General features: G+C 42.4%; 1 protein-coding gene and 2 long non-coding RNA genes across 3 annotated transcripts; 1 reads left to right on the forward strand and 2 right to left on the reverse strand.

The window, feature by feature from the left end:
- Window positions 1-23662: 23662 nt before the first annotated feature.
- On the reverse strand, window positions 23663-68960 carry THBS4 (thrombospondin 4). The gene is made up of 22 exons (XM_077139325.1): window positions 68835-68960; window positions 64404-64607; window positions 51818-52065; window positions 49480-49588; window positions 48566-48648; window positions 47664-47715; window positions 47225-47472; window positions 45645-45782; window positions 43321-43389; window positions 40180-40332; window positions 36807-36911; window positions 36463-36570; window positions 35997-36156; window positions 34599-34717; window positions 33663-33715; window positions 30830-31023; window positions 29836-30014; window positions 27927-27975; window positions 27638-27834; window positions 26835-27007; window positions 24421-24560; window positions 23663-23889 (listed from the first exon to the last, which is right to left on the reverse strand). Exons 1-22 carry the CDS (start codon window positions 68920-68922, stop codon window positions 23828-23830), a joined length of 2931 nt encoding a protein of 976 aa, XP_076995440.1. The 5' UTR covers window positions 68923-68960; the 3' UTR covers window positions 23663-23827.
- A 19970-nt stretch (window positions 68961-88930) lies between these two features.
- Window positions 88931-97103, forward strand: LOC143665377 (uncharacterized). The gene is made up of 5 exons (XR_013166921.1): window positions 88931-88973; window positions 89102-89337; window positions 89996-90474; window positions 93174-93248; window positions 96780-97103. It is a non-coding gene; the product is annotated as an uncharacterized LOC143665377 (long non-coding RNA).
- On the reverse strand, window positions 95614-100197 carry LOC143665378 (uncharacterized). The gene is made up of 3 exons (XR_013166922.1): window positions 99910-100197; window positions 98734-98848; window positions 95614-95682 (listed from the first exon to the last, which is right to left on the reverse strand). It is a non-coding gene; the product is annotated as an uncharacterized LOC143665378 (long non-coding RNA).
- Window positions 100198-120830: the final 20633 nt, after the last annotated feature.

Raw genomic sequence — 120830 nt, forward strand, 5'->3', positions numbered from 1 at the left:
CAGGAATTTATTGACCCACAGTTTTAGAGGTTAGACTTCTAAATGCAAGACACTGGCAGGATCGTACTCTCTCTGAAGTCTGAAGTGTTCTGGGATGGGCTGGCCGACGGTCCTTAACTCAGTTTTTGCCTCTGTCACATGGCCATCTCTCTCCCACAGACTGTCCAAATTTCCTCTGCTATAAACATTCCAGTCATATTGGATTAAGGCCCACCTTGACTCAATTTGGCCTCATGTGTTAGTTTGTTAAGCTGCTGGAATGCAATATACCAGAAATTGGATGGCTTTTAAAAAGGGAATTTAATAAGTTGCAAGTGTACAGTTCTAAGCCTATGAAAATGTCCAAACTAAGGCATTCAGGGAAATGTACCTTAATTCAAGAAAGGCCAATGGGTCAGGAACAGCTCTGTCAGCTGGAAAGGCACGTGGCTGGCATCTGCTGGTCCTTTGCTCCTGGGCTCCATTGCTTTCAGCCTCTGTTCCTGTGGGGTTCCTTACTTTGCCTCTCTGAGTTGGGTTTCATCTCTTGGCCTCCCTTGGTTCTCTCCAGGTCCTGGCTTGCTTAACATCTCATGGGAAGGCACACGTCAACATCTGCTGAGCTCCAAGCATCTCCAAACATCTGCGTCTCTGTTCTCCACATGTCAGCAACTGTGTCAGCTCTGCTGTGATGCTTCTGACAGCTCTGAGGCTTCAGTCATTTCTAACTCTTTCCCAAATGTTTCCTCTTTTAAAGGATTATAGTAAACTAATCAGGACCCATCTGGAATGGGCAGAGTCACGTCTTCAACTAATCATCAGATCACACCCACAATTGAGCATGCCACATCTCTGTGGAGATAATCTAAGCAAAGGTATCCCACCTACAGTATTAAGAGAAATGGCTGCTTCCATAAGATTGGAGCAGGATTACAACATGGTTTTTCTGGGTACATAATATTTCAAACTGACACACATACCCCCAAACCAGGGTACACATTCTTCCCTAGTGCTCATGGAACATTCTCCAGGATAGATCATATGCTCAGGCAAAAAAAAGGTCTTTATAAAGTTAAAAGTATTGAAATTATTCAAAGCATTTTTTCTAATCACAATGGAATGATGCTGGGAATCAATAACCACCAAAGTATGAGAACTTTCACAAATATATGGAGATAAAATAACACACTCTTAAACAACCAATGGGTCAAAGGAGAAATTGCTAGAAAAATCAGTAGCTATCTGGAGACTAATGAAAATGAGAATACAACATATCAGGACTTATGGGATGTGGCAAAGGCTGTGCTAAGAGGGAAGTTTATTTCCCTAAATGCCTGTATTAAAAAAGAGGAAAAGGTGGGCCACGATGGCTCAGCAGGCAGAGTTCTCGCCTGCTATGCCAAAGACCCGGGTTTGATTCCCAGTGTCTGCCTATGCAGAGGAAAAAAAAAAAAAAAAAGAGAGAGGAAAGAGCAAAAATTGAGGACGTAACTGCTAACAGGAGGAGCTTGAGAGTGAACAGCACCCTAACCCCACAGCAAAAATAAGAAGAGAAATAAAGATTAAAGCAGAGCTAACTGAATGGGAGAACAAAATAGCAATAGAAAGAATCATAAAACCAAAAGTTGTTTCTTTGAGAAAAATCAGTAAAATCTTTGAACTGCTAGCAAGGCTGACAAAGAAAAAAGAGAGAGGATGCAAATAAAGAAAATCAGAAATGAGAGGGGGGTCATTACCACAGACCCTGAGGAAATAAAGATATTGTTAAGAGGCTACTATGAACAACCATATACCAACAAACCAATGGGTTTGTTTATAGACAATTTAGATGAAATAGACAAATTTCTGGAAACACATGAACAAGCTACACTGACTCAGGAAGAAATAGAAGATCTCAACAAACCAATCACAAGTAAGGAGATTCAATCAGTCTTCAAAAACCTACTTACAAAGAAAAGCCCAGGGCCAGATGGCTTCACAGGGGAATTTTATCAAACATTCCCAAAAGAACTAACACCAATCCTGCTCAAACTTTTCAAAAAAATTGAGGAAAAAAGAACACTACCTCACTCATTTTATGAAGCTGACATCCTTTAATAAGGAACACAGTAAGTATGCTATAAAAAATGAAAACTGCAAGCCAATCTCCCTAATCAACATAGATGCAAAAATTTTCAACAAAACATTAGCAAATTCAATCCAACAACACATTAAAAGAATTATTTTCCATGACCAAGAGGGGTTTATACCAGGAACACAAGGGTAGTTCAACACAAGAAAAGCAAAAATCAGTAATGTTTCTATACATAAGCAATGACCTAACTGAGGAGCCAATGAAGGAAAAAAAAAATTCCATTCAGAATAGCCACTAAAAGAACCAAGTGTCTAGGAATGAACTTAACTAGGATGTAAAGGACTTGTACACAGAAAACTACATAACATAGCTAAAAGAAATCAAAGAAGATCTAAATAGGTGGAAAGACATTCCCTGTTCATGCATAAGAAGGTTAAATGTAGTTAAGAAGACAATTCTATCCAAATTAATCTATAGATTCAATGCAGTACCAATCAAAATTCCCACAACTTACTCTGAAGACTTGGAAAAGCTAGTTACCAAATTCATCTGGAGGGGAAAGAGACCCCAAATAGCTAAAAGCATCCTAAAAAAGAACCAAGTGGGAGGATTAACATTTCCTGTTTTTAAAAGTTATTGTAAAGCCACAGTGGTCAAAACATCATGGTATTAGCACAAAGATAGAAGTACTGACCAATGTAATAGAATTGAGAGCACAGAAATAGACCCCCAAATCTATGGTCAATTGATCTTTGACAAGACCCCCAAATCCACGGAACTGGAACAAAATAGTCTTTTCAATAAATGGGCATGGGAGAACTGGATATCAATAGCCAGAAGAGTGAAAGAGGGCTCTTACCTTAAACGTTATACAAAAACTAACTTTCAAATTGGAACAAACACCTAAATATAAGAGCCAGTATCATAAAGCCCCTAGAAGAAAATGTAGGGAAACATCTTCAAGACCTAGTAATAGGAGGTAGCTTCCGAAATTTTACACCCAGAGCACAAGCAACAAAAGAAAAAATAGATAAATAGGAACTCCTCAAAATCAAATGTTTTTGCGCCTCAAAAGACTTTGTCAAAAAGGTGGACGCGGCAGCCAACTCAGTGAGAGAAAATATTTGGAAATCACACGTTGAATAAAAGTTTGCTATTTTGTAAACATAAAGAAATCATACAACTCAACAACAACAGAACAAAGAGCCCAATTATAAAATGGGCTAAAGATAAGAATAGGCACTTCTCTGAAGAGCAAATACAGATGGCTAAAATGCACATGAAGAGATGCTCATTTTCATTAGCTATAAGGCAATTGCAGATCAAGACTACAATGAGATGCCGACTCACACATCTAAGAAATGGCTGCTATTAAGCAAACAGGAAACTACAAATGTTGGAGAGGATGTGGACAAATTGGGACACTTATGCACTGCTGGTGGGAATGTATAATGGTACAGACACTATGGAAGACAGTCTGCTGGTTCCTCAGAAAACCAAATATCAAGTTGCCCTATGACCCGGCAACACTACTACTCAGTATATACCCAGAAGAGCTAAAAGCAGTGACTCAAAAGACATTTGCACACTGATGTTCGTAGCAGTATTATTCACAATTGCCAAAGGATGGAAACAATCCAAGTGCCCATCAACAGATGAGTGTATTAACAAAATGTAGTATATACATACGATAGAATATTATGCAGCAGTAAGATGAAATATGTCCTGAAGCACATGACAAGATGGATGAGCCTTAAGGACATAATGCTGAGTGAAATAAGCCAGAAACCAAAGGATAGATGCTGTATGATTCCACTTTTATGACCATGGCAAAGGTAAAATCAGAGGCTTACAGTATATAGAGGACCTAGAGACCAGGGACCCTAGAGTTGGGTGAATGGTTTGCTAATGAGGTTGAACTTAGGTGTAAAGGAATAGATAGAAGTGAAGACAGTTCACTAGTGGGGCTGTAAGAAATATTACCGTATTGAAGGTGAACATAATTGAAAGGGGTTGTGTAGATCCATGTGTCCTACCGATTAACACTACAAATAAAAATAAGTTCTTGCGTGAACTACTACAAAGGTATGAATCTTGTGTAAAGAGGGTATAATTTAGGGGTACAGGGGGAAAACTGCTATTGCATGCTGTGGGCTGTGTTTAACAGGAAAACATCAGCAGTACCACAGCAACACCAGGGGTAAATAATGGACAGAGGGACAAGACTTAAGAAGATGTTTAGATTTTCTATTTGGTGAGGGTATGATGATTGGTTATTTTTCTCTTGGAAACAATGAAATTATCTTAAATTGAGAGTGTGGAGGGACTGCTGACTTTGGACATTATACATGATGCCCAATGAACAGGGGAGGCTGAAGGATGCGCTGACTGAGAAGGAGATTGGTGAACAATAGTGTGTACATATGATAGAATATTGAGCTGCTACAAAAAGGAATGAAGTTGTGAGGCACGATGTGAATGAACGTGTGGGACATTTGGTGAGGCAAAATAAGCCAGAAGCTAAAGAGCAAATATTGTGTGATCTCATTTAGAAAAAACTTATAAGAAAACAGGGGCCTAGATTGTAAACTCTTAGAGTAGTTACTTTTAGCCCGGAGTGACAATTGTTTCTGGATTTTGAGAGGCTGTTTTATATATGCATAATCTGGTATTTAGAGTTAAGAACAAAGGTGATCAGGTCGGGATTAAGATAAATCAGAATACAAAGGAAGACATCTGTATTTTCGAACTTCATCTACTCTTTGAGACCAAAGGAAGAAAAGTTTATTTTTTCCAAAACCTAAATTTTCTGTAACAATAATCTAACTCAATCTGTCTAGATAGATCCTTTAAACAATCAAAGAATGAGATCCTTTAACCTTGTATAGCTTAATATAATGCCTGGATACACCCCAGAGTATATTAAGCAGATAATCAAAAAAGTATTGGCATAGTCACTTGAGAGATGGGGAAAAAAATACAGAACTATTTAACTTTACCACTGGGGAACCCTCTGATACCGTGTCAAACATTAGGGACACTCAAATCAATAGGCTAAGCCCTTGATCTTGAGGTTTGCTCTTGTGAAGCTTAAGCATGTAGCAGAGAAGCTTAGCTTACCCATAGGTATGCCTACGAGTTACTTTCAGAGGACCTCTCTTATTGCTCAGATGTGGCCTCTCTCTCTCTCACCCAACTCTGCAAGTGAAACCATTGCCCTTCCCCCCATGTGGGACATGACATCCAGGGGTGAAAGTCTCCCTGGTGACGTGGGAGATGATTCACAGGGATGAGCCTGGCCCTGGCATGGTACGACCAACAATGCCATCCTGACCAAAAGGAGGAAAAAAGTATAACAAATAAGGTATTAGTGTCTGGGAGAGTTCAAATAGAGTCGAGAGGCTACTCTGGAGGTCACTCTCACGCAAGCTTCAGTTAGATGTTGTTATCTATCATAACCTGCCAAACCTCAACTCAAACCACTCCTGCCAATCCTAAAGAACACCTGGGGCTTTATAAAAGAGTCTACAAAGGTTCCATGTACTAAGGTAACTTTCCAGAAACCTACAATCTCCAGTTGGGTCCCTGGACCAGATTAAGTCCTGAAATGCAGAGGGGCCAGCCTCTCCAGAACATCAGCTAGTTTCACTCCAGTATCTGATATTATTGACAACCCCTTACAACATGAAAAATAAAAAATGGGCATCATCCAAATATCTCTAAAGAGTAGGAGAAAGATCAGAGGTGATGGTGAAGTTATACAGAGAAGGTTGGATTTAACAAATGAGCATGATTGCTGAATCGTTATATTGATATATCTTTTTGTCTCCAGCATCTTAGAACAGCTGGATGTAAAAACCTAAAATTGTGGAATTGTAATCCGTATCAAACTCTGAAATCTGTTCTACAACTAATTGTTGCGATGTGCTTTGAAATTTATTGCTTTTTTGTATATATGTTATTGTGCCAGTTGGAAAGTATTATGTACCCCAGAAAGCCATGTCTTAATCCTTTTTTCAATCTTGCAGAGGCAGCTGTTTCTTCTCATCCTGATTCATTTTGCAGGGTGGAAAGTTTCAATTAGATTATCTCCATGGAGATGTGACACACCCAATTGTGGGTGTGATCTTTTAATTAGATATAGATGTGACTCCACCCATTCCAGGTAGGTCTTGAATAGCTTACTGGTATCCTTTAAAAGATGAAACATTTGGAGAGAGCCAGAAATGAGAGAAATGACAGAAGCCTCAGAACCAACATTAACTTCAAGCAGAGCTGACACAGATGCAGATGTGTGGAGAACAAAGACATTATGTATGGAGATGCTTGGAGCCCAGCAGATGTTGCCATGAGATGTTAAGCAAGCCAGAACCTGGAGAGGGCCAAGGGAAGCCAAGAGATGAAAGCCAGCCCTGGAGAAGTAAACTGAGGAACCCCCATAGGAACAGAGACTGAAAACAACAGAGCCCAGAGCAAGGGATCATCAGATGCCAGCCACGTGACTACCCAGCTGACAGAGGGATTCCTGTCCCATTGGCCTTTCTTGAGTGAAGGCAACCTCTTGTTGGTGCCTTAATTTGACATGTTCACTTCCTTAGAACTGTAAACTTGTAGCTTATTAAATTTTAACAAGCTTTAAACAAGCTCTTTTTAAAAGCTATTCCCTTTCTGGTGTATCACATTCCAACAGTTTGCAAATTAACACAGTTAATTTTTCACAAAAAAGAAAAATGCAGTTGATTGTAATGATAAATGCACAGCTACATGATGATACTGTGAACTGTTGATTGTGCACTTCACATGATGACCTGGTATGTGAATATATAATATATATCAATAAAAAGCAAACGAACAAACAAAAAAGATCCTGTTTACAAATAGGTTTGCATCCACGGGACCTGGGGCTAGGACTTGAACAGGTCTTTGTGGGGGACATGGTTTAATATATAGCAGGAATTTTAAAAGTATTCAAACTCTTTGATCCAATATTCCACTTTTGGAAATTTATTCTAAAGACGTAAGCCAGGATAATAGGGTTAAGGAGTTCTAAAGCCTTTCTATAGGGAAAAATTAAGCAACTTAAATGCCCAAATTGGGCAAATATTGGCAAATCCATAGGACAGACTATTATGCAGCTATTGAAGTCATGTTTTCAAGGAATTAGTGACATGGATAAATGCTCTTTCCACAATAAGTTTTGGGGGTAGGGAAGCCTAAAGTGGAACTATATACAGATCATAATTATGCACATGAAAGATTGAAGGACATTTTCCAAAATGTTAAAATGGATTGTTTCAGAGGTGTAAGATTGCAGGATTATTTCCTTCTTTATGCTTTCCAACATTTTCTAAATTTTCTAAAATGAGCTTGTATGATTTTGGTAATTAGGGGGAAGAAAGATGTCATTTAAAAGTGATTGTACCTGATTAGCTGCATCTAGCGTTCTTTGCTGCCAGATGATCCTTTGCCTTTGGCAAGAGTCTATTCCATGAGCCTGGAAGCTCTGCCAGGAAAAGTGCATTTAAGCAGAACAAATCCACCCTGGGGCCTGGCCAGACCCTGCTGGAGGGAGGAGTGCAGAGAAGCCCATTTGGGGAGAGTGACAGCTTTGATTCTTAGATGCACTCCAAAATTGAACTGCACCCACCTATATATTCCGAGGGCCAGAACCTAAAGATTAATTGCTGGTGCCAGTCTGAAATCTCAGCTAAATGCCACGTCAACTCTGGGGATGAGAGTAGATGCTCAGGTGGAGCTGGTTTCTGTATCCCCCTCTGGGCAGATCTGAGCACCACATTTCCCTCCGACACCCTTCAAGCTGCTCGTCCAGGCCTCCAGGTTTCTGCCAGAGGAATAGCTGCCTGGTCTAGAATGCATTTGAAACTAGAATTCCCTCCTGCTGGGTTGTCTGGCGCTTTTCTAATCTGATGAGTAGCATCAGTTGCAGCGAGCTAGTAAGAAATGCAGAGCCTCGGGGCCTCACCCCAGATTTGCTGAATCAGAACATGCATTCTGATGAATGCCCAGGTGATTCAAAAGCACGTTGTGTTTGCGTAGCACTGCCAGACTCACCTGGCAGGTGGATGAACCTCAGGCGACTGGGAGTGGGCAGGCGTAGGAGACCACCACTGGGCACCGAAGAGCTGACGGTGGGAGCCTTGTCATCCTGCAGGTGGGCTGGACACAGAAGTTGAGCCTGTAGGGTGGCAGAGGTGGCTGGAAAGAGCACTTATTAGCATCTCCCTTCTATTATTTAGGCTAAAAGAGGCTAAACACTAGCCTATTCCAGGGCAAACTTCCCTAGGAATGCAGGAGACTTACAGGCTAATCTCTCCCTGTCTCTCACAGAGTTCCTGGAGCGTGGTGGGAAGCAGAAGGTATTATTTTCATTTTCCAGATGGTTTGATGGGGATTGTAGGGAGGGAGGCTGGGCTGTTTCCAGACTACTGAGAAAGCTCAGAGTCCTCGTCTCAATCTAATGGTGCCAGCTGGCGCTCAGGCCAGCTGGGAAGGCTGTACTCAAGTCCATCATTGTCTTGGATCTCTGGAGAGGTGCCAGGAGCTGGACTGCTGGGTGCTGTTGTCACAGCCGAGGCCCTGTGTTGGGCTTCTCAGAAATGGTGAGACCTGGGCCACTTTCATTTTGGGAGAGTGATGGTGCCTGATGCAATAAAAATGCAGACAGACTGAAACAGGTTAAAATGGCATGGTCTATTTTTTCATATTTACACTTTCAAAAATTACTGTTCTTAAGACACACATAACGTGCATATAGATTTAACAGGCTTTGAAAATAATATCAAGACTAAACCAAAGCCGTTTTGTGACTATCAGGCGTAGGCAATGGCTGTTCTGCTTGTCCTGTGTGTGACTACGTCCTGGACCCTCCAACGTGCAAGTGGGCAGTGGGAGGGCCCTGATTTTCCTGGTCAGGAGAAAAGTCCTCCCTCCCCCTCGCCTGCCCCGGCTGCTTCCTGCCCTCTGGACTAGTCTCAATTTGGGACCTCCTGGGGACCCCGCAGCTCCCCCTTTGGTGGGTCACAGCCTACCGAGGTTGCCAGGACAAATGGCCCACACCGGTGGCCTAACAACAGGAATTTGTTGTCTCACGGTTTTGGAGGCTACGAGGCTGACACCGAGGTCTCAGCGGACCGTGCTCTCTCCCTGAATCTCGTAGCATTCTGCTGCTGCTTTACCACAGTCCCTGGGGCACCTGGGCTCGCATCGCTGCCTCTATCACTGATCTCTTCCTGTGGCTTTCTCCGACTTTGGGTTTCTTCTCACTCGCTGTGTCCAGATTTCTTCTCTTTATAAGGCCTCCAGTCACGCAGATTAAGACCCTCCCTGATTCAGTTTGGCGACAGCTTAATAAATAACATCTTCAAAGGTCATATTTACACAAGTGCTCACACCCACACCACGTGTGCATGGATTTAGACTTGCACATGTCCTTGCGGGGGACATGATTCAATCCTGGGGGTAGGCGTGAGATTGGTGTGAGCCAAGGCCCATGGCTGGGCAGAGCTGCCCCAGGGACCAGGACTTCCCTGCCCCGGGCTTGGGGCAGGCACCAAGAAGGCTTTCAACATAGTCTCTACTCGCTTAAAAATTGGAAGCAAGTAGTCAATGAGTTTGTTTTTCTTTTTAAGTAGTGATAATGGTGAAGATACAACTTTTTTCTTGGTAGGTTTTTTATGGATAAATGTTAACCATAATGTTATTTTTGGGTGAATATTGGGATGACTTAGACCTCAATTTATTTAACATACAAGACAGACTGGGAGCCTACCTGGGTGGACAGTGATAGATCCAATGATAAATCAGATATTGTGTGCCGCGTGAGTAGGCTAAAAACAAGATGGGATGTGAGCATCTTTCCATAGCTTTGTACATCACAACTCACAGTGACCCGGCAGAGGAGTGGAACCTTAAAGAAGTGAAGACGCATGGAAAAGGAACAGAAATATAAGACTCAATGTGGTACTTCTTGACATAATATCCCATGATATTTAGTTACCACAGTGCTTTAAAAAGTCCCCTATTATTATGATATAACATTATTTCTGAAAATTAATACATGTGCATATTAAACCATTTAAAAAGGGAAAAATGGTATACTATTGTGCTGTTTGAATCTGTTTGTACCCCAGAAAAGCCATGTCCTTTCATCCTCATTCAGTATTACTGGGTGGGAGTTTTTTGATTGTTCCCACGGAGATGTGACCCACCCAACTGTGGGTGGTGACTTTTGACTAGGTGGTTTCCAGGGAGATGCATCTCCACCCATTCCAGGTGGGGTTGCTACTGGAATCCTTTGAAAGGGAACCATTTTGGAGACAGTGTAGAGCCAGGAGGGCCGAGAGACCCTCCAGAACAGGCAGAGCCCATGGAGCCTGCACGGCCAGAGACCCCCAGGGGAGCTTCATGAAACCAGAAGCCGGGAGAGAAAGCTAGCAGACGTCGCCGTGTGCCTTCCCAGCTGAGAGAGAAACCCCAAACCTCATCAGCCTTTGTTGAGTGAAGGTAACCTTAATGTGGACATTTTCACAGCCTTTTAACTGTAAACTTGCAACTTAATAAATTTCCCTTTTAAAAGCCATTCTGTTTCTGATGCTTACAAACTAGAACAACTGTGAAAATAAATCCTCCACCCAACCCTGATATTGCCAGTTTACTATCTTAAAGATAAACATTGCCACTTTTCTCCCCCTCTTATGTTAAACACAATCTTTTAATCAGGATGTCTTTCTCTGGGACTCTTTCTGTGTTATACTGTGTAGGGGTATAAATATCAGAAAACTCCTTCTTTATCCATTTCAAAAACTATTTCTTGGTCACTCTAGAAACTAAGGAGGCAAGGTCAAATATTTTGTTCCAGAAGTCTCTAGATGGGCTGCCTCTAACGAGTCTACTTGAATGAGCTGGCCCTGGGAAGAGCACTGAAGATCTTTTTCTCTGGACCTGGACTGAACTTTGAACTTGGATCTGGCACCGAGATTTTTCCTTCACCTTAATTCAATTCTAGGTTTTATCACGGTTAGCATGCACAGTTCCAAATGCATTTTAGCTCTTTAGGTACAAGTGATTTCAAGAAAAGTACAGAGAGCAGAGGGGCATTATGCTTTTGTGTTTATTGTTATTTCCCAGCTAAATATGAATGACAAAAGTCAGTGCAAGTCTTGAATTGTTCCCCATTAGTTATTCTGCAGAATGGGCTCTTCTTGGGTAATAACTTTTTAAGTAATCATAAACCGAGTGAGATGTTTGAGTACTGTCCTCTAATGAGTTGCTTCATGGCATGCTTCCTTACTTGCATCATCCTTTCAGTCTGAAAGGATGGAAGCTGGCAGTAAAGCATCAGAACTCTTTCCTGCTCATCAATACCATTGAATCACGAATGGCTTTCCTAGGCCTTGCAAGTGAGGATTCTGAAAGCAGTCATTATCCATCTAATGGACTATGTTTCGTAGTATGTAAAATGGTTAAAGAAAAATAGTACTGGGGTCTAAGTGATTTCATTTAATTCCCCTCATTGGATGTCTTTCAAAAGTTCAAATACATAAAAAGGAGAAAAATTAATTAAGCACTGTAATTAATGATTATCTTAGAGCTACTCTCAAAAGGAGTCCACCCAGGTGTGGCCATAGAGGGCCCGAGTGGCCCCCAGTCCACAGAGATGAAGGCGGGAGCTGTAGGTCCCAAACCCATGGCGCTTCCTAGCAACTGGAGCTCGAATGCAACAGCCGAGCTGAGGACATCATCACCTGGGCCTGCCCGAGCTTCCAGGCCTGCTGCCCAATGGAGACACACACATGGTGCTTTCTTCTGAATGGAGTTATAACACTTCCCACGGTTTGATAATTCTATCAAGGTAATGGCTATAGTTACACACAATAGCTGAGCATTAAGTTTTTCCTTTTTTTTTTTTTTTCCTATTTTTGATTTGCTCTTATAAATAAGAGGGTTACAAATATCTTTCTACATATGGTTTTTATTTCCATCTAAATTATCTTCTTGGAATAAATTCCAGTGGTGGGATTATCAAGTCAAAAGGTCCTGGACATTTTCATCACTCTATGCCGTGTGTTGCCAAATTTCTTTCTAAAGATAGAGTGTTCGGTTACAAAATCTGGCAGTAAGAAATGAAGGCGCTCTTCCCACTACTTGATTTTAGAGTATTCTTTACTGTTACTGGTTTCAAAGGTACCAAGTACCACCTCAGTCTCATTATGGTTTAATTTTGTCTTTCTTTTGATTACTAGTGAGGTTGAACGTTCTTTCATGGGGAACTGGGAACATTTTGCTTGGAAACAGGACGATATCAGAAAGTTCCTAAAAGGGTTCTCAAGTAGATGTGAAAGCAAAATTATTCCTAGTTGATACATTGGCCATGGTTCTTCACCTGGGATCTGTGTACTGGGGTGTACTGGGGTGGGCTGGGGTGAGCTGGGGTGTACTGGCATGAGCTGGGGTGTAGTGGGGTGAGCTGAGGTGTAGTGGCTTGAGCTGGGGTGTAGTGGCTACCGGAAATTATATGCAAAATGTCATGTCCACCTGTCCACTAACAAGAGGAGTGTCCTCGGCATGCATTGCCATCTCACAGGGATGTGGGGTGAGAGATTTCTGCCCCAAAGAAGAAAAAGGCAATGCAGCACAGACTTGTAGGGAGCCTTCGTTGGTTTGAAATCTGGTTGTCACTTGCTAGCTCTGTCATCTTGGGCAAGTTATTAACTTCTCCAGGCTTTAGTTTCCTTCCTTGTAAAGTGGGGACGATACCGGTGGGCCCTAGTTCATAGGATCACTGTGCTCATTAAATGAGCCACACATGGGAAGCTCTGGCACACAGCAAATGCTCCGTAAGGGGTGGCTGTCCTTACTATTGAGGATCCTTAATAACTACAGCCCTTTCCAATGGGGTCAGCTCCCCCATGGGGGGTCAGCTCCCCCATGGTGAGTGAGCTCCCCATCACCTGAGGAGCTCCTGAAATAGATGACTCTCTAACCCATCAGGCAGCCTCTTGAGGGGGTCCCTGAATCAGGGAGCAGATTGAATTAGGCATTCTACATTTGTGTGAATGAAATCTTCCCTTTGGGCAGGTGGCAGAGGGTGAGATGAAGCAGACCTCAGTAAACTAGCAGACCTCTAGCAGGAGAAACAGCTGCGCTTGCTAAAATGGAATTAGACCAATGGGTGTGCATGTTCCAGGCACATTCTCCTGGGGGTGTAGAATAGTGTGGAAAAAAAAAACAACGAAGTGCGGTTTCTTCACCATTGTGTGGCATTGATTAGGAGTGGGGGGATCCTCTTGGGGCTCACAGAGATTGTACAGTAGAGGATCGAGGTGGTGAGGGGCCACCGTGGAGCAGAGGCAGGCTGCCTGCTTCCAGCTGCTTCTCTGATGAACAGATATTCACCGAGCACCTCCCGAGGGCCACAAGCCAGGGTGGGCAGGGTGCTGGGCAGCACGGTGACAGAGGGTGGAGGTGAAAGGACGCATGAGCAGGCACAGCTATGTGATGCTACTGTGAGCCATGGATTGTATACTGTGGATGGATTGTATGGTGGTGTGAATATATCTCAATAAAATTGCAATGAAAAGGGGAAAAAAATCCTCAAGAAAATAAAAAAGGTGATTAAGACCCGGTACCGATATACTCTTATTGTTCTAGTTTTTCATTCACTTACTGGACTTTAGGGTATTCTTACAAGACAGCAAACCCCAGCTGAGTAGCTGAGGGATCTAGATGTCTTTGAGATAGCTGGTTCAGGGAGAAGCTGGAAACGTCTGTGTTTCTGTGTGTGTTTGTGCACGCACATGCATGTGGGTGTATGCTTATGAAGAAGCCCAAGGCTCCCCAACTCTGGATTTAAGTAAAATAAAAGAGTGGACCAGGGCTGATGGAGGTTTAGTTTAGGGTAAGTTTTCCCAGAAGCAAATTCCAAGATAAGGAATTGATGTAACTTGTTTATTGGGAGGTAAAGGAACTGTATAGGTGCAGGGGTGGAGAATGAGGCCATGATGGGGAGGCAACTACCATGAAGGCAGCTGGAGCTCAATCAGCGGGGGCCACCTCTGGAGGCCGACATAGAACCCACGCCTCAGAGTTATCCTCCGCAGGGACAGGGAGCTGCGATCTTTAATACCCCAACTCCCTGCAGACACTGGCTGGAGGCTGTGACAAGATCCATGTTTCTCTTTCTCCCCCTGCACTTCCAGCCTGCTACAGGAACAGAAAAAGTGGCTTCAGCACTACAGAAAGTTCTGAAACAAAGAACTGCACGGGCTGTGGGTTTGAAGTCGGGGAGCAATGAAGAGATGTAGGCAGGCCATCAAAAGCATCTGCCAAAATGCGTTCCAGCAGGAACAAAAATTCCTGGGAAGTAAGTAATGAATGCCAGGTAGGCACTGGGAAACCAGATGGAGCCCAGCGAGCTGCTGCGGTGTCTCAGGCTGACCAGGGTCTCATGGTCAGGCCATTCTGTCTGTGCACTTCTTAGAGGCCACTGGTCAAGGAGGCAAAGCGGGGTGGGGGTGGGGGTGGGGGGCGAACTCCATATGGGCTGGGGGCCCTCTGGGCAGACCGGAACTTGTGCTACAAGGAAAGATGCAGGTCTGACAAGGGTGAGAGGAAGATGTAGAGGAGGAAAGCTGGAGCCTGCAAATTCCCAAGATATGCTCACCTTCCACTACTGGCTTTTCCCCCATCAAAACAGAAAGTGGGGACGGCCTCTGAAGGGACCCCTGGGATTTGGGTATGTTTGTTCTATCAGCACTTCCTGTTTGGGTACCTAGAGGGGAGTAACTTTTCAGACCTCACCCCTGCCCGGGCCTGAGTTCTCCACAATGGGAGAAGAAACGTGGATTTAGAAACCCCAAAACCTAGGACCCAGGCCCAGCCCGGCTCCTAACATTTTCATGTGACCCTGAAAAATCACAGGAATGACTGGGCCTCGGTTTCTCCAACAGTAAAGGAAAGAGGTTGAAAATATGTTTCCTGTGACTCTTCACATCTAAAATCTGGCGATTCTATGGTTCTGGATGCCATGACTCTATGAACACTTGACAATCCTGAATCTCTTCTGTATTAGGGAGGCTTAAATTCAGCTGGGAGTAACAGGAAAGCCTCAAATAAACAGAAATTTCTCTCATTTAAAGCAGTCCAGAGGTGGAAATTTTAGGGCCAGTATGGCACTCCCCACTAGTTCTTAGTGAAAACATGTCTATTCCCAAGGCCTTCTCATCAACTCAAGATGTCTTCTGGAGAAGAGGATGAAGAAGAAACATCAACTGTCTTTAAAAGAAGATTCCCAGCTGCTGCCATGAACTTTTTTCTTTCAGGCCATTGGCCAGAGTTAGATGAACTACAAGGAAATCTGGGAGATGTAGTCTTTATTCTAGACCATTGTGTTCCAGCTAAACTTGTGGGCTCCATGACTGTGAAAGAAGGGTAGAACTGATACTGTTCTATAGGTCACTGCCTCATCTTCAGTTTCTCCAGGTGCAGATCTAGCCACATAAGCCCCTCCCTTTAGTCTCTGCCCCATGTCACATGTGTCCAATCCCTGCTGTCTACCTTGAGTTTTGCTTTTCTGGCCTGTGGGCATTTTGTAGTTATGAGCCTCAACTTTTATCTCTGGTTCTGTATTAGTTTCCTAGGGCTGCTATAACAAAGTACCACAAACTGTGTGGCTAAATACAACAGAAATTTATTCTCTCAATTCTGGAGACCCAAAGTCTGAAGCCAGTTGTCAGTAGGGCCATGTTCCCTCCAAACCCTCTGGAGAAGAATCTTTCCTTGCCCCTTCCTAGCTTCTAGTGTTTAGTGCAGTCCTTGGCTTACTGTTGATGCCTCGGTCTCTTTCCCCACCTTGGCATGGTCTTCTCCCCAAGCATCTCTGGCTCCGTCTTCTCCCCAAGCATCTCTGGCTCCATGGTATTGGCTTTAGAACCCACCTTAATGTGGTTTATCCTTCTCTTAACTAATTACCTCACATTCTGAGGTTCCAGATGGATATGAATTTGTGGGGACACTATGCAAGCCTACAGGTCTCTATTTCCCATTATTCCGCATTAGCACTGCCTGTGTCACCTCGTGCTTCATTTACTCTTGCCCTTTACAAGCCCCAATGCCTCTTTGAGCTGCTGGAGAGTTGACTGATGCTTTAGGGGTCCCCTAGGCCATTCCCAGGTTCAGTGTTTTCCTAGATATTTTGTCACTGAAGAAATTGAGACTTAAAATGGTAAAGTGACTTGTCCAGGGACACCTCACTTATTAATGGAGGAGACAAGATTCAACTGGCTCCAAAACCTGAAAGTTTCCTGTAATTGAAGAAAACATTCATCATTTGTGTAGTAAAGAGTTAGCCTAACAGGCCTGGGATGGCTGGCCTTAGAAAGGCCTGCTTCTCAAGTGGGACCTTGACTGCTTTGTCTGGGAATCTACATTTCCAGATGTTTCCTCCCATTTCCAGAACTAGTAAGAAGGGCTCTGTGTGCCTCAACTGTTTGTATAAACAGTGTGGTTTGTGCTGAACACCTGCTTTCCTTCTGGGAGTCTGGATTTTTGGTATACTCTTATACTTATTTGGTATATATAAACAGAGGGTGCATATTTGACATGCCCCCCCCCCCCCATTAAAAACTCTGAGCACAGAGACTGTAGTGAATTTCCTTAGTGGACATTTCACACCTATTGTCACAAATTGTTGCTGGACTATTTAAGCCTTGTCTCATGCAAGTCCATTGAAAGAGGACTCTTGGAAGTTTCTACCTGGTTTTCTCCAGACTTGGCCCCATGTGCCTTTTCCCTTTGCTGATTTTTAATTTGATTCTTTTGCTGTAATAAATCATAGTCATGAATACACAGAGATTGGCTTCAAGTTCTAGAATAAATCATATTTTATGGTTTTGCCACTTCTGATCAATTATGAGAATGATAAGGCTCCACTTATGCAGAGCCCAGGGTTAAAGCCAGTATCCCTCACAATGCTGGGCACACAGTAATTGCTCAGTGATGTTTCACAAATGAATGAGCGAGCGAGTAATTTAGAAAGTGAGTGAATGATGAACGAATAGATGGATGGCTCCTTGCCTGGCTCGTGCAAAGACTTTGTTGCATGAATTTGGACTGGGGAACAAGGGAGAAAATTTTCTTAGACAATTTCTAAAGAAAATCAAGTTTCACTGTTATTCAGAACCTAAACAGCCATAATTCAAATTTAGATGGTGGTGGTTTTTGTGTGTGGTGGAGGTTCTGTTTTGTTTGGTTGTTTGTATTTGGTAAATAAAAGAGTCCTTAAGCACTGACCTCTTAGCGCTTAGCACAGTACTTGGTGTAGACTAAGTGTCTAATAAATTATAGCTGGTTATTATTCTACTTAAAACAGTTATTGTACTTTTCACGAAATTTTGGAGTAGCAATTTAGCTAAAGAAGAGCAGCTCGTTTACAGTAGGGTTAGTTTTTAGAAGCTTGCTGCCCCCTGGTGGGGTTAATGGAAAGAGCCAAGTTTGAGACCCCGTAACTTGGGGTCCAAGGTCGGCCTTTCCAAGCGAACGCACATTTTGCATTGTGGGCAGCAGGGTTTGGAGGTGAATATGGCGCAGTCACGTTCACGGACAGTCACAGACCGGATGTGCCTTTTGAGAAGTTAGTTCTCAAATGCTGACCTTCAGAATTCTGTTGGGAAAGGAGTAGGAGAACATTGGAAGGGTGAAGATAACTTATTAAAAATAAACTAGTGGGGACAGGCAATGGTGGCTCAGCAGGCAGAGTTCTTGCCTGCCATACCAGAGACCTGGGTTCAATTCCCAGTTTCCTGCCCATGCCAAAAAAAATAATAAATAAACTAATGGGGAATTTTTTCAACTGAAGTTCTCCTTCTATGGAGTTTTCTTAGATTTAAGATGTCTGCTAATGTTTATTCCAAAGCAGATGCTCTAAAATAAGCAATTCATGAACAACTATTTAGAAAAAGGAAGCGTGGCAACAGATGCTCACACTGAGTTTGTCAACTCTGCTTTCCTGGACACGCGTGATCTCATCGACAGTGGTTTCCTACGGTTTTTTTGGTTTTTTTTTCCAACGGGCAGGTCTCCGGGAAACAGCCTGGGTCTCCGGCACGGCAGGCGAGAATTCTGCCACTGCGTCACCGTTGTACTGCCCTCTACTGGGTTTTATAGTGTATAAATTTAATATTAGCAAGTTAAACTTTAACTGAAGGGAGACCCGGGTGCTAGATCACGTGGTTGATGGGTTGAAATGCCTGCGTTTTTCAGACCAAGGCTGTGACTTCCAAGGGCGACCCCCCCGCGGCCAAGTTGGGGCTTGGTCACACCATGCCTGGAGCTCTCCATTTGTGGAATGTCTGTGACAAAGGACAAGGCCTGGTCTAAACACAGGCATATTTTACTTTTAATATCCAAATCCAAACTGCAGGAGCTGGATAATCCAAGTCCAATGTGTGATGGTTCAGGAAACAGAAATTAAACTGAGTTGGGGTCTGAGTTGGAGGTAAAACCAAGGGCATTGATTTTATTTCTATTTCCTTTTTCCCATTTATATCACTTAGCCATTCATACTTCCCTTAGCCAGTATTATGCTGAAGCCATTAACAGTTCTCATTGGTTTCTTTAACATGTTCTTACTTTTGTTCTGTTTTATTTCTTCTCACAGAAACAACACGTGCAAAGCAGTTTTATTTGAGAGTACTGTATGGGTCTCCTTCCTCAACGTCACCCTCCCCTTCAGGAAACCTGGGGCTTCTGTGGCTCCGAGATGAGAATAGGAGCCGTAAGCTTGGGGGACACTGGCACTACATTGTCCTTTGGATGTCCCTGTGGGGTTTGGTCCATTGCCACCTGGGGATGCTTTTATCCTATGGGACAGTTGGGCTTCTCCACCTTCAGGCTGTGTGGGAGCAGGGCAGGCCTCACCACCAGCCTCTGTCATCCGCCCTCCATCACCAAAGCAACTCCAGTTTGACTTTTCTGAACAATATCCTGGGTGGTTGTTTTAGTTTTTCAAGGAGGCCCCAGAAATCCAACTAAATTTGGTCTAACACCTACCACATTTGAAGTTGCTCAGGATATGGCAAGAAACTGTCTTGATATGCTCAGCTATTTCTTCCTTGCAATCCCTCTTCCCTCCATCCTCCATCCAGGCAGGGAGGGGGCCTGAGCTTATTACCTCAGAGAGGACACGAGGGGTGGGGCTCAGAGACGGCCTGCAAGCTATTCTGGCTTTCAGCCCCCCAAACCTAAGTCCTTGGGGAAAGTCTGGGGTTTGCGAGCGTTAGGTAACGGAAGACTGGGCACAGACAAAACTACTCAACCCAAAGTAAGAGGGATAAAGAGGCTTCCCTCCTCTGACTAGAGAAAGATTGTGCCACGCTAAGGGTAGAGTGAAGAGGGAGGGAGAGGAAGCCTGTTGCATGGGTTCAAACAAATTTGGGGGTCCCTGTTGGGTTCTGTTACCCTAGAGGTCGGGAGTGGTGGTGCTGATGATGGTTATGTCAGGAGGAATCTGGGGGGACTAGTGGCCCCCCAACACTTTGGTACCAGGAAAGCATCATAGTATCTTGATTCTGGGAGAAGTATGGAAACCCCAAGAAAGCCTGAGTTTATGTTCGTCTTGAATCTGGCAGACTGAGTGGTCAAGGTAAGAATACGTTACAATGGTAATAGAGACCCCACGTGCTTCTCTCCAAACAGGGTCACCTCACCCCTCAGTCCCTACATCTGTGTGATGATAAACTTGTCTTCAAGTTGTCTCACTTTTTGATCAGATTCTTTTTCAGTGCTTGAGTCTATTCCAAGATTTCCTGGTCAGGGCCATGGGCATACAGATATTTAAATAGTAGGTGCCTGGATTCTGCACCTCTCTCATTCTCTCTGTCACTATGGCCCAGCACCCAAATTCAGTAAGGACAACCACATATGATAATTCCAAAATACGGACCTGGGCAGGGAGCAGGGAAAGCCTCTGAGCTCTTTCTTGAGCGTAGGCAAAGAGTGCTGTGCGCCCCTCCTCACGCTCCTGGTACCTCCCACTTCCCCACGGCCTCTCTCTCACACCCTGTGGGGGTGTCCAAAGGCACAGGCTTTCCCTCGGCACCTCACACATGACCTCCCTCTTCTCTTTCCCAGGCACGCCCCCCATTCCCCAGGGGCCTGGTCTCAGCGAGGAGTTGAGGATGAATTCATGGGGATGCATTCAAAATGTTGGGTGAGTAACCGATGGGCACCCATACTTCTAAACTTTCTTTTTAAAAAAAAATTGATGCAAAATCCACCTAACATAAAATGAACCCTTTTAAAGCGTACAATTCGGTGACATTCACGAGACTGTATAATTATCACCTCCATCTAGCCCCCAAACAGTTTCCTCATCTCATAAGTTACCTCCATACCCATTAAGCAGTCACTCCCCATTTTTCCCTCCCTCCAGCCCCTGGTAACCCCTAATCTGCTCTCTGTCTCTTTGGTTTTGTGTATTCTGTACACTTTGTAGAAATGGGATCTTACAATATGTGACCTCTGTGTCTGGCTTCTTTTCACGTAACATGATGTTTTTGAGGGTCACCCATGTTGTAGCATGTGTCGGTACGCATTCCACATTTTTCTTATCCTTTCATCACTTGGTGGATGTTTGGGTTATTTCCACAATTTGGCTATTGTGAGTAGTGCTGGTATGAGAACTCATGTACAGGTTTTCATTCATATACAAATTATTTTATTTGAACTCCTAATTTCAATTATTTTGAAAGGAGTGAAACAAGGGATCGAATTGCCCAGTCAAATGGTAATTCCGTCTTCCATTTCTTGAGGTAATTCTAGCTTTAATTTCACTAAACCATTTTCCACAGTGGTTATACCGTTTAGGTTCTCGTCAACAATGCATGTAGGATAAATTTTTCCACAACCTCCCCAGCGCATGCTATTTTCCATTTTCTAAAATCTATTTATTGATTATAGCTATCCAGGTGGGCGTCAGATAGTATTGCATTGTGGTTTTGATTTGCATTTCCCTAATAACTCATTAGGGAAAAAATTAGTATTTTTTCATATGCTTGTTGAACATTTGTATATCTCCGGACTATTCAAGCCCTTTGCCCATATTTTAATTGGGTTGCTCATCTTTTTGTTGTTGGGTTGTGGTATTTTCACTTTCACACGAGAATCTTATTAACCTGAATAGAACCCTAATGGGTGTTTGAGTCACTGCACTGAAGTAGAGCATAAAAACAAAATTGAGGGAGCTGAGAGAGTACCTGGGGGAAAGCACACACCTGCCAGCCTTTTCCAGCCTGTATCTGTATCTGGCTAAGTTTCTCTCAAGTACCTCTTGGTTTTCACAACTTCTTCCACTCCTCCATTTCTGAAACAAATCTTCTGAAAGATTCAGGCTTTTTGTACATCAACTTCTAAAGTATTAGAGGACGGACGGTTGGGAATAGGACAGGGCGGACAGATCAACTCAGTCGTGAATTGGTAAGTATTTAACAACCAGCTTTTCAGGGATAGGAGCCCGATTTGCAGCGTTTTAAAATTTCTGTGGTGTTAATACTTCCACCATGGCCAATTTCACGTTATTAACAGTTTGACAACTGGCTCACAAAACTCCTAGGAATTTATTGGGCAGCTCTCGTGAGCTGGAGCTGCCGGCCTCTATCTGCTCTCTGATTGCTTTGTGTGTATAACAAGTCTTGTCTCCCAGCAATGTTATAAGCAACCCAGAGGATGGAATTACGTCTCAGCTTGGTTCTAGACGCAAAATTATTGACCACCTAAAAAGGGCATCTATTTCCTGGGGACATATTGCTTTCTCAGAGCAACCGCACAGCCACTCGCTGGCAGGGAGACGGAGGTGGGCTATGCTGTCTCCTCCCTCCACCCTGGCAGGGAGACGGCGGTGGGCTATGATGTCTCCTCTCTCTACCAAGCCTCAGGCAGGGAGTGCAGGCAAGAGTACAGGAGCCATAGGGTTGTTTTGAGGAGGAAACCCAAGCTCACTGCAGATTCCATGAGGCTCAGACTCGTATCCAGATCTGACACCACTCCCTTGTTAGAGAGCAGGGCATTTTTGTACGCATGGTCTTGTATTTTGTCTAATGATTAGAACAAAACCTCCTCGAGAAGAGGATATGTCACCTTCCTCACGCATGGCCTGGTGAAGTGCCAAGGGAGAGGCATTAATATAACCATAAAAGTGTAACCAAGTGCACTCCAAAGGGGTGGAAGATGAGAGCGCCCCCGAGGACCTCCGGCTCAGGAGGAACCTTCCGGCGAGAGGTGGAAAGGGAGGAGAGAATTGAGAGATGACAACCTGCAAGCAAATGAATTCCCGTCTCCTCAGGTTTTTGCAAGTGGAAACGATTTTCAGATCTGGAACTGCAGGTTGAAAGATGCCTGCGGCAGGAAGACAGCCCAGGGATACCCAAGAAGGCTGCTTCTGCAGCAGAGCCCCCTGCGAGACTAGGTAACACCACCCGAGAAAACAATAGGCGGACACGGCTGAGGCATGTCCACTCATTGGAGACCTTTAAATGTGAGATCAAATGTCCTGAATTATGAGGCAACACGCACCTCTGGGCTTTACATGTGAGAGGGGAGGGGTGCCAGGAAATCCTCCATTTGTTCTGCATACATCATTGTACTTTCTATTAAAAATAGTAATGAATCTGTGGTGAGCGTGCTTATTATTTGTTATCTAAGATATTTCCAGAAGTTCTAGAATAGGACAATATACTATTACCTAGCAATAGCCTTTAACACTTAAATTCCTAGAGAATTCATGGACATTTGCCTGTATCATTTACCTACAAATTGATTGTAAAAAAGGCTAGTGCACAAATTAGACAAGTTTCTGCCATGTACATATGGTGATGCTACTGAAGTTACCATAGGAAGAGCATTTGTGTTCAGAGCAGCTGTTTGAGTCATAGGAGGGCTTGTACGATCCATCTCAAGTCTGCTGTCCATGTTTCTTAGGAGACATCTGTCCATCCATCTATCCATCCATCCATCCATCCATCCATCCATCCATCCATCCATCCATCCATCCATCTATCCACTCATCCATCCATCCATCCATCCACCCCCTAGCTAACCCTTCCTAAGTCTACTACATGCTAAGTACTGTGTCAAGCATTAGGGCTAAAGCCTGGTAAGACGTGTTTCTTTAGTCTCAATAAGCTTGATTTCCACTAGGTGGAGCCAAATATATAAATAAAGACAATAATTGGTTGGCGTAGAGATCACAACTGTGTGGAGAAAAGAGGGATGGGACAGGACCAGCTGCAGAAAGAATTGGACAGTTCTGTCCCAGGGGTGGTCAGAAAAGTCTTTATAGAGAAGGGCATGTGCTGTGAGACTGCTCACCACAGAGGCTGCCGAGGTGAGCACAGGCCTTAAGGCTTTTTGTTTGAGGCCGATTGGAGCGACGGGAAATGAGCACTTTGACCCGTGCCTTCTGGTCTATACTACGTGATCTGCGCACCACGCTCAGTCTCACCGACTGACCCCGTCTGAGCAAAAGATCCCCCGGCAGGTTCAACTGGATACCTCGGAGAGTCGGAGCCACACACAAGTGATACCTGAATAACACGGTTTTTAAGAAATGACTCTTCTCTTTTATTGTCACATTCATATAAAAAGTTTTGATATACTTGGGTTGGTAAAAGCAGGCCACAGTTTATATAAAGATACTCATAAGAAGTTAAAAAATAGATGGCTTTAGTGTTTGGAAGAGCGCTTATGGATTGCTTCCTCGGTTTAATTATCCAATCGGTCAAAATTCTGGGTTTGAAACTCTTGGAAGTCCTCTGGGATGGTGTCTGCAAATGAGAACAGAGGCGGGGAGGTGAGTAGAGCTCCTGCTCGGGACGCCTGGTCTGTCTCAGACCACGCGGGAGCCTGGAGGGCCCACTGGCTGCGCACTCAAGGGGCTTCAACGGCCCCATAGCTGTATCTCCCTCTGGCTGCTCAGCACAAGGCGGCTGAAAGCCCAGGGGTGCCCACATCCCAGCCTAAAGAAAATTCACAGGCACAGTGGAGTCTCAACCTGTGCCTACGTCTGAGATGCATGAAAATAAGGGCTGCTGGTAAATGAAGCCAGCCTCAATTTCTCACTGAACCCCCCCCAAACCCCAAAGCCAAGCCGTGCAATTCCATGAGTCTCAATTTCCACATCTATAATAACATAGGAAAAGTGAAGTGTTTTCCTTCCATTACATAGGGACTGTCAGGTTTTAATGAACATATTGTATGCGTCTTGGGCTTTGGGGAGGAAAGTACAGTATAAAACGAAGGTCGCGTTATGTGATTAATTCTGGTGATAAAATTGTGCAGTAATAAGAAGACGTTACCATTGCAGCGATACTTGAGGTTGGACCAAATGATGTTTTCCTGAGAGAAGCAGAAAACGCCCAGTCTGCCCCCGCGCATGGTAGTGTCAATGGTGACCCCGGAGTCAGCCACCAGCTCGGAGCCTTCGTAAAATCGCACCCTGTAGACAACGCAGCCAGGGGAGCCCGTGAGACCCAAAGCCCGTCAGGGTGACATCCCCATGGCTTCTCCCACTCTCATGCCCGAGGCTTTAACTCTGGGTCGCTGGCTTCTACTGGGCTCCAGCTGTCCCCCCTCCCTGACTAGAATGAAAGCTCCTCGAGGGCAGGGACCTTGTGCCCGTGTCTTCCAAACGTCTGTCTCTCCAAAGGCGTGACACAATGCTGGGCACAGAGTCAAACTCAGTAGGTACTTGACAATGTGGAAGAGGAATCACAACCTGAGGCAGGCAACAAGAGGCCTTGCGTCTTCGTGGTCATGCACTAACTTGTCTTGATGACATGCTTAAAAAGGGCTGTTTTGCTTTGTCTCATTTATATCATTTGATGGAGGCGTGCAGTGGAGCAGTGGTTCTCAACGGGGAGCTGTATTTGGAAATCGGTGGGGGGCAGTTTTGGTTGTCACAGTGGCACTTAATGTCAGGAGATGGGGATGCTGGCTGGCCTGTGGTGCCCTGGCAGAACAATCAAAGCTGGTCCTGCTTCCCCTACAGTTTGGAAAGTTCCCCCAGACATTCAGGTCGGTGCTTGAGTTAAGTACCCCAAATTTAGACATGCTCTTAAGCTGCCCTCCTGTGGGTGTGAACCCATCGTAAACAGAATTTTTTGGAAGGTGTTATTTTTAGTGAAGGTGCGATCCAATCGAATGAGGTTGGGTTTTAATCCTGATTACTGATTCCTTTATAAACAGAAATTCAGACATGGAGAAAGCCCCAGGGAGGGGCCAGAAGCTGGACGTCAGCAGGCGCCGGAAGAGAAAGGAGAGAACATCGCCACATGGTCACCACGTGGTGGGAAAGCCAAGACACCCAGGGACTCCCAACCTGCCCGAGGGCTCCCGACCCCGGGAGGAGGCACCACGCCTTCTAGCTGTGAAACCACAGGCAATAAATTCCTGTTGTTTAAGCAAAACCACTGCGTGGCATCGGTCATGGCAGCCGGGAAACGAAGACACTGGGCCTACATTCTAGCTCCCTTCTCTTTATGAACACCAAGTATGTATTTTCTTGGTGTAAAATAAAAACTGAATTTTTTAGGGTCAATTGAGAAATGTCTGAGTTATTTGTTTTGTTTGAAAATGAAGAGTTGTTCACCATTTTAGAGGTTCACATTACTGTCAGTAATACTATTGAAGTACTTAAGTCACCAACACAATAATTTGTATTATAACATCGCCTCCACAGTGATTCTTGGTATAGGTGTGTCTATTTCATTTTGTCTTCAAGTGCAGTTGTGCTCAGGCATTTACATTATTTTGTTATGAATTAATTTGTTCTTATTTGTCTATTATATTGTCAGGGATCAAATTGATTTTCCAAAATTATTTGTATACATAGGTTATATTTTCTATGATTTCATTTCAGGACAGAAAAGGGGGCACTTAAAAATATTTGTCATAAAAAAGGAGATTGGAACATGATCTTACTGAGGCAACCAAAATACATTCAATGTCATGTCACACAGAAGAACAAAATATTAACTAGCCCTCATAATTACCTTTTTACCTCTAGGAAGTTTTCCTGCTCTAGAAGGGAGAATGTAATCAATTCTCTTTCCTACTTGTACTATGTAAACGGCTGTGGGTGTTTATGTACAAGCCTGAGGATGAGAAAGTAAGTACACTGTCTACATTTCAAAGACGTAGTCCTGAAACTACCTTCGCTTTTGAGACTAGCTTTTGAAAATGTATTCCTCTAGAGAAAGAAGGCAGATTGTATTTGGTCCTGTGAAAATCCATTCAGGCCATGCATGCTGCATTTACACCTTTGCTGGGCACCAAGGAGGACAAGATAAAATAAGACACCGGTGCTGCCCTCTCAGAGTCTACGGTCAGCTAAGGAAATGGCTTATTAAAAGGCAGGTGACACATGCCAGGGTAAGTGAGGATGTGGTGAGATTCAGCCACACCCCTCACCTCCCACCTGTCAGCACGTCCACGCTCAGGCTACCCTGAAGCACCATTCCAGGGCATCATCCAAACCCCTAGAGGGCCGGTTTGTCCCCAATTTGGCCCGAATGTCCCGGAAGGACAGTCGGGGCTTGGATGTCCTTCCCCCGTTCTTTTCTTGGAGCCATAGCCTGGGGATCTCAGAGGTCTGGCATAGCCTTGAGGAAATCTTAGGCCAGGACTGCTCAGGGAAGCGGGAGTTCTGGGATGCAGAGCGCGGTGTGTGTTGTGCTCCGAGCGCAGGTGAGTCGATGGCTCCTCCGCCTACCTGATGTAGCCCACCTGGGGCCGGTGCTGCAGGAACCAGCGGTAGGACACCTTGTCCTTCCAGCCAACGTTCCTGGAGTCCTTCCACAGCAGCCTGACCTGGTCGCTGGTGTCCCCGGTGTGCCACAGGGAGTTCCGGAGATGCTCCCCTGGACCTGTATTAGACTTAACAGCCTAGTAATGACATAAGCAAGTTTTTAAAAACAGGGGGCATCAAGCACCCTTCCTGGAGCCTGAGGTGATGATGCAGTGATGAATACCTGGTTACAATCCAGACAAAAGCATAAACAAAGACCATTTCTACCGAGGTGACCACAACGCTTCAGTAATAAGCACTGGCCAATATTCCACTCACCCATTCTCCCTTTTTCCTCCTGTAAATCCATTGCTTCCCACATTTGCCCAATGAAGCTCCCACCAAATGTCTGGGTACTACAGCCTGCCTCCTCTCCTAGCAAGAGTGGCAGGGACTTCCTATCTGAGCTCCTGTTCAAAGGAGGCTCCTCAGGGACACAGATCAGCCTATCCCGAGGCGGTGCCTGCAGGCGCACCACTGAGTCTCACCACCCTTTGACCCTCAGGCTGCAATTCCCACTGGTAGTCACCCCGAGGTTAGAATGTAGCTAAGACAGAGGAGTGAAGTGGGGGCCCTCAGTCAGCTCCACTCTTCCCTGGCTTGAACATCAGCCTGCAGGAGTCACGTTCTCGGGTAAACTAAGCGGGCCGACAGGAGAGTGCAGGATTTAGAAGGCAGAGGGTGAAGAGCCTGGAAGAATGGGAGGAGAGTGGTCAGACGGCCAATACCTTGAGCTGGATACCAGGTTCTGCGACAGCTCGGAAGGGCGTAGCTTGCCAATACGTCTGTTCCGTCTGCTTCCACATGACCACGTAGAAGCTGGAGCTATCTTGGTAACCAAAGATAAAGCCAGCGTAATCATCATCTGTCTGGGTATTTACGTGGAAGGTCCCTTCAAAGTCAACTCCATTGAAAGCCGTGTACCCTGTAGAGAAGGGAATGGGGTTTACACAGTGAGCCGGAAAGTGTGGATTCTACAGGGAGGGGTGAGAGTGGTGGCCGAGGCCTCAGACGTACCCACTGCCAGGCCGGGGTCGCTGTTCATGGTCTGCACAATCTCCATGCCCTGCAGAGAGAGTGACAGAGTGAAGAGCCACCGAGAGGGAGCCTAGGAAGACTGTGGAATCCCAGAACCTTAGGCACCACCACTGAGGGCTTGGTAATGTATCTGAATAACCATTCTACCTTGCTAAGTGCTCCAAGAAAGCACATAACACTATTGTGAATGAAGGTTAAAAAAAACAACCATCTGGGCGGGCCGCGGTGGCTCAGCGGGCAAGAGTGCTTGCCTGCTATGCCGGAGGACCCCGGTTCGATTCCCGGCCCCAGCCCATGTAAAAAACAAACAAACAAACAAAATATAATAAAATAAGAAAATGTTTAAAGATGTTTCCCTTTCTTCCTCCTTTCCTTCCTTCTATCCTTCCTTCCTTCTCTGTCTTTCTTTAAAAAAAAAAACAACCATCAAAGTGGAATAGAAATAATTTTGCTAGCACTGTCATGTAGGCTAATTGGAGAACTTACACTTCTAATGAATGTGACTTGCTGTGTGACTCTGGTAAGTCTACTAAGCCTCTCTGTGCCTTCCTTCCTTAGTTACACAATGAGGAGAAACCTGCAGGAGGCAGTCCATGGAAGATATTAGGAACGGGGGCTCTTGGGTCAGACTGCCCGGGTTCCAATTCTAGCCATCTCAGCCACTTGCCAGCAAGTCATTTAAGGTTTGTGAGCAAATCAATCAAGGTTCTTAAGACCCAATTTCATCATTTGTAAAATGGGAGCCACTGAAAGCACTTCGTCATAGGGCTACTGTAAGGAATAAACGAGAGGTGGGATGGTGCCTGGTCATGGTCACCGCCCTCCCGTCGCTCCCTCGTGTCATCCCAAGGGATGACCTGAGCCGCCGGCTGTGCTGGGAACTGCCCGCCCTGTGGCACGCACCTGGGGACTGCCCGCCCTGTGGCACAGCACACACCTGGGGACTGTCTGCCCTGTGGCACGCACTGGGGACTGCCCGCCCTGTGGCACGCACTGGGGACTGCCCGCCCTGTGGCATGCACTGGGGACTGCCCGCCCTGTGGCACGCACTGGGGACTGTCTGCCCTGTGGCAGGCACTGGGGACTGCCCGCCCTGTGGCACCTGGGGACTGCCCGCCCTGTGGCACCTGGGGACTGCCCGCCCTGTGGCACCTGGGGACTGCCCGCCCTGTGGCACAGCACACACCTGGGGACTGTCTGCCCTGTGGCACGCACTGGGGACTGCCCGCCCTGTGGCACCTGGGGACTGCCCGCCCTGTGGCACGCACTGGGGACTGCCCGCCCTGTGGCACGCACTGGGGACTGCCCGCCCTGTGGCACGCACTGGGGACTGCCCGCCCTGTGGCACCTGGGGACTGCCCGCCCTGTGGCACACACTGGGGACTGCCCGCCCTGTGGCACGCACTGGGGACTGCCTGCCCTGTGGCACGCACTGGGGACTGCCCGCCCTGTGGCACCTGGGGACTGCCTGCCCTGTGGCACCTGGGGACTGCCCGCCCTGTGGCACGCACTGGGGACTGCCCGCCCTGTGGCACCTGGGGACTGCCTGCCCTGTGGCACCTGGGGACTGCCCGCCCTGTGGCACCTGGGGACTGCCCGCCCTGTGGCACGCACTGGGGACTGCCCGCCCTGTGGCACGCACTGGGGACTGCCCGCCCTGTGGCACCTGGGGACTGCCTGCCCTGTGGCACACACTGGGGACTGCCCGCCCTGTGGCATGCACTGGGGACTGCCCGCCCTGTGGCACCTGGGGACTGCCTGCCCTGTGGCACACACTGGGGACTGCCTGCCCTGTGGCACGCACTGGGGACTGCCCGCCCTGTGGCACGCACTGGGGACTGCCCGCCCTGTGGCAGGCACTGGGGACTGCCCGCCCTGCGGCACGCACCTGGTTCAAGACCACCCAGTTGGGGTCAATCTGAGCGTCCCCTTCAGGATCCAGGACCACCGTCTGGTAGGCCCGGAAATCGGTCAGGGTGATTTCCGCGTTCTCCGGGCAGACGTCGATCCAGTCAATGACCTGGTCGTGGTCAAAGTCCGTCTCACAGATGTCTCCCACCCCGTCGCCTGCGTGGGGCGGACAGAGAAGACGGGGGCTGGGCCACGCCCGCACCCACCAGCACCGCGCCAGGGACAGAGGACAGGCCCACGCTCCGCCTCCTGGGCTGGGAGAGGAGCCCCGGGATAGGAACATCCAAGCCAGCCCTGGGCCCCACCCATCACGATGGACAGCCAGGCCAGTTCCCGAGGAGACCCAGGGTTTCTTCTTGCAAGCTCACTGTGAACAGCTGCCCTGCACGCTGTCCCCGGAAGTTCTCTCTACTACGTACAGTCAGGTTCACCAGCTGGTGGCCCTTACGCCTGACCTTAAATAAGCAAATGTCTGTAGCACTTTCTGGACTACGATGTGTGAGAAACAGGGAAATTGCTATTGTCCACTAGAGTATCTCTAAGGCAGTAACTTCCAGTGGCCCAGGCTGAATCTGGCCAGCAAAAATGATTTTTTATCGAGCTGCGATGATGGCATTGAAACATTTGAATCTGCACAGCTTCGGTTGAGCATGCCCTTTGCAGGTCTCCACGGCCCCTTCCATCTGTCCTGTCTCACACCTGGTTTTGTGCACACCTCTCCTTACCTGCCTGGCCCCTGAGCTCATCCTAAATTTGTTCGGGGAGGTGCCAAGCAGCTCTTCTCTGACCGAATTGGAGACTGGTGTCCCACTGGCCATCTAGTGTCCACGTGCACTGCAGGGTTTGGAGAAGTAGCCGCTGGAGCTGGGGACGCTGGGGACGCCTGAGTTGGCGCGGGGAGAGGCATGCCGGGGCGTGTGTGGCTGAAGGGAGCCGGGGGTCCCAGGTGGTCCTGGGCCGAGCCCGCTTACTGTTGCTGTCCTCCTGGGCTGGATTGGGGACCAGCCGGCAGTTGTCCGGTCCAGGGGGCACCAGGTCAGGGATGCCGTCGTTGTCGTCGTCATCATCGCACTCATCGCCGATGCCGTCTTTATCAGTGTCCAGCTGGGCGCTGTTGATGACGGTGGGGCAGTTGTCCGTGCTGTCCTGGTGGCCGTCTCCGTCACTGGGGGGCAGAGGGGAGGAGGTTCGCATCACAGCCTCAGCAGGAGGCAGGAAGCGCCCAGTTCTCAAGGAGGAGAGCTCGTGTTTGCGGTTTTAACCAGGCTTTGGCCTTTCATCAAAGTCACCATGTCCCTAGATGAGGCCGACCAGCCTCAGAGACCAAGTTCCCTCTGCTTCAATCTGTTGAAACAGGTAGGCCATTCCCTACTCAAGAAGGTAAGGGTCTATTTCTGTGACCCTTGGGGACTACTAGATGATACCAGACTCAGAGAACATGTGAACGACATGGAGTGAGGTGCCCTGAGGCCAGACTGCTTGAATCCTGGCTCAGCCACTTACCAGCATACAACCTCAGGCGTAAGACTTGACCTCTCTATGACTCAGGGTGCTCATCTGTAAAATGGGGATAATAATACCTACCTCATAGGGTTTTTATGAAGATTGAAAGATTAAGATTATTAAAGTGTTACATATTAAATTTTAATTAAAAAGCACTTCCTGGGCAGGCCATGGTGGCTCAGCAGGCAGAGTTCTCGCCTGTCATGCCAGAGACACGGGTTTGATTCCCAATGCCTGCCCATGCGAAAAAAAAAGCACTTCCTAAGTGACTGGCTCCTAGGAAGCCCTGTGGTATTTTTGCTCATACGATGCTTTACAACGGCTAGCCAGGGGAGCCAACACGGACTCAGACCTGAACGCGATGGGGAGAACAGCAAAAACAACGTAGCCTCCCCTTCTTGGGAGGGGAGGTGGCAAGCCTGGCTCAATCTTGGTTTGCAGGACTTCTCAGAGCCTTCATTCTCTGCCAACCTAGACTTTTCTTCTTTCCAGGCCATCCGAGGGTGATTTTTCCCTGTCTACCAGAGGTTTCCCTTTGCTGGCCAAGACCTCCCAGATGTAGTCAGGGTCAGAGCAGATACTGCTTCCGCCACGCTCCATCCACAGCCTGGCCTGTCTTCCAGAGGTGGGAAGGGGAGGAAAGCTAGGGACCAGGCTGTGCCATAGACTTCCCAAATGGGTGCAGAGGGACAGAAAGGGCCCAGAGACAGTGAGGCCAACCTGGAGAAGCAGAAGATGACATGGCTCAAGGCAAGCGCACGGCAGAGCTGTTTTTCAAAACACAAGATTAAGCTATTTCCATTAGCACCATTCATTCTATATAGCCCTGAACATTTCCAAGCAAAAACAAGCAGTTCCTGTCCTCCCTTCCCAAAGTTCAAGTTTGTGGGAATTAAAATGGAACAGAATGAGTCATTTGTTTTAGGCACATACCTAGATGCTAGTGGGATAGGATATTTTAGAAATTACTGTGGCTGCGAATAAGAGTGCAGGACAACCTAAAATAAGAACGTTCTTGATGTATATAATTTAGTGCAATTGCCAGGGTACCAGCCCCACCTTACAGAAATAGAGAGAGGCATCTTACATGAGACTGTCTTTGTGCTGTAATAACACTACTAGCACAGTCTCCATTTCTGCGATATCACCTGAGGGCCGCACTATGTTGGGAGTTTTACCTACATTAGCTTTAATTTTCACCAATAAGCTGTGAAATGCATTTAGCTTTGCTACTCTGCAGGTGAAGAAATTGAGACTCTGAGAGTTGCAAAATATGTTTAAGTTCACTCAACTAGTGTGTGCTCTACAGCAAGGATGCCAATCGCCATGAAGAAGACGTGCAAACCCTCTCAGGGATTTATGGGAGCTGTCCAGGAGCAGAGTTTGGATCAAGAATGTGCGTCAAGAACTGCAGGGCAACCTCAGATCCAGGTTTTAGAAGAGAAGCCATGTCTTCCTGCTGTGCCTTTTAGAATCCTTTCTCTCTTTTATGCCTGTTTTGGCTGCCGCTACAAGAATTCCTTAAGGAGGTGAAAGGGCTTAAGCCTTGGATTGCAGGTATCTCTGGGGCAGCGGCAGATGTTTGTGCTTTTTTTGCTGGGGTTTCTAGAGCACCTGACTGAGTGCCGTGTCTTAACGTAGGACTACATTCAGGTTGGGCTAGGAGGGCTGACAACACACATTTCCATAGAAATAACTCCACTCAAATAAGGGAAATGGAAAAAAGAAATCTAATCTAAGTGCAACGAAATAACAGAGATCCCTCAACAAATGGCCAGCCTTCTCTTTTGGGATGATGGTGAAGCTTTCCTGAGCTGAAAGAGTACAATAGTAAGATAGCTAATATTTACTGAGTGCCACCTTTGTAACGAAACCATAAGACACTTTTCATAGATGAACTCAGTTAATTCTCAAACAATCCTATGAGCTAGATCTCACCGTCACCCTCAATTTACAGAAGAGAAAACGGAGGCATAGAGAGATTAGGTAACTTGCCTAAGGCTAGCCAGTTACCCAGTGAAGGAGCTGGGATTTATCTGCGCTGCCTCATGCTATAGTGTCTCTCCAGTTATCAAATGTCACTAGCTGAGGTGCCTCGTGGGCCATCCTGGCACCGTCACCCCCCACACAGGACCTGCAGGAAGGTGTAGCACCTCGGACCCGAGACAGGGCTTTGTTTCCACCAGCAGCTCAACCTTCCCAGAGAAATCCCAAAGCATGGCCAGCAGCAGAGAGCTCTAAAACTTAAATCTCTCCAGATTTTTCTATCTGGCTGTCTGCAAGCTGGGAGATGTGCCATACCTGTCCTGATTGGTGTCACAGGAGTCCCCAACCAGATCATTATCCACATCAGACTGCAAAGGGAACAGAACAGATTGTTACTTATCCCTGGGATTGCCTGTACAGAATGTTCCAGAGGAAGCAGGTCTGGACCGCCATTACTGCATCCCAGGAATTATTTTTCTGGAACTGGGGTGGTACAAAACTGCAAAAGGACAACACCATATTGGCGGAGGCACAATCACGAATTTTCAAAAAAGCCTTCTAAACAATCGAGCTACATTGGATGGGCTGCCAACACACCAGATGAGCTGATTGGAAAAGGGCTCCAGGGTGGCAGGTGGGGGACGTGGAACCCTGGCACGGGTCTGAAGAGAGCCGGTCACAGACAAGGGAAATTGATTTTGCTTTGCTCCCGCATTTTGGAATTGAGCCAAAAGAGTGAGTCACAATGGGCAACAATGATTCCTCTTTCTCAGGGCTTTAAAAATAAATGACGCATCCTACCCAAGCACATGGACAGGGAGCAGGAAGAAGGGAATCTCAACAAGTTGCTGACTGAACTTAATCTAAATGTCCATACATAGGCTGCGTAGGGGTCTGAAGGGACCGAGGACTGAAGGAACACGAGGCTCCCAATGGTTCATTTCCATGTTCCATTTTCCTTTCAGCAGAACAAGCCTGTTTTGAGCATTACTGAGCTCATATTACTAACCTCATAGGCACTGCACAGCCCATGAGATTAGTCCAAAGGGCCTCAGCACTCCTGCAGTGCTCTTCTTGTCGCCTCCAGAGATAAAATGGATAACTCTGCCTCCTCTTCTCTGTTTGGTAAGTGGCATCAGCAGAGAACCGGGCCGAGGGGCTCTGCTGTATGTTCCTAGATATTGGTCTAGGAACTGAGTCTTTGCATGGGGAAGGCCACCTAGAGTTCGAACTGCCCAGAATCCTACTAACCTGGTTAGGGTTGCTGACGTCAGGACAACTGTCACAGGCATCCCCCACGCCATCACCGTCCTTGTCCCGTTGGTCACGATTGGGAACTTTTTGGCAGTTGTCCAAAATGTTTTTTATTCCTGCAAGAAAAGAAGGCTGTCCTGGGTCACAGGAGCAATGCAGGTAGGTGGGAAGCATTCTAGCTTGCAGGGGCTGGGTGGGTCAGACCCAGGCACAGGTAGGTGGTGAGTGGCTTCTGACGGGACCTTTGTCACATCCCCACTGCCTTTTTACAAGTTCTCTAGAGGTGACTTCAAAGGATGAGCTCTAGGAGACTTCCAGATGAGCGGTTCTCTGGGGCATCTACCCTACTGTAATTTGTCTAAGGTGTCACGGCCGCTCATGGGGGCCAAGTAAGGAGGCGCACAGCCAGGTGGGACAACGTCACATTCGGTGATGTCATATGGCAGCTTGAATTCAGAGAAGGTTGAAATATTTACATCATGGAAACTGGCAAATGCTACCAATCAGGGCTTTTTATCATCTGTGTGTTTCATCAAGCCAGTTTATCAGTACCCCACTGGATCTGGGTCACCGAGGAGGGGTGCTAGAAGGTGGGTTATATTCGAGGGCATGGGAGGTATTCTGGGCCGGTGTGTGTGCATGCTAGTGTGTCTGTTTATTTATAGAAGGATTTTCTTTCAAGGCCCTGTGATGTGATACATGTTTTCTGAAACTATCAGAGCCGAGCCCAGCCTACACTTCAATCAGATTCCTCTTTCTATATACTCTAGAAACTATACAGGAACAAATATCCCCCATCCCCCTTACCCATTCCTGGGTCTCATGAGATTCCAGAGCTACCAGGATTGGTGCTCCAGGGGGTATCATGAACATAGATCAGAATACGAGGTTCCTGGAGCTGGGTATTGCAGTCCCCCTGCCAGCACAGCCTTCCCCCAGGACAGGCAGGGGATATCTAGGGCTCCTGGGAAAGGAGGTGCCTGACCCAGAGGGGTGGTCTACGACCAGGCTCAGAGGATCAGTTCTCTGCTTAGTTCAATCCTCTACTCTTGGGTCTCTAATCTGTGAAAAGGATGGTGAAGGAGTAGGAAAATGTATAAATTGGGACACCATATGCTCTACAGAGGCACGGCCCAATCAGACACTGCTTGAAGTGTTTGTTTCAGACAATGATATAGAGTCCCAGGAATATCCAGGATTTTTAAACAGGGAAATGGGCTAGGAAGGCTTCTCCCCCCAAAAGACAAGTAGCCTTAGGGTCCTCCAGTTGTATCCACATCAAACACCCAGAGCTAGAACCTCTCGAATTGGTAATTCTATTTCTACACCTGAGAGAGATACAAGGACAAAAGGGCCAATGAATCCCAAATAAAAGTCAAAGCGAGGATGACCCACCATCTCCGTCCATATCGTCATCACAGGCATCTCCTCTCCCGTCGCCGTCAGTATCTCTCTGGTCATTATTTAAGACAGTCCGGCAGTTGTCACAAGCATCCCCAAAGATGTCTTTATCACTGTTCCTCTGGTCCACGTTGTGAGTCAGGACGCAGTTATCCTGAAAACGCAGAAGAATTGACTCTGGCTTTGACCGACTGCCTCCCGAGCGCCAGGTCGTGTGCTGGACGCTGGGCAGCCTCCGCCTCCCCCATTGCTAGAGGTTCTCAGACCTCTGGAGGCCCAGGTTGGTCACTCTTATGTTTTGAACATTTGTGAATCGTAGAAGAAAATGTTGCAGCGCTATGGCAGCGCAGGCATGGAAACTGGCATTTGGTGTGATTACTACAAATCGTCGCCCCCAGGGGCTCTCTTCCGGCCACGCTGGCCTATGACAACTCCCAGCTCCTCCCAAGAAGGCAGGTACCTGCTCATTTAAGATTCCGTCTCCATCCGCATCCTCGTCACAAGCATCTCCAATGCCATCTCTGTCCGCATCTTCTTGACCAGAATTTGGCACGTGCTTGCAGTTATCCTAAGGGGAGAACACAGCTTACAGTCACATCCTCCACCTGTGTTGAGTTAAAAACTATTCCTGACTCCAGATGGACTGTGGCTACCTTGCATGATCGTGGGCTCTTGTTTTGCCTCATTGAGATGCAGCTACTACCCATATGCCATTTTAAATGGAACCCGCAGAGTCTCTTCTCCACGTAAGATGTGGTCTTGGAGCGCCACAGTATGTATTATTTTTCTTCTTGACCTCCTTACCTTCTTGCAGTTCTTGGCAGAGCATGGCAGTTCTTCATCGGGGTAGCTGTCGATGTCCACATCCTTTCCACACACGTAACCATCGCCAGCCCAACCGACTCCACACTGTGAATGGAAAATCCATCAGAGGCCTGGGAAGCTGAGTCTGGCAGGGATACAGGATGCTTCTGCTCCTGTGTGCCTCCCCCTGGAAGGCCAGCTGCCAGACAGCCTTGTTGGGTGGAGTTTTAAAAACTATGCAGTTGCATTTCAATCGTCAAAATGGTTCAAAATTCAAAAGGTATGAAGGGAAATCTAGTGAAAATTTTCCTTCCACCTGTTCTCTGGGCTCCCACAGCCAAGGTAATCAGCTCTTATGTGTACCATCAGAGATATTTTGTACATAGACAAGTAAATACACGTACGTTCTTTTTTCTTTGGACTTTTTATATAATTTGTAACACACATATACACTGTTCTGTGCTCTTTTCTCTTTCTCACTTGACATTACATTTGGGAGATCTTTTCACATTAGTTCATGTAGATTCATGTCACTCTTTTTAAGGGTTGTAGTTATATCACAAATAAAGCTGAATGGATGGGCCACAATTAATTCAATCAGGCCTCCAGTGGTGAATGCCAGGTTTTTAAATCTCTTTTATATTACAAACAATACTGCCACAAATAATTCTGGTACATTTGCCACTCTGCATGGTGTGCCTGTTTTTAGAGTAGAATTTCTGCCTTAAAGGGTATTTGTCTGTTTAATTTTGAGTTATTGTCAGAATTTTCTCCATAGGATTGCCCAATTTATTCTCGCACTGGAAATGAATGAATGACTGGGTGGAGCGGCATTTGTGGCAGTTTTCTCATTCATTCTTAAACCACAATCATGTCTGTGAATGCAACTGTCTTCTTGATCATTTTTGATCACAGAAGGAACCCTTCAAGGGTCTTCATCTCTGCTCATACCTTTTTCTTTTAACAGAAGAAGGTACAGTTCTGGGTCAGCCTGTTCTCTACCTCCTTGGAGATATTCACCAGTGTCCTGTTACCATGAGCAGACTGAGTTGAGAGCAAATCTTTGGTATCAGCAGAATAGGCACTAAAAGAACAGTTTTCTGCACCAAAAGTTTGACGTTATCTCCAGTCCTTATATTCCTCCATTTCACAGAAGCAAAAGCTAGACTCAGAGCGATGACATACCTTGCCCAAGGTCTCAGAACTGGGATTTGAACTCAGGCCTGTTTCATCCAATGTCTTTTGCCATTTCCATTTGGTTCAGTGCATATTGAGTTCTTTCCCCTGATGTTTCATTCCCTAGTTCGCCTTGGTAAAGGTGGACTTAACAAACCACAAGGAAAGGAAAAGCCCTTCCAGACGTGGTGTCCTGGCTGTGAGGTGGGTGGGGGGCTCTGCCCAGGAGCAGGAGGGGCCCCTACGGGAGGGACGGGCTTAAGAGCGGAAGGGAAAGGAAAATGGCAGATGGGGAGCTGGAAAATGATAGCGAACCGGAAATGGAGGGAGAGGAAAGGTTGACCTAGGAAAGGAGGGGAAAAGAGAGAGGAGAGAAAAGGGTCTGAGGAACAGAGGTGGGGCCAAAGGAAAACAAACTTTACACAAGTAAGTGTTAAATTTCCTGGCCTCTCTACTAAATTGCTTTAAGGGCAGCAGCAACCTGGTAAGTTGCAGCCTGCCACTCCTCAGTCTTTTGCTCGCTCCTTCTGCCACAAGGAGCTCTAAAGGGCAGGACTGGGAAGTGTCCTCCCCATACACACCCTTCCTCCCCCCTCAACTGCTTCAGCGAGAAGGCCTGGAGAGCTCGGCCATGGGGTACAATCCTTGACTCACTTTGGTGAGGAAAAAAATTCCTCTAGGAGCAAATACATTTTTAATGAGCCATTTTCTGGTGTATTAAATTATTTTAGCAGTCACACGAAGTTTATTAATCCTTTACCATCTGTCATGGTGCCTTATTACAAATTCAAAACACATGTTAAGAGTCCCATCACCCACCATCTCAAGGGAGCTGTCGATTTGTTCACAGAAAATAAGAATTTAAATGGATGCATGCACTGGGCTCTCCATGACTTTTTTTGGAGTAATAAATATGCCCAGCCCGCAGGATTAGGGAAACTGTTAGCTTTTCCCCTCTTCTGCTACAGCATGTTCCTTATCCCAACTTTGTTACACAGCTGACATTACATTCATGTATTTTGTTTATTTTTTATTCTTCTTATTTTTCCTATTTAAAAAGAGATGCATTCCATGCAGGCAATTTTGCAAGTATAAAGATAAAGTCTAAAAGTGTGAAGTGTCAGTATAAGGAAGAGGGAAAAAGTCTTCTGGACTCCTTCCTGCTGCCCAGGGGCAATGCTGCGAAGGGAATCACAGAAGGGGGAGGGGGAGGATGGGAGGAGGGGAAGGGAGTAGGGGTAAAGGAAAAAGGGAAGGGGGCCCTGGGGGAGGGGGGAGGAAGGAAGAGGCGGGGAAGAGGGAAGGGAGAAGTGGGGGGAGGAAGAAGGCGGGAAAGGAGGAGGAGGGGAAGGAAGGAGTGAGAGGGAAGGGCAGAGGGGGAAGCCGCTGAATTCTGCTTATTTTTCTCTGCTTAGACTCCCCGAGGCCTGGCTGGGAGCCTGGGATTTGGAGAACGGATGGCAGGGACGAGCCTTCTTCACAAGGGGCCCACAACGCCCACCTGGGGAGAGACTGCCTTGCTCTCTTCCCTGCCTCCTCCTCTCTCCAAGGCTCCTCTCCAGATCTGGCTCCAGGACTGGGAGATGCCCAGGAAGACTGAACAGAAACTGAGCAGGGTGAGGTGGCAGAGGGAATGGCCCTGCCAACCCCCTCTCAGCCACCTGCGGGAGACAGGACGTCCCTCTCTGAGCGCCTACGGCAGCTCACTACCTCTTCTCTGCGACCTACTCCCCTAGAGCATTAGGCCAGGCTTTTCCACCGGAGGTCTTAAGAGCAGAGCTGGTTAGAAATGGCAGCAGATATGCTCGTAAGTTATACAAACAAGCAGGTAGGGCAGTAAGAAGGAGAGGAGGGAAGATCCTTCACCTCCGTGCCGCTCACTTCTTGGGCATTTCCCACAGAAGGTGAAGTGGGAACTGGGGCTCCACCAGGAAAAATCACCACCGAGGGGCCCAAGCAGGTGGCGGTGGCCGATGAGCAGGATGGAGAGCAGAGGTGGCTGATGTGTAGAAGCACTTCAGGTTGCTCTCCCACGGTCTCAGCTGAGACTATTACATTCTGTGCTCATTTTGATAACAAGGTTCTCATTTTTTGAGCACTTTCACCCTGAAGCTGGTAGACTTCAGGGGTAGTGAAAGTGGAAAAAGTGAGGGGTAGAAAGAGGAAAAATGATAATGCAAGTAAACAAGCAACTTACCACGCAGGTCACCTCGCCCTGCCTCTCTTCAATGCACTGTGCGTTCACACTGCAAGGGTTCAATTCTGGATTTCTGCAGCTTTTTTCAGCTTTGCATCCCTTTGTCTGATCACCAGTGTACCCTGGTTTACAGGGACCACAGCGATAAGATCCCTGCGAGAAATAAAGATAAGGGGATAAGCCAGGAGCTCACACCTTGAGTAAAGGCACTGCTGTATTCTTTATTGTTATATGTACTCAACGATGCCATGATTAAATGAGAACCAGGCCTGCTTCTCTACCTACACCTTCATCTCCTAAGATGGTGTGACTGCTGGTGAAATCACCATCAGATTGGAAGCTGCAGCACGTCATGTAGACACTGAAGGAATAGAGGTGAAGGTAGAAGGCTAGACAGGGAACAACGACTCTTGTATTGTCAGGTCCCCTGTGGAGGGGATAAGGAGAAAGGGTTGAAGGTTCCAAGGAACTCCTGGGAGGCAGAGCTAGGGCCTTTATTCTGGGGACAAAGGGATGATTTGAGTAGAAAGCAAGTTTTTAAAAAACAACAAACTTTTAAATGTTCCTTTGGCTCTTTTATAATTAAGTGGCCAAGGAGCAGGCATTCAATGCCCCAGTGTGATATGCCAAGAAATTCACCCATTTAAAGTGTACAATTCAATGATATCAATCACTCATGACCTCTTAATTGCCAGGTCCAAAGGACGCTTTTCAATGGTCTTTCTTGATCCATCAGCCTCATCTGACATTGTGTCAGGTGTCTCCTTTTCTCGGCTTCTGCTCCTTTTCCCTTTCCTTTATTTTTAGGATTCCTTGGATTTCTGTCTACTGCTGACTTTTCTTTTCTCTCTGATGCTTCAATTCTTATCTTAATACAGATGTCTCCTGAACCTTTTTGTGCAGGCTACGCTATCTTCTGAACTCCAGACTCACGAATTAAACTGTCCACTAGGACTTTCCACTTGCATGGCCCCCAGGTGAGTTCGACTCATCCTGACCAGATGTGAATTTTCCATTTCTCCTACTAAGCTCCCCCATCCTCTTGGCCTGCCTGTTTTCCTGAATAATCAAACCATCCCTTTAGTCATCCAATCAGTGCCATCCTTGACCCTTCCCAGTCTGCCTCACCACCGGCCCCCTGCATCTGAATTGGTCACCAAGTACCAACAATTCACATTTCTAACAACGGCCCCTGCCACCAGCTCAGTTCCTTTTTACCACCAGGAGCACCACTCAGCCACCGCCACCAGTCTTCTGGATGTCTGCAGTAGTCTCCTAGCTGGTGTCCCTATAGCTGTCTTGCCTTCCTCAAATCCATTGTCTGCAAGATTTCTGGAGAGACCTGACTGAGATGAAAAGCTGACCCTGTCATTCCCTTGCTTAAAACCTTTCCCTTTGAGTTCCCAGTTCTACTGCCTTTCTCACCTGGTTCCCTGAGGCAAGAAAGCCCTAAAGCCTGGTCTAAAGCATCCTTTATAGGCAGCGAATTAACTTATCTTCTGTGCACCCAGAATGGACCAGTTATATACCATTCTGGAGAGAACTGAGAAAATAGCATCTCAAAAAGTTTTCTGTGAACGTCATTGTCTGCAGGAGTCTCTATTGGAAGAGTTTGGGAGAACGCCAAAGGTAGTAACATGACGTCTCTGAAAATAATATTCCTCGAGGTCAGAAATTTCTGTCTGTTTTGCTCCTTCTCTGTCCCTGGATGGTGAGTTCTCAATAAACATGCACAGAATGAGGGAATGAATTCAAGAGCTTTCATGCTAGACTGCACAGCGTCATTTATTTTCACTTTTCATTTTATAAATTATGCTTTAACAACACTAAACTGCTCATACTTTTCTGAGCACACCATATCCTCCTATCATTTGCTTGTGAGTTCCTTGAGAGGGAAGGACTCTGACTTATTTCTTTCCATTTTGCCAGGTGCCTAGCCCCAGTGCTTGACACAAAGAGGCCACTTAGTGCTCATTGAACTGATTTAGGCTGAATCATTTAGTGGGAAGAGATGAAAAGAAGATATCATGTCTGGACTCTCAAATGAGAGTAATTTATTTTTGTTTCCTTATTCGTAAATCACGTCTTAGGACTGCCACAGAGAGCTGTGCAGGCTGCACAGCGCCCTTCCGGAGACTGCAAAGAGAGTGGAGCCCCATAGGGTTGCATGGTGTTTCACCCACACGACGGGGTGGTGGCCTTGCCTCATCTGTAGCAGGCCTCACCCATGTCCCAAAGGGTTCTGAAGGAAGACTTTAAATACCAAAGCCACTTAGCTTTTATCAACTCTAGGTACTAGCCAACTGTTTGACAATTCATTGCAATTCCTTTCTTTGGCACAAAGTAACGATAAATCTCTGTGCATTCCTAGGCAATTTAGTGCGGTGGATAAGAACGCAACCTTTGCAGCCAGACTGGAAGTTTTATGAGATGTGTGGCCTTAGCGTAGTTATTTAACTATTCTGTACCTCCTTATTCCAGTAATAAAATGGGGATAATAATAGTGCTTACTCATATATGGTTATGAGGATTAAATTAAGTATCTTGATATTTGTAAAGTGCTTTTACATTCAAGGAAACTAGGACACTAGAGATGAAATAACTTTTCCAGGCACATATGGTGGGTTAGCTCTCTCTTTCATTTTGGAAACAACTGATAGGAATTTCCAGAAACATTTAATATTTAATTTATAGAGCCCTTAAATGTTAAGCATTTTAATTTAATATGAATTACTTCTGACAACTTTTTGAAAAAAGAAAACTGTTTGGGGATCATGAAGTTACAAGTGAAATATGTATGCTGGAATAGTGAAGAAAAACTGACAAGCTTTTCATGTTTTTCCAAAAAAGATGATAATGACATTTTATCTAATAAATGTTTATCTAAGAGCCTAATGTTACAACTTTCATAAAGAATAAAGAGCAAACTTGGAATTTATAAAATTACTGTTAAATAAAAACTTAAATTATGTATGAAATGACATGTACGGGAAAAACTTTTTCCCCACAAACTTTGGTCCTTATTCTGCAATATAATTACATCAGGTCCGTACATTCTATATATGTTTGGTATTAGGACATCATCATACACTTGTTTAATAACTATTCTGCTTTGTGAACAAAGCTATGAGAAATACTTACCAAAGTGTTAATACAGATAGAATTGAGAACACATGCTCCATTTTGACATTCATCAATATCAGTGCAGATCTGGTACAAAAAAGTTTAGAGAAACACTGTTAACATAGAAATGGAAATAAGCTGTTTGTTTTGATATCTTTGTGTGAAGTGAAGACAGAGAATTTCTGGTACAATGGTAATTTAAGGGCCATTTTAGAGACCTCTTTTGATTTTTGTACCAATTCCAAATGATGCATGATGCGTGGTATTTAAAGTTGTTCAGAAAAGGTAACATGATTAATCCACAACCTTTCTAGTTAGGGAAGTTCTTTATCCTACTTAAGATCCAATGTACTTCTATCTGGGGATTCCTTTCTCCAGTTCTGGAAAATTCTCAACCTCCCTCCACTCCCATTCTCTTTTTGGAACTACAATTAGACAAATATTGGACTTTCTGATTAATATCATCTATTTAATCTTAAACCCTCATTCATATTTCCCTGAACTTTGCCTTTCTGTGCTGCATTCTGGATGATTTCCTTAGCCTCACCTTCCAGTCCACGAACTGCCTGTTGTGTTTATTCCATTTTGCCCACCTACAGCTTGTAATTTCAGTGATTATATTACTCATTGGTAGTTTTATTTGGCCGTTTTTCAAACTTGCCTTTTTTCACATTGCCCTACTCTTTAATTGAGGTATATATGCCATCTTTGATCTCTTTAACCTTTTTAACTTATCTAATACTTATTTTTTCTCATGGTGGTTTCTTCATAGGAATTGCCATTTTTTTCTGTGGGTTCACCCCGTGATGCTGCCTTTGCCTGGAAGTGTCCCACCCGCCCTGCGTCCCGGGGTGTTCACAAAGTGTCTGACTTTGATTTTAGCCAGGGCCGTGGGGATTCTCCTCTTCCAAGACTGGTTTTCATGTTAATATTTTGGCTTACATTCTTGCATCATAGGCGTGACACAGATTTAGATTGCACAACTATATGCGGTACAGCTTTTGACTGTTGTAGGCAATTCCCATTTTTGCAACTGTGTCCTAAAGCTAAGGTGAAGCTTCTTTGTTGTTTCCTAAGGCTAGGAAAGTTTTCCCAGTCTTGTAATGGATGGGGTAGTGATCTGAGACTCCTGCCTTATAACAGGGGCTTTGGGTCTTTGTAAGGATCTAAGACTGCATCTTTTGCACCCACATAAGTATAAAAACCCTAGATCCCACTCCTAAGACCTGCATCTAGCTCCCACGTCCCATAAGCTGCTGTGGCATCAGTTTCCAATCATAGCCTGACTCTGAGTTTCTTCTTTGTTCTTGGAACCTGCGCATCTCCTTTATTTCTTTTGATCTTGGTAATGCATTACAATTTGTTGTTAAATTTCATTTAGGTAGCTCCTCACTGCTTCAGCTCAGTTTATCATATTCTTGGAAGTCTATTGGGAAGTGCTCCTTACTAGCCTACATAACACTCCTCCTATTTCATTTTGTCTATTTTCCTTGGTTTAGTCTTGGAGATTTTGTCCTTAGAGGAGACAAAGAAAAACTTTGGGCCATTACTCTAATGGCTTCTTGTCATTCCTATTTGTCAAGCTTCCTCCCTTTGCTAATCTAAACAATGATGCCCTCTGGAGTCCTTTGATAGGCAGCTAGGAAATAATGAAGGCTGCCCTTCCTCAAAGCTAGTCATTTCCCCAAGGTAGTAAAATATATTTATAGAAGAACCATTTTTAAGGGCTGAAAACATCAAAAAGAATTTCACAGTCAGTCTGTCAAATAATGACCAGGATATAGCAGAACATTTGGAAATAAATGGAAACCGTCATAAAGTGCTCAAGTGCTTTATGACAATTTATAGCTTATATAACAATAAGGGTAGGTTTCCTTAGGGTATTATTTCTACTCTTGAAATCCTCTCATCTCTAAAATAGCCACTGATCGGCAGCAATGTCTCTATAAAAGTGACCTCATTTTCCAAAACTTTGTTTGTTTATCTGATTCTCAAGTTTTTCTGAAGAACAAACTGTTCAATGGCTGTCAACTAAACAAGTATGAAATTGTGCCACCTACTCAGCATTTCCCCATCCACTATTTTTTACTAGTTTTTGTTTTTTTTTTTGGATCCACTATTATCCCAGTCTAATGCCTTCCTCCCTTCTGGAAGTTACAAACATACTTAGAAATGAGTTGAAAATTTGCCTACTTTGCCCATTGTACCTCATGACGTTCGAGATGGTATTGACTGCTCAAGTAGGGTAAAGGGTGACACTGGAAGAGCTGGGAACCCACCGGAATCATTCTTTGGGTAACAAAAATAAAACAATGAGTAGAAAAACCATGACTTCAGCCCACCTGCTTGTTTGTCTTGGCAAAACTGATCCCAGCACCCTGCAGCGCTTGTCCTGTGAAGCCCACGGGGCAGGCATCACATCTGAAGCCAGGAGCCAAGTTCACACAGCGCACACCCGGGTGGCAGGGATGGTATTTGCACTGGAGACCAAGAAAAGTTCAAAGTCTTTAGCCACATGGGTTATACACTCTTAAACTTTCATGTATCTACTTGCATATGCCTATTTAGTCACTGAACTATGTGTTTTTGGTGGGAAAAAAGATAAAAGGAAATAAAGGCTTCCTACTTTAGTATTAACTGGTGAATCCTTGCACCTGCATTCTGAGTTTTGCTATTTATAGATAATGGCACATTCAAACTGGAAGGATGGGTCCATAATGCTAACCAGGCTACCTCCATGTACGTTCTTTAGTATTTTAACTCGGAATTTAAAAATCTATGTGAAAGGACAGTGCTACTTATCGACTGGATGTTGGATTAATTTGGATAGATCAACCAACTGTTCAGATGAGGACTCAAGAAAACAAAGCCAGGAGGCCTGTTTCTTTAGCAAGAGCCGATCCATCAGTATGTGTCCCTGTAATTGTGCCCTATGAAGTGTTTGGCTATTCCAAGGCTCTCTGAGTCTGGAGATTGATTCTGATACACTTCTTTTTAGCCACTTCAACTAATGTAAAAAACATGACTACTTTCTTTCTGCTCTTTCAAACGGAGGAAATTCCAGCTCGCAGATAAAAACCAGATGCCGGTCTAGGAAACGTGTGCAGATGTTTCTCCAATCGAGGGAAAACTAGAGACCATCTCACTTGCTTACTATCTGGAGAGATAATCAATCAAGCCAGTGAGCAAGCATCACCACGAGACTGCAGACGCCCTGAGGGTGTCAATGTGTACAGAAGTTGGTGGGGGTCAGTGTGTGCAGAAGCTCTCATGCCTTCTCCCAGCCTCCCTTGGCCAGGTGGAAGGGTGATGCGCATTCTAGCAGCAGCTGATTGCTTTGAGACTGGACTAGTGACCGGCTGATCATCTGGTCTTCAACATTCTCCTCCTGAAGCTGTGCCAACCAAAGAGCGTGCACGTGCCATCTGTGCTCTCTCTGGCTCCATCCCTGGGCTCTTTTGGGGACCACAAGCTGCGGCTACTCACAGTTTATAGGGTCTCCTCAACAGGTTCGTTGGTGTGAGATTCCCTTCTACTCCTCTATTTAGGAATAAATCAGTTGTCACCCCTGAAATAAACCCTCCCAACAGGGTCCTCCTTCCACATTTGCAAAAGCCTGGAAACACAAACTTGTGATACAGACTGCTGAAGGGAAATAGCCAATGCAGATGTCCCAGTAAAAACAGAAATCTCAGCACTGTATCAACATGGACAGGTAGCAGAGGTGGAAACACAGGAGAGAGAGACCACAGACTCATGGGGTCTCATTTTCTGTAACGATTCATAAGGACATAGTTTTGATGTAGCCTGGGGGACGACCTAAGGCATTCCTTAATTGTCAACTTTGCTTCTGTTTCTATTAGCTTTTTCCATGAGGGCATGGACGGTACTTAGCCCCTTCCCCTTCTCAGCTGACTTTTACCTCATCAACATCAGAACAGGTGACTCCATTTCCGGAGTAGCCCTCTGGGCAGGGCCCACACTGAAAGCTGCCCCTGGTTTCAGTACATCGGACGCCTCGGAAGCAGGGGTTGGGGTCACAACGGCGCTTTGCAGGAGCTGGAGGTACCGGGGATGCAGGGGATGCGGGGAATGCTGGGGGTGCCGGGGGCGCCGGGGGTATTAGGGGCACCAGTGTGTTTGGGGTTGGAGACTGAAAGCTGAGAGGACCTAGAAGAAAACAATACCCATAGGTTCATTCACCACCGGAAGAACATAAAAGATACAAAATGAAATTCTGCTTCCTGATGAACTTCTCCTCCCTTCCCTCCAGCTCTGTGCTGAACTCCCAGAAAATGCTGTCCTCAGTCTACACCCGCTCATCTGACGCAGAATGAGCCGGCTACTAGAAAAGCACTTACCGCAAGCCTGGCATTCAGCTATGGTGTTTCGCAAAAATGATGTTTCCTTGACCTTTAGAAATGGCAAGGGGGAAAAAAAAAGATTAAAAAGGAGCACCTGATATATAACCCATGAATAAAAGAATCCATGTGTAGTAAGTAAGTCATGAAACGCTTCTTAAAGTAATGCCGGATGTACTCCTTGACACCTCCACCCTGCTGGAGTCATGGTGTGTTTCTCACAAGCTTGTTCCCTCTTTCCAGGCCTTGTAGCAGAGCCCTGGAGTGCTGTGCTGGGGGGTCCTCCTGAGCCCTGGAGTGCTGTGCTGGGGGGACCTCCTGAGCCCTGGAGTGCTGTGCTGGGGGGTCCTCCTGAGCCCTGGAGTGCTGTGCTGGGGGGACCTCCTGAGCCCTGGAGTGCTGTGCTGGGGGGTCCTCCTGAGCCCTGGAGTGCTGTGCTGGGGGGACCTCCTGAGCCCTGGAGTGCTGTGCTGGGGGGACCTCCTGAGCCCTGGAGTGCTGTGCTAGGGGGACCTCCTGAGCCCTGGAGTGCTGTGCTAGGGGGACCTCCTGAGCCCTGGAGTGCTGTGCTAGGGGGACCTCCTGAGCCCTGGAGTGCTGTGCTGGGGGGACCTCCTGAGCCCTGGAGTGCTGTGCTGGGGGGACCTCCTGAGCCCTGGAGTGCTGTGCTGGGGGGACCTCCTGAGCCCTGGAGTGCTGTGCTGGGGGGACCTCCTGAGCCCTGGAGTGCTGTGCTGGGGGGACCTCCTGAGCCCTGGAGTGCTGTGCTGGGGGGACCTCCTGAGCCCTGGCTCTGGGTTCCCCTCGTTGCCTTCACAGTCCTACAGGTCCACCAGTGCATGCAAAGAGCTTCTCTAACAGTGTTGAGGTTTCCTGCTGGCATGCTTTGTCCGGTTTCTTACCTGCTGTCTCAGAAGATCTTTCACCTCTCCCAGCAGCTGGTTCAGTTGGGTCATTTGCCCCAAGAACTGTCGATTAAAGTCCCCTGTAAGAACAGCAAAAAAGGAATTTTCAACCAGTAACAGCCATTTCTACAGAGATGCAAAAACCAGATGTTTCCCCAGAGAATCATCATGACAAGATGATTCAAAAACCTAAGGCACCTGAAATGTTCCAAGAAGTGATCATGATGATGAATATGCAACTATGTGATGATATTGTGAATTACTGATTATATATGTAGAACAGAATGATCAAAGTAGGAATGTTTGCGTTCGTTAGGTGTTTTTTGGCATTTAAAACAATAAAATAAAATAAATTAAACAAACAAGTTTCATAATCTTGAAACTTGTTAAATTCCTTTTATATGCTTAAAGTCATAATCTTGTAAAAGCAAATCATATAGACATATTTTATCAAAGATATCCTATGCAATGTATTGATTTTAAATTAAAAATGTCATTTTTTTATGAGTAGCATAATACCAAATTTTGAAAAAGGATATTGATGAAAATGTGAAAAAAATCTTAACACACATTTTAAAATTAAATACATGATATTTTAATGGAAATGAAAAAAAAGAAAAAAATCTAAGGCATCTGAATTTAACTTGGGGGAATTTGTCTAATTCTTCTAAAAAGTAGTGACCTTGATAAGATGCTCCTGGCTAGTCAGTCCAAATTCTTATGAGTTATAAGAATAAACGTGCAACTCAAGTATTCCTCGCCCTGGCCTTTAGCACGGGAGTTTGATTTCCATAAGTGTATCCTGTCACGCTGCTCTGCCAACAGCCTGCCTTTAGGTGATGGATCCCAGCCCATTCGGGGACTGCAGAGATTGTGTTGCTGGAGGGGTGCAAAGGGCCCCATTCCCCCACCTGAGCTTGCGGCAGCCAGCGGCTCACTCTGCTGCAGGAAGCAGTCTTGCAGGCTGGCCACCTGGATCAGTGAGCCTCTCACCACCAGCTTCAGCTCTTCCACGAGGTCCTGGAAGAAACCACACGCATACCCAACACTGCTGACGCCATTCAGAAGCCGGCGTCCTTCCATACCCACGTCATTTGCCCAGTGTGGTAGCCCTGGGTGCTTGGGCTCTGTCAGCTTATGTAATTTTGTGGGTTCACTCTCCTAGTCCTTTCTTTTCCACTGAAGCAGATACAGAAGTTAACGAGCAACTTAGGAAAATGTTGGCCTCTCACTTGGTCTGAGAGTTCACCAAAATGACTGATAAGAGGCAAGTCTGATTTTCTTCATGAGAAATATTATTTGGAGGCAGAAATGATCGGATGAATTGCCCAAATTTATGGTGTTTGGGTTGAAATAAAGAAGATATTGATCCTAATTTTGAGTAGGATTGTCTTTAGGATGCCTTTGGCTCTAGGTTTTAGCAGTCTCTGATTTTCTTGGATTATGAAACTAATAAATGGCATATTCTATGATGATTAAGTAATTGGGCCTGTATTTTACATAACTGGTGGACTGCAATCATTCACTGTTAATCCCAAAGTTAATTTCCTTACCCCTTAATTTTGTAAATTATACTTACTTTATTACAGATATACATGACAAGAAAAGTTCACACAACTGCTTATATAAAATCATCATACTCGTGTTAGAAATGAGCACGCTAATAAGCATTTTCAGAAGAATTCTACATTTCAAGTTAACTCTGCTAAGATGTTATGTAATGTGTGCTATGTGACAGACGTGGTGTTGGACACCCAGCTGTGAGCTCCTTGGAGGCAGGGCCAGGTCTGGTGTCCCCCAAATACGGCCCCACTGTTTCCTTAATGCCTAGCAGACAGCTAAGGCATAGTCAGTGCTTATTACATGTTCGCTGACTAGCTGGCTGATTGAATGAACATGTAGACGACTTAAAGACAGAGTTGATATCGTCCCTGCTGATAGCTGAAGAAGTAGAGCTTTTGAGGAAATGCCAGTGACTCTAATTTCTGATGACCTTTTCATGGCTGATTCTTGACTCCATTTGATGGTGGACACTAATGTATGAAATGGTCAGTGACACCATTTCTGATTGTCACTCTGATTATTTGGGCTAATATAGGGACTCCAAAATAAGGCTTGGTGTATTTCTCTATTCATATATATATATGGGACCCTGCAAGAACAAGAAAAAACAAAATCTTGGATTTGAGCTTTCTTGGAATTTCTGCTCAAAATCCTTGCTGTTTTTCAAGCCCAAAATTCCAGGATAAGATCAATAGTCTTTATTTTATTATCTAAACCTTCTCAGCCATTCCCAGTAGTAATGGAAATGATTGCTTACACTCTGCCTCTTTGTACAAAGAGCTCAGAGCAGCTTGTATCTAAAACACATATAAGGAGATAATAAAATGGAAATGATAAATGAGGATTAAGAGAGAGAAGTCAGCAATATTACAGGCTATAACAAATGAACATGGTTTCTGAGTTGGCATTGACTTTGGTTGCAGATGAAATTCGGGAACTATGATCAGTTATAGCTATAATTATTGAAAAGGACAAAGAATACTAATTCTTTATAGGAAAAAAAAAGCATTGCCTAGCACAAGAATCTAAAGAAATGTATGTTGCAATTTCTGTAGGGGGTGCAATGATATAATGAAAAAAACGTCAAGACAATGGAAAACAGAAGACAGAAAGGATGGGACTTTTTGAGACCACATGGAAGCAGGCTGGCAATAAATTCCTTTTTTGCTAGTGGCTGTCCTAACAAGATCCATGAAAAATATTGTTCCTAGTGCTTGGCAGGTTCCAAATATTCTGTTTTATTTTCATTAAAAATAAAACATTAAAGAAAGATTGAGAACATATAAAACTGATAACCCTATCACTCTAAAGATGGCTATTTCTATTTTTGCTATTGTTTTCCAACTTCAAATTGTCTCCAAAGAGTCTCTATTTATCACCTAAAGGAAAAAGGCTCAAGCTCTGGCTTCATGTTAGAATCAGTATTTACATAATCATGATATCTAAGCCCATCAGTTCTTAGATAGGTTCTGACCCACAGAATCTGACCCAATTGATCTAGTGCATGGGTCCTGAATGCGTATTGTTTCTCAGTTGCCCAGATAATTCTAATATGCTGACAGAGCTAAGACCACTGGCCCTCAGAGGGGAACAGGGAGTCCATGAGCCAACCTGTTTCCCCAGCACATTCCCCTGTGTTGGCAGTCTCGGCAGCCAACTTCAGATAATGGTCTTGTTGGTTCGTACCTGTGCCTTCCTCTGGAAAGTCCTCAGTTCAATGGACTCGGGGTTGCGGGGGAGGCTAGAAAAGGCTCTGGGGAGATTGTGAATGGAATCCACTTGGGTACAGTCTACGTAGAGCTCTACGGAGCCAGCCCCTTGCTGCAAATTGCTCAGTCTCAGGAGGATCCTGTGCCGCCGCCCGTCAGCCAGCTGCACGTTGTTGAAAACCACCAGGTGAATCTTCCTGTCGTTCTTCAGGTAGCGGAGGATGGCTGGAATCAAGCAGAGACCGAGACGGGTGTGATAATGCAAGGGCGAGCGGTGCTTTACTGAACAGCCTCTTGCTCACAAGGCTGCATCACTGGAAAGAAGGTGAGCCAGTTGTTCCTACAGGTGTTGATTCGACATCTTCCCTGCACCAGGCACTGTTCTAGGCACTGGCAACGCAGAGGTTTAAGGACCCACTCCCCACCCTCGAGGACATTTTATGCTGATGGAGAGGCAAACAATAGCAGAAGATTAAAAATTAAACCAAATCATTTTGGATCATAATAAGTACAATGAGCAAGAAGAACCCCCTCAAAAACCAATTAAAATCTAAGCAGATGATAAGCTCCTAAGGGCAGAATTTCATGGAGTCACCATTTCCTGAGCACTGGTTTGGGGTTGCTGCCATCCTTCCTTACTTCAGATACCGAATTCCCACTTGTTGCTACCCTTTGGGATTGGAAATCACTGCAGGTGAAGAAAGCAAAGCGCAGCTCGGTGAAGGAATTTGCATGAAGACATAGGAAGTGGCAGGACCAGAATGCAAACCTGAATGCTCACGAGCCTCCAAGCCAGTGCTGGCTTATTCTGACACCAAATAAATGAGAGGCATGGACAGGCTCTTTGTAAGCATACGTCAGATTAAGTGTCATACTGCTCCTCAGCCATCCATCCCAAATATAACAATGCTCGTTAGAAAGTACAAGGTATCCATGGTTGCAGATGAAGGATGAGGAGGGAGAGTCAATACCTATTTTCTAGGTAGGTAACTATCTATTCATATATTTTCTTAGGCTCACTAAATGAACATTCACGTGAATTTAAAAATTCTGGTTCCATTTTTGTCTTGAATGTATTGGGACATGAAGTGAAAATCTGTTCCTGGATGTTGACCCTTTATAAACGAAGCCTTTTGGCCAAGGTTTGCTAAAAAGACCAAAGTACTTGCTCCAAAGATATGTTTACCAAAAATATCCCCAGGTGTATCCTCAGCTGCCACTCAGGACCCCAGATTCATCACCAGAAACAATCCCAGGAACAAGGTAGGTATGCTGGTTTGAATCTGTGGTGGACCCCAGAAAAGCCATGTCCTTTAATCCTCATTCAATATTGCTGGGTGGGAGCATTTTGATTGTTCCCGTGGAGATGTGACCCACCCAATTGTGGGTGGTAACTTTTGATTAGATGATTTCCATGGAGGTGTGTCTCCACCCATTGGAGGTGGAGTTGCTTACTGGAATTCTTTAAAAGAGGAAACATTTTGAAGAGAGTCCCTTTTGTAGAGCCACGAGAAAGCGAACAGATGCCACCATGTTTGCCATGTGCCCTTGCAGCTGAGAGAGAAACACTGAACTTCATCGGCCTTCTTGAACCAAGGTATCTGTCCCTGGATGCCTTAAACTGGATATTTCTATAGACTTGTTTTAATTGGGACATTTTCTCAGCCTTAGAACTGTAAACTAGCCACTTATTAAATCCCCTCTTTTAAAAGTCATTCCATTTCTCATGTATTGCATTCAGGCAGCTAGCAAACAAGAGCAGATATAGGAAAGGTTCGTTCTAAATGTTGCTGCATAACTAAGGTACAAACACTTCATCAGGGCCCCAAAGGTCTCAGTCAAAGCTATCAGCTAGCCTGGGGTGGAAAGTCTTCACATATCCTTTGAGTGGGGGGGTTTAGTGTAGGATTTTTCTGGAGAGCAACTTAGCTATCTTTATCAGAACCTTGACCATGTATAGATCCAGCCATGTCTCTGGTAGGAGCTGAAACTAAGTAAAGTTTTAGAAAGCACCAAAATATATAAGTAAGAATATTCATTACAGAAGTATTCATTATAGCAAGTATTTGGCACAAGATGTCTAAAAAGAGAGGTATGATGACTTAAATTATGGTACGAACATAAAATAAATAAAAATAAAACATGAGAAACATGAAAGGACATTCTCAGTATTTTGTGACGTGACAAGTGGAGATTTATAATCCATATAAATTCCATTCGTTAAAAAAATGTGTGTATGCATGCGTTAATTCACACATGTACATATCATATATATTATGCATGCATATGTAAAGTACATACACACATATATGGAACATTAGAAGGAAATATGTCAACATTAATATGATAATTGCTAGGTGCGTGGATGATGTGCTTTTTTTCCTTCTTGCTCATCTTCATTATCTAATTTTTCTACGAGAAACATGCATGACATATATAACAGAAAACGTAAAAAAGATAAGAGTCACACACACATACACCAACCGTCTTGCTGCTAATCCATTTTATTTGTGGTGAGTAACTGAGACCATCATCTTATGTGGCTTTCTTGTAGAGTATAAATGTCAACTTGGTGCCACCATGTTCCAGCTAGACAGGGACACCTGTTTGAGTTGTAGTATCGAAAAAAATCACTACTACGAAACTTTAAGGATATATTTGAAGTTTTTCCCTACATCAGACTTTCTAGGTTCACTTCTGCATCTTGTAAACTCTGACTAGATTTGCTTTTCCATTGGTCTGGAGAGTGCCAGTTGGCATCTGGTTCTGTGGTGTAGAGAAATGCCAAGGAGGCAATCTCTTCCATCCATCACCTGCTTATGGTGAGAAAAGAATTGCAAAGACCTGGAAGACAGACGGAGCTCAAAGGCATTTCTGTGAATATAAGTACATACTATGTTTCCTTGAGTCAAATATTGATAAGATTTAATAAATGTGGCATGAAGTAAAAGGAAAGAAGTGGGGCAGTGGAAGGGAGACACGAGGAGACAATTTCTGAGGTATTTCAAACTGCTTTACATAACAGAATGTTTACCCTTTTATTTAATTTTGATTGTTGAGAACTTGCAATAGTAACTGCGTGGCTGGAAACTGGAGGCACAGATGCTACCCAAGGAAAGGGGGAGTTTGAGCCCAAATATATGCACTAATTAAATTTTTAAAAAAGCTTTTATTCCTTTCCCATTTGGAACAGTTTTGCAAATATCTGGAATTTTTACAGGACAATAAAAATACTACTTGGACCAGGAAACTTGAATTAGGTCAAACACACATTCACTCACTATTACTTTATCCTGGTCATGGCCACCTCCTTCTTTCTGTTCCCCATATTAACAGTTGAAGAGAATACTAGTGGTTTAAAACAAATACCCTTGGTTTTCCTCCATAAACTCAGATTTCCATAAAGTTCAAAGGAAACGCGTTATCTTGGGCAGGTTGCCTGTTTCTCACTGGCCTTCACAGGGCATGCAGGGCATCATTTATTTTCATAACTGAATAACTGAGTTTAATTTTATAAATAGTGCCCAGTGGACTATGTTACACATAGCTGGTGCACATTAAACATTGTGAAAATGAACTTGCAATGAATAATTAAATGATTGCATTTAAAACCTTTCATATAGAAAACAATATTTTGAGAATGGTAACTCAACATCTCATTCCAGATAGCAAAAACCTATCATTGCATTCATGCCCTCATTTAAGGAGATTCTGTACTTCTGCCTTGCTTTCTGTTGCAATGCTGCACCACAATGCCAAATTCCTCATGCTCTTAAATCTTGTGGTGATGGCAAGAGGACGAAAAAGGAAAAGAAGAATTACGGAAACTTCCATCTTCACCATGTCCGTTAGAAGAAAAATGATCAAGCACCTTGGCATTTACCGTTCTTCATATTTGATCCAATAATTCTCATTTCGCTTTCGGCTTCCATTTTTCATTTTTCTTTTTTATTGCAAATTCCTAACCTCAGTGCCTCCCTACTTATTTTATCTTCAGTGCAGTAAGACAACCCCAGAGGGCACAGAGGCCCCGGCTCAGGAAACAACGCTTTCACATCAGTCTACGGAGCCCGGAAATGGCCTAAGGCTCTGCCCCGGAGCCTGCAGCCTGCTGGGTGGGAACTGCATGACCTTCTGCAGAGGAAGCGCCATCTGGAAGGAGAGAGATCAGGAATGGATCCCCTTCGTCTCTCCAGCCCCCCTTTCCCAGCGCTCACTTCACCTTATTTTAGTCCAGCACTCACACATAAACCCACACACAGCAGAGGAAACAAAGCCAAGGGGATGATAGCACAGACAGAATGAGACAATGATTGTACACCGCCAAAAAAGGCATGCAAAGCTGCAGGAGTGGGCTTCCCCTGGCTTAACCACACCTCTGCCCGGCCACCACCCAGGGGAGCTCCGTACTAGGAAAACATTCACTGGACTCAACTCTGTTTCTTCAGCTGTGGCACATTCAGTCCTCGCACTTGCTTTGCACTCTTGCTTGGTGATTTGGGGCTGGTTATCTTGCAGGCCTAGTATAAAGACCTCAGCGCACCTCTGATGAGAACTGGAGGCTGGAGGTGGGCATCCCTTACTCTCCATCTCTATCCTGTTCCACTCCCCGTCCTGACCCTCCTCCTACTCAAGGTCTCTTCTTTCTGTGTGCACCATCAGTTTCCTTGGACTGACAGATTGAGCTTCTTATAGAGCTGCTGCGACCAGGTTATTTATTGTCTTATCAAAGCAAGCACAGAAGTAAGCAAATGAAATCCTTCAATAGCTCCCAGATGCCTAAATAATGTCTTAAGCTCCTTATCGGAGGGCTGGGCCCAAACTTCCTGCCATCTCAATTACTCTGTTCTGAGGTTTAGCGCCCCTCCAGCTCTCTCCAGCCTCTCCCATCGTTCTCTGTCAGTGCAGAATGTTCTCCCCTTCTCCACTGCTCGCCTGCTCCTTCGTTACTGCAGGTCTGCAGCCAAGATCCAGCTCAAATGCAACCGCCTCCCTGAAGTCTTCCTTCTCTGTGGCTGGACGTTCTCTCTCTCATTCATAACATCTTCTCAGTACTTTTCTAGGTGTACTTTCTGGGACTCAGATTCCAGTCATGATTCAGATACTTAGTAGTTGTGTAAGACTGGGCCAGTTAATTTTGCTAAGCTTCTGTTCCTTAAACTATTAAACGGGGTTAATAATACTTGCCCTTCCCACTTATTTTGCTTTCAGTGGGGATCAGATAAGAAAATGCAAAGTTATAAACTGCAATACCAATGTAGGTATTAGTATATGTATTTGTGTCTATTTCTTTTCTTTTCTACCAGAACATAAACTTTTGGGATCAGGAGTCTATTTCTTACCAATTTCAATACCGTGTAGCATCTGACAGTTCCAAATGCTCTACTTATTGAATGAAAAAAATGCAGTTAAAGTAGCGTTTTCAGGTGCCAACTCTGATTTTTTTTACCCCAAATTATATCTTTTTAAAAAGTGTGGATGCAATTTCTATTGATTTATTTATATAAATCCTTTTCCTCTAAACTTAGCATCTTTTTAAAATTTTTATTGTGAAATATAACATATATACAAAAAAGAAATAAATTTCAAAGTATATTTTAAAAGTAGTTATAGAACAGATTTCAACATTTGGTATGGGTTACAGTTCCACAATTTCAGGTATTTCTTCGAGCTGCTCTAAGACACTGGAGACTGAAAAGAAATATCAATATAATGAATCAGTAGTCGGACTCGTTTGTTAAATCCTATCTTCCCTGTTACAACTCCTCCCTCTCATTTGATCCTTCTCCCAGGCCTCAGGATTATATGGCCAAGGGCAATTCTAACTTCATGTTGAAAAGGGGTGTCGAGGTTATGGAGTAGGGGAATGCAACTGGTTGACACTCTTGGAGAGACTGGTAATTCTGGATTTCAGAGATTATCTGAGCTAGGAACCATCTGGAGGTTTTATGCCTCTAAAAAATAAACTTAGTGAGTGAAACTTTTATAGAGTCTCAGGTAGAGCCCTGGGTATTCTTTAGGATTTACAGGAGTACTGTTGGTTGGGGGTTGGCATACCATGGCAATCAGCAATTAAACTTAGCGTCTTTGTGTCCTTGATAATTTGGGGCATGATTTTATGGCCCTGACCCAGAGCGACACTTTCATGCTTAGGTACCAACCCACTACAGGAACCAAGCAGCCCAGCCTGTTTCAATATGATCTCAGGGACCGGCAGGAGATGAAAAAGCAAACCAAAGCAAGGAAGATTTGGAAAGTTGCTATCTAAGAAAAAAATTTTCAAAAGGTGTTTTTGAAAAGTGGACCTGGTAGTCAAAAATATTGTTATATGTTGAAGGTCGGACAAGTGATGCTGGGTGCCAGCTTTAAAGAACTGGAAATGATAATATTTTGCCTGCTTGGGCTACAGGAGTTCAGAATGAGCTGGCACAGGGGCAGCAAAATTGGGACGGTAATCTCAGCTTTCTGCTTTGCTTGGCAAATGACCTTGCTCTTTGGCACTATTAAATATATGATGAAAGCCACAGCTGTCAACATTTCCTCCTCTTTTAAAATAACTGTACATTTAAAAAAGTGCCTTCTTGCCATCGGTGCCTCTTGTGATGGATGTTCTTTTTCCCTTTGCTTATTTATCTGTATGCTCTATACACCAGGTCTGTGTAGCTTTAGGGCTCTGGAACTACATATAAAAGGTAAATCATCAAATTGCTTTTCCTGAAAGCACTCTGGGTGACTCCTAGCTATGAAAAATACAGTCTGTGCTTTTCAAAATTTTCTTATGGTGTTGAACAAATGTAAAATTTACAGAATACAGACTCATGCACACATGCGTATGCACACACACACTCCTAATGAAAAGAAAACACCCTGTGAAAGGAAATAGCAGTAATATTAGACATGTTAGAGGGTTTTATATTTTGAAAAATTAACAGACTCGTTACACACAACTAGCTGGTAGGTGAGGAAGCTTTGAGTATACATAGAATCCGAGGTCACATTACAGGAGAGAGCTGCAAAGCAATTTCTTATGTGCCCATGCAGCCTCTCTGCCCTTACTTGATTCACAGAATATTAGTATCATAAGTCATCCAGCTAAATCTCTCACTTCAAAAGTCCCTTCAAGAAAAGCACAGCGTCTACCAGTACATTTCCAGTAACAGGGAGTGCATTACTTTTCAGAGAAACCCATTTCACTTCTGGAGAGTTCTCCCACATTTTCCTAATACAAAGCCAATATCTGTTTCCTCTGGCTTTCACCGTGGCCTAATTTTACCCTTCAGAGCTGTGGACAGATTTCGTCTGATCCTCGCTGCAAACGACTTTCTTCAAATGTATTAGGGCAACTTTCATACCTCGCATGTCTTCTGTCTGGCTCCTCTGGTGCTCCAGTTCCTTTAACTTTTTGATTTGTGGTGTGGTTAAAAAAAAAAAAAGAACCCCAATAGGTACTATTTTGGTGACTCTCTTCAAGATAATGTCTGCGTTGACAGTGTCCCTGGGAAACATGTGCAGGACGAGACGCAGTTTCCAGATATGGTCGGACGATTTCGAGTTCAGTGATTATGAGTTCATCTTTTGGCCACATGCATGTATTAATGAGGGCTACAATGTAAGGCATTTTTAATAAAACAGGTGCATCATGGTCTCTGTTCAATCATTCATTCATTTGGCAAACTAGCATGCATCAAGCGCTTTGCTCAACTCTGGTTAGTTTCTCACTTTGATTAGGACTCCTAGGAGAGCTCTCCCACATCCAGCACTCCCACAGTTCATCTTTCACTCCTAAGGGATAAATCTACCTTTATTTTTGTTAGATTTCGCCTGATTCATCGTGGCCCTTTGTGTCAGCCTGGTAAGACCTTGCCGTCCTCGATGATAAACTCTGACATGGTCAACCCCTTTTCTCTCTGATACGCCCAACAGTTCAACGCGCCAAATTAGAGCCTTGTCAAAAATCACTAGATACTTTGATATAAGATGCTTATCAAACCGCAACAGCACTATTATATAGTTCATTCTTTTATATATTATTACGAAATGACTCCATATCATTCTTTTCTCAAGTGAAGATACATTATGTTCAGAGCCTTCTTTTGATCTAACAGTTTAGAAACTCTACTGAGAAAAAGAATGAATTTGGATTTATTCCTAGTAAATCCATCTTGCCTTCAAATAATCACAGCTTTCTATTCCAGGGGATTCAAAAATACATGAATACTAATAACCCACTGGAGGTTTGTCCTAAATTTCACTGGCCTATAATTTTCTGTATCTACATTTCCCTCCTTTATAAAAATAGAAACATTTGTCTGTTCCCAGCCTTTTAGAACCTTTTCCATTCTCTGTGATACCTAAATGTTACTAACAGTGGCTCCACTATCTTTTTTTCTTCACCAAGTACTCCAAGATATAATTCACCTGGGTTTGGACAAATAAACTCATGAAGGAGATGGGTGTTTTCCTGCTGTCTCCTCATCTAGCTTTTCTGTTTGTTTTAGTCATACTTTGTTCATTCTTGGTAATTTGAAGAACATTGCTCTTGATGAGCGGGACAGAAACAAAAGAGTTTAGTAGTTATGATGTAGTTCTATCAATATGTTAGTCTTGCATCACCCATTCCAGGCAGTGGATTTATTCTTTCCTTATTCTGAACACAGCTGAAAACATGCCTCTTATTCTCTTATGTGTGATTAGCTAACAACTCAGTTGGGTTACAGCCTTCAGTCCTAGACATACAGCTTTGTGTCGAGTTTTAATATTCTTCCTCCCACCTTCTCCACATGACCCCTTCGAATTTGAGTTTACTCAAGAGCACTTCATAAGAATAATGTGAAAGTTAAAAGGGGAAATAAGTGTTGAGCTTATGGCACAACCCTGGTACCTTGTAAGGGCTCTATAAATATTATTCATTAATCTTTGAAGCCCCTCCTTTCCCCCTTCATTACTATGTCTAGAATTCTAATATTTATACTCTCTTATCTCTCTCAAACTGTATTTCTCTTTAGCCTGTGGGCTTCAAAAGCACTATTCTGAATCACTAGACACCTCCATCCTTGGGCTACAGAGCTTGACTGACTCTTTCTATTATTGGAGACTTCAACACTTTAAATTCCTGGGGTTCTTTTCACTTCCACAGCACCAAGTTATTCTTCGATGGTGATCAAGTTAAACCAAAGGAGTAGTTATTCTTGTCTCTTTTTTCTAAAAACAAAAGCTGTCATCAAGACAAGCCAAGGGTTGACCAAACTATTATCTTTGGCAGACAGCTGTTTAAATCCTAGACATCTCTTGTCACTACTATATACCCCTTGTCACTTGAAATTTTTGAGTTTCACAATCTAGAAAAAGTTATCATACCTTACGTAATTTAGTTCTTGTAATAAACCTATGAAGCAGATAGTATCATCCCTCCTTTAGAGATAACGAAACCGAGGCTAAGCAATTCAGAGAAGTTTTCTCGGTGACATAGTTGGTAAGGTTTTTAAGCTGTGACCCAAACTCAGGATGCTAAGTGGAAAGTTGTCCCTATGCCATGTCTTCTATCCTGGTTTTCAGCCAGGTAGTTTTTGTGGAATGCTTATTTTTACCAGGACTATACCACCTATATTGCTATTAATAATCTGATAGATCATTTCTATCAGAAATATCATCCATATTTCTTTATGTACTCATTCAAATGGTTTTCAACATTCATTCATTCAAAAACCTTTTTTTTTAAGCACCTACTATTTGCCAAGTATTGGATGTCTGGAATTTCCACAATGGTGTATATCTTCTTTAACAAACAAGGCTACTCTATTCAGTCTCCATTTATTATATTCAGTTGTCCATGAGCCACTTCTACGTACAATGCACTGTTAGGTGCTACAGTAGATTCAAAGGTGCTTTAAGGGATATTCCATCTACCTTGAGGGAGCTTACAACCTATTAGAGAGAAGACCTAAGGCAAACTAATATTAAGACATACAAAGTCACATAAAGAAAGGTGTCGAAAGGAGTTTAAGATGGGTCTTGAATGTGTAGGATTTTGGCATGTGGGGATGGCACGTGACATGTACTAGGGTAGGACAGAGGGAAGAGAAAAAAGGTGGAAGAGGAGGTACAGCCAAGGCAGGTCTAGGGAATGACAGCTAGTCCCCATAGCTGAAGCAGAGGCTGTCTGTGGGGCTGGAAGGAGGGATAAATCAGAAAGGCTGGTTGAGAGCATACCATGGAAAGTGCTGAACGCTCAGCTGAAGTGTTTGTACTTTATTCAGTTTGGGATAGGGAGCCACTGAAGGTCTCTGGAGTGAGCCGTGACTTGATCTAAGTTACGCTATGCTAATGGTAATAAGGCACAGGGTGGAATGACCTGGAGAAGTCGAAAGTAACAGCAGAGAGCTCCGTGACTAATCCATTTTCCCAGTCTTCAGGCGACACACTGCAGCTGGTTCCAGGAGTTTGTCCAGGGCCCAGGGCAACCAAATCATGCATTTTGGTATTATCTGGGTAGTCATACTCCTTCCTCTCCCAAATCATGGATTTTAAGGTAGAGAAGGATGCTTTCTATTTCCTTTCCAGGTCTTTTAAAAGTCAGTAGAGTGACATCTTAATTTCTCCTGGCTGTCTCACTATTTTCCATTCAAATCAACGGAAGAGGACATCAGCTGAACTTTGGAAAGGTGGATAATGTCTAGGGCTCACTCTCCAGGAAGATAATTCTTCTCCCACCCTCCATAAATCTTTTGCCAGATCTGCATGGCCACCATAGGATATTTCAATAGGGAGTCACAGCCGCATGTTGTTTTCTTTTCCTTGGTCCAAATGGAGCCAATGATTTCTCCTTATTGTTCCAGTCAGAATAGACTGCTGTTGCTTCCCAGAACTTTCAGACTCATCAGCTATGGAAAATCTTTGTACTTTTCCCATTACTCCAGTAAAATTTTTTCTCTATGCCACATTCTTCAACTCTCCAAGTGCTAATACTGGTATAAATTCCTCTTTGTTTTTTGAGACTTTCGATTTCTGGATTCTTTCAGGATTTTTTTTCCCACATCTTTTTAAGAGCTGTTTGTTTTCTCTAGGAGTTGGAGAGTGGAAAAGGGTTCATTAACTCCTTCATCTTCTCTAACATGAAGATCAGCTGGTATTTACGGCTGAGTCACATAACTGGTGATTCTTCATAGGAAGCCCTCTAGCAACTTCCTTCACCGTCCACCTGTCTGCACATCTATCTGGTGTGGTCTCTGCTTATATAAACAGAAAGAATCGGTTCAAAGGAAGCTGCTTCCTGTGTTTTCAGGCAACGCAGACATTCCACAGTAGGTTCACACATATTGACCAATTTAAACATAGGGAGTGAGATTCAGTGAAGACAAAAAGCTAGGAACAGAGTTTCTCATCCTGCAGAGGGCATTCTAGCCCATCAGCTGCATGAGCTAAAAGAATAATCTTTCTAATGCATTGAAAATAGGTCCTTTACCGAGAAGCTGCTGATCTTTAGATGAAGAACGGTGACATGTACAGACTGCAAAATGAGTAGCTGAGTTCCTTCAGTAGATGTGAGTCAAAATGAGGCTTTCAGATGATTTGAGGCAGAGAGATGGGCTAATTCACCTGCTAGTAGGGTTGAAGATGGGGAAGAGTGGAAGGGAATGGTTGAATCATTTGCTGACCATGTCCCCAGGCTCTCTTCAATATTTGAGACCTCACCCCAGTGAGGGTCAGAACTAGACCCTCAAAAAGGGGGCTCAGGCCCCATTCCATCTTATTTTCAACTCTACAGGTGTAAGAAGTCTAAGATTTAGGACTTTCTTTCAATTCCTCATGCCTGCAGATTTAAGTGTTTAATCACCATCAGAATCTGAGAGAGTCTGAAGAACTAGAAATATCTACTTTCTGAAGTAAAACGAATAAACATAAAAAGTAGCCAGCAGGCCCAGTCCTCCTATTTTTTTTTCTTCTTTTTCATAGCCCATCTATTTTTATTAGCTGCATGAAGCAGCACGAACATGTATCTGTCACATTTGTCAATAAGCAGGAGCAGGTGTTGTCCCCAGGGTGCAGATGGAGGGGAGTAGATGGAAAATAGTAACCTTTCTTTGGAGGGGGAGTCATTGCTTAGTGCTTGTAGTAACTCACTTTGGCAGCCGCATAGGGGATCAAACAAGTGACGGACCTGTGTAAACTGGCAATGACACATATAGGGTAGAGAGCTGCTCACTTTGCTCTACGAGCTGCTTCCAGAACTAGGAGTCAAACATGTAGCCAGAGAACAGTAAGAACGATGGAGGAGGCTGATTGTCCTGGGCTCTGGCCCTTCCAGAACCGGCTCCAATAACACAAGGGTGGGACAACGCCAAAGGGCATCATGGCCACCAGCGAGTCTTCACTCCTTCTCCTAATATTCCCGCACCCCCCCACCCCATAAAGTGAAAGCACAATAAGAAGAATGTGGTATTGAAAACCCAGACAGTGGTTGAGAATAACATTGTACACAGGAACCGTCTTAAGAAAAACAGTCCCCAAATCCTGGAATAGAAAAAGAGCATTTTCAAGATCATGACTCTTGCTAATTTGCTTACCTTTGTTTAAGCGTCCCATCACGACAAATTCAAAATACTTGCTGTTGTCAGTTGAGGAGTAGAGGCCGAAGATGGTGGCTGAGGCTTTTGTCTGCAGCTTGAAGGTGGAGATGACATAGAACTCATTCAAGGTGGGGTCCGTCAGGACTGGCTGCAGAATGCGGGGGTTCAGCCTCTGGCTCGAGGAGGGAAGAAGGTCTAAGACTGGGAGGAAGCAGGGGGAAAGGGGCAATCAGTTAAAGACTTAGCTCTGGGGAAACATGTTTCGTGGAGGGACAAGAAGACAATTAGCTACAGTTAAAGTAACGTCAAGTCATCTTGCGGTCATCGCTCCCGCCTTGCCACCCTCACCAGTTCTTTCTCATCACTTTTATAGTGTCCGGTCATTTCCACCAGAAGAAATATAGCACAATAATCATCCCGGGGTCATAACCCTCAAGAGTAGACTACATTTGCAGACACAAAATTGGATTTGGCTGGAAAAGTGGCTTAAAATGTCCACTAGGGAAAGCACTGAAGGCTTAATGTACAAGGAGGCAGATGAGAACATCCCAAATCATTGTTTTCCTTTATCCCCAAGCGGTGAATTCCTGCCACGCAGTTCCTTATACACCACGTGGACCAGAGTCAATTCTATTTTCCTGGTAAGTGACAGATAACAGGGAATGCAGCAAAAAGCACAAATGTGATGGGAGATATATTGCCGGTAAAACTATTTTCTACCTTGGCGATACCTCTGTGTTCCCCTTTGCCTTATAGTTCTCTGAGATCTTTCTGTTAAAAAATAGTGATGTGGGGGTGGTGCGAAGGTGGCTCAGTGGCAGAATTCTTTTCTGCCATGCCAAAGACCCTGGTTTGATTTCTGGTGCCTGCCCATGCAAGAAAAAAAAATAGAATAAATGTTGATGTGGGACAGCAACAAAAATGATGTGGTATATATTTCTTGACAGTACCCTGACTGATAGAGTTGGCCTTCAAAAACTAGAACCTGCATTGGTTCAAGTTGCTTTTGATCAAGTAAGTACTTACTCTCAAAAACGTTGAATATTTGTGAAAGCTATGAAAGAATATGTTCAGAGTAATTTTTTATAGACAACTGTCAAATCTGAGTAACACTAGAAGCTATTTAGTATTTCTGTTATTTTATGCAAATGCTGTTTGAACAAATCCAATTGCCTTCAGGCACTTCAGCGCCTAGAGCTGTCTCACAGATACAATAATCTGGTTACCAAAAAGTTCATAGCCATAGTTTATGAGGAACTGTTACGAATTAATAAAATGATAAGCATCCTAACAGAAAAGTGGGCAAAGCACATGCAAAGGCAGTTTACAAAAAAAAATTTTTAATGGCCAGTAAATATATAAATAAATGTTTATAGCTTAATTAATGATGAAAGAATTGCTAACTTAACCAATACGATATTTTCCACCATCAAGTTAAAAAAATAAAAAATACAATATTACCTAATTGTTGGTGAGGGTGCAGGAAACGGACACCCTTGTGTATTGCTGGGTAAGATTTAAATTCGTATAAACATTTTGAAGACAGTTTAACAGTATCAACGACCCTAAAATATGCATGTTCTTTGAGCTAGCAATTCTATTTATAGGAATTCAGCCTAAAGAAATAACGAATGATGCAGTAAATGATTTAGATGCATGGATGATCACCACTGGGAATAATTCTAGCATTCTATTTATGAAGGACTTGGGTGAAGCAATCTAATTGGAAGAGGTGGGAAACTTGAATATCTATTAGCAAAACACTTTACTGTGAAAATATAAACTGTCTTTAGCAAAGACAGGAGAGTTTGATGAAAATTATGGGGGTGACTAAAGATACCCCGAATTATCTTGTAGTACTATCTTTGCTCAATGAAATGTACTGATAATATCAAAATACTGGAAGCAACTTAAATATCTTATATTTGATCCCTGGCTAAATAAATTTTAGTCCTCCCTAAAAGTAGAATATAATCTATTAAAAAAGGTAATACAGCTGAATACGTATGGACATGGAAAGATGTTCATGATATATTAAGTGGGAAAAAAATATGAAGCTATACATACAATATGATCCCATTTGAAATACATATTTGCATAGAAAAAGGTTTGAAAGATTGGGTAAGATTTAAATATACAACAAAACGTTAATATTAATAGTGGCCATCTCTGGGTTATATGTTTTTTTTTTCTTATTCAATTTTGTATTTTTTCTACAACAAACAGGTGTTGCTTTTGTAATAAGAGAAAAATGAATAAAAGTTATAAAACCAATGGGCAAAAACCTAATTACTCAAGAATGTCTACTAATTTCTCTATTGGTTCTCTCACATGTATCTGAGGACCTTTAACAACAATAAGTCTAATACTAAAAGTGATAGAAAGCAGACTATTATTTTTCCTCTAGCACCCACATCCCCAAAACATGAAGACTGCTGCCTACTATATTTCAAAAAGGAAATAAAAAAATTTAAATTCCAGAAAGCTGGAAACTTTGCATTTCTCCCAGAGACGTTCTATTCAGGACAAGGCATCTCCAAAAAAAGAAATGTGCGTTAAAGCATGAAAACTGCATTCGAAACTAGACGGGTATTCCTGGTCCTTGCTATGACTACGTTCGTGTCATAATTTGGCTCAAGTTAAACTTGCTGTAATCGAGTCTGCACGGCTGGTCTAACCCACTTGCTTCTCTCTCAAGAGGCAGCATTGGGATTAGGCAGTAATGAGTTTGGAGAGCGTTTTGAAAAGAAAATGAGACACTATGATTTCCTATTAATGTTATTACATTTTAGTGATAATGCCAGGATCTAAGTACAACCTTCTAGTGCTAGAGGCAAAATTACCACTGCTGATGAATCCACCTACCATGGTATATAAAACGAAGGCATACTAATTTAAGATACTAGCAATGCAACTCAGAGGAAGAAGGAGATAAGCAAATGATCCAGCTGAGCTGCTAATTGCAAACCCAGATAACTCAATAAAAGAAGCTATCAGAAAACTGACTTAATCAGATCATCTACAGCAACTAAATTAACCAGATAATTTAGTTTTGTACAGCCTGAGTTCAAATTTCCATGAAACAGCCAGAGAGCTGTCTAAGGAAAAGCACGAATCCATACATAAGGGACACAAAATTGTGTGTTCAGATGTCAAAAATTTATAGAACACAAAACATTATACCCATTCAAACTTACCAAATAAACATCTATAGAAAGAAAACTTTTGAAATGTGTTTAGAAGTTTCCTTTCTTTCTTTCTCAGAAGCACAAGTCGCTGTGAATATCAATCGCAGAGCACATCATTTCAAATATCTCAACCCTAACCAGTGACAGAGAACCAACCCCCTGAAACCACAATTCTGGCTGCCTGGTCTGGAATCAAGATGAATTGTCTGGGGAAACGCAGCATCTCAATGAGTGATTGCTGAAGTGGGAAGTGAGGGGAGTGCAGAGTGCCCTCCCAGCCTCTCCTCACACAGCTGCCACTTTGTCATGAAGAACATTTTACTTCAAGTTCTGTGTCTTTTCTCTGCTTAGAAATGTATTCTAATGTATTAGCTGGTAATACATCCACTGGGGCACCGATGTCACAGCCGTGCAGCTCACCACGCTGGACAAACCAGTGAAAGCTCAGACTGCGCTTCCTTCCCCAATCATTTCTTCCTTCCGTCTTTACATTCCCCAATCACTTCTTCCTTTCGTCTTTACAAAAAAATCTGTTTAAATCTTCAGTGCTTTCTGCCAGGAGGCTATTTCCACTCCTTCTCGCAAAGGCGTCTGAGGATTATCCAGGTGCCTGTGCAAATCATTTACCCAGTTTGTGCCTTTTCATAAAAAAGGAGCATTTTCCTTTTCCCTCCCTTTTCTGCTTATCTCAGGAGTCAAGAGGTTAAGCCAGCTCCTGAAAGAGGGTTTGCTTTTGGGGTCTAAGCAAAGTCCGAGCAGAAAAAGGCAGGTGGAAGATCAAAAAGAAGAGTGCTGCGACTTCCTCGGGGCTGCCGGGCTCGGCGGGCCGCTCCTGCCCCGGGCGAGGACTCAGCGAAAGGACGGAGCGAGGACCCCAAAGCGGCGCCGGGGACAGACCCCGTCTGCGCGCAGGGCCAGGCTGTCGCCCGCACCGCACAGGGCGTTTCAGGGGGGCCGGGCCGGGCGGTGAGCTGTCAAGTAAACCCCACTTCTTTCCGTCCACTGAAAACAAGTTTTGCATCCCCCCCAAACCGCGGTTCGGGGAACTGGTCCCAACGCTGGATGATCGAATCTCAGAAACTTGTATCATCACCTCTTCCAGTGGCCAGGGACTGTGGCTCGCGTCCCGGGGGGCGGCCAAGGGGCCCAGCCAGGTGCCAGGAGCAAAGGGCCGAGCAGCGCCGCCCACCGGGTCCCTCCACCTGCCCGTCGCCCCCGCGCCCGGCCCGAGCCCACTTACCCTGGGGGGCGGCCTGGGTCTCGGCCCCCGGCCACGGCGGCAGGACCAGGTGCAGCAGGAGGACCAGGGCTCCGCGCGGGGCCCACATGCCGCCTCTCCTCGTCCCCGCGGGGCGCCCACGCGCGACGGCAGCGGCGACACTGCCTGGGTGGCCCGGGGAGGAGCGCTGCTCCGGCGTCGGGCGAGGGTGTGCGGGGCGTCCGCAGCTGCCGTCGGGGCTGGGGCGCGCGGAGCCGAGGGAGCCGAGGGAGCCGAGGCGCTGGCTGCGGGGCTCGGCAGCCCCGGCCCGGCTCTTTAAGTCCCGCCGGCCCCCGTGGGCGGGGAAGGGCCGACGCCGGGCGGCCCCCTTGGCCCGGATCCCCTTTCTCCGGGAAGGGGCGGCCGGAGCTCAAGGAGGACTCGTGGGGATCCGAGTGAGCCCGGGGCGGCCGGAGCCCTGGGGGGGCGCAGTGGAGGAGCCCTGGGGGAGGGGGCGCAGTGGACGGGCCCTGGGGTGCGCAGTGGAGGAGCCCTGGGGGAGGGGGCGCAGTGGCGGGGCCCTGGCCGACGGGCGAGGCGGTTAGGGCGGTGGGCTCACGGGGCTGAGGAGCAGTATGGAAAGCCGGGAGCAAGCAGAGGCACCCAGCACAACCGGGGAGAGAGGAGGGAAAGGAGGAGAAAGGGAGGAAGGAAAGTGACCCTGACCCGCTAGCCTGGGTCACCATCAGCCGCCTCACCACGCATACTCCTTTTATTTTCTGAAAAAGAAAAGCATTTGGACAGACTTTGAACGCGCATCTTGGGTTCCCTTTCCAAGGAACCTGAAGGCTGTCCAGGAACGGTCTTCCTCCTGAAGTGGTTCAGGGAGCCCCAAGGAAACCGAATTGGTTTCTTTTATTTGTTCAATACTTCAGATGCTGAATATTTTTCCTTTTCTTGGAACTTCGAATTTAGATATCTTCCCTTTCAGTTTTGAGGCATGAACAGTGAATGTTTGAAAGTTTTTTTTTTTTAATGGTAATAAAATGTATCTGCAGGAATCCATTCGGACAGAGCCACTGAAATAGGAGGGTGGATCTGTGCTTTCTGGAGAATGTATTTTTCAGTCTGCTTTCCAAACATGCCTGCCTCCCCACTCCTCTCCACCCTCCCAAAAGATTCTGTGTGATATTTTAAAAGTATGGGTATACAACTGAAACAAAAAGGGAGGAACATGACTGAATTAGTTGTCCTCCTAGGCAAAACTCCCTAAAAAATGATTTGGTTTAACTAAGAGGAAAAAATATTTGAAAAACAATGGCAAAAAATTTCCCTCTAAACTATCTCAGCTAATGGAGAAGATCCAGCATGTTCCATCTCTTAGCTTTGTTTTTTAAAGAATTTCATTTCAAAGTTTAAGACTCTTCCTGCCACAAGCTGGGCAATTAACCTGCCCGTCTCCTTTCAAGCTATGCTATGAACTGCTAGGATAACTTCCCACCAATAATGATTCCATTGTATAGTTAATGACCTGGAAACTTGTGAGCTAGCTTCCGAACCTTGCTTTATTTGAAGCTACGGTTGGTCCAGTTCAGTCTTCATTCAGTGCTGCATCATACCACAGTGACCGGAACAGGTCACTGATGTTGAGGAATGAGATGAAGAGTCTTGAAAATCTTCAGGTTCTCAAACTGTGTCCTCAGGAATGGCCGGGAATAGAGGAGGCTTCAGGCTCCCGATCTCTGCTTCGAGCAGACAACTTTGCTTTTAGATACTTTATACATTTGACTTTAGATTAAGATTTACTTTGAAGAGTGTTTTGATGTTAGCATTTTTGAAAATGTTGTTCAGTTTGCTTTCAACTGATTGAGCATATCAGAATCTCCTAATGAGCTTAAAAAATACAAATTAGATACATATTGGGCTAAAAAAAAAACGCTGAACATCAAAAGGTACAATTAGCATACAAAACTGTATCATATCTACTCTGAAACATATTATAGGACTATTCTTTAAAGAATCACTGAACAAACCTAGAGGATGCTTGCTGTGTGAGTTTTGATGCAAATGCTCGTTGTATAGCATGCCAGTCATTGCCTATTTCCTCTCAGATCCAGCCTCCCTCCTTCCTCTGCTCACTTGCCAGCAGTCTGGATAAAAACCAGTGGAAGACTGGAGAGCAGCAAGAAGGAAGAGGCCAGAGAATTGCCCACCCTTCTTTCTGATATAAATGAATGCGTCTTTTTTGTGACTCTTGCTGGCCAGGCACACCTGTCCTGTAGCTTCTGTCCTAGTATCCTTTGCCTCTCAGCTATGGGATTGGAGGTGGCTTCCTGTAGTTTCTAAAATCTTTGTATCTTCAGTTCCTTGCAAATTCCCAGAAAAATGGCTTGCTCATGTAGTCATACAATAAATTTTGGTTGACCTGAAGTACTCAGTGTAATGGAGCAACATATGAAACAAATGACTTCCTGCCAGCCGAACAGAGCTTACAATCTAGTTTTGCTTCTAGAGAGCCTACATTTTTATGAAGTCATCCAGGGGGGAATCTTAGTAAGCTTTCTTTTCATGTCCTCAGAATTTAGAGGCAATTTGATTACAATACAATTCATTAAATTAGCTCTGAAATCTTTGCTAAAGGAGGCTACAGAGTACTCAGTCTCCTTTTTGTGTCACCTCTTAGTAAAATACCTATTTTTGCGCTTATTGCATTGAATTTTAATTGATTCATTTAAATAGTTTATAAATTTATTTTTCAGTATCAGACTGTAAACTCCTTAAGCCTCTTATTTATTTTTATTTTCATTTTTTTTGGGGGGGGGGGTTGCATGGTCTGTGAATCGAACCCAGTTCTCCCTCATAAAAGGCAGGCATTCTAACCACTGAACTACCTATGTACCGTTGTTGTTTTTTTTTGATAGAATCTTTATTATGAATGGTCAATGTTAAAAATGTGAAACATATGGAAGCTTTGCTTGCGAAGTGATTTTTTTGAACTCCAGTTACAGAGATGAAACATCTAATTCAGTACAGATTTTCTTCCTGAGCCATATGATTTGGAGTTTGCTCTCTTTACCAGAGTTATAATAGTGATATCATACTATATCTATCCTTCTGTGTTTGGTTTATTTCACAGAGAATTACATCCTCTAGGTTCATCCATGTTGTCATATGCTTCAGGATATCATTTCATCTAACTGCTGCATAATATTCCATCGTATGTATATACCACATTTTGTTTATCCACTCCTCTGTTGATGAGCATTTGGGTTGTTTCCATCTTTTGGCAGTTATGAATAGTGCTGCCATGAACACTGGTGTCCAAATGTCTGTTCATGACATTGCTCTCAGCTGTTTTGGGTGTATACCTAGTATTGGTATTTCCAGGTCATAGGGCAGCTTGATATTTAGTTTTCTAAGAAGCTGCCAAACGGTCTGCCACAATAGCTGTACCATTATACATTTTCACCAGCAGTGCTGCATTTATTTATTTTTTTTGGTATGCTATATGAAGGGGTCACATTTCATTCTTTTTGCATGTGAGTGTCCCTTTATTGCTACACCATTTGTTGAATTTTTGTTTGTTTGGTTTTTAGTTTGTTTGCTTGCTTATTTGCTTGGTTTTGGGGGAAGTGCATGGGCTGGGAATCGAACCCGAGTTTCCCGCATAGCAGGCGAGAATCTTACCACTGAACTACCCTGGCACCCCCTCTTCATGCGCCGTTTGTATTTGCTCTTCAGAAAAAAGCCTATTCATATCTTTTGCCCATTTTATAATTGGATTGTTTGTTCCTTCGTTGTTGAGTTGTATAGCAACTTATATGCACAGGATATCAAACCTTTATCTGATATATAGTTACCAAACATTTTCTGCCAATGAGTTGTCTGCTTCTTTACCTTTTTGACAGAGTCCTTTGAGGCACGGAAGCTTCTGATTCTGAGGAGTTCCCATTTATCTATTTTTCTCTCGTAGTTTGTGCTTTGGGTGTAAAGTTCAAGGTCTCTCACTAGGTCTTGAAGATGTTTCCCTATATTTTCTTCTAGGAGTTTTACAGTCCTGGCTCTTATATTTAGGTCTTTGATCCACTTTGAGTTAATTTTTGAACAGGGTGTAAGATAGGGGTCCTCTCTCATTCTTTTGGCTCTTGATATCCAGTTTTCCTAACTTCATTTATTGAAAGACTATTCTGTCCCAGTTCAGTGAATTTGGGGAACTTGTTGAAGACTAATTAACCATAGATTTGGTGGTCTATCTTTGCACTGTCAATTCGATTCCATTGGTCAAAACTTCTTCTATCTTTGTGCCTGTCCCGTGCTGTTTTCGCCACTGTGGTTTTATAGTAAGCTTTAAAATCTAGCTGTTAGCCCTCCCACTTCACTCTTCTTTTATAGAATATCTTTAGGCTGTTTAAGTTTTTTTCCATCCAAATAAATTTGGTAACAAGCTTTTCCAAGTCTTTAAAATAAGTTGTTGGATGTGACCCTGCCATACAGCACACAGAAAAAAAAAAAAAATAAGGTTGTTGGAATTTTGATTGGTATGGCATTGACTGACAATCTGGGTAGAACTGACATCTTAATGATATTCGGCCTTCCTGTCCATGAGCAGGGAATGTCTTTCCACCTATTTCGATCTTCTTTTATTCTTGTAGCCATGATTTGTAGTTTTCTTTGTACAAGTCCTTTACATCCCTGGTTAGGTTTATTCCTAGATTCTTGATTTTTTCAGTTTCCATTTTGAATGGAATTTTTTCTTTAATTGTTTCCTTGGCCAGGTCATTGATTGTGTATAGATACATTACTGATTTTTGCACATTAATCTTGCATCCTGCCATTTTGTTGAATTTGTTTATTAGCTCCAGAAGCTTTGTTATAGATTTCCTATAATTTTCCAAGTATGCTATCATGTAATTTTTAAATAATGAACGTTTTACTTCTTCCTTTCCAATTTGATGCCCTTTATTTTATTTTCCTGCCTGATTGCCCTAGCTAGAACTTCTAGTACAATGTTGAATAATAGTGGTGACAATGTGCATCCTTGTCTCAGCTCTGATCTTAGGGGGAATGTTTTCAATCTCTCTATGTTAATAATGATGCTGGCTATCAGTTTTTCATGTATGTCCTTTATGATATTGAGGAAGTTTCCTTCAATTCCTGCCTGTGGTAGTTAGATTCAGTTGTCAACTTGGCCAGATGAAGGCAACTAGTTCTGTTGCTATGGACATGAGCCAATGGTATGCGAACCTCATTTGTTGCTAATTACACCTGCAGTCGGCTAGGAGGCATGCCTGCTGCAATGAATGATGTTTGACTTAATTGGCTGGTGCTTAAATGAGAGAGCACAACATAGCACAGCCCAAGCAGCTTGGCATTCCTCATCTCAGCACTCACAGCTCAGCCCAGGCCTTTGGAGGTGCAGAAAGAAGTCACCCTGGGGAAAGTTATTGGAACCCAGGGGCCTGGAGAGAAGGCCAGCAGAGACCATCCTGTGCCTTCCCACGTAAGAAAGCACCTCAATGGCAAGTTAGATGCCTTTCCTCTGAAGAAATAACAAAATAAATTCCCTTTTATTAAAAGCCAATCCGTCTCTGGTGTGTTGCATTCCGGCAGCTAGCAAACTAGAACACTGCCTTTTGAAGTTTTTCTTTTTTTTATCAGAAAAGTATGTTGAGTTTTGTCAAATGCCTTTTCAGCATCAATTGAGATGATCACGTGATTTTTCCCTTTTGATTTGTTAATAATTGGGTATAAACGCCACTTGGTCCTGATATATAATTCTTTTGATATATCATAGGATTCAGTTTGTTAAAATTTTGTTGAGAATTTTTTGCCTCTATGTTCATTAGGGAGATTGAGCTGAATTTTCGTTTCTTATAACGTCTTTATCTGGTTTTGGTATCAGACTAATGTTAGCTTCATAAAATGTTAGGTAGTGTTCCTATTTCCTCAATTCTTTGGAAGAGTTTGAGCAAAATTGGTGTTAGTTCTTTTTGGAATGTTTAATAAAATTCCTCTGAGAAGCTGTCTGGCCCTGGGCTTTTCTTTGTAAGAAGATTTTTGATAACTAATTGAATCTCTGCTTACAATCAGTTTAAGATCGTCTTTTTTCTTCAAGTCAGCATCAGTAGCTATTCGTTTCTAGGAATTTGTCCATTTCATCTGTGGTGTCTAGTTTGTTAGCGTATAGTTGTTCATAATATCCTGTTATGATTTTTAAAATTTCTTGAGGATCCGTCATGACCCCCCTCTCATTTCTGCTTTTGTTTATTCTTTTTTCCTTTGTCTGTCTAGATAGGGGCCCATCAGTTTTATTGATTTTCTCAAAGAACCAACTTTTGGTTTTGTTGATTCTATTTTTTTTTCATTGTCGTTGTTCCCCCGTCCATTTATTTCTGCTTTAATCTGAGTTATTTCTATTCTTCTATTTGCTTTGGGGTTAGTTTGTGATTCCTTCTGTAGTTCCTCCAGGTGAGCAGTCAGACCATCCATCGTTGCTCATTCTTCTTCTTTAATATAAGCATTTAGGACAACAAATTTCCCTCTCAGCACTACCTTTGCCTCATCCCATAAGTTTTGATATGTTGTATTTTCATTTTCATTCATCTCCAGGTATTTATCAATTTCTCTAACAATTTCTCCTTTGACCCACTGATTGTTTAAGAATGCATTATTTACTCTCCATATATTTTTGGAGGTTCTGTTTCTTTGGTGATTATTAATTTCCTGCTTGATTCCATTGTGACCCAAGAAAGTGCTTTGAATAATTTCAGTCTTGCTAAATTAATAAAGGCTAATTTGTGACCAGCATATGATTTGTTCCAGAGAATGTTCCATGAGCACTAGAGAAAAGGTAATCCTGATATCTTGGGGTGTAACAATATAGATATGTCAGCTAAGTCTAATTCATTTATGTCATTATTTAAATTTTCTATATCCTTATTGATCCTCTGTCTGGTTGTTCTATCTCTAGAGGAGAGTGGTGTGTTGAAGTGTGCTGGTTTGAATCCGTGGTGGACCCCAGAGCAGCCATGCCCTTTAGTCCTCGTTCAGTATTGCTGGGTGGGAGCCTTTTGATTGTTTCCATGGAGATGTGACCCACCCAATTGTGGGTGGTAACTTTTGATTAGATGATTTCCATGGAGGTGTGTGTCCACCCATTGAAGGTGGAGTTGCTTACTGGAATCCTTTAAAAGAGGAAACATTTTGGAGAAAGTCCCTTTTTGGTAGAGGCACAAGAAAGCCAGCAGACGCCGCCATGTTCACCTTGTGCCCTTCCAGCTAAGAGAGAAACGTTGAACGTCGTTGGTCTTCTTAAACCAAGGTATCTTTCCCCCGATGCCTTAGATTGGACATGTCTTGACTTGTCCAATGCCCAAGTTGTTTTAATTGGGACATTTTCTCGGCCTTAGAACTGTAAACTTACAACTTATTAAATTCCCCTTTTTCAAAGTCATTCTGTTTCTGGTGTATTGCATTCTGGCAGCTAGCAAACCAGAACATGAAGCCTCCCACTATTATTGTTGAAACATCTATTGCTTCCTTCAGTTTTGCCAATGTTTCCATCATATACTTTGGAGCTCCTTGATTGGGAGCACAAGCATTTACAATTGTTATTTCTTCTTAATGAATTGTCCCTTTTATTGATATATAGTGTCCTTCCTTGTCTCTCATGACACTTTTACATTTAAAGTCTATTTTATATGATACTAGTATATATGGTTACTCCTGCTTTCTTTTGGTTACAACTTTCATAGAATATCTTTTTCCATTCTTTCACTGTCAATCTATTTGTATTTTTGGATCTAAGATGAGTCTATTGTAAGCAGCATATAGGTGGGTCGTATTTTTAAATCCATTCTGTCAATCTGTGTCTTTTAAATGGTGAGTTTGGTCCATTAACAGAGTTATTAATGTAAAGGCAGTTCTGTAATCTACCATCTTATCTTTTAGTTTTTGTTTGTCAAATCTATATCTTCTTTCCCTTCTCTTTCTTTTTATCCTTTAAGTTACCCTTGCTGATACTCTTCAATTCTGTACCCTCCTTCCCTCTCTTGTCATTTTTTTTTTCAGCCAACAGACCTCCCTTTAGTATTTCTTGTAGGGCAGGTCTCGTGTTGTCAAATTCTCTCAGCCTTTGTTTGTCTGTGAAGATTTCAATCTCTCCCTCAGTTTTGCAGGACAACTTGGCAGGATAAAGAATTCTTAGCTTGAAGTCATTCTTGTTCAGTCTTAAATATATTATGCCACTGCCTTCTCACCTCCATGGTGCCTGTTGAGTAGTCCAAGCTCAATCTTATGTAGTTTCCCTTGTGTGTAGTGAATCTCTTTTCTCTTGATGATTTCATGACTTTTTGCTTCTCTTCAAGATTTGACATTCTGGTTAGCATGTGTCTTGGAGTAAGTCTATTTCTGCTCCATTTGGGATTCATTGGGCTTGTTTGATTTGCATATTTATGTCTTTTAAAAGAGTTAGGAAGTTTCCCACCACAATCTCTTCAAGTTACCTTCCTATCCCTTAACTCTTCTCTTCCCCTTCTGGCACACCAATAATTCTTATATTTATGTGCTTTGTGTTGTCTATCATCTCCTGAGATCTAGTTCTATTTTTTCCATCTTTCTTGCCATTTGTTCTTTTGTGCATTTGAGTTCAATTGTCCTATCTTCCAATTCTTGTGTTCTTTTTTCTGTTTCTTCAAATCTGCTATTGTGTATCTCTAGTATGCTTTTAATTTGGTCTTCAGTATCTTTCATCTCTGTGTGATCTGCTATTTTTCTATTTATTCTTTCAAATTCTTCCTTATGCTCCTCCAGTGTCTTCTTGATATCCCTTATGTCATTATGAATATCCTTGATTAGTTGTTCCAAATTCTGCTTCCCCTCTGGTGATTTAACTTGTTCATTGGGCTGGGCCATATCTGCCTACATCTTTGCATGCTTTGTGATCTTCTGTTGCAAACAGCATTTGATTGTCTTGACAAGGTTAGCTTGCAAGTTGATTTCCTTCACTTGTCTAAGGTTTTGTATCTACTTGGTTTGCGCTAAAGGTCCCCTTTTGTATTTGGTTTGCAGGTCCTTCCCCACCATCCAAGTCCCAGATCTTATGGGGGAATTGAAGTTCTACTTGAGGCTATAGTGAAAGCCAGGAAAATAGGCAATTTGACAGACTGTACTTTCTGCTTTCTCCCAGCAGATGGAGCTACTGAGCCACTTCTCCTCAAACCTGCTTCTCATTGACTGGAGGTCTGGCTTAGCTGGATGAAGACCCAGTATAATTCTAACCAGGGTGATAGGTCTTGTTGCTCACTGAAAGCCACCAGCCCTGGGATGAGGGCTGGGCAACGTGCACCCCAGTGTAGACCCTGCTTGTATGCCCCCAGACTCCCACTTGGGATGACCTTGGGCTGTAGGGCTGAGTATCTCAGCTTCCCCGACCCACAGCCAGCCCAGAAATGTCTGGCCGCTGGTCACGGCATTCAGTTCGGCTGGCTTCCTTGGCCTTGCCTCTCAGTTCGTGCACACCTGAAGTCTCCAGGCCTTTGTGGGGTAAGGGGAGTGATATTGAGTCCCAGACAAGTCTGTTTCACTGGCTGGCTCTTGGACCAGTGCTGCTCTGCCTCCTCCTTCCTGGAGGAGGGCCCCCAGTCTCTGCCAAAAAAGATCGGGGTCCACAGCAGCCTGTCTCAGGATAGGGAGCAGGTGCTGTACCCTGGCTAAGTGGTCTCTGTGCACAGGGAAAGCAAGTCTCCTGGCTTCTGAGTCCCCCATGGGGACTCCTGGCTGCAGAGTTGTGAGGGGAGATCTCCCAAGCCTGCAGGGGTAGGCTGGCATACTGACTGAGCACACTTACCCCCTTCTTTCCGTCCCAATTTCTCCGCTTTTTCATTCAGAGCCTCCCTATACATGGTAGAAGACCCTTCCTGGTCACCTGTACCTTGGAACCACTGTCCTGGTCAATTTTTCTGTCCTGTCTCTTGTTGCATGTAGCTCAGTGAATTGTAGCTCCATTTCCAAATGCAGTACCTAGCACTTAATAATAAATATTTAATTGAATCAACTTTCTCTTTTATCTATAAACAAAGGTAAGCATTTTTGTGATACTATTGATCCATTCATAGATATGGTAGATTGCAAAAATGTTTCTAGTACTTCATTCCTTTATATACATAGCTATTGCCTTCTCTCTATGACTCTGGAATTGGTCATGCAACTTGCTTAACCAATAGAATTTTCACAAAGGTGGCATGAGCATAGGCTTACCAAGTGTTTGTGTGATTGTGCTGGCTTACTCTTATACCTCTGCCTTTGCCATGATAACGTGCCTGTGCATTCTGCTGGAGAGCGAGAGACATGGAGCAGAGCTAAGTCACTGCAGCCATCCTAGGCAAAGTCAGCCGAGATCAACCAATAGCTGACTCAGACAGGTGAGCAAGCTTAGACAAGATCAGCAAAGCCGTCTAGCTGACTCTAGATATATGAGCAATAAAATGTATTTGGGTATGCCATTGAATATTGATGTATGAACGATGTATGAACATTGGGGCTTGTTCTTTGTGTAAAATTATTTTAGCAATAGATAAGCGTTTTGGTTTGTAAGCTGCTGGAATGCAGTATACCAGAAATGGAACAGCTTTTAAAAAAGGAATTTATTAAGTTTGCAAGTTTACAGTTCTAAGACCGTGAAAATGTCCAAATTAAGGTATCCAGAAAAGGATACTTTAATTCCAAGGAAAGGGCCAATGAAGTTCAGGGTTACTCTCTCAGCTGGAAGAGCTCGTGGTGATTTCTGCTAGTTTTATCTCCTCATTTCATAAGGCTTCCTTGGAGGGGTGTTTTCCTTCTGCATTTCCAGAGGTGTCTGCGTGAGGGGGCTCTGTCGACACTTTCCTAAATGGTTCCCTTTTGAAGAGCTTCAGTAAGCAGCCCCATCGTGAATGTGTGGGTCACATCTCCGCAGTAACAGTCAACAAGATCCCGCTGAGGAATATTGAATGAAGATTAAATAGTATGGCTTTTTGGGGGGGTACATGACAATTTCAAACTGGCAGAATAAGTGAAACACTAGAGTTTCTATCTGTTCTAACTCTGTGATAAAGAGTTTAGCTCCCATTTTAGAAGTTTGACGGCTGACAGCTTTTAAGCCATTCCACTCCCTTTCCTTTCCTGTCCTACATCTGGGCATGCTAATAAGAAAATCTGGTGGTTCTTCTTCCTTTGGTGCCAATGTGAAGTTTAAACTATGCAAGCCCTACGCTATGTGTGGGGAAAACTCACCCCAGCCCCACTCTGTAACAACCATGAAAATCCCAAAGCTACTCTAGTCTCACTCTCTCAGGCCATTTACAAACCGTCTTGGGAACCTGTCCTGTTCTCCCTAGAAAGCCTCATTAGGTGAGTAATAAAGCTTCTGAAATCCTCATGTTGTTCTGTGACATCAGTCTTGACAACCATAACAATTTTTGTGTGTGGAGGGGTTCATTCTGCTCCTTGGGGATGATACAGCCCTGCTTTTCAGAAGTTGCTCATTTTAGGCACTGCTATTTGGCCCAGCCAACTAGGGGTTTTATACATATGTGTTAATCGATATATGTAAAAAGTTATCACTAGTTATTTCAAATTTTTTCGCTTGAATTTTTGGAAGAAATAACAGTGGAAGTTACCTGCTAAAATTGATTTAAAGGAAATGTGGTTTACATACTAACTTGTTAGATTTTGAGCTACTATTTCGTTTTGTGTTAATAACAATGGAAGGTGCTCGATTAAATGACAGGAAAATAGTTCTTCCAGAATCTGCTTAGCACAAATAAGGACCCGATGAATGAAGCAGGGGGCTTTTGCTTAGTATGTAATTAAAAGTAAAAAACATTTTTTTTTCAGAATTTAAAAGATATTTTGCTTTAGCAAGCAGGCTCTGAAGAGTAATAAAGCAAAAATAGAAGTGTGTAAAATCACTCATTTTCAATCTCACTGAGGGTTTAAGTAGACTCCATGAGAATTAACTTTCGTTAAGTATCTTTAATATAGCTTACTAAATACTGTGTAAAACTCCTTAGAGAAATAGCAATAAATGCAATAGTGAGGACATTTATTGATATTAATACCTACGTCTACCCAACTTGAAGTCCAAAGGGAGTCTGACAGCTAGCATTTCTTAAACTAATTGCGCTTCTGTGTTAAACAATATATTATTCCAGCCACGTGGTGGTTTTTTGGTGTCTAATGACAACAATGCTTGTAGCAGCAAGAAAATCCCAAAGTCAGTGCTAGAAATTTGCTAAGAAAATATTCTGCAGAGTATAATGAAATAATAGAACAGAAAGCAAGCTTGCGAAATACACTGAAATGATATCCATTTGGATATAAGAAGTTTAGAATTTGGGATAATTTGGCTTGATTTGAGTTGAGGTTCATCTATTAAAAAAATAAGGCTTGCAAGCAAACGAATACTATTACTTAGATTCTTGCAGGCATGTTTAACCTAACTAAAAGAACTAACACAGGAAGGGTTTTCGGAGTTAAGCATGGAGAGGAAATCTGGTACTGCTAGTTACAAATGAGCGTTAACCAGCTGAGAAAGGCGCTGGATTAGATATCTGTTGCTCTTTTTAACTCTAAATCCTCAAATTTATGTGGATTTTGCTGTCCAATCATTAGCAGCAGTGTTTTGTTAGAAAGAGTACTTACCTATCAGGCATGAAATCTTTCTATTTTTTTTGTTTTTATTTTTTATTAGAGAAATTATAAATTTACAGAAAAATCAATGCAAAATATAGGGTTTAAGTATACCATTAAAGACTGTGCAGTAGAGTGGTACATTTGTTACAACTGATGAAAGAACATTTTATAATTGTACTGTTAACTATAATCCATGGTTCACATTAGAGTTCATTGTTTATGTTGGAAATACCTGTTTTGTTAAAAAAAATTGTATTCTAGGAACATACATGCAACCTAAAAGTTCCCCTTTTAGCCACATTCAACTATATGATTCAGTACTCTTATTACTTTCACAGTGTTGTGTTACTTCCTCCACCATCCATAACTGATACTTTTCCATCAATCCAAATAGAAATCTGTACAATTTAAGCATTAATTCCATATTTGCTATCCCTGCCCTGGTCCCTGGTAATCTATATTTTACATTCTGAGTCTGTGAATTACTTATTCTAATTATTTCATATAAATGAGATCGTACAATATTTGCCCTTCTGTGTCTGGCTATTTCACCAGCATGATTTCGACAAGGTTCAACCATGTTGCATGCATGTATCAGAACTTCATTCCTTTTTTTTTTAGAACCTTATTCCTCTTTATGGTGGAGTAATATCCCATTGTATGTATATACCACATTTTGTTTGTCCATTCTTCTGTTGATGGACACTTAAGTTGCTTCCATCTTTTGGCAATTGTGAATAATGCTGCTGTGAACATAGTATGGAAATATCTGTTTGAATCACTGCTTTTGATTATTTTGGCTATCTTAAAGTAGATTGCTGGGTCGTATGGTACTGCTACACTTAACTTTATGAGAAACAGCCAAAATGTTTTCCACAGAAGCTGTACCATTTTACATTTTCACCAATAATGAATGAGTGTACCTATTTCCCACACCCTCACAAATATTTGTAATTTTCCATTTTTTAATAGTAATAAATGGTATTTGTGATTTTTATTTGAATTTCCCCAATAGCTAATGGTTGAACATCTTTTAGTGTCTTTTTTTGGTCATTTTACATTTTCTTTGGAGAAATGTCTAGTCAAGCTTTTCTGTCCATTTTAAAATAGTTTTTTAAATTAGAGAAGTTGTAGGTTTAGAGAAAATCATGTAAAAATTACAACATCCCATATAACTCCTCCCTGATTATTAACACCTGGCATTAGTGTGGTACACTTGCTATAATTCATGAAAGAACATTTTTATAATTGTAGTGTTAGCTACAGTCTATCATTTACACTAGGGTTCACTGTGTTGTTCAGTTGTATGTTTTATCTTTTAATTTTTATTCTAGTACCATATATATGACCTAAAATCCCCCCTTTTAACCACATTCACGTATATAATTCAGAAATCCCCTTAGTAATTCTTGTAAGTGTTTTTTTTACTAACTCTCTCAGTTTCTGTTTATCTGTGAATATTTAAAACTCTCCCTCATTTTTGAAGGACAGCTTTTCTGGATATATAAATTTTGACCAGAAGTTTTTTTCTTTCAGAACCTTAAATATATCTTACCATTGTCTTCTTGCCTCAATGAGTTATGATGAGAAATTGACACATAGCCTTATTGTGATTACCTTGTAGTAAGTTATTGCTTTTCTCTTGCAGCTTTCAGAACTTTCTCTTTGTCTGTGGCAGTGGACAATATGATTACTGTGTATCTAGATGTGGTTCTCTTTGAGTTTATCCTGTTTGAGTTCAATTGGGTTTCTTGAATGTGCATATTTATGTTTTTCATTACATTTGGAAAGTTTTCTGCCATTATTTCTTTAAATATTCAACATACCCCTTTCTCTCTTTCTCCTCCTTCAGATATTCCTATAATGCATATATTGGTACATTTCTTGGTGTTTCAAATGGGACTTTTTGGCTGTGTTCATTTTTGTGTGTGTGTGTGTGGTGTGGGAGAAAGTGTAGGGTCTGGAAAATGAATATGTTCATTCTTTTTTAATTCTTTTTTCTTTCTGTCCCTCAGCCTGAATCATTTCAATTGTCATGTCATCCAGATCACTGATTCTTTCTTCTGCTACCTCTAATATGTTGTTGAAACTGTCTAGGAAATTTTTCATTCAGTTATTACGTTTTTCATCTCCAATATTTCTGTTTGGTTCCTACTGAGAATTCCAAAGAGAGTCTTATATTGTTCATTCACTTTTCCTCTGATATCCCTTAGTTGTTTCTCCACATTTTCTTTATTTCCTTGAGCATACTGGGGATCTTTTTTTTTTTTTTTCTTTCTTTCTTTTTTTGCATGGGCAGGCACTGGGAATTGAACCTGAGTCTCCAGCATGGCAGGTGAAAACTCTGCCTGCTGAGCCACCATGGCCTGCCCTGGGGGTCATTTTTAAAAAGTCTTTTTCCGGCATATCCAAAGGCTGTTCCTCTTTGTTGAGGATTTCTGCAATTTTATTGTATTCCTTTGGATTGGCCAACATTTTCCTTCTTTTTAGTCCCATAATCTTTTGTTTTACACTGTACATTTTAATATTTTAAAGTTTTGACTCTGGGATTTAATCCCTGTGCTCTCTGTTCCTTAAGCTTGTGTTCAGCTAGTGATAGACAGTGATATCCTTTAATACCAGGAGGTAATCAAAACAAACAAACCATGGCAAAAAGCACTTTCATCGTCTTTGTAAATTGGCTCTGCTTTGGTTGTGGTCTCCTTCAGAGCTTAGTTCTCCTATCAGGAAGATCAGTCCGAGGCAAATGCAAAGTGCTGGGTCCACTCTGTCTTCTGAGCCTGCGTGGAGTCTCAGAGCCTTCTTTTCCTGGGCTTGTGCTTGCTAATGGCCTTAGCAATTCTCCCATTTTTACTTTACAGGAGTTCAAATGAAGGTCCCCTCTACTACTTCTAAAATAGCCTTTCACACAGTCCTGGTGCTTTCTTGAGTGACAGAATGCAGATTTAATTCTCTGCCCAAGACCACTTTGACTCAGTTGTTTCTCTCACTGTTCCAGCTGTTATCAAGTCACTTCTCTGTCCTTTGAACAAACTCTGGGAGGGTGAATCCAAGCCAAGTTCCCAGCTTAGTCCCTTAGACTTCCGCCAAATGGATTGGCATTGACATACACATGTTTGCACACAGGGGTCACTCTGCTCCCTCTGGAACAGGGCCAAAGACCCACAATGGAGAGGATGGGGGAGAGGACAGCATGGGCACCAGGAGCTTCTTCTAAGTCTTTTGAAGCCGCATTTTCTTGATTCAGTAGTGACCCAGTTAATGCAGCTCTTTAAATGTTTTTCATTGTTTGAAGAAGGTTATTGTCTTAAGAGTCCCCCTGCTTTTTGCCTGAGGGGTTTTGGGACAGTGCCCACCCTCAGGTCTGGGCTCCAGTGATCTTAATGAGACCACACACCCTTGGAGCCTGAATGACTAGATTTTTATGTCCCACTTTGGCACCAGCAAGAAGCATCAGGAGCCTGAGCTGTAGTCCCCACTGCTGCTGACCATGAGGCTGGGGGATGGGGAATGGCAGCTGCTGCAGGAAGGCAAAATTCACTGCTATTAACCACAATTTTCCAGCTTCTTCCTCCCACTCTCCTTTGGATGCTGCACAGTATTCCACTAGACTCCAGAGTTTCAAAGTAGTTGATTCGGACAGTTCCTGCCAATTCAATAGTTGTTTTGGTGGAGGGACTGATTCCTGGAGCTTCTCATTCCACCATCTTCCTACAATCTTCTAGGGCATGAAGTCTTGATTAGAGTTTCTTCTTATTCATTTAATCATTTATCCAACAAATAATTACTATGTGCTCATTCACTCAACAAGTATTTACTGATAGTTTTTTATGTTCCCAGAACTGTTAGGCAATTAGCCTACAAAGATGAATGAAACATAGGTTCATGTTCTCCAGCTTACAGTCTACTCAGACAAACACATATATAAACAATATAAGTGCTATAAAGTGCTATAGTAGAGATGTGTCCTAAGAAATGAGGCTGTGAGGAGATAACGATTTGTAGCTAGAGAGAATTAGAAAGACTTTCCAGAAGAGGTAGATTTTCATTTGGGTTATGAAGGATGAGGAGGCATTCTCCAGGTGACAAAATAAGTGAAAAGCATTGCAAGCTGAGGGAATATGGGTTATGTACATGACCATGGATGGAGATACCAAGGCAACGCCTGGTGACCACAGGTAGAGATGCTAAGGCAACACCTGGTGACCACAGGTAGAGATGCTAAGGCAACGCCTGGTGACCACGGGTGGAGATGCTAAGGCAACGCCTGGTGACCACGGGTGGAGATGCTAAGGCAACGCCTGGTGACCACGGGTGGAGATGCTAAGGCAACGCCTGGTGACCACGGGTGGAGATGCTAAGGCAACGCCTTGTGACCACGGGTGGAGATGCTAAGGCAACGCCTGGTGACCACGGGTGGAGATGCTAAGGCAACGCCTGGTGACCACGGGTGGAGATGCTAAGGCAACGCCTGGTGACCACGGGTGGAGATGCTAAGGCAACGCCTGGTGACCATGGGTGGAGATGCTAAGGCAACGCCTGGTGACCATGGGTGGAGATGCTAAGGCAACGCCTGGTGACCATGGGTGGAGATGCTAAGGCAACGCCTGGTGACCATGGGTGGAGATGCTAAGGCAACGCCTGGTGACCATGGGTGGAGATGCTAAGGCAACGCCTGGTGACCATGGGTGGAGATGCTAAGGCAACGCTTGGTGACCATGGGTGGAGATGCTAAGGCAACGCCTGGTGACCATGGGTGGAGATGTTAAGGCAACGCCTGGTGACCATGGGTGGAGATGCTAAGGCAATGCCTGGTGACCATGGGTGGAGATGCTAAGGCAACGCCTGGTGACCATGGGTGGAGATGCTAAGGCAACACTTGGTGACCATGGGTGGAAATACTAAGGCAACGCTTGCTGACCATGGGTGGAGATGCTAAGGCAACGCCTGGTGACTATGGGTGGAGACGCTAAGGCAACACCTGGTGACCATGGGTGAAAATGCTAAGGCAATGCCTGGTGACTATGGGTGGAGATGCTAAGGCAATGCCTGGCTGGGGTTCTGACCTGGGCAATATGGTAGGTTGTAGTGCCATTCAATGAGACATAGGGAGTAGACGATGATTTGGCTTCATCATATTGATTTTAAGGGGTCTTCGAAACATTGAAAAGGAGCTGTTCATTAGACATTTCATTTCCTGGGTCTGTAACTCAGGAGGAAGGTTTATAAATATGGGCATCATTCATTTTTAATAGCATATAAAGCCATAAGTAGAGATGGACTATCCAAGAAGAGCTGCACAAAATGAGAAAAGAAGAGGGCTTCGAGCAAAATACCAAGGTACATCAACATTAAGAGACCAGTAGGGAAGCCAGAAATAAAAACTGAAAGATGTAGAGGAGAATCTAGAATGTCTGGTGTCTGGGAGACATGGTAATAGTATCAACCACTGTGGAAAGGTCAAGCAAGATAAGGACTAAAAACTGTTCTTGGGTCTGTCAACAAGGAAGTCATCGGTGACTGCTGCAAGCAGTGTGATAGAGCAGTGTGGGTGACAGAAAGACAGTTTCCCATTTGAGGAGTGAGGATGACAGAGTAGGAAGTGAAGATAGGAAAGGTAGATCACTGTCAAGAAGCACACTGTGAAGTGGAAGGTGAGATAAGGCAGCAACTGTGTGAGATCTACGAACATGATTCAATGCAGCTGGAAAAAGCTGCTGGGGAGGGTAGTAGTTGATACGTGCTTTTTCGCAATCAAGAGGTGCTGGAAATGTCAGTGGCTTATGAAATTTGTTATTTCATGTTTTCTTATAATGGTTTTTCATTTTGTGTGTTGCATCACCCTTCTAATAATATAAATTTTGCAAGAATAAAGACTGTTTCTATGGCAGTTAGTAACAGAATTCCCATCCTGAGGACTTGGATATCATAGGAAGGCCAAAAGGAGAGAGTCATATGGGTGATTCAGTGACTTCATATCGTGGTTCTGGATCAGCTCTTGACCTTTCATCATGGCTGTGAGATGGCTGCTGTATCTCCAAACATCAGATCCTTATATGACATTACCTAAAAAGCAGGAAGCGAGTAGAGGGTGGGAGCTCTGCTTAAATAGCTCTCCTTTTTTTTTTTTTCAGAGAGGAAAATCTTTCCCAGAAGCACCTCAGCAAACCTCTCCTCAGTCATATTGTCCAGGATTAGGTCCCATGCATAGCCATGTCTTGTCTGCATGAAGGCCAGGAAATTGATGATGCGGCATTTTCAACCTCTATTATGGGGAAGTGGACTCTTCCAGGAAGAAAGAGGGAGAAGAGAATGGATAACTGTCAACATGGTCATCTACAGTCTCGCTGCCTTCTACCGTCTTCCACGTTGTTATTGCTCACTGCTGGGTGTCTGCAAGTGAGTCTTTGATAAATGATTCTTATGCTCTGGTGAGGCTTACAGAAAAATAAAACATATATGTGTAAATCAGAGTGGGAAAGTAGGTGTGGGGAAAAACTTAAAGACTTAGGGGGAAAGTGGAAGGGCAGAAAGAGAGAAAATGGCTCCAATTCAATTCAATGGGATTAAAGTGAAGAATTGTCTTGACATATAAAAAAATGTCCTAGACCAGGGATTGGCAAACTATGCCACATCTGGCCTTCTGACTGTTTTGTTAGGGTTGGCAAGCCAAAAATGGCTTTTACGTTTTAAAAGTTGAAAAAAAGTAGAGTAATCCTTTTTCAGTTTTAAAACTTTTTATTGGAGTAACAAATACATAACTCAAAATTTTCCATTTAAACCATTTTCAAGTGTACAATCCAGTATTCGTTACATTCACAGTATTGTTCTACTGTCAGAGATATCCCTTACCCCTACTGTTTTATCACCTTAAGCTGAAACTCTTCACCCATTAAACTTTAACTCCCTCCTCCTGCCCCACCCCACACCCCACCCCAGCCCCTGGTCACCTGTGCTCTACTATCTGTCTCTATGAAATTTGCTTCTTCTAGGTATTACATGTAAATGAGGTCATACAACATTTGTCTTTTTGTTCTGGCTTATTTAACTCAAAATGATGCCTTCGCGGTTTGTCCATGCTGTCTCAGCCATCAGAACTTCATTCCTTCTTATGGCTGAATAATATTCAATTGTGTGAACATGCCACATTTTGTTTTTCCACTCATCTGTTGGTGGACATTTGGCTTGCTTCCATCTTTTGGCAGTTGTGAAAAATGCCCCTATAAACATTGGTGTACAATTATCTGTTCAAGTCCCTGCTTTCAATTTTTGGGGGGCCTGAACCAAGAAGTAGAATTTCTGAGCCATACACTACTTCTATTTTCAGCTTTCCTAGGAGCTGCCAACCGACTTCCACAGCAGCTGCACCACTCTAAAGAGAAGAGTAATATTTTTGGTACGTGAAAATCATGTGCTATTCAAATTTCAAGGTCTATCAATAGAGTTGTATTGGAACGCAGCCTGCTCGTTGATCTTCATGTCGTCCGTGACTGCTTTTATGGTACCAAGGTAGGGTCGAGTGGTTGTGGGGGAAGCCACATGGCCCGCGAAACCTGAGATATTGCTGTGTGGCATGCAGCATGCTGCCGGCCACACTGTGGCTCTCAATAAACACTGGTTGTTATTTTTAATAATAGGTTGGAGCTCTGACTTCCAAGATCTGAAGGCAGACTCTCAGGAAATGTGACTATGAAACGGTTCTGAGAAGGGCTAGTGAAAACAAGCAGGAGTGCAGTGCAGCAGACCTGGAAGCCAGACCACCTGCCTTTGACCCTGGGGCATCAGCATGTGGCTTTGGGAAGGCCTTTGACGGTTCTGTTCCTTAGAAGAGATGACTCATTCCTAACTTGGAGGTGCTAATGGTACTTGTAAGGTGAGTGGAGACCCCAGTGATACCTGTTGTAAGACAGAGCATGAACAGACTGGCTCTAGTTCCTGACACATAGTAAATGCTCGGTAGATGTTAGTTGTTTCATTATTAGTAGCAGCAATTTATTATTATTATTATTTTGTGTGGGGCTCAGGAATTTCCGTTTATGTTATTATCTAGAGCTTAAATGAGAGGAAAGGCAGAAGCAGTTGAATGCCTTGACCATCTTTTAGCAAGTAGAGAGTATTCTCTCTGGAAAGGAGCACCCTACCTTTAAGAAGAGAGGAAGGACAGGAGACTTAAAGGAAATTTTACTTCCTCTAACAACAGAGCTAATGCTTTTCCAGCCTTTACAACCTAGAGCAAAAGTTGACCTCCAAACAAGGGAGACATTTGAACCCTACTTCTGGGTAACTTTATACGTATGCAAATTCAGCTAGATAAGTAGGCCAAAATACAGATTAAAAAATTAGGGAATTTTGTGGGCTGGTTCATGCCAAGGAAGGACCTGGGACAAAAATATCCTCCACTCACAACCTGTAATTGACCCTGAAGAATAATTATTCTAGGACAACCAGGGACAGTGAAGCATCATCAAATGCTGTGATCCTGAGATTTGTTACAGAATAGATAAAGTTTGTTTCTTTTTCTTTTCTTTCAGTATCTTTCTTTAAGAAATTTTCCTGTTCATCAATTAGAGCTGGTGGTTTTGCAACTGAGGAAATTGATGGCAACCCACTGAGCTCTCCAGGGGAAAGTTTAGCCTGGATCTTAAAGACCTGTAAAGTGGCCTGGGTCCAGGGTATCTCAGACCCAAACTTTCCACAGTGAAAGAGAAAATGTGAGCGTGTTGCTTTCATCAGTGTGCTGCTTAACGTGAGAAAATCCAAGCAAACTTTGTTAGCACAATAAAAGGGATTTATTGTCTACATGACTATTTCCACTATTGTTATGAAAGGTATTTATGACTTCCTGAGAAGGTGTCCTTCTGTGATCTTGCCTCTCCTTATCCATTGTTTTACAGAATGTAGAATTATGACTTCACAATGATTTGAATAAATGAGCAACATAAATCCAGGGAAAAGACTGGCTTGGCAGAACACAGTTTTTGTGTGTGGAGACAACTATATTTCCAACAAGGTAGCTGAAAAGTAAATATACTGGATTTATGCCTTAAGACCAAAGGCTTATTTATCATGATATGGTAAAGAATGTCTTTTTCAAACTTGCTTGTGGTTGAGGCTGCTGTTTCAATCTCTACAGGAATTAGAAGAAAAAAATTATTGTGCTTAATCTCCCATTGACAGTGATATTGCCTTGAGACTTTTGCGTCTAGTATTTGTAATAAGACAGGATACTCCAAATGATCCTCCAAGTCAAAACAATTAAAAATTTGGTTAGAATATATAGTTAATGGGCCACACGGTGGCTCAGCAGGCAAGAATGCTTACCTGCCATGCCAGAGGACCTGGGTTCGCTTCCCGGTGCCTGCCCATGTAAAAAAAAAAAAAAAAAAAAATATATATATATATATATAGTTAAAATTAAATTAATTACTGAATTGGCAAGAAAGTAAGAAATCCAATGGGAAAAAAAAGTGAAATGTATAAGTTCTGGGAAGTCAGACCAAAGCCACCTTTTGCCTTGAGCAAATCTGATAAAATCTGGAATCTTAAGCATTTGTTTTAGCAGCTTCATGGGTTAATAAAGGCCCTCCTAAGGTGGAGAGTCGAACCCCATAGAAAGCTGAAAGGGTAGAGATAGCCTAGATACCCTCAAATAGAGCTAGCCTAGAAACAAATCCTTTGCTTAGAAGAGAAGAGCAGGGAAATTTTGCCTGCCTTGCCCTTGATTCAGGTATAAGGAAGAAGATCTTCCCCTGAGAATTTGCAACTATATGGTTTTTTTTAATTAAACTTTTTCCACAATTTAAAAAAATTTAAACATTAAAAATTCTACAGAAAAGCTGTAGGAAAAGTACAAGGAGCAGTTCTAACTACCAATTTTTTTTTTTCCTCTCTGCATATATATATATGCGTGTGTTTTGTATATCTGATAAATTACAAACCAGGGCATATTACCCTAAAATATTTCATCAAGTATCTTCTAGAATAAGGACATCCTTCTACATAATCACAATATCTAAAATAATTAGTGATAATTCCATAATATCATGTAATATATGGTCCAAATTCACATTTTCTTAATTGTATCCCAAATATCTTATGACTTAAAACAACAGTAACAACAACAAAATCCTGAAATTAGTCAAGTACAAGAACTGCCTTTGGCTGTTCTGTCTCTTTAGTTTCTTTTAACTTAGAACAGTCCTCTGCTGCTTCCATTTTGTTTTATTTTAATTTTTATGACAATGACTTTTTCTGAAAAATTAAGGCCAACTGTCATGTATAATGTCCTGCATTCTGGATTCAACTGATTGTTTCTTGTGATTAGATTTGGGTTAAATGTTTTTGGCAAGAATATTTCATAGGTGATGTTGCTTCTTGTGGTTTGGGATCCCGAATTCATGCTACTGTATATTCCTGAAAATTGTCAACTAGAGAGTGGGTAGTATTCCCAGGCATTGAAGTCAAAGAAAACTCTCTCTGGAAGACACCAATTTTAACTCAGATCTCTAGAAATTCCTTCAGATAGCCTTCAAAGAATATGATCCCAAAACAAAAAAAAATTACACATATGTAAGGAAAACAAGCCTCAAAAAATGAGATAAAAATCTAAAAATAAGTACAAGGAAAAATTTTAAAAACACGTATATTTGAAGTAGAACATCTAGAAATTGATAATATAAAACTGAAATTAAAAATTCAATATATTTGAGAGGCTATTCTTATGCAATATGTAGATATCCCTTTTTAGTTTATGGTGTATTGGAGTGGCTGGAAAGTCCCTGAAACTGTTGAGCTGTGTTCCAGTAGCCGTGATTCTTGAAGACAATTGTATAATGATCTAGCTTTTACAATGTGACTGTGTGATTGTGAAAACCTTGTGTCTATGCTCCTATTATCCAGGGTATGGACAGATGAGTAAAAAAATATGGATAAAAAGATAAATGAATAATAGGGTATAAGCGGTAAAGTAAATTGGGTAGATGGAGATACTGGTGGTCAATGACAGGGAGGGATAAGGGATATGGGAGGCATGAGTTTTTTCTTTTTATTTCTTTTTCTGGAGTGATGTAAATGTTTTAAAAATGATCATGGTGATGAATACACAACTATGTGATGATATTGTGAGCCAGCAATTGTACATCATGTATGGACTGTATGCGTGTGAAGACTTGTCAATAAAGATATTTTGAAAAATTTAATGTATGAGTTAAACAGCAGATTGGACAAAATTAAGAAAGAGTGAGGTGGAAGATAAAGTGAAATAAATTATGCAGAATATACTACAGACATAGTGAGATTTTATTAAAAGCATATGATAAGGGTAGTGAGAAATTCCATACGTCTAACTGGATTTCCAGAAGGAGATAATGGAAATAATGGAGAAAAGGCAATGTTCAAAAAAAAATGGCTGAGAATTTTTCAAAACTGTTGAAGAAAGTCACTCCTAGGCGTATCATAGTGAAAATGGACAGCACGAAAACCAAAGAGAGGATCTTAAAATCAGCCAAAGAAAAAAGACAAATCACCTCAAAACATAACTAGAATGACTTCCCAACAGCGGTAATGGGAGCCAGGGACAGAGGAATCTTATCTTTAATATGCAGAGAAAAGAAGAGTCAACTCAGAATTCCATAATTAGTAAAAAATATCTTTTATGAATGAGGATAAAATAAAGACATGTTAACATAAACAAAGCTGATTATTTACCAGCAGGTCCTCACACAAGGAAATTTAAAGGATAGACTCCGGCTCAGAGAAAAAGGAACCAGACTGAAAGTCCAAAATGCAAGTAGAAATGGTGACCAAAATGTATTTATTTACTCATAAATAAATACATTTAAACAAACATTGATAAATTAAAGCCATAATAATTATAATAATAATGCCTAATTTGTAGAATTCCAAAGCAAGATAGAACTAAAATATTAAACCACAATGACATATAAATTGGGAAGGGAAAAATTTGATATAGTATTGTCCACAATCACATAAAACTATTGATTAAAGTTAGAATTTATTAAATGCGTTAAAATATATAGGGTAACCTCTGGAAGAACAGATAGAAGTATTGCTCAGAAACTAGTAAAGGGAAGAATTGAAAAAGAAAAAAATTCCTCAAAAATGTGAATTTTTGTTGTGTTGCATGTTGGCAAACTCAGCTGGTGGGATTGTGTCATCCATATCACCTTATTCTTCTTATATAGGCATACCGCAGTGATATCTTGGGTTCTATTACAGACCACCAAGATAAAGATAATATCGCAATAAAGCAAGTCACATGATTATTTTTTTTGGTTTCCCAGTGCATATTAAAGTTATGTTTGCACTATAGTTTTCTAAGTGTGCAATAGCATTAGGTCTAAAAAAAATGTACATACCTTAATTAAAATGTGATACAGAGACACAAAGTAGGAACATGCTGTTAAAAAATTATGCCGATCAGCTTGCTCGACATGCCACAAACCTTCAATTAAAAAAAAATGCGACATCTGTGAAGCATAATAAAGTGAAGCACAATAAACAAGGTATGCCTGTATAGATACTAAATGAGAAATTTTTTCCAGATCCAAGTCCAGGAAAAAGCTTTGCTTATTTTGACTGGCTTTCTTTATGAGTAGAAGGTAATGATCTATCTAGTTATAGTTCCATTTTTGCTTTTGTCACCAGGAAGCCCAGGCCAAACATTGACATTGGCCTCCACTTTAAAAATTATATAGGAACTACTCCCCTGTTTATCTTTCTAACTCCTCCCTCCTGCCTTGATTATCTAATATTTGTTTTTCCTGATCCTGACCTTTATCTTGTGCTCTTGTCATTTCTCATATCGCATATGGAATGAAGTAGGTAGGAATAAATAAATACGTAGTTGGATGACAATAAATAAATATAACACCACTTAAGCAAGTAGGATATTGAAATCTGAGAAGTGTCAACAAATTTAACTTGCTCTTTAGTCTCTTAATTGGTGGAATTACATAGAGTGTTGCATGGATTAATCCACCTTAACTGAATCAGTTTGTCCAAGGTTATAATTATGAGCAGTTTGTCTTATAAGTGATTTTCAGTAGCTGCTGGTGATGCAAACCACTAATAAAAAATCAATTATATAAAGGAAAAATGAAAACATACTCCTTCAAACTGTCAATGCCTTATTGACCAAATTTTATGTCTAGCAGTAATTCCAAACACAGTAATATATGTATATCCTTCAGCTCACTGTCTGTGCACAGTTTTGTCTCAAATACAAATTCTCATGGAGAAAAATCTGCACGTCTTGGATATAATGAAGTGAATTATGGAAGTTGAATTTGTCATAAGATTCCACTTGATTTGATTCATTTTATTTAAAAATAACATCTTTTCTCAGAGCAATCCCACTCCAAAAATGGTAGAAACATTCAAAAGGACACAGAAAATAAAAATGAAATGAAATAAAGAAATTATATTTTTAATATAAAAAGATACTGTATTTTCATGCTGGTGTTATCTGGGAAAAGGGCAAAAATGGGGTTAGCCCAGGAATTAGACTATGAAAGAACATAGCCCTTAGAGAGCTGAGCAGACACGATGAAACAGGTATGTGACCACATCTTTTATAGTGCAGAAACTTGAGTTTAGTCTGTACTGACTATATTGACACATTTAAAGAAAGATGATGTCGGTTAGAAAGAGGATTGATTGACAATTGAAGTTTGGACGCAGGTGGAGTGGGATCGAATCAGTGAGGCAAAGGTTGGCAGTAGACATGTGAGCGCTGTCCAGAGAAGAGTTATCTCAGCCAAGAGGCAGTCAGAGACACGCAGTGGAAATGGATGCACGAGATAATTACAGACTGACCCCATTAAATATCATCTAGACTGCTCGCCAAGCAACTTTCTGTTAAATTGGCTACCTTACAGCTTGTCTAAGAATGTGCTTGCCAGGCTCATGCTAATGTCTACCTCCTTGCCTTTTAATGACGACACTGACATTCGCTTGTTATTCTTCAGCCTCCTACAGGCACTGATGAGAGAAGAGTTTCCTTATCTCTAAATCTGAAGCCCCGACTCTAGTGTCTTCATCATGAAAAAGACCACTTCCCTTGGGAGCCAGTCTGCTAGCCTTCCCTAGGACATATGACCTCCCCAGAGACCTTACCTGAGTGTCAGCAAGCAGCTCTCATTTTATTAATGATGGGGATGATGTGGTTGCCTTGAAACTCATCATTGTCAGGAGGTGCCTTGCCAAAGGGAGAAATGTTCCAGAAAGCATAAGGATGTGCTCCAGAACACGGATTCATTATATCTCATTACTTTACACCCCATCACATCTCACTGGGAGTACTGGCTCTCTCCCTTTCCCTCATCTCCTACCGGAGGAGGCAGGTTTCAGTCTTGGGGTGCGCTCTCCTAACTCTTCAAGGATTTAGAGAACTTTTTAAAACTTCTTCCATTCATGATGCCAAGAAGGGCATCACTCACTCTGGCTGAATCTAATACATGAATCACCTAGGGGAAGTCCGTACCTGAAATAGTCAACTCTTACTTAACTGTTACCGACTAGGTACTAGCTGTTATTAACTCAGTACTAGCTGTTACTGACTCAGTACTAGCTGTTATCGACTCAGTACTAAAGTAACCAAAACTTTCTCATTACCTATTGGGTCTTTATTTTAATGCAAAAGGAAAAGTATAATGCTCCTTTTAATTTTGTATATAAATACCTCGCTTTATCTCTTCTCATCTAAATTTGGATAATACCCTAGGGTTGAGTTCCTAATATTAATTATTTTAAAGGATAACTGGTTCCATTAAAGGATCATTGACTAGAATAAATTGTGCTAGCTTGGGGGGGGGGGCAACATTTCCAAGTTCCTAAGAGTTATTGCATTTCAACTGGGAAAGAATGCTAGGGAGACCCTCACTTTATATGAACCCAGTAGTGACAAAATAAAATCATCATAGAAGTTAAGTTTCAAAGAGGTTTAGCTCCCCAGAAAGAGTCGGTAGTAGACTATAATTAAAACCCAGTTGTTCAGACTTGTGGTCCAGTGTTCTTTCCACTTCAGTGAAACACAGTGCTGTAAATGAAGCTCTTGGTTTTATTGTTATAGTGACCCCAGATAGTAAAAGTGCACCCCGTAGTTTCCTGTCTATCTTTCTCACTCCAGCTCAATTCAAAGTCTCTTCTCAACATCCCTCATGTCAAAAGTTTCTATACCTTGGGCTACAAACTACATATATTCATGAGTAAAGATTAGCAGCTACTTCATGTTATCAGCTATTTTCTTCTTCTCTTCCCAAAACTGTTGTCCAATCATATATCCTTGGTTTCCAGTGCCACCCTTTCTTGGTTTAAAGGAAGAACTACCTGGCGCCTCAGTAAGCCTGAGACTGCTGCTGCTTCCAGCTCCTGCTCTACCCACAGAGCACCATTCTGCTTCTTCTGGAGATTATACCACATCTGCCAGCAACCATCATCACCTCTGCTGAAATCACTGTTTCATCTGTTGGGAACCATAGTCAGGTCTGCTGAGTGCATTATAACATCTGCTGGGAACCTGTCAGGTTTGTTGAGTACCATTGTCACATCTGCTGAGTAGCACCCCTGCTGTTTTGGATCTCGTGAGATACCAAAGCTGGGCAGCATTTGAAAGTAAAGTTTGGGAAATTACTTCTCTTCTACTTAGGTGCAATATTTGTAGGATGTTTTGGTGGTGCACAAGCAGTCCTGCCCAGAACCCCAAAGCCTTAATGAGTTTTTAATGAAACAGCTGTCTTCACATTTCACTTATAATCCTGTCAGGATAGATACTACTGGGAGGCTGGGTCAGGGGACAGATCTAAGAGTTCAGCACCAAACCGTATTCAGAATCTCTCCTTTTGAGGTTTCATTACTGGGTCAAGATGATTTTCTTCTTACTTTACGGTAATTTTCTCCAAGGAAGTTTTTTTTTTTTTATTGGATAGCTACTACAGCAGCTATTGTTTATTGGGTACTTACTATGTTTTAGACCTTGTGCCAAAAGCCATTTTTAACCCATTCAATTCTCACAACCGCCCTGTGAAGCAGATTCTGTTATTATGCCCCTGTTACACAAACAAAAAGATGAAAACTTCGAGAGGTTAAGTGACTCTTCCAAGACCATGTAACTAGTAATTGACAGAGCTGGAATATAAACCCAGAGCTGTGGCACTCTGAGCCTGCTTTCTTGATCACTATGCTATACCACCTGCTGCAAATACACTGGGGGCAGGCTGTCACTACCAGCTATTACACATGCCCAGCTGCGGCTAATGCCAGAGGCAGATATTGATAAGGCTTAAAGTAGAGCTTTTCATGGAGATACTGCTTTATTCTTAAAAATATTAGACTGCAGGGTCATGGTAAGACTCCTCTGGGGTTCAGGAATTAAACACTTTCTTGAGAGGTTGGGGAACCAGCTCCAGTAATGACCCTTCTGGCTTTGACTGTATCTATCTAAGAAGTGCCTTGTATTCTAGCACTGGGTGTGTGGGGAGAGGATAGAATGAAAAGAGATCTCTGGGGTTGTTGGATGCTTTAAAAGAGACACTCAGGGTAAGGGTCCAGTGGGATCCTTGTACGACATCCCTGTCAGTAGGGGTGGAGAGTCTCTAGCAATATTTTCATCTGAAGATATTAACACTGATGATTAAGTAGAATGAGATTTCCTGAGTCGTGAATCTGCATCTTAGGTCCCATAGTAGTTTATGGGTAGGGGTGGCGCTTTCTCATTGGGTGTATTTAAATTATCCACCATGGAGGTACTCAGATAACCTCAAGGGATGGATATTAGGGGTCAGGATGCTGGGGAATATGTCCAGGAACTCACAGCCTTGAAAGGGGCCTGCGCAAGTGAGAAACCCTGAGGCTGAATAAGCACCCTGTCGTGGATCTGTGCTACCATCTGTGCTACTGGGAAGGCTGTTGGCTAACAGCCGTCTTTGGGAATTGTTCCTGCTGAAAAGACCCACTTCATCCAAGGTCATGCCCTCTTCCCAGGGCAGTTTGCCTCTTCCCAGGGCAGTTTCCACTAATTAACTGAAGCAGGGATAGAAAGGTCCAATTTTCTATTCCAACTCTGAAGAGCCATCTCAACTTCAGTGATCCATACGGGGTCAGTGAGGCCTTGTGTCTGTACTGCAGCCCCCCTTCTCCTTCCGCCCAGTCCTACTTCCTTCCTTTCCCCAACAGATGTTGATCCCAGGAGTACTTCCTTAAAAACCTCATGCACACTGATCTCCAACCCAGTCGTTTTTCTAGAACCTACCTGCAACAATCTTGGAAAGAAAGCCATCAGCCAGTCGCTCTTCACATCTTTCTATAGGATGGGACACAGACGGGGGGTGGTAAGTGAGCTCTGACCATGTGGATGAGAAGCACGTCTTAAGGGGTGGCAGAGAAACAAGAGTAAAAGTACCTGGGTCACTGGATGAGCTCATGAATCAAGCTCCCCACAAACCCCGCATCACTGACTACTTGTGTACTTCCAGTCTGTCACGTAAGAGAATAATTGACTTTTACATGGTTTCAGTCACTCCTCTGTGGGGTCTCCATGTCACAGTAGCTTAGCCTCTACCCTGGAAACTGGAATGTGTGATCTGCCCCGGTCAGATCATCTGGGGCCTAGCAGACCATAGCAAGAATTCTGAACTTTATTTTAAAGGCAGTAGGTCTTTTTGTGTCTTTAGATAGTGTTTATTATGAACACCTGAAAAAAGAACTGTAGGCTAGAATTGGTTGCTTTGCCCTTACAGCAGAGTTGCCTTGACATAATTTTTAAAAAGTAGTATTAGTGGACGTATTTATTTCCCAAGTTTAGTTAGAATGACTCAATTAAAAGAAACTTTTGGCAGTAATGTCACAAAATGCAAAATTGTGGATTTCAATTTAATAAGGGCATAATAATAAGTTCTTGTGTTCTATTTGGAATCTTTTTTGAACCACTGTTCTTTTGGGTCTCTCTTCACTGGAAATAGATTTGATTTTTGACTCCAACCTGGCAATCATTCAGAATTTGAGTATAAAATAGGATTAGGCTGAAAATTCCTTACAGGAGGAATGATTACTGATTCTTACTATATGACCAAAGAACAGTAATTAGCGCCATAAGGTCTTTAAAAGATTAATTAAAAAAAAAAAACCCAAAAACTTCCTCATCCTATGTATAACTGCATTGCTTTCTTGGTTGAGACAGCAAACTAAACTCATATGTTTTCTTTATGACAATAGAAGCAACAACATCTTAGCAAAATTCCTTATAAAATTATTTTCCAAAAATCAAATAGTGCACGATTTTCCCATTCCGGTTCTAAATCCATCTCTTGGCAATTTGATTTTTGGACAGACACACACGATTATTCGGCTAGGTGGTCTGATATTGGAATTTCAGTTATTACCATCCAAATAAAATACGCCTTTTCCAGAAATTAGACTTTGTACTCACTGTTCCTTCAAAGCCTGGATGAAGGCTATGTCAGGAACCTGAGCCTTCTTGTTAGTTCTTTCTACTGCATATTTTCCTTGAAGCTGCTGGAGCACGGAGAAACTCCTTTAAGAGGACCTTAGATTGCAAAATAATGCAACGTCCACCAGCTCTGCAAGCTGCCCAGCTCTTCAAGTCCTCAGCTATCTTCCAGCAGTCTTCCCTTGATGTCTCTTCCAAGATGCTTTAAAATCAGGACTACATAAAATAATACTTTCCCCTTCTTTTCTCAAGATCAGGACAGGCTAGTTTTCTAAAAAAAAAAAGCACATTATTATGCTTACGTATAAATAAGCTTCTTCCCTCAGAACAGTGGTTCTCATCTGGGGACCATTTTTTTCCCAAGTCTCCAGGGGATATATATATATATATACATTTAATTTATATTATAAAATATATTTATATATATTTTTTCCTCCAGGGGATATTTGACAATGTTTGGAGGCATTTTTGGTTGTCACAATGGGGCATCCTACTTGCATCTTAGCAGATAGATATCAGTCAGGGATGCTGCGGAACATCTTACAGTGCTTGCAATGCACTTGACAACCCCTGCAATAAATAATTATCCAGCCACAAAATAGCAACACTGCCGATGTTGAGAAACCCTGCCTCAATGGGAGTTGAAATTTTCTTTAGTTGTTTTCCTCCAAATTGAGTGGTCATCAAATACACTTTGGATTTAAATTGCCATTATTGTTTGGAAACAAAATTTGCCACTTAAAGTCACCATATTTAGCACATGAAATTATGAGAACCCAGTTAAATTTGAATTTCTTACTTATCAAAAATTTTTTTATTAATATCAAATTCAAGTTTAACAGAGCATCTTGTATTTTGTCTGGCAATTCTACTTTATATGGAGACATTTGGTTTAGCTTCTTACTGGCAGAACAACATTTATATCTAATTTAAACCACTGATTTTAGTTGGAAGATGCTCAATACTCTTTTTTATGTTAATGTGGTACATAATCAAATCTAATTGTCTTTCAGAAAGGTCATCTTACTATGAACACAGCCTTAAAGTATCATGAGTTTCTTCTTTGAAAATTTTACCAGTCTGGGTTTTGTTAACACAGATGCAATGTGATACTAAACTTTTTACACTCTTATGGCTCTGCTAGGAAATGTTACATTTATTCTGGATCTGGGCTTAGTTCATCCTAAGATCTTACCCCAAATACATGAGCCAAGGTCTTTCATTTTCTCTTCTTGCAGAAGCATCGACTCCTTCTCAAAATAAAAATAAGTGGTTAACTCTTTGAGATGAATGCGAATAACTGATACTGACAATCTGAGACAAAATCCAGGATGCTATCCACATCCAGAAGAAAAGTCACCATAGGGCCCAAAATAATATTTTTCTTTTATAAAATATGTGTTACATGTATCAGCCTAGGGCTGGAGGTCAGGCAATCTGCATTCTATTTGAAGTTCTGCCACCAGGTTTCAGTTTCATTCACTGAACTAAACGGACTCTAAGAACTGTGTAAATTGATAAGGCTCGAGATTGAACTTGAGTGAGAAACTACAGATAGGACACATACAGTAGAGAGCAGTGGGGCAGCCTACTTTTGGGGGGAATGATCTAGAACTCCCACCACCTGGCTTAATAGTACAGGAGGCACAGGAAATCCTAATACACTAAGTTGCATTTTTGTTGGCTCAGGGATTGGCCAAATGCTGCCTGTGGGTCTGCATGTGGACATGGCCAGAATAGATAGCAACAGGCAGTAAATATGGGAGAGTTTGAAAAAAATTTGCTACCATAAAATTATGGTATTGTATCCCATAGTATTGTATATGTCTATGGGATTCATAAGGAAAAAATAAGCTCGATTATTCTTTGGTTGTTTCTTGTAAGTTTATGGTCAAGTCTTGGGTCTGTGCATGCGCTATGGAGATATGGATGAAGATTAGACAACCTGGGCTTTCCCTCACTGCTCATTGGGTGTCATCTGCTCCACCTCCCATCCATGGACTTTGATGTCCATGACCTCATATTCTAGAATGTAAGCTCCACAAGGGAAGGGTTTTTGTGTGCGTGTGTTTTGTTCGTTAATGACTGCAAGCCTGGAGCACAGTGCCTGGCACACAGTAGGCAACCAGTAAATGTTTACTGAATAAATGAGTGACATGCCTCATTTATTCTGTCAGTTCTCGCATCTGTAGTGAGATCCCTTCCTTGGTCCTTCCCACTTTAGACACTTTCATTCCTGGGGGCTGGCCACGAGGGCCATGTTGGCGTGCTGAGGTCCAGGGGGAGGGAACTGTGTCCAATCTGACTGTGGGAGGGAAAGAATCCAAGGCAAGAGTCGTACCTCTGAAAAAGAACTAGAGCAGAAAAGAGCTAGCCAACCTGGGGAAATGAAACATCCTGAAATTTTAAAGCAATGAGAAAATAAGACTTTCCCCAATGTCTTTTCTGGAATCCATTATTTTTTTTAGGAAAAATAAAATACATGCAAACACCTTCACCTAAGAAAAATATCACCAACAAAACATATCTTTGTGCACAGTCTTCCAGATTATAAACATCTTTAACACACATCACCTCTCTGCATCCTCACAACCCCTTGCCAGCCAGCCAAAAGAGGGCTCAGTGCTGCCCTGCTTGCATTTAGGACACTAACATCCATAGGCATTAAATAAACTGCCCAGGTTGACACATGGCAGAAACTTGTCCCAATGCCATGTTTCTAGGCTTCACATCTAGTGCTAATCCTCTACACAAAGTTTAAGATGCTTTGTGCTCCAGCTATCTGAAAATATATTCACAATAACTTAATTTATTCATAAATCATGTCTGGTGAATTAAATTTAAAGGATAGCTAATTCAGATAATCACTGCAAATTTATTAATTAAATTAACCTTTAACTGTACTTATTTTTATTACACATGGAACTACAAGCTGCTGATCTTTAAGAAATCCAGAATGTACTAGTTTTTGCCAATTTACAAAAACATTTGGGAGATCATAGTAAATATGAAGACATTTACAGTGTTTTCAGGATTTTCTGCTTAGTAGCATCGAGGCACTAAAATGAATATATTCACAAAAGGAGCTACAAAAAAGAAGAAAGAAAACCCATTCTGTCCCAAAATATGTCGACTGCAACTTTTCTACCTGAAATGTGTCTAACAACTCACATTTTCTGAGGGCTCATTAAATTTCTATTTATCCTGTTATTATTTTTTCATCTCACCACAGTGGCAGAATTCTAAAAATTGCAGCTTTGCTCCAGTGGATCAACGTTTCTCTAATTTTTCATTTATTTGTTCATTTCTTGATTTCTCTGAATCTCTGAATCAAACCCACAGGCCACAGAGGAGGGCAGACTCTGCAGACAAGAATCAAGAAGCAGCCTGCAAAGGACTGGCTTCCATGATGTGTCCGGCAGATCGCAGATCTGGGTTTTGAGAATGGGCACTGAGCGATGTTCCCTGTTATCCGTATTTGGAAGCACCTGTCGAGGACACAGAGCACCTTAACCTCTCCTGGCCAGTGGAATGCAGTGCTGATTCTGTTTACCGAATTTGAACAATGTAATTTATATATGTATGTTACCGTTCTAGAACAGAATCTAATTTTTTGTTTTTTTCATGTTCTCCATTTGTAGGTGCCGGAAGCAAGGTAAGGGGGAGGGAACCACGAACCAACGCTGAATGGCACTTGGGAAACTGGCTTCGGTTTTCAGCTCAGCCATTCACTGGCTAGAGCTCCATGTGAGCTACCAGCCGCAGGTGGAAATTGAGGGAGCTGCACTAAAAGTTGTTTTAGTTGTAAAATCTAGTTCCCTTCATCTTCGCGGGGTCCGGTTCTGATTCATTTACCCCACATTAGGAGCGCCCCAGGTATTAACAACCCTTTCCCCTCCTTACTATCATGTTTATTCCCTCTGCACAGCTGCACTTTTCACCTTTAAAGAAGGGTCTTGTAGAGGAATGCTGAAAACCCACACTCTCTGCAGAGCTTCTCCAGGAGCTCTCACCAATCTGTTTCTGATGATAAATACCAGATGCTATAGAGAAAGATTAGCTCTGCAGAAAACTTGCATACAAATTATACAGTAATATCATGAAAAGTGGGTCTGGAGGGATGTGGAATTTCATTTTAAACTTGGCTAAGGTGTCTACTTCTGTCCCTAAAGGAGAGTTATTTCGAAGTGCTTTAGATTCATTCATACACATATGCATATTGCTTTTTCTTTTCTTCTTGAGGGAATTGCATGCTTGTCTTTTTTTTTTTTTTTTCTTTTTCATTGGAAGAACTGTTTTAAATTGGCTGGAGCTGTTTTGTGGCTGGATTGTGGAGCTCAGAATGCCACGTGTAGCTACTTGAGCCTCAGGCTTGGTGAGAAATGGTCAAAGAGCTATATTCAATCAGGGCACTAAAAGACAGAGCCACTGCTCTTTCGGCCCGAGCACCACCATGTAGCTAGAAACCTCCGCACCTTGAGAGCTAAGTGGAGGAAAAAGCGAATGTGCAGGCTGAAGCGCAAAAGAAGATGAGACTGAGGTCCTAGTAAACCAGCGGCATGTGCGCCCTGGAGACCGGGGAGCAGAAGCAATGGAAAACCAGGGCCGGGGATTCTGGTAGAAGTAGTTGACCACAGGCTGCTGTCTTGATTCTCTCAATGGATCTAGAACTTCCAACATTGTCCAACTTTTCGCATACCTCTGAGAGACCTTGTTCCTTCCACAGCAGTCCCTTTGGACCTGTGACGTTCTGGACTACTTCTGTTCTCAGCTGTGGCCCACTGCAACACGTGTATAATAAACCATCTCTTCTGTCTTAGCTGAAGAAAAAAAAAGAAGACAGGGCCACCAGTCTCAGTAAACGGCTTGGTGTGGTCTCTAACTAACCCTTCAAAATGCTCATTTGGTTCAAAATCGTTGCTCCCTTTCTTGCTTTTTCTCCCTATTTATTCTTCCTCTTCCTCTCATCCTCCCCTCTTCTGATCTCTTCCTTGCTCCCTCTCTTCTTCCCCAAAATATTGTCAGAATCTCCCATTCTCTTTCAGAAAAAGTTACGAGATATTTCAAGCATATAGAATGCATATGGAAATAGAAGGAACATTTGTGTTTATTATCCAGCTAAGAAGTTCATTTTCACACACTAGGAAGCCCCTTCTGTGTCCATCTCCTGAGAATCTCTACCCTCCCCACCCCCACCCTGGGCCCACTTTCCATCCCTGGAGTACCTGTGATATTAACTTGCCACCCACTCACCTGTACCGGACCATAACATGGAATAAAACAAGCTTGTTCTTGCTGAAAAGAAATTACTTTCTTTGTTCTTATGATAAGAATCAAGGCATTTAATTAAAGTTTTAAAGAAAAGGATGAAATGAAGTGTTTCAAATGAACTTTCATTAAAATAATAATTCCCTCCCCCACCTCCTGCTGGAGCGGGTAAGTGCTAGTTAAGCTTCCCAGCACTGCCACTGCTATTTTGTTTAGAAGTCTTTTCCTGAATCCGTATAAATTTTAAGTTCTTTAGCTTTGTACTCAGGCTTTCCTTTTTTTTCTTTCAACTGTTCGGTGTTTCTCTCCCATCTCCAGTTTCAGGACTCACCCCAACAACCTTTACTGCTTGGAGAATTTAGCCTAGAATGAAAGTGCTCTCTGCTGCTCTCTGCTCCACATCAAGTGATTATAACTGACTTTCTCTATTTCCTTTTATGCAAATGCTTTAGTAAGAAAAGGATAAACATTGGCCGTGCGGAAGGAGCATGAGGTCATTGAAGGGGGCACCTCCCACCTGTCCCAAAGCAGCATGTCGCTTCTGCAAGTCGGAGGGCGCGGTCCCTGGCCCTTCTGTTCCTCTGCGGGGAGCGCTAGTGGGGAAGGGACAGCAGTGTCATCACTAGCAACCGGGCCTCCCTAACACTCACGGGGATGTCCGTCCTCAGTGCCCAAAGTGGGGGGAGACCTCTGCTCCCACCAGGCCCAGCAGAGGTGCCTGGGAGAGGTGTCCTTGATATGAACGTCTGGACTCAGACCCATGTCTGTGTTGGGCGACCACCGGAGACAAGGGCTGGATGCCCAGAGGGCAGAACGCCTACCTTGGGGTACCCCCTGAGGGTAAGCCCAGTGTCAGGTGCTGGTCGGCTTGCGATTTTAATATTAAAGATAATTCACAAATAGAGCGCATGGTACAGTACGGGAGAAAAATATGTCTAATCAGTAGGCTCAAAGTTCAAAGATTACTGGAAGTAGGGTAATAATACTGGCTCTTTATAAATAATATTATTCAAATCTTTCCCAAGTTGTATTCTTTTTCTTACTTCCTACCATCTGATTTATTTAGATCTCTGGTAAATAAATAATTTCAAGGATGTCTACGAACTCAGTATAGTTTAGTGTAAAAACCATGGGCTTTGGGAAGAAACAGAATTGGTTAAAATTCAGTCAGGAGTACTTTCCTGACCTTCCTTCATCTCCAGTGAAGATGGAGAGAATTATCCCTCCTTTATAATCTCTTAAAATACCCTGAATTTATCCCCAGCAGTACTAATCACACAGAATGGGAGTTATGTGTTTATTTTCTCTGAAATATTCAGCATTTGATATTTACTAACAGAAACGATATCTTACTCATTTTGTTATCACGGGTGCTCAGCATTTAGTAAATTCAATAAATGTTTGCTGGACTGAAAGGGATGTCTGTTAAATGAGCTTGGTATTGTGCCTAGGGTTGGTGCGGGGAGGAATTCAGCGTTGGTCACTTTACTGCTCGTTCTCTTACCTTCTCTTGAGGTGTTTCTAAAACGCAGACCAAATACATAGCACATGCAAAGAAAATTTATATTGATGATCACCTCTAGGTGTCGTTTTGTACTCAGAACTTTCCCCACAGAAAGATATGTTCAACGGAATTGCAACTTTATTGCCAATTTTAAGATACCATAATTTTAAGATATTATAAAATCCAAATAGACGGACGATACCCATGTACCAGATAAGCAGTTTAAATGAGGGCAAACTGGTCTTCTGATTTTAATAAATTATTGGCCATATCTACAGATAGAAATCATCTTGAAGTAGAATAAATGTAGAAGTGCACTGTTTAAAAAAACTGATCTACATATATAATGAGAACATCTACATATAAAAAGTTCAGAGCAAAGGAAATCTTTTCTTCTGGAATATTGTCTTTGCATGAGGAAGCTACTTCAATACTTCCCTCCTTGGAACCTTTCCTTCACCCACATTGCACATGTACCTGTGTTCTCAGAACCACCAAGCCTGGGTACTCATACTGAGTAACAGTTCCGCCCTGGAAATTTAACCCACGAGGATCCCACCTCCAGCCCCCCCGGACTGGACTCTTGCTCTCTCTCCCGTGATTCTGTTGATTTCTAGTATCATAGTTAGTCTTGGATGAGGGTCTCAGGTCACTTCTTGATTCTCTGCTCTGACAAAGAAGGAAAGAGGCATATAAATGGTGCTTATTCACATAATAGTTTCATTGTTTCAGCCCTGGGCTGGGAATTAGAGGTGGGGAGTGGAAGGATGTGGTGGCAATAGCAGAAGGCAGAAAGTATTGGAAAACTGGAGGATGGACGTGCCTTGCAAAGGTGGGGAAGAAGGTCCAGGGTGCTGAGTAGAAGTGCGGAAGACATACAATCTGAAAGGAGAAAACACAGCCCACAGAGGCAACAATTGCAAGGAGAATGGACAAGGTGGTGAGAAACAAACAGTGAATTTGAGAACATGGAAACTGAAGAGGTCATAAAACTTGAACTCCTTTAATAGCTGAGCATGCTTTGTGTCCCTCCACCCTCTTCAGGGAAATGTCAATCAACTGTAAGCATCTCTTACTTGCTTGCTGTATGCTGTGGTAATATGATTCAGCTCCTGCATTTGAAGTAGAAAACAGGGTGCAACTTTACGTGCGGGTAATCATGGTGTGTGAATAAATCCAGTAGTATGAAAGTGATAATAATTCATAAATATTTATGAAGACACTTAGCTAGTCAACCTATAGACATTTCTCCCTTGTGCCTATTCAAACACCCTTTGACTTGATTTTCATGTTGCCTCAGCACCTTGATGAATATGGAAAACTAAGAAGGTCCCAAGAACTGTGAAAAATACCCAGGTGAAAAGCCACTCTGTAACAATATTTCAAACCATTGAACTCTCCTATTTCCTCTTCTAAGTCACTTCCGTTACTAGGAATGAACATTAACACCTTTCAGTTTGCTAAGATGGCCTTAAAAACTTTTCTGGGAGTAATGGTCAGCCTTTCAAGAGGAGATTCCATAAAGGGAGGTATCAGATCAGATATGTCTCATTTTACGAACTGATATGATTGTGACAAGACAGACTTTTTATATGTGGACTATTTTAAATGCTAGAGAGTTTCCTGTTTTAAACAATTTATATATACAGTGAGGAATCCCAAGTAATAAACCCCTATTTATCAGGATGTTAAGACAGCAGAATTTCACAAAGCAGGGTTTATTTGTTCCCCACTATTACTCTGGAAAAGTTGATGCTGCTCCCTAAAAACTTAACATCATCATGGAATGACTTAAGTTCTGAAATAACTAAGTTCTGAATGATTATTTTTTTCTTTTAAAAAACTCACTTTATTGATACTTAATTCACGTACCATGCAATTCACCCATTTAAAGTGTACAACTCAATAGTTTTTAGCATATTCAGAGAAATATGTAACCACTGCCACAATTTGAGAATATTTTCATCACCTGAAAAAGAAACCCCATTCCCTTAGGCTATTGCACCCTTATACTCACATTCCAGCAGCCCTAAGCAATCTACTTTCTGTCTCTGTTTATTTGCCCATTCTGGATATTTCATATAAGTGAATCATATAATACATGTTTTTGTGTGACTGACTTCTTTCACTTAGCATGTTTTCAAGGTTCATCCATTTTACTCATTTTTGAAACATTCTAGAAAATGGTACCAGATTGATAACTTTTTTTAATTAAAGAAGTTGTAAGTTTACCAAAAAAGCATACATAAAATATAGAGTTGCAATATACCACCCTATTATTAACACCTTGAATTAGTGTTGTACATTTGTTGCAATCCATGAAAAAACATTTTTGTAAATGTACTATTAGCTACAATCCATCATTTACAATAGGGATCACAGTTTGTGTTGTGCAATCCTGTTTTTTTTGTTATTCTGGTAACATATAGACAACCTCAAATTTTTCCTTCTTAACCACATTCAATATATAATTCAGTGCTCTTAATTACATACAAAACATTGTGCTACCAACACTACCAACCATTATCAAAATTTTCCATCACATCAAGTTGAAACTCTGTAATTTTAAGCACTAATTCCCCATTCCTTACCCCTACCCTTGCCTCTAGTAAACTATATTCTAGATTCTGACTCCATGAGTTTGTTTATTCTAATTATTTCATACCAGTAAGATCATAGAATATTTATCCTTTTGTATCTGATGCATTTCACTCAATATGATGTCTTCAAGGTTCATATAAATTTGATGATTGGCTTTTCCATTTCTGCAAAGAAGGTTGTTGGAATTTTGATTGGGATTGTGTTGAATCCATATATTGCTTTGGCTTTTCCATTTCTGCAAAGAAGGTCATTGGAATTTTGATTGGGAATGTGTTGAATCTATATATTGCTTTGGGTAGGATTAACTTCCTAATGATATTTAGTCTTCCAATCCGTGAACACAGAATGTTCTTCCATTTATTTAGATCTTTCTTCTCTAGTGCCCTTTCTTAAAGGGCTCCAGTAATCACCTCTACCTTGAATGGGTGGAGACACATCTCCATGGAAACCATCTAATCAAAAGTTACCGTCCACAATTGGGTGGGTCACATCTTCATGGAAACAATCAAAAAGATCCCACTCAGCAATATTGAATGAGAATTAAAGGGCATGGCTTTTCTGGGTAGATGATAACTTCAAACCAGCATACTTTGTGATTTCTTCTTTGACTATTAGTTGTTTAAGACTATGTCATTTAATTTCCACATATTCATGAATTTTCTCTTTCTCCCTCTGTTATTGATTTCTAGGATATGCATAGCATGATTTTAATATGTTTTAATTTATTGAGACTTGTTTTGTGACCCAACATATGGTCTATACAGGAGAATGAACTTTGTGCACTAGAGAAGAAAGTGTGTGTGTGTTTAAGACTTACTTTATGACACTAGAAAATGTTTCAGGCTTATCATAGATATTTTCTGCATTAGTTCTAGAATGAGTCATTTCTCCAAAGAGCTCTGACTCTTTTTATTGGAGAATGATGTTAGAAATCAAGATCTGGGTACTAGGTGTGCTTGTTGCCACTGGGGCTCCATTGCTTACATGCCCTCTTAGATGACAGAGCAAGGAATTATTTGAATGCATTCTAATTTGTGTATATACATACATTTATAATTATCCCTTTAAGGAGCCATATATATCTATATATTAAGGCAAAATGAGGCCATACTGTTGTCTTTAACTCTAATTTATTTCATGGCTCACTCTAACCTCCTTCCCTTGCTTATCTATAAACTTTATAAACTATAAAGCTGGCTGCCATCATCCACCACTCACTTACTTAATTCCTCTATTCCAGAATAAATGTATAAAAGTGTCAAAATCATCAAGCATATTCTTGTGGAATTCAACTTAATTCACTGGAGTACACTGCTTATGTATGGTCCCTTTTGCCTTTTATCTTACAGACACCACTCATTTCCAATGTTACTTAGGTCAGTAACTTATCCTTCCATCCCCTTCAATGAGGTTTTTTCATACATTTGTAATGTGTTTAGATTATTTTGTCATACTCTGCATCCTAATCCAAGAATCCCCAATATCCTAAGTGATTTTTAAAAAATCTGTATGCATTGATTCACTTTTTTGTGCTCTTAAGTTATATGGGTTTTCATAAATGCATAAAGTTTTGAATTCACCATTACAGCATCATACAGAATAACTTCACTGCCTTGTCAACCTTCTCCCCATTTCCCCAAACCCTTGGCAACTGCAGATCTTCTGTCTCTATAATTTTGCCTTTTCCACAATACCATCTAGTTGAACTCATACAGTATGTAGTCTTTTCAGATTGAGTACTTTCACTTAAAATATAAATTTTAGTCTCATCTGTCTTTTCCTGCCTAATAGCTCATTTATTTTTATTGCTGATTAATATTCCCTTGTACATATATACCAAACTTTGTTTATCCATTAAACTATTGAAGAATATGTTGGTTGCTTTGAGTGTTTGTTGATTTTATATATATAGTTGCTATAAAGATTCATGTGCAGATTTCTGAGTGGACATAAGTTTTCAAGTCAGCTGGGTAAATACTTAGGAGTGAAATTGCTGGATCATATGGCAAGAGTATGTTTAGCTTTGTAAGAAAGAGTCAAACTGTCTTTAACTCTTTCTCTGACATTTTGCAGAGTGCCTGTTGCTCTGCATCTTTGCTAGTAGTCAGTATAGTCAGTTTTTGGTTACTCTGGTATTACAATATACATATATAACTTAAAACAGACTACTGGTATATGACATTTTACCATGTTGAGTGAAGTGTAGCAACCTTATTTCCATTTAGGAACTTTTACCATCCCCATTCCTTAAAATGCAATTTTCTTATTTCCTCTGTGTAAATGGAGCACCATGTCAGATGATATTATCACTTTTGTCGCATCTAATTTTTTTTTCTTTTCAAGACAAAAGGCAGACAACAGCTCACTGTGCTGGAATAGCAAAATGAATACCTTTCAATATATATCACTGCTTGTTAGCTTTGACATAGATACCAAATTAATAAATGAACATGATTCCCCATTTGCTCTCCAGAAGTGTTATTGGAAGAAGCCACACAACTGTGCAAACTGAGCTGGATTTATAGAGGCTGAACCCCACTATTGAGGCTATAGATTCCATCTTCTTTCAATTTCTAGGGCAAATCTTAGGATCCCATCACTTTCCTTTCCATTAGCCTCATCTTTAATGGATGCTAAAATCTAGGTCTGCACATAAGACCTCTAACATAATTTGGTAAGGTGTAGGTCGATTCTGCTACATCCTAGAGCCAACTTCATTTCCTTAAAAATAAAAGGGTTGACTAAATAGTTAAAGAATAGCTATTTGAAGGAGCACCCAATTATTACCCTGTTTGTGGCTGTTATTTGATTTGTCTCTTTCATATTAATTTAAATTTGGCCTTTGCCACTGTCAGCAATGCTATCATTCACTTTTTACTGACTCCCTGCTACATTCCCTAATTTGTTCTCTCTCTCATTAAATCCAAGTCTATTCCTCTCAGGCTCTTTCAATCTGCTTTCTTATGTAACAGGGAAATTTGAAAGTAATATAACTGATTTAAGTTATCCTATCATCCCACATTCCCCTTGAAACTACCTCCAGATAAAGCATGTGATTTCTAATGCCAGCACCATTGCTAAAGCTCCAGATCTCATCCTCTTAACTCTTAAGACAATTCCTAAGCTCCCATCCTTCTACCCCTCAGCATCTTCAGGCTTTTACTCACTAAGAAGCAATTATGTCTTCATGTGTATATGGACTCACCCTGTCACCCCCTTCAAAAACTTTATCCTAAGGGGTAAAATAAATTGTGTAGATTGAAATACTAGTGGTCAATGAGAGGGAGTGGATTGGGATGCATGAGATTTTTCTTTTTATTTCATTTTTTGGAATGATGCAGATATTTAAAAATGATCATGGTGATGAATGCGCAACTATGTGATGATATTGTGAGCCACTGATTGTACACCATGTATGGACTGTACGTGTGTGAAGATTTATATATATAAACTTATCCTTAATCTTCCACTCCAGTTCCATTTTTCTCTTTCTTTTAGGCCTTTGTCAAGCATTGCAGTACATTGAGGCCTTTGTCTAAAACTATGCAAGACTTGTGTTCTGTTTCATAAAATGGTAGCTTCAAACAGTATAATAGTCTAATAGCCTATTGTTTTATCAACTATACCTTTAAAAGTATGAATTTGAGTTTTCATTTCCTGACAGCCTAACAGTATCCTGGGCATACTGAAGTTTCTTAATGAACTTGTTGAATGGCTTAATGCTAAAGAAATAATATTGAAACAAGAAATGATAATAATGTCATGACATTGATCCCCCTATTTTAAGTGAAACTACACCTTTCAATGGGCTATTCAGAAGGCTGCATAAGGTAGTACAACACAGTAGTTAAGGATATGAGCTCTGAAGCCAGACTTCCTGGGTTCCAGTCCTGGCTCTACCACCTTTTGGCTGTATGGCCTTGGGAAGGTTGATTGCCATCTTTTTGTCATTAATTTATCTGCCTGGCATAAAAGGAAAATAACAGTTTCTGCCTCATGGAGTTATAAAGAAGATCAAATGCATTATGCCAGGCAGTAAGAACAATGTCTGGCATGTAGAAATTATTCCATGAATGTTAGCTGTTATTAATTGCTCATTATATATATAATGAGCCTATCAAAGCTAAAAAATCTTTATAAATAAATGGCTGAACCTAACAAAAGTTCAATAATGACTGACTCAAGGCTATATGCTGTTTTAGTTTGTAAGCTGTCAAAATGCGATATACCAGAAATGGAATGGCTTTTTAAAAGGGGAATTTATTAAGTTGCAAGTTTAGAGTTCTAAGGCTGTGAAAATGTCCAAATTAAGGCATCTAGGGAAAGATACCTTGATTCAAGAAGGATGATGATGCTTAGGGTTTCTCTCCCGGCTGGAAAGGCACATGGTGATGTCGGCTAGCTTTCTCTCCAGGCTTCTTCATTGGCTTCCCCAGGGCTTTGTCTTTTCTGTTGGCTCTGTCGGTTTTAAAGCTTTTCTTTTAAGGAAAGATGGTTTTCCTCTCAAACGGCTCCAGTAAGCAACCCCACTTGAATGGGTGGAGACAGATCTCCATGACAACTACCTAATCAAAAGTTACCACCCACAATTGAGTAGGTCACATCTCCACGCAAGCAATAAAAAAGATTCCACACAGCAGTACTCAATGAAGATTATAGGACAAGGCTTTTCTGGGGTACACAATAGCTTCAAACTGGCACAGTCCATGCTCGGGTCCCAAAAAGACACGTTCTTTCCAAATACTAAATTTTTAGCATTTGGAAATTGTGATGTCATTCCATCCCAATATCAGAAAGTGTTAAACCATTTCAGTAACAATACAAGTATAATACAGAGTCAGAAACAATACAAAATCTCATCAAAGTCAGCTATAGCCATGGTCTATCCTAAGGCAACATTCTCCTCTGGCTCTAGACCTTTAAAACTCAGAACAAGTTACATGCTGCTAATATACAAAGGAGGGACAGTCACAGGATACACATTCCCATTTCCATAGGAAGAAATTGGAAGGAACACTGGGGTCACAGAACCCAAACAGTTCTGGAAACCTGCAGGGCAAACTCCATTTGATTTCAAAGTCTGAGAGTCTTTTATCCTCAGGTCTTTGGAAAGCAGCAGTCCCACCCTTTCCAAGGAACTACACAGCTGTCTGGCTTTTTCCAAATGAAACCCTGGGGGACACTGGGGAGAACACCTCTTTCTGGGTTCCACCCTCTCCAATAATTGGGGCTGCACCTTGGTTCTCTGCCATCTCTGGGGTACATGCTCAACACCTCTAGGAACAATGGAGTGGCAGCTCTCCCCAACCCCAAGGAATGTGCTCCATCCTCTCCAAGGCTTGAGGAGGCACAGCTCTTAGCTGCAAGGTGGAAGGGTCACCCTCTGCCTTCAGGACAATCATAACCTCTCCGAGTGCTTTGGTGGGTCTACTTTCCTGGCCTGAGGTTTTTTGACTTCAGATTTTTTAGCTTCCATAGTTCTATCTCTGAAGTTATTTTTCCTCCAATTTGTCCCTTATTTGTCCCTTTTAACCCAGACTGGAGGTGGTTTTGTTTATACAGATCCCACAACACTCTTGTTGGTTTTCTATGCTGAGATCATGCTTATCAAACAAAAGGAGTGGCCACAAATCCTTCCTGGATAACTGTATCTCCAATCCTGGCCTTTTCTGAAATGGCTGACCGGTTCCATGTTTGGATTTTCTCTGGGGTCTCCCTTTCTGGAAGCCTAGAATTTTCCAGACCATCAGTTTCTGGTTTCTTTGTACCTGAGAGTTCAGTTGTCAACTTATCTCCTTCCTGTCACATGTTCCTATAAGCCGCAAGGAGAAACCAGGCTGCACTTTGCACATTTAATTTGGAAATCTCGTCTGCTAAATATCAAATTTGTGGCTTTTAAAATATGCCTTCCATCTAAAATTAGTGGTCATTTTTGCCAGATTCTTTGCCACTTTAAAACAAGGATCACCTTCTAGTTTGCAGTAACACATGTATCATTTCTGTCTAAGGCCTTATCAGAAGTATCTTTAGAGTCCACATTTCTACCAACAGTCTCTTAAAAGCATTCTAGGCTTTCTCTATCAGGCTCCTCACAATTCTTCCAGAATCTTCCCCTTATCCATTTAAAAAGACACTCCAACATGTTTGGTATTTGCAAACTGCAGCAACACCCCACTTCTCGGGTACCAACATCTGTGTTAGTTTGGAAGCTGCTAGAATGTGATCTACCAGAACTGGAACAGTTTTTAAAAAGGGGAATTCAATAAGTTACAAGCTTACAGTTCTAAAGAAGTGAAAGTGTCCAAATTAAGGCAGCAACAAGAGGTTACCTTCGCTCAAGAAAGGCTGAAGGGCCTGGAACACCTCTGTCTGCTGGGAAGTCATGTGGTGGCATCTGCTGGTCCCTGGCTCCTGGGCTTTGTTGCTTTCAGCCTCTGTTCCTATGTGGGTTCCTCACTTTACTTCTCCAGGGCTGGGTTTCATCTCTTAGCTTCCTTTGATTCTCTCCAGGTTCTGGCTTGTTTAACATCTCATGGCAATGTCTACTGGGCTCCAAGCATCTCCAAACATCTGTATCTCTGTTCTCCATGTGTCCACACCTATGCCAGCTCTGAGGCTTCTGCCATTTCTAACTCTCTCCAAAATGTTTCTTTTTTTTAAAGAATCCCAGTAAATTGATCATGACCCCCCCCTCCCGAAATGGGAGTCACATCTCCATCTAATCAAAAGGTCACAGCCACAAATGGGCATGCCACATCTCCCTGGAGATAATCTCATCAAAGCCTCTACATCTTTGATAATGTCAGATTAGGATTAAAGGCAATGGCTGCTCCCACAAGTTTGGATCAGGATTAAAACGTGGCTTTTCTGGGGTACATAATATTTTCAAATTGGCACATATGTCTAATCAGTGGCAAAGTCAGGAACATAGCTGTACTGACTTATTCAGTGTTTGCTCTTTTCCTTCCTAAGAATTCTATTATTTGAATATGGAAGTGAGCTACAAAATCTTAGGGTTGAAAAAAGACACTCAAGGCTGTGTAGTCCAACTTTCCCAGAAGGGACCACACCATATGATTACCTGTCACACATGTTTCATCTTTGCCTACAGCACCATTTTACAGATTCTAATCACCCAGAGAAAAAGATCCTAATAGAACCTGCATCATGGCTCCCAAGTTAAGTTAAGAAACATGCTGGGGATAGAATGGATGCCAAGGTCAGGTCTCCTAAGTTCAGATGGTCATCCCTAGAGGAAGCCATTTGTAATGTTCATCTTTTGAAAAATAAGATTTGTTATACAGGGAAAACATTGCCTGGAATACTCATCACACTGCTGTAATTAAGTTCATCCCACACATACATGAATGTTTTGCAGATAGCATCCTTCCTGGTAGGAATCTGATATTATGATTTTGATGAAATCTGAACAAAACTGTTTAGAAGCCAAGAAAAGGTACAGGGGCCAACTAAACATACCAGGCATAATTCTTGAAGGTTTCAGCTTTCTGTGTGGTTCTCTGGAACTATATTCAGTTTGGTTGTGCAATCAGCTGCACCGTGGTTTTTAAATTCAATCTTGCAGATACAGACTCTCAAGAGAAATTAAAGCAATAAAAGGTTGCTATTAACTCGGCACAAATAAACCCGTGTGTAAGGATTCTCTCATCAGATGTAGTGGCATGCTATTTTCTGTCCCAATTCAATGCTAAGAGAAGAGATTTAATTTCTCTTTAATGCAAATGAAATCATCCTATGTAACAGCAGCAGTAAACGCTGAACTGAGCACACATATTATGAGTTCGCAAAGAATGCTTATCCACTCCCTACAAAAAAGACTCGGGATAGTCACATTCTCAGTGCATCATTTTTGAAATGCCTGATTGTAATATACAGAGAGATCCAGTAACTTGAATCTGAAAGATGAATTCCCTTTCTTATACTGAATATTGAACAGACAGCCCTCACTGATCTCACAGAGAATGAATCAGCCTTCATTTGGGCTTCTATATCATTTTATTTATATTTCTAACCTTACTCAGGATAATCGGACTTGTTACACATAGCTTTGTCCCTGTCTACTCTGCAGACTATAATCTCCCTAGGACAGAATTGTGTTATATTGATTTGGGAATTTCCCAGACTCCTGTGGTGTCTTAGATATTAGTAGGTGCTTAATAAATATCCGTGTACTTACTTTTTTTCCTCTATTGGAGAAGTTGTGGGTTTACAAAAACATCATGCACAAAATACAGGATTTCCGTGTACCACCCATTATTAACAACCTGCATTGGTGTAGAACATTTGTTAAAATTGTTAGCACATTTTATAATAGTACTATTAACTACAGTCCATGGATTAATTTAGGGTTCATGTTTTGCACTTCTACGGAACTTTAAAAACTTTTATTGTGTTACCACATAAACAATCTAACATTTCCCCTTTTAACCATATTCAGATATATATATTCAGTGCTATTAATGACATTCACAGTGTTGTGCTACCATCATCACCATCAATTATGAAAACATTTCCATAATTCCAAATAGGACCCCTGGACATTTTAAGTCTTAACTTCATTCCCTATCCCCACCTCAACCCCTGGTAACTTATCTTCTAGATTCTGACTCTATAAGTTTCCTTATTCTAATCATTTCAAATCAGTGAGCTCATACAATATTTGTCCTTTTGTATCCAGCTTATTTCTCTCAACATGATGCCTTCAAGTTTCATCCATGTTGTTGCATGTATCAGGACCTCATTCCTTTTTATGGCTGAATAATATTCCATTGGGTGCATAACCCATATTGTGTTTATCCATTCATCGTTTGATGGACCCTTGATTTGTTTCCACATTTTTGCAATTGTGAATAATGCCATTATGAACACTGGTGTGCAAATATGTTTGGGTCCCTGCTTTCAATTATTTTAGGTATATTTCTAGCGGTGGGTAGTTTTAAACTTAGTTTTCTGAATGTTTTATTTCCCAGGCTGCTTAAAGCAATACCATGAAATCGTTCAGCTAAAACAAAGATAACTTATTAGCTTACAGTTTGAGGCCATGAAAATGTTGTAATCAAGGCATCATCAAGGGGATACTTTCTTCCCAAAGACTTGTCAACTGGTCTCTCCCTTTTTCTTTTGGGGTTCAGTGCTTTCGGCTTCTTGCTTCCATGGCTTTCTCTCTTTCTCTCTCTCTCTCTCTGTCTCTCTCTCTCTGTTTCTCTCTCTCTCTCCCTCCCTCCCTCCCTCTTCTTTTCTCCCTCTATCTCTCTCAATTCAATCTGTTTACAAAGGTGTCCAGTAATACGATTAAGATCCATCCTGAAAGAGGTGGGTCATACCCTAACTGAAGTAGTCTCCTCAAAAGGTCCTACTTGCAATGGATTCACACCCATAGGAATGGATTAGATTTAAGAACATGTTTTTTGGGGTTACCTACAGCTTCAGACCACCACACTCAGGAAATGCCAAACTGTCTTCCACAGTGGCTGCACCATTTTACATTGCCACCGGCAATGAATGAGAATTCTTATTTCTCCTCATCCTCTCTAACACTTATTATTTTCCATTTTTTAAAAATAGCAGCCATTCCAATGAGTGTGAAATGGTATCTCAATGTGGCTTTGATTTGCATTTTCCTGACAGCTAATGATGATGAGCACCTTTTCATGTGCTTTCTAGCCACTTGTATATCTTTGGAAAGATGTCTTATCAAATCATTTGCCCATTTTTAAATTGGGTTGCTTGTCTTTTTGCTGTTAAGTTGAAAGATTTCATCGTATTTTCTGGATATTAATCCTTTATCAGATATGTGGTTTCCAACTATTTTCTCCCATTATGTAGGCTATCATTTTACTTTCATGATAAGGTCCTTTGAGGCACAAAAGTTTTCAATTTTGAGAAGGCCTCATTTATCTATTTTTTCTTTTCTTGCTTATGCTTTGGGTGTAAAATCTAAGAATTATTGCCTAAGTCAAGATCCTGAAGATGCATGCCTAGATTTTCTTCTAGGAGTTTGATAGTTCTGGCTCTTAAATTGAGATGTTTGATTCATTTTCTGTTGATTTTTGTTCTAGTTTGCTAGCTGCTGGAACGCAATACACCAGAAACGGAACGGCTTTTAACAAGGGGAATTTAATGAGTTGCTAGTTTACAGTTCTAAGGCCGAGAAAATGTCCCAATTAAAACAAGTCTATAGAAATGTTCAATTTAAGGCATCCAGGGAAAGATACCTTGGTTCAAGAAGGCCGACGATGTTCAACGTTTCTCTCTCAGCTGGAAGGGCACATGGCAAATATGGCGGCATCTGCTGGCTTTCTCGTGGCTCTACCAAAAAGGGACTCTCTCCAAAAGGTTCCTCTTTTAAAGGATTCCAGCAAGCAACTCCACCTTCAGTGGGTGGAGACACACCTCCATGGAAATCGTCTAATCAAAAGTTACTACCCGCAATTGGATGGGTCACATTTTCATAGAAACAATCAAAATACTCCCACCCAGCAATACTGAATGAGGATCAAAGGGCATGGCTTTTCTCAGGGTCCACCACAGATTCAGACCAGTACAATTTTGGTATGAAGTGTGAGGTAGGGGTACTCTTCCCTTTTTTTTTTTTTTTTTTTCCTTTTGGCAAATGGAGATCCAGGTTTCCTAGTACCATCTGTTAAAGAGGCGATTCTTTCCCAATTGAGTGGTCTATGTCCTCTTGTTAAAAATCAGTTGGCCATAATTGTGAGGGTTAACTTCTAAGCTCTCAATTCCATTCCGTTGGTCTACATGTCTGTCTTTGTGCCAGCACCATACTGTTTTGATTACAGGTGGCTTTGAACACATTTTAAGATCAGAAAATGTGAGTCTTCTAACTTCATTCTTCTTTTTCAAGTTGATTTTAGTTATTCAGAGCCACTTACCCCTCCATATAAATGTGACGATTGGCTTTTCCATTTCTTCAAAGGTTGCTGGAATTTTCATTGGGATTGTGTTGAATCTACATATTGCTTTGTGTAGAATTGAATCTTAATGATATTTAGTTTTCCAATCCATGAGCATGGAATGTCCTTTCATTTATTTAGGTCTTTTTTTATTTCTATTACGAGTGTTTTGTAGTTTTCTGAGTACAACTCCATTACATCCTTCATTAGATTTGTTCATAGATATTTTAATTTTTAATTGCTATTCAGAATAGAATATTTTAATTGATTTCTTCTTCTGATTGCTCATTGCTTGTGCATATAAATACTACTGATTTTTAGATATTGATCTTGTAAACCAACACTGTGCTGAACTCCTTTATTAGTTCTAGTAGCTTGTGGTGGATTTTTCAGGACTTTCTGCATATAGGATCATACCATCTGCAAATAGGGAAGTTTTACTTCTTCCTTTCCAATTTGGATGCCTTTATTTCTTTATCTTGCCTAATTGCTCTGGCATGACCTTCCAATACAATGTTGAGAAACAGTGATAACAATGAACATCCTTACCTTGTTCTGTTCTTTGAAGGAAAGTTTTCAGTCCTTTGCCATTAAGG

This window comes from Tamandua tetradactyla, chromosome 21, assembly GCF_023851605.1.
Source record: "Tamandua tetradactyla isolate mTamTet1 chromosome 21, mTamTet1.pri, whole genome shotgun sequence".
In the NCBI taxonomy this organism is placed as follows: domain Eukaryota; kingdom Metazoa; phylum Chordata; class Mammalia; order Pilosa; family Myrmecophagidae; genus Tamandua; species Tamandua tetradactyla.

What these genes read in the sequence shown, in the direction of transcription:
- THBS4 (XM_077139325.1), bottom strand. Translation starts at nt 68,922, where the DNA reads ATGTGGGCCCCGCGCGGAGCCCTGGTCCTCCTGCTGCACCTGGTCCTG. An exon ending in GCTGGCTGCCGCAAGCTCAG is followed by an intron (nt 48,649 to 49,479) that starts GTGGGGGAATGG and finishes CTGTTCTTACAG; the next exon opens with GGGACTTTAATCGACAGTTC. An exon ending in ACGGAATCTTAAATGAGCAG is followed by an intron (nt 36,157 to 36,462) that starts GTACCTGCCTTC and finishes CTGCGTTTTCAG; the next exon opens with GATAACTGCGTCCTGACTCA.